Source organism: Tenrec ecaudatus, chromosome 5 (genome assembly GCF_050624435.1).
Source record: "Tenrec ecaudatus isolate mTenEca1 chromosome 5, mTenEca1.hap1, whole genome shotgun sequence".
NCBI classification, from domain to species: Eukaryota; Metazoa; Chordata; class Mammalia; order Afrosoricida; family Tenrecidae; genus Tenrec; species Tenrec ecaudatus.
In genome coordinates this window covers 148,108,350-148,252,528 of record NC_134534.1, presented here as the reverse complement: position 1 = coordinate 148,252,528, position 144,179 = coordinate 148,108,350, and the positions used below count along the sequence as shown (strand labels likewise).

General features: G+C 45.6%; 1 protein-coding gene and 1 pseudogene across 1 annotated transcript; both read left to right on the top strand.

Annotated features, from left to right (window-relative positions):
* The first annotated feature begins 42,185 nt into the window (after nucleotides 1-42,185).
* Nucleotides 42,186-43,393, top strand: LOC142448969 (G1/S-specific cyclin-E2 pseudogene; annotated as a pseudogene).
* A 10,961-nt stretch (nucleotides 43,394-54,354) lies between these two features.
* TAMM41 (TAM41 mitochondrial translocator assembly and maintenance homolog) lies at nucleotides 54,355-114,676 on the top strand. Its single transcript, XM_075550036.1, has 8 exons — nucleotides 54,355-54,725; nucleotides 58,203-58,385; nucleotides 60,916-61,008; nucleotides 76,269-76,419; nucleotides 92,534-92,679; nucleotides 101,022-101,187; nucleotides 102,528-102,590; nucleotides 114,546-114,676. Exons 1-8 carry the CDS (start codon nucleotides 54,591-54,593, stop codon nucleotides 114,617-114,619), a joined length of 1,011 nt encoding a protein of 336 aa, XP_075406151.1. The 5' UTR covers nucleotides 54,355-54,590; the 3' UTR covers nucleotides 114,620-114,676.
* The last annotated feature ends 29,503 nt before the right edge of the window (nucleotides 114,677-144,179 follow it).

The following is a 144,179-nucleotide window of genomic DNA, read 5'->3' as shown; positions in this document are numbered from 1 at the left end:
TGCCACCACCACCCCACCATTCACATTGGGTATGATTTTATTCAAGGTCTTTGATGCAGATACCTGATGCCATCAACACCTCATGATCACACAGGCTGGTGTGCTTCTTCCATGTGGGCTTTGTTGCTTCTGAGCTAGATGGCCACTTGTTTATCTTCAAGCCTTTAAGACCCCAGACACTATATCTTTATATAGTCTGACACCATCAACTTTCTTCACCACATTTGCTTATGCACTCGCTTTGTCTTTAAGCAATCGTGTCGGGTAGGTGAGCATCGCATAATGCCAGATTGTTAGAACAAAGTGTTCTTGTGTTGAGGGAGTACTTAAGTCAAGGCCCAATGTCCATCTGCAACCTTAATTCTTAATATATAGATATAGTTCTAGTATACATATGTACATGCCTCTAATTAGATTCGTTCCTCTATTTCCTTTTACTTTCCTCTTGTCCCACCATCATGTTCGGCTTTCATTCGGGTTTAGTAATTCCTCACAGCTAAATTGCCCTTGATTAAGCCTCACTAGGCATCCTATGCCCTTCTCTCCATTGATTTTAGTTCAGTTGTTGTTCCCTTGTCCCTGCGTTGGTTTTCTGCCCCCCGCCTTCCTTTCTCCCACCTACCCTTCTCCTGTATCCTCCAGAACCATTGGTACCATTCTTTTCAACTCTGAATTATTTATCCTGCTTATCCTATCTAGAAAGACATGCAAATACATTAATAAGTGCAAAAACCAGGCAAAGTCAAATAAAACAACAAAGGAAGTCAAACCAACAAGATAATAACAACCAAAAAACAAAATAAAACTAACAAAAAGAAAGCCACTGACAAAAATGGAAAAACCTATAAATAGTTCAAGGTCTGTTGGCCTTAGCGAGTGTTTTCCAGTTGAGTCTGATGGGGCGCCACACTCTGCCTCCAAAGTCTATTTTTGGTATTCCCCGGGGATTTCATCACTTTGCTCCCCTTGTTGCTGTGTTGTATGTCCTTAGTGTCTTGTCCCAGCGTGATGGGGTCAGATTGTTATTGCACATCTCTTGTGAAGCGTGAGGGTCAGGGTAAAACCAAATGGAGTGAGATTTTATTCTAGCCCATAGAGACAGAGGAGAGAGAGCATGAGACTACCATCAGATTTGTAAATCTCCTGGGGGGAGGTTTGCATCTTGCCCCACCCTCACTAGCTGTTACCTGAACAAGTCAAGTCTCAATAACTGGAACTAGATGATGTGTCTCTAAGTCTCTGAGGAAAGTAGCAGAAGTGAATCTTTTAGGTTTTGCAGACAAGGGAACTAAGGAAGAAAAGTGTTGGTGGTCAGACTTGGTTTAACAGCAGTGGGTTTGTTTGAGTTTGGGGATGGTGGGGGGAGGTCCTGATGGCATTATGAGTTAGGCATTGGGTTGCCAACTGCAAGAACGGTGGCGCAAACCTACCAGCTGTTCAGCAGGAGGAAGAAGAGGCTACCTGCTCTTATAAAGATTAATAGCCTCTATAAGTAGAAGTCAACTCAATTTCAGTGGGTTTAGTTATTGTGTTTGTTTTTCTGTATTTTGGAACACCATAATACCTGCCAGGGTGCTGGTCTCCCCTGGTTTTCAAACCTGCCATTCAATAAAACTCTTATTATTTATTATTATTATTATCATTATCTATAACAGAATGTAAGACTGGAGTTTTGCTATCAGCAAACACTACAAATAAAGGCATCCTCCTGCTGTACAATTAATTATTTAGTAAGAATTTTTCTAGCCATAATAATTGTAACTCTCACAAATGACTCTTTTCCTGGTAAGAGTGGGTAGAGGAAGACACTGGTAAAATTCCACTGGGAGTGACTCTCAGTAACTGTGAGGGTTTACTGCCATTCTGTTGGATAGAAAATGAACTATCTCAGAAGCAGGAGTGGGAATTTCACTACCAACAAGACAAAAGAAATGGATGTATCTTTTGGATCATGAGATCCCTGCACATTGAACCTCCTTAATCCAGGAGTCAGCTATGACACTAGAGAAGCAGGGGAGGAGTGACAGAGGATTGGGAGAAGCAAAACCAGGAGTCAGAGCATGAAATAGAGTGGTGGAAATGCCAAGCCACAGAGAAAACTGAGCTGGGTGCCTCCAGATTTGAGGCGGATTATAGAGCTAGGTGCCTCCAGTCACTTAATTGGGGGAGCTAGATTTGCTGACCGATGGGGCTAGAATTGAGGTGCTTTCAAGCTGAAGTTTATAGTGGAGTAGGCTGCCCTTTAGCACTTATTGGCAGCCCTAAAAGAGTTTCATAATATTGCCCAAGGTGAGCTGAGAAGACAAAGGCCAGAGAGATTCCTGCCTGGGGCAAGACTGAGAAGAGGCTGATCTATCCAAGTGAATATGCTGAGCAGTTTTAACCTGTTAGCATTCCTAGGAAAGATGAGGCTTTCTACTCCTGTAAAAAGTTACCATCTCAGAAACTCAAAAGAGGCAGGTCTACCCTGACCCGTAGAGTGGCTATGAGTCAGAATTGACTCAGTGGCAATTGGTTGATTTTTTAAAAAACTTTCCTAATAAACTCCATAATTGTGAATGTTATCTGAGTTCTGTGTGGTCATTGCAATAAATTATTGAACCCACCGTAGAAAGTGCCATGGGAGGGATTGCTGGTGGCAGAACTGGAAAGGAAAGTTGGAGGGCCTATCTGATTTCTTAAGAACTGGTCTTGGGTGATGCTAATGTGGAGTTTGATACTCCTCGCCCACCCATGTGAAATTAGAGGAGGTCAGACAATGCCATGCCTGCACCGTTCTTGTTTACTTGCTCCAGGGCCCCAGAAAGGTTGACTTACCAGGAACCCAATGCTTACGTCTTCAGTGCAGCAGGTCCAAGAATGGTCAAGAAAGACTGCTAAACTGCAGCCATCAATATTCACATTCTGCTTCATCGCACTTGCTCACCCAGAGTCAAGTCGGCTGTCCCCTAGCAATAAGGCAAAGCAGACCTTATTATCCAAGAATCCACAGTGGAAAGAAATGTCTTCCTTGCTGAGGTAGTTAGTTCACTGTGCCAACCTGGCGAATAAACACATGTGGGATTAATTGAAGGGCAGAGAGATAAATGGCTCAGCAAACCTTGCCTTTTTATCTCTTGCTCTTTGATCATCAGACCAGTGTGTGGCTGCCTTGCTTGTTCTTTGCCTCAATTTGCAAGCTACACTACCTATGGGACACCTAACCCATGGACTGTGTCGCTGTAATTTGAGGTTCCTTCAGGATTTGCTTCACCACACCATTGGAATTTACATCTCTTGAGCTGGGGACTGTCGGACCCTGTCATCTGGCTGACTGTGGTAGACCTGCCTTGCTGTTTGCTGCCTGTGCCCAGATAGCCTAAATTGCTTTACAGAGGACTACCTGGGGGCCCTCAAGACTTGAAGGACTGCCAGTGTCTCACAACGGGAGAGAGTTGCATTGAGCCATTTGTACTGCTTTATAATTTAATGAACTGTTTATTTCTTATGTTATATATCTATCTATCTGTATAAATATATATTAAATTATTAGCATTCTGATTTTGTTTCTCTAGTGAACCCTGTCTAACACACTTGTGGTCAAGTGACACGAATTGTTGAGTCCCTGGCACCCCAGTGGGAGCTGACTGGAAATATCACAAAGAGTCTAAGCCAGCAATTTGATCACTGAGTATGGAAAAAACAGTTCCTGTGGAAATAGCTTTTTAGCAATGTCTTTATGAACAGAGGTGGCCAATTAGCAAGGCAGTTGCCCAGGGATTAGCAATAATACTACATATTCCATCTGCTGAGAAAACACAGCATTGCTTCTAATAAATTACATGCCTCACATTTGTATAAGATATTTTGGTGTATAAAGCCCTTTCAAGTACGTTGCCCCTGTACATCAGTTCCTTAAAAATGCTCAGAAGTGTGGGCCCTGTGCAGAAGACTGGTTAAGCCCAATCCCACCACCAGCATCCTTCCTTAATTACCTCCACTAAAAAGTCCACAAAACTGGAGGATTCCCTTTTGCAGCTTCCCTTGGAGACCTGCGGGTGTATGCTCTAGTCCCAGCTATAGAGACTGAAATAAAATCCTGTTTTCCCAATACAAAGTACTGTTGACCCTTGTCATGGAGTGAATTATGTCTCCCCTCAGCCTTCCCGCCGCTCCCCTCCCCCCCCCAAAAAAAAGGTAGGGTTAGCTGGGTCATGATTCTCAGTGGGTTGGAATTGTGTAATGATACAATGTGGAGGTAAGGGCATCAAGGTGGGATGCAGTGTCTTTCCTCAGGTCACAGCCCCCATCTGACTAAGGGGATAACGGGAGTTTCCCTGAGGTGTGGTCTGCATCATCTTTTATCTTACAAGAGATGAAAGGAGAGAGAATTGGGTGGAGAGAAATCGACTACCACCAAGAGAGAAGGGCTTGGTGTGGAGTGCTTCCAACTCATGGCTGTAGAGCCAATGCTGACGCATAGCCACCCCCTGTGGGTTTCCCGAGGAGCTGATGATGGGTTTGAACTGCTGACCATACAGATCACAACCCAACCCATAACCACTACACCACCCGGGCTCCATTACCTTAGGTCGCTCTTTGAATCTTACAATTTCATTTGAACCTTACAATTCAAAGCAACTTGCACCATTCCTGATTTGAAGGAGTCAGAACAAGCTCCTCCTATTCCCTGCTCCTTCTGCTCTCAAGGAGTGAGCTCAGGCAGGAAGATGCATTGTCCTGGGACCCACAGAGCGGCATCTGGTCCCTGTGCTTCCTCCTGGCCTCTTCATCATCTATCATCAAGCTCAGGCATCTACTTCTAATACATGAGGGCTTGTCCTGACTGCTTTCCTGGAGGTCTGTGCTCTTCTGGTCTACTTTGCCTCAGTCCATTTATTCTCAATCCATTTGGTGCCCATCCCAAAGGTCTATGGGAAATGCTTAGGGGCTTTCCCGCATTTGATAGGACGCTCTCAGCCCCCTCTACTTCTCTTCTCCAAAGGGCAGCTATTTTACCCCTAAGGCGCCATACTTGATATGGAGAGACTTTAAGGAACTTTGTCTCTCGTGGATTCACCATGGGCAGAGAAGCTCAAGTCCTAGTGGTATAATGGATTATAAATTGGGCTGCTAACCTCAAGGTCAGCAGTTCAAAGCCACCAGCTTCACCACAGGAGAAAGATGAGGCTTTCTGCTCCTGTAAAGATTTAGAAGCTTGGAAACTCCAAAGGATACATGGAATAAACTCAATGGCAGTGAGTTTTGAAGGCCTTCCCAGTCTCAGGCATAGCCAGAGCTCTGATTCCTTCTCAGAGGCAACATATGTGCCGGCTCTACTCTTAGTCTCTCCAGGTATTCCAACACATTGTTTCTTTTAAGTTCTTATTTTGAACATGTTTTTTTATGCTAAGTTTTGACTGTATTCTGAACTCTTCCTGGTTTTCTTTTTTATATAAAAAGTTTGAGTTAGTTCAGGTTGACAAGAGAAGCATATGCAGAGACATGCATATGTGTATAAGAAAGAGTTTTATGTCAAAGAGCAATTGAACATTGAGAAAACATCTCATCCCGGTCCAGATCAAGTTCATAAGTCTGATATTAGCCCACATGTCTGATACTGGCCCATAAATTCCTCTTTAGACTCACACAGCACATGCAACGATGTCAAATGCAGAAAGATCACAGACCAGTGGGTAGAAAGTCTTGTGGATCCAGTGGTGGTGGAAGCAACCCAGCACTGGTGTGGGTCTCCACGTGGCATCTCCAGCTCCAGGACTTTGGCTTATCAGCTAACCTCCATGTGGCTTGTCAACAGGAGTGTCTCACAGAGAGAGTGTGTAACCTGCCTGCAGAGTGGAAGACTAGAGTTCCCAGAATCCTCAGGAGAAGGCCATGCCCACACCAAGGCCTCATTGGCTATGACCTGATTAACAGGCTTGACTCCACCCCTTCACTCAAGTTGACCGGAGATTATGTAGTTGCCAAAAAGTTTTTAAAAAATTAAAAACCCTCCAAATTCACTGCTATGGAGTAAATTCTAACTCAGAGACACCATATAGGGCAGGGAGAACTGCCCCTGTGAGTTTCTGAGACTATAACGATTTATGGGAGTAAAAAGTCTCACCTTACTCCCAATACAAAAAGTTAAACTGTTGCAAATCTGAAGATAAATATTGTATGTGGGCGGATAAAAAAAAGTTGCATTTCGGAATCAAAAATGGTTTGGCTCCCAAATTTGTGTACCTTTTACAGATTGATAAGCTATCTCATGTATAAGCTAGAATTTTTTTCCTTTTTCTAGGCTATTTACTGTCCCTCGAGGGCAGTGTCTATAAAAAGCCATCACAGCTGCCTGCAATGTGGGTGTAAATGCAAAGGGTGCAAGGGAACCTGTGTTAGGAGGAAATAGCCTCTTAATAATTCAAAACCCTTTCCTGCTGCATCAGCACTAGAAAAGAGCGGAAAAGATGTACACAGAGGTGGTATCAGTTATGATCTCTGGATGATGGGATCCTAGTCATGTAATACTTAGGGCAGAAATGCGAGAACCCAGCGACCAGTTCCTTAAAAGAATGAGGTTTATCCTCACCCCACAGACGTCTGGGTGGGCAGCTGCTGGCATCGGCTCAGCAGCTCTACGCTGTCAGGACCAGCATCTGTGCGGTTCTCTTGGCCTTTCACGTGTGGCCTCGAGATGCCTGCAACCCTAGGCATTCCACCTACATTCAAAGGAGAAGGGATGGCAGGGCCCCATCTGTCCATTTGACCAGGAATAGAAAAGCCTTATGCTTTTGTCTCATGCACCAGGAATGCCACCCCAGCTGCCAGGAAGGCTGGGAATAGCACAGTGCAGGTACTCGGGAGCATGGGAGACAGGGGCTGGAAATGGGCATTGGGTTATCCAGTCAGTGGTGCTCATCACAATGATGCCACTGATATTCTCTTCTTGTTGCTCTGTGTCTTCTAATGTACTACACTGAAAAGTTGTTGTTTGCCAGTTGCCATGGGGTTTATTCCAACTCATTGCAATAGCTTATGTCTCAGAGAAAAACTGCTCCAAACAGTTTTTAAGAAAGTGAACTTCAGAAGCAGCTTGCCTGGCCTATTTGGATGGATCTGAATGGCTGACCTTTCAGCTAGTAGCTGAAAAAAAAAAAAAAAGATGTGTATTACTCTTATAAGGCATGCTTTCTATCGCCACCACCACCTCCTCCAAATACAAAGTACAAAATACAATGTATTAGAAATCAAATATACCACCTCATTTGATCCTCTCAACTCCTGGTTCTATATCATCTTATTTGTGTTTAAGAGAAAAGGAAGTTCAGAAGGTGCAATGACTTTTCCACGGACACATAAAAAATGAGTGACCATACTGAACAAAGAATTCAGGTAACCAAACTCCAAACTCCTGATTTTTCTACATCAATTTGCTGTTAAATATCAGGAGACTTATGAGGGAGTAACTTCCCTCCCACCTTAAAAAAACAACAGGAAAAGCTCTTCAGGGAGAGCTTTCATAGTATGCATTTGTCCCACTAGGTGAGCATGGAGCAACTCACTCTGAGTTAGTGCACCCAGTGGTGTCACCTAGGAAGGTTCTCTCTGGTCACAGTGAATTTTTTCATAAAAGCAGTTTTGCTCCAACTTCATTTTTTGTAATGATTGATTTAAGAGAACAGTGTTCACCTGTGAAATTTTCTTTCCTGCTCGGGAAAGATGCCACAGAAACTGTTGTGATGTTGAACATAGTTTACAAGAATAGCGCTGTGGGGAAAACGCCAGTGTACAAGTGGTTTTCTCATTTCAAAAAAGGTGAAATGTTGATTGATGACAAATTCATTCTGGACGTCCTTCAACTTCCTGAATAGACAAAAATGTTGATAAAACTCATACATTTGTGCTTGAAGACTGACGATGGACCATTGAAGAGAAGGGGGAGTTATCTGAACTATCTTGGAGCTCGGGTCAGTGAATTTTAACAGAAGATTTGGGAATGAGAAGGGTCACCGTGAAATTTGTGCCTCAGGTTCTGACTGACCAGGAAAAAAGAACATGAGTGAAAACATGCTGTGCTTTGAAAGAACAGCTCCGAATCGACCCAGACTTTTCCCCAAGGTCATTACTGGTGATGAGACCTGGTGCTATTCTTACAACCCCCAAACCAAACATCAACCAAGCCAGTGGAAGATGTCATCATCACCTCACCCCCAAAAAAGCTTGTTAAAGTGAGATCAAATGTCAAGATGATGCTCACTTGTTTTTAAATGTGGGGGAGATAGTGCATTTGGAGATGGATGTTCCACCAGGTCAGACTGTAAATCAAGCTTTCTATTCACAGGTTCTGAAAAGATTTCATAACAGTATGCGACAAAAAAGGCCTGATTTGTGGCAGACAGGGTACTCGTTTTGCCATCATAACAATGCATATGCTCATGCAACCATCTCAGTGAGCTAGTTTTTGGGAAAAAAACAAACAAAACAAAACACAAAAAACAGCTTACCTCTCTTGCTCTTGTACCTTATTCACATATGCAATTTCTTTTTGTCTCCACAAATGAAGAAGGACATGAAAGGACAGCAATTTGACGATGTAGAAGAGGTGAAGGAAAAAAACGAGGGAGGTGCTGTCACCCACCCAAACAGATGAGTTTGAAAATGTTTCCAAGAATGAAATCTCAAATTTGACAAATGTATTATGTGTAACGGAGAGTACTTAGAAAGGTAATAAGGTTGTTTTCTTCAAAAAATTTAAATACATAGCTTTTGGGATGGATCTATTTTGGGGGGGGACCCCTTGGGTAAAGGAAAATTCACAGGAAGCGTCTTAGAGAGACTAGTCAAGGTTAATTAAGCACAAAAGCCCAAATTCCAACCTTTCAAACAGCGTTGTCAGGCTCCCCATTAAGCCTGTACTGATTGCCCATGCCTCACTACATCTCTCCCGCCTCCTCCTTCACTTCCCCTCCCTCTTCCATGTTCTCTGCCCGGCCTTTCTCTCTTCATATGTGCAGACAATTATCAGTCCATGAAAAGAGCTCCAGCTTTGTCTTTAGATAAACTCAGGTCTGTTTCTTGACACAACACCACCACACCACCATTGCCAACACCTCTATCACCACCACCACCTCCACTTACCTCCAACCTCCATCACCACCACCACCAACACCACTTACCTCCAACCTCCATCACCACTACCTCAATGATTTCGACCATCACCACTTTCATCATTATCTTACCAATTCCACCCTTCCACCTCTACCACCACCACCTCCTCTATCATCTCCATCGCTACCCCTTCAACCACCACTTTCACCTCCTCCACCTCTAATACCTCACCACCATCTCCACCTCCTCCACCACCTTCATCACTACCTCTACTTCCTCCATCACCACCATGCCTACCAGCACCATTACCAATATCACCTCTACCACCTCCACCATCAACTTCTACCACCACCTCCTTAACCACTACCTCCACCACTACCTTCTCCTCCACCGACTCTACCTCCACTGCCACCGCCACCACGAGGACCACCACCACCTCCACTATCAACCTGACCTCCACTTCCATCATCACAAGCCCCTGTACTTCCATAACCACCTTCACTACCACAACTACCTCTACGGTCCCTCCACTACCACTTACCTGTACTTTGAAGGTGCCTATGGTAACCTGAAGCAATTTAAGAAAGTCATTTTACCTCTGTCTCAGATTCTTCACCTGCTCAATTAATCACAATAATAATTAGTATTGTTATATTAGAATCTAAGCAACAAATGATATTGGCATTATTAGGAACTAAGACAAGTTCTATGACATTAGAGCAGGTCATCAATTTGCTGTCCATCAACAAAGCTATCATTCATACAGTGTCAACTTGGACATAAAGAAAATCTAGGAACATATTCTCAGAAGCCAACCCATTTCCTAAATAAAGAAATTTCTTAATAGCAAATAGTTTTGAATATGGATGATTGAACTCTGACACTTATTAGCTGTAACCTTGGTCACGTTGTATCCCAAATCTGCTGATTTGAAAAATGAGGATATTAGTAATGCTTACAAGGTAGTCATGAGGGTTCAATTAGTTAATATATGTGTAAAACATTTAAAACAGTGACTGATATACCTAATGTGTTACATAATTTTTATCGTTATAGTAGTTGGTACTGTATAGATATATGTGCTCAAGATTACAAAGCTGGTACCACATGTACTCATGTATAAGCCGAGTTTTTCAGCACATTTTTATGCAGTTTTGTGGTAAAATTAGGTGCCTCGACTGATATTCGGGTCAGCTTATACTAGAGGATATATGGTAATTTAAACTCAGGACTGTCTCTTCTGAATCAGCTGCATTCCTAACTACTAACCTGCCTTCATTCACCTAATCTAACTATCTCCATTGCTCCCCCTTCTCCCTCCATCCCAAACCTTACCTCATAATCCTAAGACACGGGTCTATGCCTTGTCTCCAAACCTGGGTCTGAGGCCTGACTATAGTATCAGCTGCATAGGAGATTCACATCTAGGGCCATCGACCTATTTTATGTCTCTCCTCTCTCTCTTCCAATAAAAGGGATGTAGACGTGCGTGTGTGGTAGCTTCATCCTCAAGCATACTTACTTTTGGCCTCAAAAGCTACCCCGTGGGGGAACCTGACTACCGCCCAGAAAGAAGGGTCAAGAGCAGAGTGCATCCTTTGGCCCAGAGTCCCTGAGCTGGGAACCTCCTAGACTCAGGGGGCTTTTGATGCCAAGACATGTACAAGGAACACCAGGCCCCCAGATGCTGAAAGAAGACAGAAAACTTGCTTCAGAGAAAGCGTCTCCTCCTAAGCTGGCCTCCTGAGCCTTTAGTGTCCCAAACTGAGAGAATAAAATTTTGTTTGTTTAAAACAAAAACCGTCATGGGGCCGATTGTAACCCTGCATTTCCAGTCATCGCCTCCACATTCCAAATAGTAGACAAGGGCGACATTAAATGAAGGGATTCAGCAGAGTCCAGGCCTGGAAGGAAGCTTCCCTGCAAACCTCGCTGGCGGCTCAAGTCACCAGCCATTCTGCAGTAGAAAGGGGAGGCTGCCTGCTCCTTTAGGACTCCCAGTCCCAGACACCCTCGACAAGTCACCGTGAATTGACATTGACTGTAGGATCTCTGTGAGTCACAGTTGACGCCATAGCAGTGGGTTTGGTGTGGGCACATTGGCAACCACGTGGGCAGGTCTTAATAGAGCTTCCAAACTAAGGCAGACTAGGAGAAAAGCCTGGTGATGTCCTTCTAAAGACCAGCCAATGAAAACCCCAGCCTCACAGCATAGTATTGTCCAATAGAGTGCTAGAAAACGAGTCTCGGATTTGAAAGACAATCGAGGCGCCCAATGGCTGAGACACTGGACTCCGGCATCCCTGAATCAAGAAGGCGGTGCGGGACTGGCCAGCGCTTCATTCTTGGTAGCGCAAACCGCTGTGAATCAGAGCCGATTCCACAGCAACTACAACAAATCTTCAGAGGAGATTGGGAAACAACGTGCTTCATGGGATCCCTTGATTCCCTCAGCTAAAACCAGAGTCCTGTGGTTACAGAAAAGCAGTAATGGCTGCTGGGCGGGCAGCAAGCGCTCTCTATTGCTCTCCCCTCGGAGGAAAAAGAGAGTGGATGGTGGGTAGGCAGCTCGCTGTCTCTGTTCCACCAGCCTGAGAACCAAGTTGGGTCCAACGATTACTCATGTACCAGTCTTACAGTATCTTATCATCTTTCAGGAAGGATAGATCAGGTTAGCTGCAGGCCTTTTATGCTGGATGAGTGTGTAAGCTTCAATCCAGAGCTAATTTACTTGGACAACAGAAAGAGTAAATATTGCCAAGAAGAGCACACGTGTTTTCATTACTCACCCTCAACCAGCACTCAGCCTCTTTTGTAAACATCTTTCTAGCAAATATTTGAATAATAGTTTATAGGCATGACAGATGATTAGCCTGCCTAAGAGAGACATCGCTTGTGTTCATCAATATCTACTTGTCTGTTTCTCTTCTGAGCTCCGAGACAAAGTACCTGCTCAGTCCTCTGGCAGCCAGACAGGGCCACGTGACTAGCAGGACATAAGTAGGGGCACATGTTTATTTCATATTTCATTCCAGGCCAGAGGATGTAGCGCTGAGGTTTTTCTCTCTGACCCTGCTGTGGCGGATGTGTTGGTCTGGTATGAAGGTGGTGGAGTTGCGAACACAGGGAACATCATTGCCCTGGGTGCTGGATGGAGTCTCAATGGACATTAAGAAGTCAGGAGATACACTTTTCATGGTAGTCAAAAAACAGAAAGAACTCAAATGGATAAATCCATGGATAGATGCATAAATGGAGTGTGGTATATCCAATCAGTGGAACAGCATTCATCCTGTCACAGACTGAGTTGGGTCCTCCTGAAATGTATATCATCTTGCTTGGGTCATGAGTCTCAGTAATTTGGTAGTTATGTAATAATATAATGTGGCAGCTATAAAGTGGTCCCCTATGGTGGGAATCTGCTGAAAAAACAATCAGTTGTAAAAGGATGAAAGAGGAGATGCAATATCCTGAATCACATCAGCCCTGACCCAAGGTGAGGGGAGTTTGCCTGGTTCGTGGCCCACGAGGGATAAAATGAGTGTGACGAGGGATAAAATGAGTGTGACGCAAGCAGAGAGAGAGAAGGGGGTGGGGTGGGGGTGCCTAGTACCACCAAGAAAGAAGTTCCATTGAGATTACAGGGTGAATTTGTTACTGCAACATAATCTGGTCTGTCCTAACGAAAACACTGCCCAAGGGGCCTGTCCATAGTTAGTTTACTTCAGCTAGAGTAGAGTATGAATAGGTGTTTGAATAGAGCTCTTCCTTCGGACCTGCAACTCTGAGCTGAGAACATCCTAGAATCAGGGAAAGAATGATGCCAAGATGCATGGAGGTCTCGAAGGAACCCTGGGGCCACAGATGGTGAAAGGAGACAGAGAGCGTCCTCCAGAGCCAACAGTGAGGGAGGGAGCCCATGAATAAAGACCCCTGCCCTCCTGAACTGTGACAGAATGCAGTTCTGTTTGTTGAGCCACCACCTTGTGTATCTCTACGATAGCAGCACCAGGTGACAAAGGCACAGCCAGTAAAGGGAAAGAAGTTCTCAGAGTTGCCGTGACGTGGACGAAGCTTGAACACAGTACACCAAGAGAGAGAACCACCCAACGCATAGCGACCCTTGATAGGGTCTCTGAGACTCTAAGTCTGCGAGCGGAGAACCTCATCTTTCTCACGCAGTGGGGTTGGTGAGTGTGTTAGTCTGGGTACATTAGAGAAACAAATCCACAGCAACTCATGTATAAGAGAGAGTTTTATATAAAGGTTAAGTGCTCATCAAGAAAGCATCTAAACCCAGAGGTGCCCAAGCCCACAAGTCCAACATCAACCCATTAACCCACATGCCCAACACCAATCCACAAAGTCCTCCTCCATCTCACAAAACAGACACAATGATGCCGACTATAGGAGGAAAGCCGAATCAATGAATGTGTAAGCATCTCAGTGCTGGCAGGGGTCTCTAGACAGTTGCTCCAGCACCCAGGGCTGCATCGGGGTAGATCCATGTGGCTTCTCCTTAGGGATGTCTTACAGGAAATGAGCCTTGCCAGCTGGAGCAGGGATCTGGCTAAGGCAGCTGCACCCTGGTCCAACCATCAAAAGGCAAGAGACCTGAGAACTAGAAAAGTGAGGCTCACCAAGCCATTTATCCCTCCGCCTTTCAATTAACCTCATGTGCTTATCAGCCAGGTTGGCACAAAAAACTTTAACTAACTCAGTGAGTTTGAACTGCCAACCTTGCAGTAAGCAGCCCAAGGCTTTATCCACCAGTGCCACCAAATGAAAGAAGCCAGACCCAGAAGGTCATATATTGTCTGCCTCCAATCAAAGAAATGTGTGCTGAGTCAGAAAGTAGATTAATATTTTCCAGGAGCTTGGAGGAGGGGAAGACAAAAGGTGACAACCAACAGGTTTCTTTTTGGAGGGAATTAATATTCAAATAGTAGATGGCAGTGCATATAAAACTCTGTGAATGTATTCAAAAATTAGACTGTACCGTTTAAATTAGGGAATGATATGGTATGTGAATTACATCTTAATATAGCTATGAAAAAGAAAATCTTTGTATGTTCAGCTAACAGGATTAATTTGATTCTGCAATAGAATCTGGCCTACCCTAATTAAAACACTGCCCAAGGTGCCTGTATGTCTCCACTCAGCTTTGACTATAATCCAGTGTGAACTGGTGCTGTGAGAACATAGAGCTGGGAACCCTCTGCCTAGGGAATAATGAGAAAACACACAGAAGAAGTGACAGCTGAACCCTGTATTAAATAAATGAGTGTAAGTGCCCTCTTTAAAATAGATAAAGTATCTAGGCATAGATTTAGATGTCAATGTCGAAGGGATGATACTGATTTGGATCTAGGTCTAGACCGAGTTATCGCGATCCTACAGGACAGGGTAGAACTGGCCCTATGAGTTCCCGAACTGCAACTCTTGGCAGGAGTAGAAAGTCTCGTCTTTCTCTGAGGAGTGGCTGGTGGCTTCCAGCAGGTGGCGCTGTGGTTAGCACCCCAATGGGCTACCCCCCACGCTATCTGAGCGTCTTGTGTCAGAATCTACTGGACAGCAGTGAGTCCAGAGTTCTTACAGACGATGAAGACCTTCCACTAGCCTTACTCCTTAGCGCCGCGGCCCATAGATGCCAGGGGCTGTCGGGATGGTCATACCAACTCTATGGCCAACAGGTGAACCACTGTCCAGTCCCCTGCTGTCCTCACGATCTTCCTTATGTCTGAGCCCACGGGTGCAGCTCTTGTGTCCCTTCATCTCATTGAGGGTCTTCCTCTTCCCCACAGACCCTCCAATTGACCAGGCCCTCCTGAAAACATGCCCCAAGTATGTGAGATGGAAATTTGATCAATCAAACGGGCAAGAGGATAAGTAGGTGCCTTGGGAGCATCGGGTGACATTTTGGGAACTGGAACTGGCTTGAATGTGAAGTTTCCTTTTTATGGGCAAGAAAAGCAGGAGCCAAGCTGCCATGACAGCCAGGACTTTGGAGGGAGCCAGGCTTGCACGCCCCACCTGTGTGACCTACAGCAAGTCACTTTCTGCTCTGAGACTCAGTTTGACTCTAGGGAAATAGGTAATATCTAATCCCCTTCAGTGCACGGGTAAGCAAAGCAGTTAGCCTTCTGTCACTCACTAGTAAATCCCCAACCTGTGATAAGACTAATGGAAACCGTAGCGTTCTTTTCGTAGTGAATCCTGAGCATAATCCTGGAGGTGCTCAGTCAGTCCTTTCAGCAGGCATTTCCAGAGACTCTGGTGACCAGCGAAGCTTGAGAATGCTGCTGGTTCTGTTCTGACCCCCACCTTCCTGATAAGGAGAGTGTCTGGGTGGGGCAAATGGCTAACTCCAGGCCTGGGGGTCTGAACCTGGCAGCTGAGAAGGAAGCGGGTGCCATCTGTGAGGGGGGTACCTGCTCCGCTTCCAGCTGTGGGCAGACAAGGGCAGGCCAGCGTGGGCGCATGGCTTCCTTTACTGGCACCCCTCCAAATGACAGTGAGCAGCTGCAGAGGCCTCGCGCACCTCACACCCACGCCTGCTGCCTTTTGAAGATGGAGACAAGCCAGGCTACCCCAGCGCCCAGAGGGGAGAAGCACATTTGGCCAGCCTTGAGAGACCCAGAGCAGCCCCTAACTCAATTTCTCAGCAATTATCCCAGCAAACTGTCTCGAAGGGCCAGAGGTCCAGGCCCTTATTAGCCAGGTCTCTAGACCACTGGAGACAAACCTTCCAACCACAAAATTCATTTGGACGATTCAGAGGAGGGGAGGCATGCCCCTAACAACGGGTTCTCATTTCAGAAGCACTGAGGGGCACTGCCTGCTCCTAATAAAAATGAAGGCTGGCATCTGTTGAGGGCCTGCCATGTGCAGAATCTTCCTCCCATTTCAGCACACACACACACACACACACACACACACACCCGTCACAACCCCAGGAGGTCCTCCTGCCCCACTTCATGTCAGTTGCCACCTGTCAGTCCCGACTCTTGGCGACCCTGTGTGTTACAGGGGACAACCGATCCAGGCAGCTTTCCTGACTCTCAGCCGAAGGAGTTCCTGAACAGCTCGCCTACTAACCAACAGGTTGGAGGTTCAGGCCAACCTAGATGGCCTTCATAGGACAATCCTGGCATCTGCTGCTGACAGGCCACAGCCTTGAAGACCCTCTGGAGCAGCTCTGCTCTGCACACAAGGGACTACCATGAGGTGGAATAGGCCAGTCGGCAGCTTCCAACAGTCTTAATGGAAGGAGACCGCCAAACCTATCTTCTTCCATGGCACTGCTGGGGATAGGGATGGTCAAGTGGCCCAGCCTTAGGTTACTAACAGCGGTTCTCAACCTGTGGGTCACGACCCCTTTGGGGGTCAAACCACCCTTTCAAATGGGTCACCTGGTTCATAACCATAGCAAAATTCCAGTGAAGTAGCAATGGAAATAATGTTATGTTTGGGGGCTCACCACCACATAAGGACCCGTATGAAAGGGCCAAGGCATGAGGCAGGTGGAGAGCCACTGGGTTCGTAGTAGAGTGCAAGCTGGCTTTGCCCCCCCAGGGACCTAGCCTTCCTTACTAGGTGAAGGATTGCCAGTTCAGGAAGGGAGGTCACTTGCCCAAGTTCACACAACTAGTAATGGCAGAGCTGGTGTTTGAACCCAACCCTAGCATCTAACCACTTTGTATTCTGCTTCTGTCTCCAAATAGCTGGATCTCATCCATCACTGCCTACTTTGGCCTTTAAAACAAAGAGAGAAATATCCTGGCTCCATCTAGGCATTGTAATAATTGTCCCCGCTGAGCTGGGAAGGAGCAAAGTCCACCTGTCTCTCTGTTACCCACATCCATCTCTGAGGGGTCGGCAGCCAGGAGAGAGACTGAAGAGGATGGCCGGCACCCCAAAGGGAGAGATGGGCGAGTCTGCTCAGCTTTCAAGGGTGAGGTTGGGCTGAGCCGCCTGGCTTTGGCTTTTCCAGCGGTGCTTTGTGCAGTTTGAATTTGCCTCTGGCTTCAAAGCCTTCATACAGAATAAGTACAGGTGTGGTCATTTAATTTCCTAACTTAAAAATATATATACATGGCCAGGTGACATTTTGAGCCAGCTGGCAGAGTTTTGTTCTAAAGAGCAGTTCTTATTTTTATCCCTCCCCTCAGGGCAGACCAGGGTCTGTGTCCTGCACCAAGGTGACTCCCCAGGTCCAGCATCTCTCTCTCTCTCTGCCTGCTGATCCTGGAAGCCTGAAAATCCTTTCATGGGAGGACAGATGATTTCAGTCCACAATTATAGATAAGATGTCAAGGGAAAGAGCCCTGGGAAAGACAAGGTAGGATTCAAACAATTGCCCTTCCAGATACTCTGCCAGCAAAGACCTGGAATCTTCAGGCACCCCCCCCACTATGCTGTCAGGGTGAGGGCGATGGGGAGCAAAACACTGGAGTCACTGAAAACACAGAACTATTGGAAACGTTGGAGTCTCCAATTATGGGCTTTTCACTCAGCTTGCTAACGAATTCATGAGCAAGGATTTTGAATTTCCTTTTTTTTTTAACTTGCCAGATAATGAGAAAACACTCTTTCTTCACAGTCACAGCTAACTAGTATGTGAGCCAGCAAATAACCAGGTGCACAGTAGATTTGCTCTTGTGTTAGCTCACCTCCAGCTTAGCTTCGAAACTGGTTAGCTATCAAGGTAGCTGCAAAGCATTTTGAAGACCATCTTAAGTTATCATTGGAAAAAAATAATTGTTTTTAACCATTTTATATACAAGATCCCCAAATCAAACTTCTTTTTGAGGCTTCTTCGGTCTTGCGCTTCCCTGGCTTTCCCACCAGTCTTAAATTGCAAATTGGTTTACAGAAGAGGGATTTTAAAAAGAGTTAACAGAAACCAAATAGATACATGTACAGTGGTCACTGCAGCATCCCTCTCACATTAGCCAAAAGATGGAGACAGCGGTGTGACCAGCCCCAGAGAATGGAGACACAGAATGTGTACACATAGGTTGTTGGGAGCCGATAGCCATTAAGACCCTGGCCTCAGACACGTAGCAGAAACTTGGCCGCTTTCTAACAGCAAGGCTTTGTTTCCTGCCCAACTTTGCCCCTACATTCCAAACTACGTGCTCAGTAGCATGAGCAGTTGCAATAACTGACCTTGTTGCCATTAGTCAAAGTACTGAGCACACCTTGAACTGCAGATATAACATATTAGGAACATAGTGATAAGTTCACCCGTACATCACCACGATGTCTTTCAGTACTGTTGCACACCCTTTGTACCTTATTGGGAACATGTGACTAATTGGTTGTTGTACAGTGTGTGGTTGTTAAACAATGTGCTTCATTAGAATATGTGCCTCCCACTTCCTTCTCTGTTGTGAATATATACCCAGAGTTTTGGCAAAATAAACGGGCTTGATCAGCACTTGTCTTGCCCCATGTCTCTCTTTCTTTTTCCCATCCAGGTTTGTTGCCCCTCCGGGTCACTGCGTGAGGGTCTCGCTGGACGAGACCCTAACAACAGGTGATGCAACAGTGCTTTGCCAGCTTGTGGTTGTGGTTGTTGTTGTTAAATGCCAGAGAGTCCGTTCTGACCCAGAGCAATTCTATGCTCAATAGAATGAAACACTGCCCAGGCCTTCACATTCCTCACGCTTGTTCTGATGCTTGAACCCATCGTTGTAGCCACTGCGTTTATCCTTCTGGCCCAGGGCCTTCCCTGCCACTTTGCCAAGCATGGTGTCCTTCTCCGGGAACTGGTCTCTCCTGATGACAAGTCCAAAGACTGTAAGACCAAGTCTCGCCATTCTTGCCTGGAAGGAGCACACTGGCCGCACTTCTTCCAAGACAGATTCGGCAGTCCATGGTCGTTTCAATGTGCCCCAGAACCGCAATTGAAGCACATCGATTCTTCTTTAGTCTTCCTTCTTCAATGTTCAACTTTCACATGCATTTGAGGCTACTGGGGGCGGAAACATGGCTTGGGTCAGGCATACCTTAGTCCTCAAAGTAACTTCCTTGCTTTTCAATACTCGATGAAGAGGTCTCGTACAGCAGATTTATTTAATGTGATATGTCTTTTGGTCTCTTGACTGCTGCTTCCATGAGCATTGATTATGGATCCAGGCATGACAAAATCCTTGACAACTCCAACCTGTTCTCTGTTTATCATGATGTTGTCTGTTGGTCCAGATGATTGATTGGATTTTGGTCTTCGTGGCATTGAATTATAATCCATACTGAAGGCTGAAATTCTTGATCTTCACCAGCAAGTGCTTCAAGTCTCCTCACTTCCAACAAGCAAGGTTACTCTGCCATAAGAGAAATGATATCCTGATCCATGCTATAGCATGAATGAACCTTTAAATTATGTTGTATAACCCCACTCATATGGACTATCTAGAATAGGCAAATGCTTAGAAATCATAGTTTGCCAGTGGTGACCAGAGGTGGGAGGAAAGGGGACATTGAGATTCTGTGAATGGTGATGGGGAAAATGTGGGAATTGATTGGGTGATAATTATACAACATGATGAATATAATTACTGTCTGAATTACACATGTGAAGAATGTTTAACTGGCAAATATATATGTATGAAAGAGATTTTTGAAAAATTCTATATCCTTATCATAATTGCAAAAATTTCCCCCAAAATTGCTAATATTCAGAAGGTAACCTATTTCCCAAACTGCTTTAAGGATTATACCTGCCTTAACTCATTTGTTCCTTTCAACAGTTCTAGAAAGTAGATATTATTCCATCCCCAATTAATATATGAAAAAACTGACACACAGGTTATGTAACTTATCCAAGAACAAAGATAAGATTTCAATCAAGCAGTCAAAATCCACATGCTTAAAAAAACTTAATTGTAAACAGTTTATAGAAGGATAACAAACATAAAGAAACATATACAAGTCACCAATATACAATTCAAAGAATTTTACAAAGTGAACACAATTAGGTACCCATAATGATATTCAAAACACAGACTATCAGAACCCCAGCTGTCATTTTACGCTCAATTCCAGTCCATACCCCACCCTATCTCCTACACTTCATACACTGACTCTTATTACCACAGAGCCCCTTGTCTGCTTTTGAACTTCATCTACATCTAACCACATGTAGCATGTACCCTTGTGTGTCTGACTTCTTCCCGTCCTCACAATGTTTGTGAAATTACTCCATTCGGTTACAAATAGCACTGGCCCGTTCATTCTCATCACTACATCGCATGAAAGTCCCATGATGTTTCCATGGTGTTTTTGATGAACATGTGTTTGGGTTGGTTCCAGTTATGTGTTTCTCTGAATATTCTTGTGCTGGTGTGTTGGAGAAGATCTCTGTACAGCTCTGTGGGGCATATACATGGTAGTGGACTTGCTGGGTCACATGATACATGCATGCTCACCTTTGGTAGACACTGCCAAACAGCTTTCCACCAGCAGTGCGTAAGCGTTCCATTTGCTTCCCTTCTTCACAAATCCTTGGCTGTGTGTTGTCTGTCATTTGTTTGCTGAGTGTGAATCATGCAAGGCGGTGTGTAATAAATAGATCCACACTGAGTATGTATGGCTTTAGTTTACACTCCTGAAGACCGATGAGGTCATGCACCTTCTCGTGTAGTAATTGCCATTTCAATGTTCTCTTTAAGAAAGAGAACTTACTCAAGACTTTTGCTCATTTCTCTCTCAAATTTTGTGTGCATATTTAAGAAATCCCTACTAATCAATACGAAAAAGACTCCTTCCCTTTTGATTTGTAGGAATTATTTAAATATTATTGATTCAAGTCCTCCGTGGTACCTGCGCATTACACTTGCTTTTTCCCACTTTATAGAGAGCCTTTTCATTCTCTTACTGGTGTTTTTAATGGACAAAAGTCTGTTTGTTTTACCAGCCCTATTGATAAATAATTCATGCACTGAACAACTCATCCATATAAAATGTGTGATTCAGTGTTTTTTAGGATATTCACAGTATAGTACAATCATCACCACAATCAATTTTAGAACCATTTCATGACCCCTAAAGAAGCCATGAACAGTTATTCCCCATGTTTCTCCAACCTCCCACCCCAACCCTAAGCAACCGCTAATCTACTGTCTTGGCAAGTTTTACTTTAAGGTAGTCCTATTGTATAACCTGTGTCTAAGACGTCTTTGTCTACACCAAGGCTGTGATCATGTGAGAACTACCACACTGTGCACAATTACTTGCTCTGAGGCCAGAATGTATGATGGAGTCAAGCTGGTTGCGTGAGGCCTAATTCTTTCCTTAGAGAGAGTTCTTTCCCAGGAGGCCATGTGCTCTTTTACTCTCAGTTGTCATGAGGTCAGTGCTGACCCCTGGTGAACCCTCATATGCTCCAGAGGGTTTTTAATGGCTAGTTCTTCAGAAATAGATAGCCAGGCCTTTCTTCCATGGAGCTTTAAACCCCCAGTCCTTCAATTAGCTGCTGAGCATGTTAATTATTTGTACCACTCAGATACATGTGTTCTGGCAAGCTGGGGTTCTGATCTGAATCTCTGCTCAGGCTCTACCTGGGACCTGAGCTACAAATGAAGCAAGTTAAAAGCCAGGAAACCATCTTGGCTTCCAAGCACCTTTGAATTTGGAAAGCGAGGTCATTTTGATTGTGTGTAGCTAACTGGTGAATCAAGAAATCAGGTCTAGATTCAGTCTTGGCACTAACTGACTAAGCAATACAAAGGCAGTTCGACCATTCTCACTAGGCCTCGGTTTTCCCATCAGAAGAAATAAAACAGTTGAGCCATATGGACTCTCGTGTTCAATCCGCCTCATCTCCTTTTAGGATCCACCTCATTAGAATGGTGAGACAGTTAAAGTTTATTGTGCCAGACTGGCCGATAAACACATGTGGGGTTAATTGAAGGGTGGAGGGATAAATGGTTTAGTGAGCCTTTCTTTTCTAGTTCTCGGGTCTCTTGCTTTCTGTTGGTTGGATCAGGGTGCAGCTGCCTTAGCCAGTTCCCTGCTTCAACTGTCAAGGCTCACTTCCTGCAAGACATCCCCGTGGAGAAGCCACATGGACCTACCCTGATGCAGCCCTGAGTGCTGGAGCAGTCATGTGGAGACCCCTGGCAGCGCTGAGATGCTTACACGCTCACTGATTCGGCTTTCCTCCTGCAGTCGGCATCATTGTGTGTATTTTGTGAGATGCAGGAGGACTTTGTGGATTGGTGTTGGACATATGGGTTAATGTTGGACTTATGGGCTTGGGCAGCACTAGGTTTGGATATTTTCTTGATGTGCACTTAGCCTTTAGATAAAACTCCCTCTTATACATGAGTTGCTGTGGATTTGTTTCTCTAATGTACCCAGACTAACACAAATGGGCTAAGGGAATACCCTACTGGGCCCTCGGTGTGTCCTCCAGTATTGGTCCTGCAGTATTTGTTGGCTTGGGCATCCCCAGGTGGTACAAATCAATACCGGACTTGGGCACCAAATGAGAGGCTGGAAGTTCCAGCCCATTAAGAGGAGCCTTAGGAAAAAAGGCCTTGTGATCTACCTCTGAAAACCCAGCCACTGGAAAACCCTGTGGAGCCCAGTTCTACTGTAACACACATGAGGTTACCATGAAGCAGCGTGTTCTGGTATTGTTGACTTAAATCTTGAGTACCCTGAGAGAAGGTTCTAATAATATCCCCATATTAAAGACAGGGAAACAATTCAGAAAAACCAGGCAACTACTCAAAGTGAAATAATCAGTATGCAGTAGAGCCAAGATCTAATCTGACCCCATCGCAGACTCAACCACAGTGACATGCAGTTTCCACCAACACCAGCCCAGAGGTCCTATAAGTGGGACACTGGAGTCTGACCTTCAAAGGAGACGCTCTCTCTTCTGGATGGAGGCAGAAGAGCTCTCAAGTGAGTGACAGGACGACCACCCAGCTGCTCCTTCCCTCTGTGGACTTCTGCATACATGGACACACTCTCCTGCTAAGTCCTCAACTTTTCTTCTGATTTTACAATTTCACTATAAAAAATTGACTGGCAATTGTCATTCCCCAGACTGCTTAGCTTGCTATGGAAACCAGATTGCCCGAATGCACAGCCAAGTTGAACAGGGGAAGTGGAAGTACTCTTCACTGTAAACACCCAGGCTAAGATCAAAGAAGCCCACAGTGCTCTCTGCCTCCGTCATTCACCCAACCATGTGCCCCGGGCCTGTCAGTGGAGGTCTGCCAATACACCCAAGACCGTGCCTTCTCGCCCCCGGGCTCCTCTTGTCCTGATGCTACCTTGGAATCCTCTGTGAGGACTTACAGTACTTGGGTTGAGCTGCCTTGTTTTCCCAAAAGAGACCAACATTAGGGAGGTGAAAAATTTTTTTTTAAAATGAGTGTCCCACTTATTGACCATTACCTGAGGCAAAAGCAGCCAGGTGCCCCCAATTCTAACCCTTCACCAGTCTCTGCTGTAGGCTCCTGAGGAAAATAGACTCGCCGCAATGCCTGTTCCTTATTACTTTGCTGTCACCTATTTGAATAGTGTGGTAGTTTACAGGGGAACAGAAAGGACTTTATTTGCCCTAAAGTCTTCCCTGGAACGTCTCAAGCTTTCTTTGCTGAAGGGTCTTCTTGTTGTTTTGTTTTCTTTTGTTGCTTTGTTTTTCTCTGTCTTCTTTTTGTGCATATTATTATCCCTGCAGGTCTGTCTAGATAAAATTGGCTGGATAAACAATCTGGAGGAGAAAACAACAGGACCAATGGTTTCAGGGGGACATGGAAGAGGGGGAGGTGGGGGGAAGGAAGTGGTATTAACATACTCAAGGACAAGGGAACAACAAGTGATCTAAAAGCAATGGTGAGGAGGGTATAAGAGACCTGGTAGGGATCGATCAAGGGCAATGTAACTGAGAGGAATTACTGAAACCCAAATGAAGGCTAAGCATGATAGTGGGAAAAGAGGAAAGTTAAAGGAAATAGAGGAAAGAACTAGGAGGCAAAAGGCATTTATAGAGGTCTAAATACAGGCATGTACATATGTAAATATATTTATATATGATGATGGGGAAATAGATCTATGTGCATATATTTACAGGTTTAGTATTAAGGTAGCAGATGGACATTGGGCCTCCACTCAAATACTCCCTCAATGCAAGCACACTTTGTTCTATTAAGCTGGCATTCCATGATGCTCACCTTCCTGACATGATCACTGAAGACAAAGTAGGTGAATAAGCAAATGTGGTGAGGAAAGCTGATGGTGCCTGCCTTTCAAAAGATATACTGTCTTGGTCTTAAAGTCTTGAAGGAAAACAGTCATCTAGCTCAGAAGCAACAAAGCCAACATGAAAGTAGCACAGAAGACTGTGTGATCATGAGGTGTCAGGTATCAGGCATCAAAGAACAAAAAATAATATCATTGTGAATGAAGGGAAGTGTGGGGTGAGGACCCAAAACCCATCTGTAGACAACTGGACATCCCCTTACAGAAGGGTCACAGGGAGGAGATGAGCCAGTCAGGGTGCAGTGTAGCAATGATGAAACATACAACTTTCCTCTAGTTCTTAAATGCTTCCTTCCCCTCACCCCTGCGCCCACTATCATGATCCCAATTCAACCTTACTATTCCGGCTAGACCAGAGGATGTACACTGGGACAGATAGGAACTGGAAACACAGGGAATCCAGGACTAGTAGTGAGAGTGGCGATACCAGAAGGGTGGAGGGAAGGGGTGGGGGGGTAGAAAGGGGGGAACTGATTACAAGGAACAACATATAACCTCCTCCCTGGGGGATGGACAACAGAAAAGTGGGTGAAGGGAGATGTTGGACAGTGGAAGACATGACAAAATAATAATGATTTATAAATTATCAAGGTTCATGAGGTGGGGGTGGCGAGGAAGGGGAAAAAATGAGGAGCTGATAGCAAGGGCTCAAGTAGAAAGCAAATATTTTAAGAATGCTGATGGCAACAAATGTACAGACTCAATGGATGTATGCATGGATTGTGATAAGAGTTGTATGAGCCCCCAATAAAGTGATTTATAAAAGAAAGATGTGAAAAATAAAAGCCATATATCTTATTCTTAGAACCACCAAATGTAAAGTTACTCTGTAAAATTTTATGAACACTGTATGTTTTTGCCAAAATTGAAAAACAAAATTTTTACATGAATAACAATGAATATGGGGGGAAAGAAATTGTCCTAAAATCGATTGTGGTAAAGACTGTATAATTCTGAAAATGGCTGAACTACAGAAGTGTAATCTATGCGGATGAAATGCCAATAAAACTGTTAACAAAATAAAATGTTCTAAAATTGATTGTGGTGATGATTGCATCAAACTAATATGATTGAAAATTTTTAAAAACTGTATGAACACTCTCAATTTCAGTTCTCTCCTTGCAGTAGACCAGTTTCAAACATTTACAGACCAGCACTGGTCCACGAACCACAGTCGAATGGTCCAGATAGCAACCGTGTGTCTGTGCACCACCCTGCTCATGCCCTCAATCACAGCAGACGGAGCGAATGCATCAGAACACACATCAGATCTTTGATGTGACCCCCACAAAGTGTCTGGAAATCTTCCGAAATCAGGTTGGACAGGCCAAACACAGCTATGTGGAGCATCAAAAGGTGCCCTCCCTGGTTGAGACCGTTCCTCACGTTCCCTACCTATCAAAACCCTAAGGCTCGGGGTGCTGCTGCCAGTCTCCAGGTGCTGCTTGCTTGGCCACCCAAATAAGGGATCCTTTCATTTGCAAAAAGAGAAAACATGAATACTTGCCACCCCTGGCTCCTTTTATCTAGTCTGCCCGACCTGGAGAGGTCTTGGGGCAGATTCACTGTGGAAGACAGAAAAACAATTCTGAAGGGTCAAAGAAAAAAACCAGCCAAGACAGATTTCTCCCAACCAGTTCTTAAAAAAAAAAAATCTCTTTACAGCCTCCTAACAGTATGGTCTAACCCTGTGCTTGCTTCTCACTAAAAATACCATCTGTGGAGCACCTGCAATGTACTAGGTCCCAAATGGTGGCTTGTGTTTGCTATCTGAATTCATCATAAAACGCTCCTATGAAATAGCCATCCACAGACGATGACATGGGCTGAGGGGATGTGACTGACTCTCAGGTTCACATAGCTGTGAGTGACACAGCTTGGGCTTAAACCAGAAATCTGTCCTATTCCAACCTTGTTGTTTTGTTTTGTTTATTCTTTCCCTTGCCTTCTTTTTCCTTCATGCTGAAGCCAGTGCTGGAGGCAGGGAAGGCAAGTTTGAGCTCCCCCTAGAGGTGGCCCTGTGCAGCCCACCCAAACCAATTAAAACCAGTTGTGGAGTCGGCTCCAAGGGTTTCAGATAGACCTGTGCTCCACAGGTTTTCAGGGCTGAGTCTTTGGAAGTAGATCCCCAGGCCTGTCGTTCAAGGTGCCTCTGAGCAGAATCGAACCTACAGCCCTTGAGTTAGCTGCTGAGTGCATTAACCCTTTGTACCACCCAAGAACACACACCAACCCAAACCCAAGCTCTGTGCCATGGAGTCAGTTCTGATTCACAGAGACCCTGTAGGACAGGGTAGAACTGCCCCTGTGAGTTTCCAAGACTCTAACTCTTTACGGGAGTAGCAAGCCCTGTCTTTCTCCCTCGGAGCAACTGGTAGTGTCAAACTGCTGACTTTGCTGTTAGCAGCACAACGCTTAACCACTCTGCCAACAGAGCTCCTCTAGGAGCAGACACACACACACACACACACACACACACACAAATAATAAAAGTAGCAATACTTAGGTAAAGTTGACCCATGCATTGCTCACTGAGTCCTGCCCTCTGCTCTGAGGAGGGGTGATTGCCTCCATTCTGCAGATGAATAAGCCAGGTCTCAGCTTAGAGAACTAAAGTCCCATCACTGCACCTCCACCACCACCACCCCCAAAAAATCCACTATCATCAAGTCAATTTCAACTTAGAGGGATGCTATATAGGATTTCCTGGAGAGAAAGATGAGGCTTTCCCAGAAAGAGAAGCCCATATAGGGGCAGTTCCCGTTTTTCTGTGGGGCCACGATGAGTCAAAATCGCCTCAGTAGCAGTGGATTATATAGGGTTTCCCAGATTGTAAATTATGATGGGAGCATACAACCTCATCATTCTCCCTCAGAGCAGCTGGCGGGTTTGAACAGCCAACTTTGAGATCAGCAGTCCAGTGCCTAAACCACAGTACCACCAGAGCTCCTTAAAGTCCCACCCCAAAACCGAAGACCCACTGTCATTGGGTCAACTCTAGCTCAGAGAGCCTCTGGAGAGTTTTCAAGGCTGTCACTCTACAGAAGCAGACACCAACACCCACCCACACCCACGCCCGCCGAACGGCTCCTGGGTTTGCCCAGGTAACCTTGCCACACTTTCCCAGTAGCACCACTGGGGGGGTCCTTCATGCCACCAAGAACCCACACTCACTGCCCTCGAGTCAGGGCCAACTCATAGTGACCTTCCAGGACAGGGTAGAACTGGCCCTGTGAGTTTCCAAGACTAGCTCTTTACAGGAGTAGAAAGTCCTGTCTCCCACAAAGTGGTTGTTGGTTTCTAACTTCTGACTTTGCAACGAGCAGCCCAACCTTGGCTGGCACCTGCCTCGGGCCCAGGGTTCCTCTTAGTTGCACAGTCTCCCACAAACAGAGCTACCAGGCAGGAGGGGCAGCATACCCCCTCCCTACTCCTAGACAGCTGAGGTTCAACTGGGACATTTACCTTTACTCATTTGCCATCAAGTCAATTCTGACTTATAGTAACCCCATAAGACAAGCGAGAATAGCTAGCCTCTGTGGGCTCTGAGACTATTTACAGGAGTCGAAAACATTCTCTTTCTCCCTCTGAGCACCTGATGGTTTCAAACTGCTGACCTGGGTGCTACAACAGACCACCACATAATGCACTGTGCCACCAGGGTGCCTTGTCATTGACCTGAAAAAATTATATATATATATATATATATATATATATATATTGCAATGTCCATTGCGCCAGTCCATGGCTGTGACTGCAATATTTCATTGGACACTATTAATTTATTTCTTTGAGTTCTGGAATCTTGACCTGTTAAGGTGGGAGGTTACAGTGTCCACTGCCCACCCCACCCCTCTAAAAAGCTAATGGAATGAGGTAATATTTTATCAAAAGCATTGGCTGGAGAATTCACCAATCTGGCCTCCTAAACAATGGTGGAAATAAATAAAACCAAGTGAGAATCATAACTTCTAGTGTTTGTTAAGTTCCATATGCCAGCACCATTATATATATATATATATCCCTAAAATCTCAACAACATTTCTTTGCATTGGTTTTGTGAGGGACAAATGTTTCATTCTCTGAAAAGGGATTTTATTTCTAACAAGATCCTAAAGTTATTTGGTATAGAGGCAGATGAATGAGGTGGGTGTTGACCTGAATCACGGCTATATTTGACCCACAATGAAATGATGAGCATGAAGTGATGAGATCAATTTCCTATGTGCCACAGAACCGAGCTCTTAAGACCGCATGAGGGTGGGCGGGAAGACGGGAACCTTGGCAGCCCTCCAAGAGAATGTTTGTAGTCAAGGTGACTTCTTTCCTTTAAGAAAAGGCAGCATTTGTTTGTTCGCTGGATTTCAAAGGCTATTTATCTTTACTGTGGAAAGGGGGAAATGAAACGATCAAAACAAAAGCATGAATTCTTTGTAATCTCCTGCTATTGCTTTTGCTGTTTTCAGCTTTGTTGCTACTAAGATCGTGTTGCAATGAATATTCTTGTTTCACATATATAAATCTCTAGAAGTAGAATTTCTGGGTCAAAGACTATGTATATTTTTAACACTTATCAAATTCATTGCCAAGTTGGTAAGTGAGAAATTGTACTTTAAAGTGCATGTTTTTATCATTAATAAGATGGAATATTTTCATGCATGTATTTGTCATCTGTATGTGTTCCTCTTTCCATTGGTTGTCTGTTTATCATGTTTGTTTATTTTCATATCGAAATATTTCTTTCTCTTTTTATTTGTAAGGATTCTTTCTATAGTACAGCAGTCAACCTTTGTATATCACACACTTGGCTTTGGCTAGTTTGTCATTGATTATTCTTTAATGATTTTCCTATTAAGGTTTAACTTTCATGGAGTGCAAAATATGAACAATTACGCTTTCCATTCTTATCTGCCTTTAAGCCTAATTAGTAGGGAAGTTGGAACCGTTAGGTACATCGCTAACACCAGTTAATCAAATGTTTGTCTCAGTTCTGTGTTAGAGCTTAAATTCTGAGTACTAAGTACGCAGAATCCTGCAGTTTAGAGTGGAAGGCTTGAGCCCGTTTTTGAGTCTCCACATACATTCAACCCCTTTGAATTCTTTCTGATCAGAGCCAGCATGGTGAACAGCCTTGCCTGGCAAAATGCATTAGACAGTGGAGTACTACCACTCTGCTAGACAGTCCCGGGAGGGGATGCCTAGCCCTTTGGGACTTGCCTGGGTGTGCCATTGATGGACTTTGAGACACTGGGGTCTGCATGAAAATGGATCATATCCTCACTGCCTTGGTTGCAGAATCCCAGAACCAACCCTCTAAGCTGTTTCTGTCTAGCATGGTTTATGTATTCCAATTATGGTTCCATTCTTGCTTCTGTAGCCCTGCTTCCAATTGTGATGTATTGATCTGCCACCAATTATGCTTGTATGACAGCTATCTTTGTCCTGTTTAGGACTCAATAAATGTGTCCCTATCAATTATAATTTAATTTAGGTTTCTTTCATTCTCAACAAGAATACATAGTATCTAGTGTAAACTTATATGCATAAAAAAGCTTAAAGAAGCATGTTTATATATACTAAGACATCTTGAATACAATAATATAGTAATAATAATAGTAATGTTTACATGCTTTTTTCAAAACAGCACTCATTTGTTATAACGAGCCCTTGCAAGGCCCTTGAAGTTTTAATATCATGGGCTTTACAAGGGTTGGTTCCTAACTGCAGGCTGATGGAGGCCCATCCCCTGAGGCCTGCCTGTATAAATGGTTTCCTGGATGGCATCTGTGCTTGCATGTACAGCCTTAGCAGGTGTTATGGACTGACTATGTCCCCAGAAACTACAGGATGTAAATCCTAACCTCTATGCCTGTGGTTATAATCCCATTTGGAAAGAGGTTGCATTTGTATGTTAATGAGGAAGGATTCATGTAGGATGTGCCCAGGATCAGTCTCTTTTGAGATATAAAAGAGATTAAATAAGCCACTGAGTGGAGACAGGGGAAATACAGATGCCAAGCCTCATGAATATCACCCAGGAGCAAAAGCTCAAAAGATACAAGGGCCTTCCTGCAGAGCTGACAGGAACAGAAAGTCTTCCTCCTCTGCCAGTCTCCTGAATTCAGTCTTCTAGCTTTCTACGCCATAAGAAAATAGATTTCTAAAGTAATCCATTGGTGACATTTCTGCTATAGCACCACTAGATAACTAAGACGGCAATTCATTCTGATGTGGAAAAGCTCCCTAGAATGACAGCTTTTCAGAGAGCAAGAGGGGGTTGGATGTCCAAACATAAACACTGGTATATTGTTTTAAACATCTTTGTGTTTTAAGGTCGCCCTTTTTATTTATTCATTCTTTTTTTCTTCAACCAACATCTGTTGCTGCATCTATTTGCCAGGCTCGATGCCAATACTTAGAAGTGGAGGCATGAATATTTTAAGAGTTTATACATGAACATAACCCTGCTCCACTTTGTCCAAGGTCAAACTTGGCATTCTCTTCTCCTGGTTCTTAACCTCAGTCTGTCCCTTACCTTGGTGCTTCCCGGAATTCTATTGGAGGCCTTCTTTCCCTTTCACTCCTCCCAAGATTCCTAAATGATCACTCCCAGTGACTGTTGGTGTCTTAGGACCCCCGCTTCACTCTCCTGAGCATCAAATCCATGGATACTACCTTCACCTTCACCTATAGGTCCCATGGGCGCCTCAACTCAATATAACCCAAATGGAGCTCAGCATCTTACCCCTAAACCTCACCTCCCTTGCTCAGTTCAGTAACAAACCCCTTCCAAAGGTCAAGCTAACAGGTCAAGCTAGCATCTAATCAATCATCAGTCCTGGAAATTCTGCCTCATCTTGCTTTGATCCACAATCAATGCTCATAGAAGCTGTAGTCAAGAGATCAAGTCTCATGCTGCATTGGGTAAAATCTGCTGCCTAAGAGCTTTTGAGCAGTGTCGAAGAGCACCTATGTCAATTTGAAGATTAAGATGTGCCTAACCCAAGCTATGGTATTTTCAAGTGCTTCCTATGCATGTGAGAGTTGAACATTAAATAAGGAAACCCAAAGAAGAATCAATGACTTTGAATTATGGTGCTGGCAAAGTACTGGCAAGACTGTCAGAAGAACAAACAAATCTGTCTTGGAAGGAGCACAGCTGTAATACTGCTTAGAAGCAAGGATGTCAAGGCTTTGTCTCATGTGACTTGAACATGTTATCAGTAGACATCAGTTCGTTGTAAAGTGGAAGATCATCTAAAAACAGGAAGACTTTGGACAAGATGGATGGACACAGTAGCTTCAACAATGAGCTCAAACTTGACATCAATTGTGAATATGCTGCAGGACCAGGCAGTGTGATGTGTGGTTGTACATACTGTCACTATGCATCAGAACTGAGTCAATCACACACACACACATACACTCAACTCTATCTCCTTCTTTCCAAACATACGACCACAGTCTTACACTGGGCCATGCTCACCTTGTCCTGAACTATAGCATCAGCTTCTTACTTAATCTCCATATTTCCCCTCTAGTTCCCTGCAGCCAGAACGGTCTTTCTAAAGAGCAACTCTGATATGCCATAACCTTGCTTAAGTTCCTTTAACTGGTTCTCATTGTTCACTCTTATACAATATATGCTCAGAAAATATTTATTGGATAGATGGATGAAAATATTTGACTGGATGGATGGATGAATGGATGGATGGAGCAAAGGATGGGAGCAGAGCATTCTTTTTATTCTCCATGTCTGCTGGCCAGTGGGAATCTACATTTTTCTTTATCCCATCATCCTCCATCTACTTGCTTCTACCAGTTTACCACCTCATCTGTCTTCTAAGCAAGGGCCTTGTCCCAGGAGTGGGTTGGGGGTCCATTTTTACACTGCTCAAAATCAGAACGAATTTTGCTCTTGCTGCCCCAATTCTTGAGAGCCTCCTGAAAGTTTAATTAGGACTGAACAGTCACCTAGAGTCATGTGGGGTTTGCCTCTGACATCATTTGAAGGCATGTAGACCCTCGGCTGTATTTCCCAGGCCATAAGATATTTGGAGGGAAAACAGCCCAACTCTATTTCCTTCCTTTCTCCCCACTCCTTTTATCTATTCTTTAAGAAAAATGATGGCCTTTGGAAAATGTCAGAAAACTTTTTCCCACATTCCAAGAAAAAAATACATAGTTTTTGACCATTACACCATAGCCCTCTGCCTAGGAAACAGCTGAAGATGTACCATGCCAACATACTAAGTGAAAGACAATAGACTCAAGGGAGCACACTGAATTATTCCGTGTATGTGATTTTCTTGCTGAGGAAAAACCATTGGAACAACAACAAACAACAGATGTTAATTGTCAAGAACCACGAAGCGGGGGGTTTAGTGAAGGATGTGATGAGACAGTTGTTTGTCCTGATGATTGTGGTAGTTTCTGTACATTTGTTAAAACTTGCTCAACTATACACCTATAAAGGATGAAATTATGTAAATTATGCTTTAATATACAAAAGAAAATAGTTGGCCTATGAAGTAATAAGTAGCATTGTAACTATAAAGAAGGCAAACCAGGTGCTGCTGAAAGTATTTTTGACTCATGGCAACCTCATGTCAAAAAAAAGAAAGAAAAAAAATCTCTAAACCAACTCCATTGTCATTGAGTTGATTCCAACTGATTGCGACCATGCAGGACAGAGTAAACTTGCCCTGTGGGGTTTTCTACAGCTGTAATCTTTATGGAAGCTATCACATTTTTCTCCCTCAGAGTAGCTGCTGAGTTCGAACTGGTAACCTTACAGATGAGAAACAGAAAACCAAACTCATGGCCATTGAGTCAATGCTGGCTCACAGCAACCCCTGTGGGTTCCCAAGACTGTAACTGTTTACAGGAGTAGAAAGTCCTGTCAAGCTACCAAGAACACAGATCACAGCCAGCATTTAACCAGCACACTGCCAGGGCTCCTGCAAAAGGTCAAACACTCAACCACCTGAGCGCCCTGGCTCCTCCACCCCAGGTGTGGTGGGTGGCAAATTCAATTCTGTTCGCTTCTCTTTACTTTCTGTCTCTTGAAATCCACTGAGAACGTGATCATTCCCCTTTAGCGCCTTTCTTCTTTCAAATGATGACACACTTGGGCTTGCCCTTCTTTGCCACTTCCCAGCAGATGAATCCTGGACAAATGGCTCAACCTCGCTGAGGCTTAGCTTCCGGTGTCCTTACCTGTGTACTGAGCATCATGTTCTTTACCAAGGACTGGTCCCATGTCCAAAGTATGTGAGTCAAAGTCTCTCCAGCCTTGCTTCTAAGGAGTGTTCTAGCTGTACTTCTTCCAAGACAGACATGTTTGTTCTCTGGAAGTCTACGGCACTTTCAATATTCTTCACCCAACACCATAATTCATATGTTTCCATTCTTCTCCAATCTTTCTGATTCACCATCCAACTTTTACATACATATCAGGCAATGGAAAATACCATGGCTGGGGGGCAGATGCACCTTAGTCCTCAAGGTAATATCTTTGCTCCTTAGCACTTTAAAGATGTCTTCTGTAGAGAGGTGCCCAAATGCGAGGCATCTTTTGGTTCCAGCAAAGTCTCCCTTTTTCCCTGCTGCACAGCTCTCTCTGAGCAACTGTTCACTCTGCAGGGCTCCTCCAAGCCCCCTGAAGACAAGCTCCTCTCGGGCCCTGGGCCCTCTGCCCTTCTTGGGAAGTGTTATAAAGTTTTTCGCTCTACCAGTAAGTGCCTGGAGGTACCTCACTCTGCCAGAAACCTCTTGCCCAATCATTTCATGGCGGTCATAAAACCACGAATGGGTAAAAGAGGTCATATTCACTGAACCTTAATTATGTATAATGCACCCCCCAAAGGAAACAACTCAAATGTCCATAACGGTATGAATGAATGAACAAACAAAATGTGGATATCCACACAAGAGAAATTATTGGTTAACTAAAAGAAATGAAGTCCATATAAATCTCAAATACATTATCACAAGTGAAAAGAAATCAGACATGCTCACATATTGTGGTTTATTTTTATGAAATGTTCAAAATACTCAACTTAATAGACAGAAAGTAGATGATTGCTTGCCTAAAACTGGGGAGGAGGGCCTAAGGCAAAACAGTTTGTAGATCTTTGGGGAATGAAGAAACGATTTTCAAGTGGATTACAGTGATGACTGCAGAACTTCATGAATTCATGAAAAACAATTAACTTGTACTCTGTAACTAGGTGAATGGTATGGGATGATCGGTGGATTATACATACCTCTGTTTTATAAAAGTGTTTTCAAAAACAACATAGGGCTCTTGCTCTAAGAAACCCCATTTCTTCTACTCCTGGTATTTCCTTCAGAGTCAATGACTCAGTGAGTGCCCCCCTTACAAGGCCATTGTGAGAATTAAATCGTTGCTGTTGTTGTTGTTGTTGGGCGTCATAGTCAGGTGACTCATCATGACCCTGTGTACAACAGAATGAAACACTGCCCGCTCCTCAGCCATTCTCACAAACATAGCCAGACGTGAGTTTATGGTTGCAGCCCTTGTATTAATCAGTCGTGCTATGAGTCTTCTTTTTCGCTGTCCCTCTACCTGACCAAGCATAATGTCCTTTTCCAGAGACCGATCTCCTCATAACCAACCCATTCTTGGTTCTAAGGAATATTCTATAGTTATACTTCTTCCAGGACAGATTTGCTTGTTCTTCCGGCAGTCCATGGTCACTTCAACATGTTTCACCGACACCATAATACATCGACAATCCTCCAGTCTCTCTTTTATTTATTGTCCACCTTTCCTGTGCAAAAAGGAGATTGACGATACCATGGCTTCCATCAAGTGCACATTAGACCTCAAGGTTACATCTTCAACAATTTAAAACGGTCTGTTACAGCACATCGGTCCGATGCCAAATGTTGTTTGATTTCTTGACCACTGTTTCCAGGAGTACGGACTGTGGATCCAATGAAAATGAAAGCCTTGTCAACTTCCATCTTTTCTTCACTGATCATGATGTTGCTTTTGGTCCGGTTGTGAGGGTCTTTGTTTTATGTTGAGAGGTAGTCCAGAATGAAGGACATTCTTTGATCTTCATGAGTAAGTGCTTTGAGTCCTCTTCTCTTTCAGCACGCCAAGGTGGTATCACCTGCCCAGTGCTGGTTGCTAATGCTTCTTCTTTCAATCCTGATGCCTTCTTCCTGGACAACTTGCTAAGCACACGGATTGAATAAGTATAGTGAAAGGGGACAATCCCGATGCACAGCTTTCCTGATTTTAAGACACATGGTGTCCCCTTATTCTGTTCAAACCACTGCCTCTGGGTTTATGTAAAGGTCCCACATGCACAGAATTTAGTGTTCTGGAATTCCTATTCTTCATAAAATTATCCATAATTGGTTGTGACCCACATAGTTGAATGTCTTTGCATAGTCAATAAGACACAAGTAAACATCTTACGGATATATTTTGCTTTCAGCCAAGTTCGATGTGATATCAGCAATGATATTCTTTGTTCCAAGTTCTTTTCTGAAACTAACTTCAACTTCTTGTTGTTCTGCTACAACTGGTTTTAAATTATCTCCAGCAAATATTCCACTTGTGGGAGGTATTAATGATACTTTTTTGAAATGTTTGCATTCTATTGTTTGGGGTCTTTTTGGAATAAGCATGAATATGAATTCCTCCAGTCGGTTGACCAGGTAGCTGTCTTCTACATTTTTGGCATAGCTAGGTATCTCCAGTGCTGCATCAGGTGTTTGAAACATCTTAATTCATATTCCATTAACTCCTGGACCCTTGTTTGACTCTAATACCATCAATGCAGCTTGAACTTCTTGCTTCCTTACGATTGATCTTGATCACGTGCAACCTTTGGAAATTTCTGATTGTTGACCAAGTCTCTCAGGTACAATGGCTGTGTATTCTTCCCTTTTGACTCATTTTAAATTTGTCCTAGTTTTGATTAATTTCTGCTTTCTTTTGAATTGAGATTTTCTATGGTTTGTTTGTTGTGTTTTTTGTTGTTTTAAATGCTTTTCTTTCCATGAAATCTGGGATAGGTGAATCTATAGAGATAGTAACTGGGTTAGTAGTTTCTTAGGGTTATGACATAAGAGGTTGGGAGGAAAAAGGGAGCTAATAATAATGAGATCAAACCAACATCAGTGACCGACGGGTTGTAAATCATATCATCATAATCGAAGGAAGCAATAGTAACAGAGCCGACATTGTGAGAATCTGGTTTGCAGAAGGTTATGGATGACAGTAGGAGCCCAAGATACATTTGTAGGATCCACAGAGGAAATAAGCCTCCGGTGATTTCGATCCATAAGAGGGATGAGAGGAACGTGGTTACCAGATAGAGAGCACTGGAGAGATGGCTATAGAAGGTCAAAATGATAAACCTGACTCGAGCAGTTAAAACCTTGTCAGTTGATCCCCCTCTGATGCATGTTAGGTCTGATCTGGCTTTTAAGATTTTCTGTTATTTGTTTGTTCATATTGGGATTTACCTTAAATGTGTTGTGTCATTTTGGGGGGTCACCCTCTTAAATTTTTTTATGTTTTCTCTGTTTTTTCAGAATATGAAATCCAAGTTTGATAAACCTCTTAGGGACAGCAAGTAGAATAAGCATTTCTGGAGGGGACAGGGGTGGGGGCTGGTGGGTAAAAGGAAGCTGGTGTCAAAGAGTTCAAGAAGGGAAAGAATGTTTTGAGACTGATGGTTGTTTTAAAATCTTTTGAAAGAAGGAGAAAGGCCAACTGTGTTCCTCCCTTCTAGTTTTCTAACTCCAGGTATTTTCACATTTCATTTTAATATTTTGTCTTTTCAAGTTGCCCTTTGAAATCTTCCCTTGGGTCTTTTGCTTCCTGATTTCTTCTGTTCGGTTTAGTGACTCTACATTCAAAAGCAAATTTAAGCATCCATTTTGGCTTTTATTTACCCTTTTCCCCCCTATCCTTTTAATGACCTGCTTTCTGCATGTGTGGTATTCCTGATGTCATCCTACAACCCATCTGCTCTTAGGTCATTAGAGTTTAATGCAGCTAATCTATTCTTGAGATGCTCTATAAATTCAGGTAGGATATTTGGGGCATATTTTGAGTTGTATTCAACTTTCATGGATTTGTTCTGATTTTCTTTAGCTTGAACTTGCATCTGCACAATCGTGTTCCACAGTCAGCCATTAGCCTTTCTCCATCTCCGTTCTCCACAGATGCCGCTGATTTGATTGCCCTGTATTCCATCCGATGAGGTCCATGTGGATTGTTGCCATCTGTGTTGGTGAACAAATATATCTACTGTGTGTGCAATAAAGAAGTCTTTGACCTTCACGGTTCTATCCGTCAATGTCCAGTTTATTTCTATCATCAAGGCCATATCATTTCAACTACTCATCCTTGTTATCTGTTTCTAACTCTAGCATCCCAATCACAGTAATTACCAATGCATCTTGATTGCATGTTTGATCAATTTCAAACTATAGGAGTTGGTCGAGGAAAACCCTCCTCAAGGTCAACAAACAGACCTGGAACTATTTATAGGCTTTGCTTTTTTGGTCATTGGTTATTTTTGTTGCTGTTTTATTTAGTTTCATTGCTTAGTTTTGCTCGGTCTTGTTTTTGTGCTTATTATTGTCTCTGCATGTCTATCTAGATAATAGGGGGGATAAACAATCCTGAGGAGAAAACAATAGGACAATGGTTCCAGGAGGACATGGGAGAGGGGGAGGCAGGGAAATGGAAGGGAGGGTGTCAACCAGCCCAGGGACAAAGGAACAACAAGTGATCCAAAAATTGATGGCAAGAAGGGTGTAGGATGCCTGGTGGGGCTTGATCAAGGGTAATGTAACCAAGAGGAATTACTGAAATCTGAATGGAGGCCAAACATGAGAGTGGGGCTAGAGGAAAGCAAAAGGAAATAGAGGAAAGAACTAGGAGGCAAAGGACGTTTATAAAGGTCTAAATACCATCATGTACATATGTAAATATATTTATATATAATGATAGCAGAATAGATCTATGTACATATATTTATTGTTAAGTACTTAGTACTTAATACTAAAGTAGCAGATGGACATTGGTTCTCTTTCAAGTACTCTCTCAACACAAAAGCACTTTGTTCTAATAACCTGGCATTCTGTGATGCTCACCTTCCTGACATGATTGCTGAAGACAAAATGCATGCAAAAGCAAATGTGATGAAGGAAGCTATGGTGCCTGGCTATCAAAAGATATAGCGTCTGCAGTCTTAAAGGCTTGAAGATAAACAAGTGGCCATCTAGCAACAAAGTCCACATAGTAGAAGCACTCCAGCCTGTGTGATCATGAGGTATTGATGGGATCAGGCATCGGGCATCAAAGACCCAGAACAAAATATCATATCAATGTGAATGAGGGGGAGTGCAGAATGGAGACCAAAAGCCCATTGTAGACAATTGGATATCCCCTAACAGAAGGGACACACAGAAGAGACGAGCCAGTCAGGGTGCAGCATAGCACCAACAAAGCATACAACTTTCCCCTAGTTATTTAATGCTTCCTCCCCTCACTATCATGACCCCAATTCTACCCTGCAAATCTGGCTAGACCAGAGTATGTACACTGGTACAGATAAGTGCTCACAACACAGGGGATCCATGACAGATAAAAATCTCAGGACCAATAATGAGAGTAGTGATACCAGAAGGGGAAGGGAAGAAAGGGGGAGCTGATCACAATGATCTACATATAACCCCCTTCCAGGGGGATAGAGAACAGAAAAGTGGGTGAAGGGAGACATCGGGCAGTGGAAGACATGAAATAATAATTTATAAATTATCAAGCGTTCATGAGGAAGGGTAAAAATGAAGAGCTGATACCAAGGGCTCAAGTAGAAAGAAAATGTTTTGAAAATGATGATGGCAACATATGTACAGATGTGCTTGACACAATGGATGGATGTATTAATTGGGATAAGAGCTGTACGAGCCCCAAATAAATGATATAAATAAATAAGAAGTTGATCAAAACTTTCATTTTCTACATCACTGGCTCTAATGGTTGGAGTGTAAATTTGAGTAGTAGTTATATTAACTGGTCTTTCTTGTAGGTCTATAAATATTATCCTATCACTGATAGCATTGTATTTCAGGATAGATCTTGAAATGTTCTTTTTGACAATCCATCTATCACCATTCCTCTTAAATGTGTCCTTCCTAGCATAATACTAGATCATGTGATTGTCCAATCAAAATGCTCAGTACCAGTTCCTTTCAGCTCATTAATGTCTAAGATATTAATCTTCATATACTCCATTTCATTTTCAGTAACTTCCAATTTCCCCAGAATCAAATCTTGAACATTCGACGGTCTGATCATTAGTGGATGTTTGTAGCTGTTTCTTCCCATTTGGGGTCATGATCTATGAGCAAATGAAGATCCCAAAAGTTTGATTCTCCCCATGCCACCAAAGTTGATTCTATTTTGAGATGGGAGACTCTTCCTGGGTCCTATTTTTAATGTCTTCCGACCCCAGGGGTTCATCCCCCAACACAATATCAATGTTCTGTTGCTATGCATAAATTTTTCACTGGATAATTATTTCAGAAATTGTACCCCAATTTCTTCTTCCTAGCCAGCCTCCACAACCCAGCCACCCCCAAGCATTAGTGTGGAAGCTCCATTAAAATCTACCCACCATGTATAACCCTGCTGGTATTTGAAATATGAATGGTAAAGTTTCCTATATCACAGAACCACATAAACCATCACAGTACCGAAAACCCTGATGGATGAATGGTGGAGAATCAAAAGAGATAATACACATTATAAATTGTGAAATACTCACCATCTGTGAAGGGCAAGTTGTTAGATGTACCTGAACAGATAAGTCTCAGCCCTACCTGGGGTTGTTGACTACTGCATTACACTGGGTTGACGAGAGAAACAAATTCAGAGACACTCATCTATGTAGAAGAAAAAGTTTTATATCAAAGAACAATTGTATATTGAGAAAACACCCCAGCCCAGTCCAGATCAAGTCCAAAGTCTGATATCAAGGCATATGTACAATAGTAGTCCATAAATTCCTCTTCAGACTCACACAGCGCATGCAATGATGCTGAATGCAGGAAGATCACAGGCGGACGGCGGGTAAAGTCTGTGGATCCAGTGCCAGTGGAAGCATCGCAGTACTGGCATGGGTCTCCATGGGTCTCCTCAACAGGAAGGGGAAACAGAGAAGAGTGAAAGAGGGGAACTTCCCAGAATTCTCATGAGAAGGCCACGCCCACAAGGAGGCATCATCAGACTGTGACCTGATTGACAGGCTCCACCCCTAGGCCTCTTTATCAAGTTGACATGAAATTATGTAACGACCACAACTATGTTTATTTTTTTACTGGAATGGTTTTATCTCTCTTCCCTCTCATTCCCACTTCTTAATCTACTCCAAACCCAGCTCCTCCGTGGGCCTTCATTGGCATCCATTCTAAGCAATCCTGCTAAAGTTCTGGTCAAGTAGAGGTGCTAAAAACAACTGGTACTTGTTGTGGGGGTGCAGTCAATCACAGTCTTGATGCCTCCTTGTGGGCGTGGCCTTCTTATAAGAGAAACACTGGGGACCATTCCCCTCTCTCCTGTCCTTTTGCCTTCCTGCTTGCTGGACTCTGTGCCTGACTCCAGGAAGGTAGCACGTAAGCCACCCAACCCTGGGAACTGCCGGCACCTGCCTTGCTTCCACTGACTTGGATCCACAGGACTCTGCCCCCACCTGCCTGTGCTCTTCCTGCATCCCTTTCTGTGCCATCCGCCTGCGGCTCCGTGCATCTGAAGGGGGCTTGGAATAACATCAGACCCATGGACTTGAGTTGGACTGGCTGGGATGCCTTCTTGACATAAGATTACTGCTTGGTATAAAATGCTTTCTTTCTTATACATATGTGAATGTCACTAGTTTTGTTTCTCTAGACAACCCAGCTTATATCATGAGTCTTGGTTTCCTGTTCTGCATGAGAAAGATAACTAACACTAAAAATGTGTCTCTCTCCATCTTCATTTTTTACGGGACTTCAAAGGCCCAACAATCTTAAAATAGGGACTAGGAATTCCCATCCATAACAAGGATATTTCATCTGATCCAGGTCACCTAAGTAAAAAAAAAAAAGTTGAGATTATGAAATGGTTCTGCCAGCATTCGCACCCTCTTCAACCAATAAAATAAGTGGGCAGAAGAATGTCAGCAGTTTCTTTGGAAACAAGGGTTGGGGAACCATGGCCTTCTGTCTGAAACCTGCTTGTTATATTTGTGAACTTATGCTCACAAATAATTGTGCAATATTGAGGGGGGTTTTAAATGTTAGAAACATGCCGTTTTCTTAGATTTCCAGAATACATATTTATTATGCTAACCCTTGATTTGCCTCATTTAACCAATATTGTTCCCAAAGCAACTAAAATAGTTAAGAATTATCAAGATGTGGGGGTTCATTCAAGATGTTGGACTAAGCAAATGCACTAACCCTGATCCTCGACAACAAAGACCAAGAAACAAAAAGAAGATACAGATGACAATCCTGGAACCCCAGTGTGTTCGTCTGGGTACATTAGAGAAACAAATCCACAGAAACCTATATGTATAAGAGAGAGTTTTATATAAAGGGTAAGTGCACATCAAGAAAACATCCCAACCCAGTGCTGCCCAAGCTCACTAGTCCAACATTAACCCACATGTCCAACACCAATCTACAAAGTCCTCCTCAACCTCACAAAACACACGCAATGGGAGCCGAGCAGTAGCGGGACTGGCGGGGTTTCAAACACCTGAAAGAAGAAGATGTCCAGATGCAGTAGCCATTTACAAGCTAAGCAGCAGCCCCAACCCAGCCAGCCAGATTCCCCTGATGAAGCCCAGGTAGTTCAGGCCAAGAAGAGGAAAACCACCCAGGATGTCAAAAAAAGAAGAGGTCACCAGGAAACAGCAGTATGAGATCAGGAACTGTTGGCCACCTGTATTAGCTGGGGGGATTAGTCCTTGCATTATCATTGAAACACCCCACAAAGAAATAGGAACAAGTGACTTTTCCAGATTTACAAATTACAGATTTAAAAATCTTTTTATAAATCCTTCACCCTTGCCTGATTTAAGCTGGGGATGTTCAAATGAAGTTTGGCAAAATATGTTGAAAAAAGAGCAGATACGTTCATGACAAGCATTTTGACGTTCTGCATTCTGACTTGGAGCCACAGATGAGGTCAATACTTCTAGATTGGCTTTTAGAGGTATGTGAAGTATACACACTTCATAGGGAAACATTTTATCTTGCACAAGACTTTTTTGATAGATTTATGTTGACACAAAAGGATGTCAATAAAAACATGCTTCAACTCATTGGAATCACCTCTGTATTCATTGCTTCCAAACTTGAGGAAATCTATGCTCCTAGGCTCCACGGGTTTGCGTATGTCACTGATGGTGCATGCAATGAAGAGGATATCTTAAGGATGGAACTCTTTATATTAAAGGCTTTAAAATGGGAACTTTGTCCAGTCACAATCATCTCCTGGCTGAACCTCTTTCTCCAAGTTGATGCTCTTAAAGATGCTCCTAAAGTTCTTCTACCTCAAGCTTCTCAGGAAAGGTTCATCCAAACAGCTCAGCTTTTAGATCTGTGTATTCTAGCTGTGGATTCACTGGAGTTCCGGTACAGAACACTGGCTGCTGCTGCCCTGTGCCATTTTACTTCCCATGAAGTGGTAGAGAAAGCTTCAGGTTTGGAATAGGACGTTATTTCTGAATGTGTAGATTGGACGGTACCTTTTGTCAATGTAATAAAGGACAACCGTCCAGTGAAGGAGAAGGCTTTTAAGAAGATTCCCATGGAAGATAGGCACGACATTCAGACACGTTCAAATTATCTGGTTATGCTGGATGAAGTAAATGACATAAACACCTTCAGAAAAGGGGGACAGTTGTCACCCGTGTGCAATGGAGGCATAATGACACCACCAAAGAGCACTGAAAACCCACCAGGAAAACACTAGACGTGAAAATCAGCAGACGTGTTGGAATTGACCAGTCAATTTAACACCAAAACATGCTGTGATTATCCTCAGCACTCACTTAAAATGGGCACTAAGGGAGAAATGTATTGTCTGTCAGCCATTAAACAGCAAAACTTGTTTACAAAGATGATTTCATTCCCAAGGACTAGACAGAAGCTAGCTGCAATTTGTACCATGGCAACATTTTTTCAGTCCAGTGTTACTATGTGTTACTTTGACACACTAGTAACTTTTTATTGGACTTTTGAACTGAAGGGGGACCTTAAAAGGTATACTAAGTGACACAGTACTTTGAATCTGTTAGCCTCAATATTCATCCATTCTGATTCTTAAAAAGAAAACTTGTTTACAAAGTTTGGGTTGTAATAAGGTAACTCATTTAGGTAACTCATTTATCTACAGTTGCCATATAGCAAGCTGTTAAAAACTTGAATTTTTATAAATGGTAAAACTAAGCTGTTTTATAACTTGCCATAATGTATTTAACAGTAAGAAGGACTTAGATGAACAGATGTTTAAATTGTGCTCTAAACTGTAGGATTACCAAAGAAATTATACCAAGATAAGCACAATGGTTCCTATTTGGGGTTTGGTTTGGCCAGGTAAGTTGCTTTGTAATTATTTTTCAATACCACAACTTAGGTAAAAAACATACCTTTTAAAACTATTTATATTAAAAAGTCACTTTATTACTCTGTCCCTAGGAGTTTCTTGAGTGTGACTTTGCTTTTATTTATCTTCCCCAAATTGGTAAGGCCTTTGTGGAAATCTACATTATAAGGGGTCAGAGTGATTAGTTTAACATTTGACCTAAGCTCCTTTCTTAAGGCAGTAGAGCATTCATGTGTGCTGACTCCTAGAGAAATCTATTTATTACCAAGAAACAAACCTTGACACGCTTATGTGTGTATGTAGCCACCTCTACGTAAATCAATTAGGTTTATTAATTTCAGCCTCAAAAATGGAATTAGAAAAGAATTTTACTAGATAACTAGTTTTCTGTTACCAGGTGTGAATCTTTTCTTATGGAGAAATTATAAATTTAAGCTATTGTTATGGTATGAAGTCTGTATATAGATTCTGGGGGTTTTGTTTATGTTAACTAATATTTCAGTATTTTGTCTTAAAAGAAACCACCACTACATGTACATATGTATTAATAAACGTAATCTTTTAATACTGTTTATTTTTAGGCCATTGTTTAAAAAATAAAATCTTAACTGCTTAAAATTTAAAAAAACACGCAATGATGCCAACTGCAGGAGGAAAGCAGTGAGTGTGTAGGCATCTCAGCACTGGCAGGGGTCTCCACACGGCTGCTCCAGCACCCAGGGCTGCATCAAGGTAGGTCCTTGTGGCTTCTCCTCAGGCATGTCTTGCAGGAAGTGAGCTTTGCCAGCTAAAGCAGGGAACTGGCTAAGGCAGCTGCACCCTGGTCCGACCATCACAAAGCAAGAGACCCGAGAACTAGAAAGGTGAGACTCACTGAGCCACTTATCCCTCTGCCCTTCAATTAACCTCACATGTGTTTATCAGCCAGCTTGGCACAATCAACTACCTACCTCACCAGGCTTCAAAGGAAAGAACAAAGTAGACCAAGCCCCAATTAGAGGAAGAGACTGAATGAAAGCAGCGAACAAGAGGGTGTGTAGAATTGCCAACTGGCAGCCCAGTACACCCATTTTGAATTATTGCAAGCACCATGCTGATCTCTGGGAATCAGATAACCAGCTCAGCCAGCCGAGGATGACCAGCACCCATGTAAGAGATCAGCAACTAGCGATCTGTTCTTCCCCTCTATCCCACACAGCTGGTAGTGACCAGACGTGTGGTCCTGCCCTACCACCACCCACCTGACAGCTCATCAAGCCTCCCCCCAACTACTAGTGTGCTGTGCTGCTTTATTTTCCCTTACTTCTTATCTCTTCCCCTTTTCCTTTATTTTCCTTCCTTGTTGCCCCTCTTTTCATCTGATCCTGAGCAGCAGGTTCCCTGAACCCAGCGCTCCACAAATGGCATTCCATGTTCGGAAGAGCAAGGCTGAGCTTGCTCTAGTGCTGGCGCTCGCTCGCTCGCTCATTCCTCTCCCTCTTCTTTCTTCTCTTTTTCTTATTTCTTTCTTTCTTCATACTCCCTCCTGACTGCTCCTATGAATTTTTTTTTGGTGGTTGACTTTTTAATTATCTTTTTATTATGATTTGGGTGAAAGTTGACACAGAAAATTGGCTTGCCATCCAGTAGCTCATAAACATTTTAATCTGTGATGTTGATGGCAATCCACACAATATAATAGCACTTTTCGCACTTCCTCCCGGTGTTTTGGCTTCCATTTGCCCTCTTTTCTATCCCACCCTGCCTTCGGAGCTTTATTCCTGGGAAAATTGTGCCCTTTGATCTCAGATGCTTAGTTGGTCTAGCTCAGTGGTTCTCAACCTTCCTAATGCCGTGACCCTTTAATACAGTTCATGTTGTGGTGACCCCCCCAACCATAAAATTATTTTGTTGCTATTTCATAACTGTAATTTTGCTACTGTTATGAATTGGGCAACCCCTGTAAAAAGGTCATTCGACCCCCAAAGGGATCATGACCCACAGGTTAAGAACCATTGTTCTAATGTTACTGCCCACCTTAAAGGCTTCTTACTAAACTTAAACTTGAGCCGAAAGTGGCTTAAAGAAAGATGCAAATCCAAGCAATGATGAGATATCCTCTCACCCCAGAATTCATAACCAAGTACACAGAAACAGAAAACAATGCATACTGGAGAGAGTGTATGTGGAGAGACTGGAACTCTCGGATCCTGCTTGTAAGACTGCACAATGGTGCAACCACTGTGGAAAAGAGTTTGACTCTGAAAGGGATCGCACTAGGAGGTGCTGGATCATGTGACACAACATGTGGACCACACACTCAAAATATTAGAAAGAGAGCAGACCCCCTGATCTGAAAGAAATTGGTGAGACCCTGAGATTATAGCCCTTAGTCCCCTCGCACCCCGGGAACTGAATTCACCTCCATGCTTCAACTTTTAGCCTCACAGACAGGCCTTTAAGGCGAACAGTAACACCCTGGAGGTCCTCCCTCCTTAGGATGACCAACTGTCCCAGGTCAAAGGGCAGCCTCTGCCCAGGGATCGAGCTCAGAAGGTAGGAAGGGCTAGCAAAGAAGGACGAGTGGCGACAGCTAACACAGGGAGGGAGTAGGAAGACCACTGTTACAGTGGGATCACAATGTCATGAAACTGCACGTAAGTGAATTGAACAGAGAACCAATTTGCACCTTATTGTGGATGCAATTCATGTCACCCAACTACACAGTTTAAAGTGGTGAAAGGGCAGATTTTCTGTTATGTATATTTTACCATAATAAAAAAATCATAACACAATTGACTTCGATTTGAAGGCACTCTGGAATTCCAAGAACCCCTCCCCACCCCCGCATCTCAATAGCTTAAACTATAAAAACTACTGGATAATATTAAATCTGCTCAACTCTCAGCTCTGAACTTCAGGACCCTGTGGACGCCAAGTATCATTAAAAAGATCCTCTAGTGCTTTCAATATTTCCTAATAAACATATTTATTTATCTTCCAAAGCCCTGTACAGAGTAATTTAAAAAAAAAATAATCAAGCTTCTCTCCTGTCGACTGGAATTATAGGGCTTTAGGGTGAACTTGTAGGTTATTACTGATAATTTTCATAGGGGAGGGAGGGGAGGAGCCAAGTGTGGCAGCCCAGATCAGGGTTAGATTATGTAACACTCGCTGCTGGCACAGGAGAGGGGTCAGCCATTATTAGACTCACTGGAGAAGTACTTTCCAGCCAGCAAAGGGCACAGCCCTTTCAGGGTGGCCACACCAGCAGCCGCTGGGAAAGGAGGAGGGGACATATGTACCTGTGCCCGGCAAACACCTCATCACCACTGAAGTAGTGTTGAAGGTTCCAGGCAGCTGGGATCTGACTTGGCAGCTGGATGGGGATGGGTGGGACGTGGCATTCACCACATGTCACATGGCCAGAGATCACCTGTGTTAGTGGCTCTCAAACGTCACTGTGCAGCAGAATCACTGGGAAGCTTGCTGAAGTACAGACAGCTGGGCCTCAACCCCAGAAAGTGTTTCTACAGTTAGGACAGGGAATTCACCTGGCATTATGATAAGTCCTAAACCGGAATCCCTGGGTGCTAGCAAAGGTTTATTAAACTCTGCTGCTAACACAAAGGTTAAAGATTCAAGTCCACTCAGAAGAAATGGCTGGTGATCTAATTAAAAAATCGAAACAGCCGTCGTTGAAAGCCCCGTGGCGTACAGTTAGTTCTATTCAGATACACAGAGAATTACCAGGGATTAGAATTGGCAGCAACGGGTCTCCAGGCCCCACTCAATGCTGACGCTGTGGGTTTGAAGGCGACACTTGGAAAACCACTCCCTCTGCCTTTTTGACTGTCAGGAGAGACCAGTCCTGGGACAGGACATCGTGCTTGGTGACATGGAGGGGCTCAAACATAAAGAACAATTGTAAGGATGACACGGGACTGGGCACTGTTTCTTCCTATTGTATGTTGGGTCACTATGAGTCCGACCGGACTTGATGGGACCGAGCAGCTACTCAGGATGGAAACCAGGCAGTCTCGATGCAGGGTCCACCCTCTTGACTACTTACTACAGCACCTTGTCTCTCAGATGAGCTGCCTGCTCTGTTCTTTGAAAATTCCCCTTCAGTCATTGATTTCTATCGCACTGCAAGATTTTGTGATTTTCCAGATTTCTCCTTGGGAAACACAAAGTGTCCTTTCAGAGCAAGTTTCAAGAGCCAGGGTGAGGACAGTGTTTTCTTCCTAGAACACTTTCACCGCTAACTCCTCGCTTATGACCTACTGGTCATTTTGAAAGATCTAACCCCAAAGTCACTTCTAAGAAGCTTTCCCAGAAGAGCAAATAACCCTTGCTGTGTGTTACTACAGTTGTGGCACAGACCACACTGGATTATAATTACTATGTATATATGTATATTAGATGGTTCTCAAATACAGAAAACGTTGTTTCAAGTATTGTACTATGCCAGGCATGGAGGGATAGAAAACAAAACTGATAGAGACATAGATCCTGACCTCAGAGACTCCAAGTTTCCTGTAATTGTCTTTAGTGAACCCATTCTCGCTCTTCAAGGACCCTTTGTATTAAATGTGCGGTTTTCCGGAGTTCCTTTGGAAAATTCAGAGTAGAGCACTACAAACAGAGGGTTCTGTGGGCACAGAGGGTGGAACCGATACTCTAATGGGAAGGAAGTGATGTTTAAGCTGGGTATAAAGGAATCCCTTAGGGGAAACTCACTACTTGTGTTATTTTTCCGGTACAGAGGGAAGAGAGTTTAACTTGGAATCTGTCTTAGCAGAAACTGCCATTAGCTCTGTGACTTCAGGCAAATCACTTTATTTTCCTAAGTTTCAGTTTATCTAAACCAAACCAAAACAAACCATTGCCTTTGACTCAATTCTGACTCCTTGGGACCCTATAGCGCAGAGTGGCACTACCATGGAGGGTTTGTAAGCGAGTGTATCTTTATAGAAGCAGACTCCCACATCTTCTATGGACAGGTTGATGGATTTGAATTACTGACGTTGCTGTGGTCAGGCCCATGCTTAACCTCCTGAACCACGGGGAATGCTGTCTGGAAAAGTACTTTACATGAAACGCCGAATGCCATAAAGATGTTGGGCACAATTGTGGTTCCTGATTATTCTTCTTTTTATTAAGTTTTATTGCCATAGTTCAATCAAGAAGGGTTGCACAATCATCACCGCGATCCACTTTAGAACGTTTTCTTCGTCCTTGGCCTCATTGTTATTTGTGTATGTGATCCCTTTTGCACGTTGCCTGTCACAAGATTCAGTGAGGTGGAAACTGTCTTCTGAGAGCTTCCTCTATGGAGGCTGCTGTGGTGTGCACTCTGCAGATGTTCATTCCCTTTACCGTCACAACTCGATGAGGTCCGGCAGGTAGCCCTGCTTTGTGGCTCTTTGTTGCTGTCCCATGAGCGCTTACTCGTGGCCGCTTCATGTGCAGCAGAACCAAACGTTGCTCAGCCCTGCACCTTCTCCATGACCATGGCTACCTTTCATCCCGTTGTTCCCGCCACAGTCTCAATCTGCTTTACAAATGAGGAAAGGAAGGCATGGAAAGGTTAAGTTGTTTTGCCCAAGGTCACCTAGATTTAAGCTCAGGCCGTACTTCAGAGCCTCTGATCAGACTGGAGCGGTACCAAGATGCTGTCAGATGTGAGACGGTCTTGGGGGACGCGCTGCGATGAGACCCAGAGCAAGACCCTCCTTTCCTTTGTGAACAGCTGATTCGAGCATGTAAGAAACTCAGAACCCGGATTTGTTGTTGTTGTTTTTAAAACACTATTCTGCCTTTTCAACACTGCTTAGTAGAAAGTTATAGACACATTTCAAGGCTTTTTGAAAATGAAATGGTTGAACCTGTTTGGCAGGGTCATTATTAAGGAACACAAAGCCAACTGGTCTTAAATTTAATTTTTTTTTAAATGAGGCCCAGTCTTCACTCAAATCAACTGGCATTTGTCTATATTTTTCAATTCCTCGTTAACTTTTTTATTTCATTAGAATGAAATTTCCGAGAGAACCCTAAAGCGATTATAGAGAACACTGGGGCTTTTTAATAGCTTCTAACATCGCAAGCCACGGTAATTTAAATGGGAGAGGATGAACTGCTAGGGGCGGGAGATTTCTGCTGAAGAATACAAATGCGTTTGTTCTCTGCTACACTGCTTCTGCTGCTCTCCGAGGAAAGGCAAAAAGAGCACGCAGGAACGAGATAGAATGTTCCAGCTGGTAGTTTTGCATTATCAGGAGGGAATGTGTTTGGAAAAACGAAAATTGCTGATAATTAGGTGTGAAAGCCTGTGAGAGAGAAGAAAATGGAGAAAGGTTGCAGAATGATTATTTATGTTAAGAGCTGAGCACAGCTGGTGGTAGTAAGAATTGGTACACTCTTTTGCAAGGGAGTTTAGCAATGTGCTAGCACTAGGACACAGCAATTCCATGGCTAGGGATCTATCTTAGGACCATATTTGCACATGTACAGAAAGGTGTTATGTAAGCATTGCTTGCAGACATGGAAAACGAAAAAATACCCATCTATATCCATCAATATGAAAATGCATAGACAAATTATAAAATATCCACGTTTTAAAATAGTTCCTGGCACAGCTGGTTACGCACGAGACAGCTAAGGGAAAGGGCAGAATTTGAACCCACCACGGGAGAAAGATGAGACCTTTCTGCTCCCACAGCGATTTGTAGGCTCTTGTGTGATCACGAGGTGTTGAAGGGATCAAGCATCAGGCATCAAAAACCAAAAAATCATATCATTGTAAATGAAGGGGAGTGCAGAGTGGGGACCCAAAATTCATCTGTCGGCAACTGGACATCCTCTTACAGAAGGGTCACGGGGAGGAGATGAGCCAGTCAGGGTGCAGTGTAGCAACAATGAAACATACAACTTTCCTCTAATTCTTTAATGCTACCTACCCCCCACTATCATGATTCCCAACGCTACCTTACAAATCCAGCTAGGCCAGAGGAGGTACACTGGTACAGATAAGAACTGGAAACACAGGGAATCCAGGACAGATGAACCCCTCCGGACCAGTGGTGAGAATGGCGATACCAGGAGGGTAGAGGGAAGGTGGGGTGGAAAGAGGGAACTGGTCACAGTGATCTACATATAACCCCCTCCCTGGGGGATGGACAACAGAAAAGTGTGTAAAGACATTGGGCAGTGTTAGACATGGAAAATAATAATAATTTATAAATTATCAAGGGTTCCTGAGGGAGGGAGGGGGAAATGAGGAGCTGATGCCAAGGGCTCGAGTAGAAAGCAAATGTTTTGAGAATGATGAGAACAACAAATGTGTAAGTGTGCTTGACACATAATGGGTGGACATATGGATTGTGATAAGAGCTGTACAAGCCCCCAATAAAATGATTTTAAATAAATAAACAGATTTGCAGGCTCAGAAACCCTAAGGAACACTTCTATTCTGCCCTGCAGGGTTGCTGTGAGTTGGAAATGACTTGATAGCAGTGGGTTGTTGTTCTTTTTAATAAACGGAATGAATTAGATGCATATATTCTGACATGCCACTGGTGTGTTAAGTGGAAGGGTAAAGAAAACTGCAACATTGAATCTCCCATGAGATTCCATGTAAAGATGTTTTTAATGTTAAGATAGTCATAGGCAAAGATCTGGAGGCACAGGTCCCAAAGATGACCAGCGGCTATCTCTTGGGGATGGTACTCATTGTTGTCATGTTGAAAATGTTAGGCTTGCATCTTTAAAATGTTAGGTTTAAAATAGATTTGCTTTGCAAACAGAAAACAACCAACAAAGATACTTATTTCCCTAAAAGGAAAAAGGAAAACCAACCAACCAACAGAAGCCCCACCCCACTGGTGGACTGACTCGCTGTCTTTGGGTGGAAGCCTCTGTATCATCCCCCAGTGAATGTAAGTCAGTTGAGACAAAGCTGACACTGTCAGAATGAGCCGAGGTGAGTATTCACAGATAGGGTGACTGAGAAACATGCATTTCCTTACGTCCTATATTTATAGGTTTAGTATTATGGTGGTGGAAGGACATTGGGGCTCTACTCAAGTACTTCTCAATGCAAGAATACTTTCTTTTTCTATTAAATTGGCATTTTATGATGCTCACCCTCCTGACACCACTGAAGACAAAATGGGTGAATAAGCAAATGTGGTGAAGAAAGCTGATGGTGCCCAGCTATCAAAAGATGTAGTATCTGGGGTCTTAAAGGCTTGAAGATAAACAAGTGGCCATCTAGCTCAGAAGCAACAAAGCCCACATGGAAGAACACACCAGCCTGTGTGATCACGTGGTTCAGAAGGGATCAGTATCAGGCATCAAAGAACAAAAAATCATATCATTGGGTGCACACCTCCATGATACGATCACTGAGGACAAATGGGTGCATAAGCAAATGTGGCGAAGAAAGCAGATGGTGCCCAGCCATCAAAAGGTATAGCGTCTGAGGTCTTAAATACTTGAAGGTAAACAAGCGGCCATCTAGTTCAGAAGCAACAAAGCCCACATGGGAGAAGCACACCAGCCTGTGTGATCACAAGGTGTTGAAGGGATCAGGTATAAGGCATCAGCAGAACAAAAAAATCTTACCATAGTGAATGAAGGGGGCAGTGCAGAGTGGAAACCCAAAGCCCATTTGTCAGCCACTGGACATCCCCTTGCTGAGGGGTCTAGGGGAGGAGACGAGTCAGTCAGGGTGTGATGTAGCACTGATGAAGAATTCAGCTTTCCTCTAGTTCCTAAATGCTTCCTCCTCCCTGCCCCGCCCCCCACTATCATGATCCGAATTCTACCTTGCAAGTCTGGATAGAGCAGAGGATGTACACAGGTGCAGATAAGAGCTGGAGGCACAGGGAATCCAGAGCAATGATACCTTCAGGACCAGGGGTGTGAATGGCGATACTGGTAGGGTAGAGGGAGAGTGGGTTGGAAAGAGGGAACTGATTACAAGGATTTACATGTGACCTCCTCCCTGGGGGATGGACAACAGAAAAGGGGGTGAAGGGAGATGTTGGGCAGTGCAAGATATGACAAAATAATAATTTATAAATTATCAAGGGCTCATGAGTGAAGGGGGAGTGGGGAGGGAGGTGAAAAAAAGAGGACCTGATGTAAAGGGCTTAAGTAGAGAGCCAATGCTTTGAAAATGATGAGGGCAATGAATGTACAGATGTGCTTTACACAATTGATAAGAGTTGTATGAGGCCCTAATAAAACATTTTAAAAAAAGAATCAGTCCTTTCGAGTGTGATAATCCTAGCTCTTATTAGTCTTGGACTTCCTGAGTGCTGTAAGCTAGTAATACACTCAACTGCTAACCAAAAGGTTGGAGGTTTAAGCCTCCCCGATGTGCCCAGAAGCCAGTTCTGATGATCTACTTCCTAAAAGTCAGCCACTGAAAACCCTATGGCGCCCAGTTCTATCTGACTCAGATAGGGTCACTGGGAGTCCAAAATCACTCAACAGCAAGTGGTTTTAGTGGGGTTTTTTGTTTCCCCCCAAGCCGTGCACATCAGGGAAGAAGGAAAGAGTAGCAGAAAATGATCTGTCCTAGAAACCAACTGACATTGTGAATAATGTGTGCTCTAGATTAAATGTCTCCCATTTCCTCCAAAAGCTGCATTTTCAAGCGCCCTTTTGTGAGACCCAAGACCCAAAGGGAAGGAGTGCAGGCTGTCCTCTTATTTACAGAGCATCATCTGATTTGAAAGGGACTTTAATTAGAAGAAAACATGTCCAAATCTTAAGTTGTTATCTCCAGATGGTGAAATTGGACCTGATTTGAATTCTCTTTCATTTGTGTTTTTCTATACCTCAAATGTCTTCTGCAACATTGGCACTAAATGGTTTCACAACATGTGAGTGTACTGGAGGCCGCTAACGTGAACACTTTGACATGGTTGGCGTTATGTTACATTATTTAATACACGCATATGGCTTTATGTTACATTATTTAATACACGCATATGGCTTTGTAAGACCTTCCTAAAACGTGCTTCGAGGAAAAGAACAAATCACAATGAAAACCTGTTTTGAGGTGGTTGACCCTCGCTCGCCCGTTTGCCCAAGTTGCAGGACTGGGCCCTCTCTCTTAAAGAGTTCACCGTCTCGGAAACTCACAGAGGCAGTTCTACTCTGTCCCATGGGGTCGCTGTGAGTCAGAATCCATGGCGATGAGTTCCGTTTGGGGTTTGCAGCATCCCAAGCGGCCAGCATGCCGTGCGCTCCTCCCGCCACCAGGGGCCACTGTGACACGCGCACGCCCGCACGCCGCCGGCGAGCGCCGTCTCTTTGAAGCGTGCGTTCCCGAGGAAGGAGTCACGGGAAGGTGCTGGGTCGGCCCGGCCGCGGGCCCGAGAGCCTGCAAGTTTTGTTGGTTTTCCCCAGCCTTGCGTCTCCCACGCGCGTGCCACGACTTCTCCTCCTCCCCTCGCCCGTACCTTCCCTTCCGGGCTGGCTCACGACTTCCAGTTCCCCACCTGCAGCCCCGGCCTCCGTTTGCCCAGTCCCCGCCCCGCCGAGGGCGCCGGGTCCGAACCTCGGCCCCATGGTGCTGCGGCCGGTGCAGAGTTCGGGGGTGGTCATCCGCCAGATCCTGTCTCACTTCCCCGAGGAGCTGAGCCTGGCCTTTGCCTATGGCTCCGCGATCTACCGCCAGGCGGGCCCCAGTGCCAACGAGAAGGTGAGGCCGGACCCTGACCCCGCTGCCTCGGCCTCCTGTCACGGGTCCGCGTGGCCTTCGCGCCAGCTCTGCGCGCCCCACGGCCAACACGGACCAGACCGTGCAAAAAGGGACGAGGACGAGTGTATCGGCGGCGTGAGCAGGGTTCTGGAGGGCAAGTAAGGGTACATACACTTCGGTTCTAGAGCAAGAGGTGTCACTCAAGCGCCCTGCCCGTTGAATGGACTTCGAGTCCTGGTGACCTGTAGGTCAGAGTCGAGCTGCCCCTTTGGGGTCTCTCAGCCTTTCCGTCTTGGTGGGAGCAGACAGCTGCATCTTTCTCCCGCAGAGCGACCGGGGTGGGTCGCAGCCTCAGCTTGCATTTAGGCGGCAGCAAAAGCAAGATGGAAGGAAGAAATGGAAGGAGTAATTTGCTCGTTTCCATTCGCGTGCCGCTCAATCGTGGTTGAACTGCGCCAGAGACCCTGGCTTATTGGCCGGGGGCTTCAGGAATTTTCAAAACTTTCGAGGTGATTTTAATGCGCGGCCAAATTTGAAAGCCACTTTGTAGCTGTTATGAGAAAATGCTGGAACGCAGGAAGCTAACAGGTTGCAGGGCTTGGCGCAGGTACACGGAAGGTAAATTGACAGCACGAGGTAGCGATTTATCCCAAACCAAGCCCACTGAGGTAGAGCCTATGATCAACTTCGAGCTGCCGTATAGAACCGTGGGCCGGTGTGTAGGGTGTTCAGGGCTGTGAATCTTTTTTTAAAAATACTTTTATTAGGAGCTCTTATATCTTATCACAATCCATACATTCATCCAGTGTGTCGAGCACCTTTGCACATATGCCGCCATCATTTTCTTTCTTTTTTTAAACATTTTATTAGGAACTCATACAACTCTTATCACAATCCATACATACATCAATTGTATAAAACACATCTGTACATTCTTTGCCCTCATCAGTTTCAAAGCATTTGCTTTCCACTTTGCATCAAGTCCTCTTTTTTCCCCTCCCTCCCCGCTCACCCCTCCCTCATGAGCCCTTGATAATTTATAAATTATTATTTTGTCATATCTTTCCCTGTCCGGCATCTCCCTTCACCCCCTTTTCTGTTGTCCTACCCCCAGGAGGAGGTCACATGTAGATCCTTGTAATCGGTTCCCTGGGGCTGTGAATCTTTATGGAAGCCGACTGTCATGTCATTCTCTTCCCTGTGATTCATGGGGTTTGAATGAAGGACGGTTCAGTTAGTGGCCAAGTGTTTTAACCACTGCACCACCAGCGCTCTTGTGGAGTAGGTACAGAATTGTTCATCATTAAGAGTCCACTGAGGGCCAACACGACGACTAAGTATGAAGACATGCGTTTTTGCAAAATTCAGCATGCAGATTGTAAAAGGTCCTGCAGATTTGAAATCTTTAGCTGGCCTCCCTTCCTATGAGTGTTCACCTGCTCCTTTCCTAGTGAAGCGAACTATGCTGTTTCTTGCACTTCCTGTTTCCCACCAATGCTCGTTCATATTTTTTTCATTAAATTGGCAATAATACATGAGAAATATGTTGAATGTACTACTTATTGGTGTAAAACATTAACATAATAGAATGCATGTATATTTATTCGTGAACCACCTCCAAAATCATCCTAAGTATCACCAGACGTCTGTGGATTACATGGTGGGACACACAACAGGCTGTAGCCTCCTGGTTCTTTCTAGATCCACCTCTTCAGTTTCCATGAACCACTCCGAAAAACATTCCAAACCTTTCTCTCACCTTCATCCCAAATTCAAGTTAGCACATCTTGGAAGCACCTCACTTAAATCTCAAGACGGGCCCTTCTCCCAGTCCCTCAATTAGTATCCCCTTACTCAGCAATAGCCCCTTGTCTGGTTCCCCTGCCATTGATCTCTCCTTCCTCCATTCAGGTCTTCTACAGGAACACTCTTCACCTGGAAAACAGCCTCCCTCCGCCCTTTCCACTCCCTGCCTGTATTCCACACCATAGCAAGTGAAGCACAGCGCCCTGAACTTGTCTGGGGGTGTTCTGATATCCACTGGAGCAGTTCCCCTACCTGGACTCCCCACCCCTCCCTTTGGTTCCCCCAGCACATCCACTGAATACTAGGTAGTCATCCGTTTCTTGTGTATTCTTCCAAACTCGGGTTTAGAATGTCTAGAAAAACTATGATCCTGACCAGCCCCTTTCTGAGTGATGATAGATTACATCTTACATTCTCTCGTAAGATAACTTGCAGTTGAGTTGTGCCTCCCCCTACTCCCACCCCAATAGTCAGCTTTGTACCTCTAGCCCAGCACATCTCAGAGGGGCTGCCTCATGGTAAAGGAACTCTAGTGGGTTACACGTTGGACTTCTAACGACAGGGTGCACAGTTCAAACCTGCTCCTTGGGAGAAAAGATTTTCTGCGCCTGGAATGATTTGCAGCCTCAGAAATCCACAGGGGCATATCTACTCTGCCCTGTAAGGTCCGTATGAGTCAGAATCAGTACTATGGCAGTAAGGTTGAGCAAATCGTAGGTGTTCAATGAGTGGTTAGTGAATTGGTATGAGTTAAAATAAGTCGTTTCCCTTCATAGGGTTTTCTGTGGTGTTACTTGTGTCTGGGAGGAACGTGGAGAACATTTAACTGAAAGACTAGCATGGCAGCTGTGCACACAGAATTTGGAACATGAGAGGGCTTAAGATTTTGTGGAAAAATGAGATGAAAAGATTTTGCATTTTTTGCATGAACTCTTTTCAAGCCCTTCATACTACTTGGATTGCCTAATCACAGCTATGTGACCTTGGGCAAAGAGCTCGTTCTTTATGTTGGTTTTTGTCCTTCTAAAATGGGCGTCATAATAGTGCCTGTTTGAGAGTGTGTGTGTGTGTGTGTGTGTGTGTGTGTGTGTGTGTGTGTGTGTGTGTAAGCATGGCAGAATGCTCCTTAGAGGCAGCAATGACAAGACTTTGTCTTACATACTTGGGACATTTTCTCAGGAGAGACCAGTCCCTGGAGAAGAACATCATTCATGTTTGATAAAGTGGAGGGGTGGTGAGGAAGGGCACGATGAAATGGATTGGCACAGTGGCTGCATCAATTGGCTCAAACATAAGAACAATTGTGAGGATGGCACAGGGCCATGCAGTGTTTTGTTCAGTTGTGCATAGCGTGGCTATGGGTCGAAGCCAACTCTGTGGCACCTAACAACACCTGCAGATACACACACACATCATTTGTAATACATGCGTGTTTATTACAAAGAATGCCTGATACAGCAAAGTACATGCTAAATGACGTATACTGTTATTGTTTATAGGGTGGAAACAGCGCAGTTTGTTTCCAAAGACTTGCTAAAGCCTCAGGAGAATTCCAAGTCTGACTGTCAGGTTGTGGTGCAGACCTGGCTCGGTCAGATGGAGGGTTCCCCTCGATCTCCGTGTCTCTCTAGGACTCGATACTGAGCCCGTTTTCCCCTCTTCACCACACAGAACCCCATGCTGGACCTCGTGTTCACAGTGGATGACCCTCTGAGATGGCATTCCAGGAATCTGGAGAAAAACTGGAGCCACTATTCTTTCCTAAAAGTTTTGGGGCCCAGGATGATCACCACCGTTCAGAATAACTATGGCGCTGGAGTGTACTACAATCCGTTGATAAAGTGTGACGGCAGGGTAAGTAACTGTGCACCTTTGTTGACCCGGCTAGGGCTCTGTAGGGGCCCTTTTGTTACTAGTGTCCTAGCTAAATATGCACAAGAGGATTTAAGAAGGTTGGAGACATTCCATTACCTTTTTATTCCAATTTTCCACACATTTTTGGAAAGCTCCATGTATGTTCTTGCCTGCAGGGAACATCCAAAGTCCTGCTGGATGTCTGAGCCCAGGCACAGAGCCGTAACCTCCCTTGCCTGTGGCTGCATTTTGAAAAGATTTTTTCCTTTGGCCAAGTGGTTGTCAAATTTTCGTGCGCATCGCAGGCACCTGGAGTGCGTGTTTGAAGCTCAGATGGCCAGGCCGTGTCTGCAGGCCTGGAGAGGGCAAGAGAGGCTGCTCTGGGATCACCCTTTGAGCATTCCCTGGTTGGCCAGCGGACAGGCTCAGCAGGCTTGTTGAGGGTCACGATGAAGATTCAGCATAGCCATAAGGAGGAGCAGACCCTCCCAGGAAGAAGTTAAGCAATGAGGTGGTCAGCGGACTGCGGTGCCAAATGCTAGGGCTGCTTGGTGTTCACTGGTGGGTGGCATATAGCAGTGGGGACATTGGAGAACTGGGAGGATACGCAGATCCCAGCAGGCACGAGCTCTGGCAGCAGGACCACTGCCAACTGCTCTTAGATGGAGGGCCCCAGCCTTCTGAGGGCTGCCTGCTTAAGCAGATGCCTGCTAGAGGTGGACTTGGCTAGGGATGGCATACGAGTTTCACCTGCTGTGCTATGCTAACTCTCTTGATGGCTGGGAGCATGTGTGCACATCACCTAGGGGTCTTCTTAAAGTGCACGTTCTGACTCAGTCTGGGATGATACCTGAGAATCTGCACTTGTTACACACCCGCAGGTGGTGAGGCTACTGGTTGAAGGGCCACACTTTGAAGGTCAGGAAGTTCAAGTACTGTCTTGAGGATGTTGAAGGCATCGATGAGCTTAGCAGTTTGCTACTGTAATGAATCAGGTGACCCCACATGTTGAGAACCGCTGCCGAAAGGAAATCCCCTTTCAACTGACTGACTGCATTGTGGGAGAAGTTGACATTAAGTGTCATTGGGTTACGTTATGGAACAGCACCTAGACAAGGCTTTGGCCAAGCCACGGGAGATCATAATTTAGCCAAGTTGGCACATAAAATTAACCATCACGCCCCCTGACTTACAGGCCACTGATGTCTCCATAGCCTCCCAGGCGTTACGTGGCTACGGCGAGAGGGGGTGTGAAGTACTAGAGTGGAATGAAGAAGGTAGCTTTTCTACCCAGCCTGCCAGATGCTCTGTAGTCAAAGCACGTAGGTTTGTTCTTTCTCCATAATTAATATTATGCTGAGCTATCGCTAATTAGTAGTTTTCAAACAGTATGGCAAGCTCCAGTGACCCAATGTTTGGACATAATTATATACCAGTGGGGCTGTACTTTTTAATTGAAATCTTCAGCTGCTTTTTAGCGTTTATATCCCGAGGAGGGGATTGGATGTTGGAGCACAGCATTGTGGGTCTGAAGACATGTCCTGGTGCAAATGGGATTCTGCGACCTGAAATAATTCCATCCAGTGTTTGTCAGTGGACTGCTGAGATGAGTTGGACTATGATTCAATGTGTTTAGCATTGATAAGGAGGTTTTCTTTGGGGATGTTACTTTCTAATTATAAACGTGTTTGAAGTACTCGTTGGGGAAAGAGTGTAAAGGCTGTCAGCGAAAACTTTTCATTCGTGAGCGTTTCTCGTGCTTGTTGGTAAAACGAGCATTGGAGGCACGGACTGAACTGCTGAGACCTAAGCTTGACTCTGCTGGTGACCTTGTCACCTTGAGCCTGTCATTTGTTGTCCCTGGTCCGTGAGGTTCTTATTTGTCAAGTGAAGAGACTGAACTCCATCATTGCTCCTCAGTCTGTCTGTAGTGGGGGCCTGCTTTTGTTATTGTTGTTTTCATCCCAGTTCGTCTCGGTTTAGTCCTGGCCAACGAAGCTACACTAGAATAAACCTGAGTTTAGGATAGTTGTGGGTGTAGTGGAACGATAACCAGAATGGGAACAATTGTGGGTTGATGCCGTGCTGGAAACGTTTAGAAAACAAGGGCTGGGTGCCTGGTGTGGAGCAGTTCAGTGTCTTGCTCAGCAGAGTGGGAATCAGCAGTGCCCAACTCAGAGTTGTGGCCAACTGCGCCCCTGGGAGCGGACGGTGCTCTCTACAGTGCTCCAGTCTCCCACTCGCTGCACCTCTCTGAGTCTCCTACCCCAAGGTCCCACCTGTCTTTCTTCCTCTTTGACAGAATGTTTGTCCAGTACACACACATTTTACAAACAGGGGCTCAGCTTTTTCTGCATAAACCAGGACTGGACCAGTTTAAAGCCTGTTTTCTGTAAGGTATATGTTTTAAGTAGCTTGGCAATCAAGGTACCACTCTGATTAGAAATTTGATTTGTTTTCTTAATGTTTTATAAAAAGCCTAAGTGACAACATCATATTTTGCTCTTTTTCTCTCCGGATTCTTTTCTAGCTTATCAAATACGGGGTTATTAGCACTAACGTTCTGATTGAAGATCTCCTCACCTGGAATAACTTATATATTGCTGGACGACTCCAAAAGCCTGTAAGTATTTCGAGGGCTGCCACCTTAGGGTTGCTTCTGCCCCCTGCGGGATCTGTAGGTACCCCAGACAGCTCAGCAGCCGACTGCTGATGGAAAGATTGGCCGTTAGAATCCATCTGGAGGCAGCCCCAGAGAACACACAAACAACACAGTAGCTGTCGAGGCCCTCCCACTCATGACAACCCCTCCCGTTCTAGACTAGACCTGTGCTCCATCTGTTCCAATGGCAGGGACCTTTAGGCAATAGATCCCCCAAGCTGTTCTCCTAAGGGTTGAAAAGTCACCCCCAAAAGCAAAGAAAGGGCACCGCCATTGAAATTCCTGTGGAGTGCAGGTCTGCTTGAAGTCTCCACGAATCAGAATCAGCTCAGCCACCGCTGCTGTATAGTCCTGAGGGGGAGAGGGGCTAAGCCCTGACTGTTAACCAGAGGTTGATGGTTTGTGCCCAGCGGGATGTCAAAAGAAAGGCCCAGTGACCTACACCTAGGAAATCCTCCATTGAAAACGCTATGGAATCAGCCAGGCCCGGCTAAGAGGGCAGTATAAACTCAAAAGGCAGGCGTGGGCAGAAGTGAAGGACAAACGGAGATGGGGAACCCAGGGCGGAAGCAGGAGCTCTGCTGTTATATTGAGGGAATCGCAATTTCTGGTACGAAACGGAATGTGTATAAATGGTTGAATGGAAACCCGATTTGCTCTGGGAACTTTCTTCCAAACCCCATTGTAAGCGAATAAAGAAAACCCGGGGAAGCACGGTTCGACTCTGACCCACGTGGGTCACTCTGAGTCAGTCACACAGCGGCAACGGCTTTGAGGTTTGTTTGCCTCCCAGCTGGGCCTCGCCTGGACCACTCACTGGTGGAAGATAAAAGCCACACGTGTAGATTTTTATGTCCAAACAAAACCCACTGCCGCCGACCCGATTCCAACTTTGTAGGACAAAGTGGAACTGCCCCATGGGTTTCCCAAGCTTGTGATATTTATAGAAGCAACTTCCTCATCTGTCTCCTGTTAGATCCCTTTACTCCCTGTAAAATTCAATGTCAGGCAACCCCCAGATGTTACCTCCATTCCTTGCCTATTTGCATGGGTCTTGCTCAGATTCCGTTCACTGGGGCTGCAGGAGGATGGGTGGCAAAGGGTCAGCGGAGCCTCTGCCACACAGCACAGAGGCTTTCTCTTCCGGGGGGACAGGCCGTGAGGACACCGCCAGCATGTAGTAAGCCGTCCGTAACTACCTGTTGAATGAATGAATGAGCCAGGCAGCCATTCCAGGAGGGCCTGGTGTTCTGACCCCTTTTATTAAATGGTCACCCTCGAGTCAGTGCTGGCATCAGTCATACTCCCCCTGTTTGGGTCTCTGCTGGGGGAGGCTGGCCCCTGGCTCTCACAGAAACATAAAACGGGAAGAGTGGAAAGGGACTCACACTTTTAGCAACTGTTTGCAAATATTACTTGTTTCCTCCTTGGTGCAAACATGTTGCCTGTTTTCTGAGAAGGAGTCTTTTCATCCTCTGTTTAAGAACAATGAAAATAGTCGCAGTCACAACAAAGTTCTCCTTGTGGTACCAGAGGGTGTCGGGCCCCCAGCACAATGTGTGTGTTGCCCCCAAGGCTCTCCCACAGTGGCTGTGCTGCTCCTTCTCTTATGGCCAGACATGGCCACCAAAATAGATACAATTTTAGCATACTTCATTTATGACATGAAGATCTCTTTTATTGCTGTACATGGGCTGTTGAAATTCTTTCGGCTTAGACTTAGACTTACAATTTAAAATAGCTAGAAACATGGCTCTGCGTGGTGGTTACACAATGTGTGTATATTTTTCAAATGATCAAGCTACCCAACACTCTGATTGGGACCACAGAAGGTTGTGCATGGAATGAGAGAAACATGCAGACCAAAATTCTACATTATTACAAGCCCGCAAGGCTGTGGCCTTTAGACAACCTTCAAACGTGCATCAGAACCCCCTCCCAGGGATCACCTGGCAGCACCCAACAGACAAGCGTATAACAGTCCCCCTGGGCAGGGCGGACTCCTCAGACTGGTCGACACCAAGGTGACGGGTGAAGCTCAGGAGGCAGGAGAGGGTAGGAAAGAAGAAAGGAGGAGGATGGAAACCCGGCGAGGGAGTGGGAAGGAAGAACCCTGCGCAGTGAGGGAATGGCCGTGACTGTTAGGAAACAAGTGTGCATAAACTGTCACATGGAAGACAAATCTCTGTAAACACACAACTCTGAAGAAAACCAATTAATTTTTTAAATTTATTTTTAAAAGTGATCGAATTCTGCCCTTAAACATATGCATTTTTGCTTGACACTTTGGAGGAATGTATGGATTGTTATAAGAGCTGTAAGATCTCCCAATAAAATGATTTATTAAAAATGACAAATTTTTATTACATTTATTTATGTACTGATTATCGAGACTAGAAATAGGAAATTGATTTGTCTATGAAATTACTTCCATAGACCTATTATTGCTCTGGACATGTAAGGAAAGTTTTTACTGGAAAAACAGCATCTAATAAAATGTATCTACACATGGCCTCCTCTGTGGGGGTGGACAACAGAAAGATAGGTGAGGGGAGACGTCGACGGTGCAAGATAGGGCAAAATAATAATTTACAAGTTATCAAGGGTTCATGAGGGAGTGGGAGTGGGTGGGAGGGAGGGGAAAATGAGGAATTGATGCCAGGGGCTTACATGGAAAGCGAATGTATAACAATCCTTGTATCAAGTACATTTGTACATATGTTGCCATTATCCTTTTGAAAACATTTTATTTCTAATAGAGCCCTTGATATCAGCTTCTCTTGCTTTTTCTCCCTCACACCCTCGTGAACCCCTGATAAGTTGTAATTTATTATTATTTTCATATCTTACACCATCCACTGTCTCCCTTTACCTACATTTCTGTTGTTTATCTCCCTTGGGGTGGGGGACAGTACATCGATCATTGGGATAGGTTCCCCCTTTCTCTCCCGATCTTCCCTCTATCCTCATGATATAGCTACTCCCATTACTGTTCCCGAGGAGGTTATCTGTCCTGGTGTGTCGAGAGCTCTTAACTATACCATTGTACATGCTCTGGTCTAGTCAGATTTGTAAGATAGAACTGGGGTCAACAACTATACCAGTGTACATGCTCTGGTTTAGCTAGAGTTGTAAGATAGAACTGGGGTCAGCAAAGCCCACATGGAAGAAGCACACCAGCTTGTGTGATCACAAGGTGTCAGTAGATCAGATATTAGGCATCAGAAGACCCAAAACAAACAATCATATTGATGTAAACAAGGGAGGCCAGAGTCGGGACCCAAAGCCCATCAGTAGCAATTGGACATACTCACGGAAGGGTCACAAAGAAGGAATGAGTCAGGATACAGTGTAATCACTGACAAAACACAACATTCCTCCAGTACTTTAATGCTTCCTCCCACCCCACTATCATGACCCCAGTTCTACCTAACAAATCCAGAATTTTTTTAATACTCATTTTTTAACTATATAGTTTTTTAGGAAAAGTAATGAACATGGTTTGGAACTCTTGGATCATAACCTGTACCCGCCACTTATTAGCTGTCTATTTGAATTTGAGTGGCTCGTTTTATCTCCCTGGACCTCAGTTAATTTACCTGTAGGATGGGGCTAGCACCACTTGCCCAACCTGCTTCATGAAGGTATTGCACGTTGAAAGCAGAGGGATAGTGCTGGCCAGAGCACGGTGTTTCAGAATCAGACAGACCCAGGTGCGAATTCCTACTCTGACATTCTGGCTGTGTGACCCCGCACCCCTAACTTCATCTCTTAGTGCCTCAGTAGACCCTCATCTGCGGAGTGAGATCGACACAGACCCCTAACGTACCTGCCACTTAATGACACAGTAAATCATCTATCCCTTCTCTCTTTCTCAGTTATTTGAACATCAAATGAGATACTAAGTGTGGTAATTTTGTATGCTCTGTACTCTGCTTTATGTTTGGAATATTTAAAACTAAAGGGAAACAAATAGACTTTGAAGAGTGAAATCCTGTGAAATCTGAGAAGCTAAGCCCTGAAAATGACTTCAGAGTTTATCTAAATATACATACAGATGTCTTTATAAAGTAAAAATGGCAAGGCAAGTAGTAGCAGCTAAGGTTATGCCATGCAAAACTGCATTTCTTTCCATTTAACTTGGAGTTTTCCTAGAAATAAAATGTTATTGATACCAATGATTCTCCCCAAGTCCTACTTGTCTTATAGCAAGAAAATTAAGCTATCTTGGGAACCATTTGGAAGTCTTGAACATGCCCAAAATAGAATAGTAAATGGTGTATGACATCCATTCTTGCCCGTTATTTCCCTCTCTTAGAAGTCACTGTTAATCAGCTTCTGGATACTCTCAGGAGTAACCATGTTGGAAACAAACAATTTTTTACCCCTAGGTGGCAGCAGATATTGCTCAAATTTGATAAAGGACCAAACCAGATGAAAGAAGAAGGTGGTAGCATTTGGACAAGAAAAATGTGTGAATTCTTAAGAAAGAATTAGAGTGTAAATCTTTTTGTGCTCTAAAAGAAAGAATTAGGTTAAATTTTATGGTCTGGAGCTCCAAAGAAGGAACCCTGATGGTGTAGTGGGTTAAGAGTTGGGTTGCTAACTGCAAGGTCAGTAGTTCAACTCCACCAGCCTCTCTGATGGAGAAAGATGAGACTTTCTGCTTCTGGAAAGATTTAAAACCTCTTTGACCCCCATCATTTGCATCAATATATTTGTTTGTTTGGGGTCTTATAGTACCTGATCCTGTTGACACCTCATGATCGCACAGACTGGTGTGTTTCTTCCTTGTGGGTTTATTGCTTCTCTGATAGATGTCTGTTTGTTTAACTTCAAGCCTTTAAGACCCAGACACTATATCCTTTTTTTTAATGATTAATTGGGGGCTCATACGACTCTTATCACAATCCATACATACATCAATTGTGTAATGCACATTTGCACATTCATTGCCCTCATCATTCTCGAAACATTTGCTCTCCACTTAAGCCCCTGGCATCAGCTCCTCATTTTCCCCCCTCCTTCCCCACTCCCCCCTCGCTCATGAACCCTTGATAATTTATAAATTATTATTTTGTCATATGTTACACTGTCTGATGTCTCCCTTCACCCACTTTTCTGTTGTCCATCCCCCAGGGAGGAGGTTATATGTAGATCACTGTAATCAGTTCCCCCTTTCTACCCACCTCCTCCTGACCCTCCTAATATCGCCACTCTCACCACTGGTCCTGAAGGGATCATCCGTCCTGGATTCCCTGTGTTTCCAGTTCCTACCAGTATACATCCTCTGGTCTAGCCATATTTGTAAGGTAGAAGGTGGGACCAAGATAGTGAGGGGAGAGGAAGCATTTAGGACCTAGATGAAAGTTGTATGCTTCATCGTTGCTCCACTGCACCCTGACTGACTCGTCTCCTCCCCATGACCCTTCTGTAAGGGGATGTCCAGTTGCCTACAGATGGGCTTTGGGTCTCCACACTCCCCCTCATTCACAATGATATGATTTTTTTTTGTTCTTTGATGCCTGTTAACTGATCCCTTCAATACCTCATGATCACACAGACTGGTTTGCTTCTTCCATGTGGACTTTGTTGCTTCTGAACAAGATGGTCGCATGTTTAACTTCAAGTCTTTAAGACCCTACACGCTATATCTTCTGATAGCTGGGCTCCATCAACTTTCTTCACCATATTTGCTTGTGCACCCGCTTTATCTTCAGCGACTGTGTCGAGAAGGTGAGCATCATAGAATACCAGTTTAATAGAACAAAGTATTCTTGCATTGAGGAAGTACTTGAGTTGAGGCCCAATGTCCATCTGCTATCTTAATACTAAGTGTGTAAATATATGCACATAGATCTATTTCCCCATCATATATAAATATATTTACATATGTACATGCCTTTATTTAGACCTCTATAAATGACCTTTGCCTCCTACCTCTTTCCTCTATTTCTTTTTACTTTCCTCTTGTCCCACTACCATGCTCAGCCTGCATTTGGGTTCAGTAATTTGGTTACATTACCCTTGATCAAGCCCTACCAGGCCTCCTACATCCTCTTCACCACCGAGTTGGATCACTTGTTAACTTGTCCCTGGGTTTGTTAAAACTACTTCCTTTCCCCCTACCTCCCCCTCTCCCATGTCCCCCAGAACTGTCTGTCCCGTTGTTTTCTCCTCCAGATTGTTCATCCAGCCTATCTTATTTAGACAGACCTGTGGAGATAATCATATGCACAAAAACAAGACAGAGCAAAACCAAGCAACAACGACAACAAAAAGCCAGTGACCCAAAAAAAACCCCAAAACCTGACACAACAACAACAACAAAGAAAAGCTTGTAGTCAGTTGAAGGACTGTTTGTTGGCCTTTAGGAATGTTTTCAGTCTAGTCTGATGGGGTGCCTAGCCCTGGCTCCAAAGTCTTATTTTTGGTATTCCCTGAGGACTTTCATTGCTCTGTTCCCCATGTTGTCCTGTTGCAGGCCCTTAGACATTATATCTTTTAATAGTCAGGCACCCTCAGCCTTCTTCACCACATTTGCTTATGTACCATTTTGACTTCAGCAGTCGTGAAAGGTGGGCATCACAGAATGCCTGGTTATTAGAACAAAGTGTCCTTGCTTTGAGGGAGTACTTGAATAGAGACCCAATGTCCATCTGCTACCTTAATACTTAATATTTGAATATATGTACATAGACCTTTATCCCTATTTATATATTTACATATGTGCATGCCTATATTTGTACCTCTATAAATGTCTTTTGCCCCCTAGTTCTTTCCTCTATTTCTTTTTGCTTTCCTTCTGTCTTACTATCTTGTTCACCCTTCATCCAGTTCTCAGTACTTTCTCTCAGCTACATTGTGCTTGATCAAACCCCATCAGGCATTCTCTGCCCTCCTTGCCATCGATTTTAGGTCTCTTACTGTTCCCTTGTCCCTGGGTTTGTTGGCTCCCAGCTCCCGTTCTCCCGCCTCCTCCTCTCCCATGTCCCCCTGGGACCATTATTTTCTCCTCAGGATTGGTTACCCTACCCATCTTATAAGGATAGACATGAGTGGGGGAAGCTTATAAATAGTTCCAGGTCTGCTGACCTGATTGTTTTCCGATCAGATCTGGTGAAGTCCATTTTCAGGATTCCGCGGGGACGTCATTGCTTTGCTCCCCTTGCTGCCCTGTTGCATACCCTCCCTTTGTGTTTCACTCTGGTGTGTGTGTGGAGAAGGGCGGTGGGTGGGGGGAGTGTCAAGACCGGGCACAATACCCACTCTGTGTCTCCAGTGCTGCCCCTGTTAGCACTGTGGGTCAGTGAGGGGGCGTCGTGTCTCGTGATGGGGCCAGCCCCATGGTCTTCTCTGTGCGTTGGCTGCTCCGAGCAGGAAAGTCATCCTGGGGCCTTGGTGGGCCAGGATAATTTAAGAGTTTTCAGGGAATATCAAGGTAATACCTTGCTTTAAAAGGTAGACATTTTCTGAGGGAAAAATAGAACGTAGATTAACTTCCTATCGTGCTTTTTTCTTTTTTTTCTTCATGCTTTTCTATAGACTTCACTTATAATTAGAAGATTATTCTATTTTTATTTCTTTTTTTTCTTCTATTTTTATTTCAAGTCCAGCCTTAAATTTCTTGGTCATTTTTTCCCCAGTAAAGAACTATGAGATTAAAATCCTATATCTAATAGGACCTTGCAGCCAATCTTTTTTAAGTCAAAAGAACTCAAGGTGAAGAGGCAGTGGCCTGGCGGCAGTGCGGCAAGCTCTACAACCAGCTGGCCCGGGCAGAGCCTGGCGGGGGGGGCGGAAATATTTACTTAATTTTAAGTTTGAAGTTTTAGACTTGATATTATGTTGAGGTTTTTGGTGCAAAGATAATTTTTCTTTGAACTATTAAAACATTTCACATATTTCACATTGACATGTGATAATATTTTTGCTACTTTGGTAACGGGGTTTTCATTAAATTTAGCTAATGTGTTCGTTGATTATTTTTTTCCTATTATTGTAGCTTTTATCTTTTAATAGCAACTCTACTCCGATATAATTGACGTATCATACAATCCACTGCCATATATTCTAAGTTGTACAGTCATCCCACATTTTAGCCTTGGTTTAATTGTTGTCCCTGGAAAAATCCCAGTGATCTGAAAGACTGAACTGGGAGTTAGAAAACCTGGCTACTGCCTTGGCTTTGCCCAGCTGTCAGCAAATCTTTGGGCCTCTAGCCTTTGAAATGCAAAGATTGAGCCATTCATTTACTTATTCAAAAGATAGCTAGGTTTCCTCTCCATGTGTGCCAAAGGAACTTAGGGGAAGAAAAAACTAGTGAACAAGACACCACATTGCTTGTCCCCCAAGAGCCTGCAGTCCGAGTAGATGATGAACAAGGCATCGCCCAGCGCTCGTGTTTCCTGCTGCCCCTTCCCCTCCTGCGTGACATTGGGAAGAGTCACCCCTTCCAGTCACCTGCACAGAAAAGAGCTCCAGGGGAGGCAGCATTTGGTTAGTGACTGAGTATTTGAACACTAGGTAGGGCTGTGTTCTTTGGGGCTTCAACTTCTCCCTTTGCCATTTAAGTCCTTGCTTCAGGTGGCTGTGTTATAGAGACCGCGTTTGACTCTCCTTTTTTTCACGGTTAAAAAGTACTCACAAATCTCCCCAGACGGACTTTTGAAAGCCTCTCCAAACGTTGCCCCTTCCTCTCTCCAGTGCACTTGCTCGGGCAGTAGTGCCAATGTTATCCATGCAGTTCAGGTCGGGGCATTCCCAGCAAGATACAAACAGCTATTCACAAATCTGAGGACTGTCTTGTTTTCCCAGGCCTCTCTGGCAGCATCCCAAGAGTTCATTGGCTTTACACTCGGAGCAACAATAAGCAGTGGTGCAGAGACAAGTTCCTAGTTCACCTTACAGTGAAGAACCCAATCAGCACCATAGCAGAGCCTTCTGAATTCACAGTTTCCCTTGGAGTAAGGATCGTTTATGTTTTCCCTTTTAACCTTAAAGATCAGCAAACAGACTGCTTCCTTACAGCCTACGCAGAACGACTTTTTGGAGAGCAAGTGTTTCGTTGAATAGGAAACTGTTCCCATATTCTTTGCTTTGCATCATTGCTTTGTTCATCCCTCAAAATAGCTTCTAATTCACTGAGCTTCCGAGGAAGCCCCTCTAAAAAGAGAGGGAGAAGGTCCTTGCGGGGAGGAGCAAGCATGGACATTGGGAAGGAGGCACCCTAGGGTTGTGGACAAATGCTGAAAAAAGTCAAGGGGCTGAGGGCCAGGTTGGATGTGTCACCACTTCTTTTTACTGTGTTTGTTTTGTTTTTCAAACACTTTATTTTATTTATTTATTTTAAAATCATTTTACTGGGGGTTCGTACAATGCTTATCACATACATACATCAAGCACATTTGTTGCCATCATCATTCTCAAAGTATCATCTTTCCACTTGATCCCCTGGCATCAGCTCATTTTTTCCCCTCCCTCCCCATTCCCTGCTCCCTCATGAACTCTTGAAATTTATAAGTCATTATTATTTTGTCATATCTTACACTGTCCGATGTCTCCCTTCTCCCACTTTTCTATTGTCTGACTTCCAGAGAAGAGGTTATATGTAGGTCCTTGTAATCAGTTCCCCGTTTTTACCCCACCTTCGCTCTACCCTCCCAGTATCTCCACTCTCACCACTGGTCCTGAGGAGTTCATCTGTCCTGGATTCCCTTTGTTTCCAGTTCCCTTCTGTACCAGTGTGAATCCTCCAGTCTAGCTGAATGTGTAAAGTAGAATTGGGATCATGATAGTTGGGGGGGAGGAAGCATTTATGAACTAGAGGAAAGTTGTATGTTTCATCCTTGCTACATTGCACCCTGACCAGCTCGTCTCCTCCCCGTGATCCTTCTATAAGTGGATATCCAGTTGCCCACAAATGGCCTTTGGGTGCCCACTCCACCCTCCCCCTCATTAACAATGATGTGATTTTTGTTCCTTGGTGCTTAATACCTGATCCCTTTGACACCTCATGATCACATAGACTGGTGTGCTTCTTCCATGTGGGCATTGTTGCTTCTGAGCTAGATGGCCGCTTGTTTACCTTCAAGCCTTTAAGACCCCAGACACTAGATCTTTTGATAGCCCGGCACCATCAGCTTTCTTCGCCACACTTGCTTATGCACCCATTTGTCCTCAGCGATCATATCAGGAAGGCGAGTAAACAGTGATATGATTTTTCCTTCTTTGGTGCCTGAAACCTGATCCCTTCAACACTTTGTGATCACACAGACTGGTGTGCTTCTGTATGGGCATGGTTGCGATTGTATCAGGAAGGTGAGCATCATGGAATGCCAGTTTAATAAAACAAAGTATTCTTGCACTGAGGGAGTACTTGAGTGGAGGCCCAATGTCCATCTGCTACCTTAATACTAAACCTATAAATATATGCACATAGATCTATTTCCTCATCATCATAAATATATTTACATATATACATGCCTGTATTTAGACCTGTATAAATGACCTTTGCCTCCTACCTCTTTCCTCTATTTCCTTTTACTTTCCTCTTGTCCCACTATCGTGCTCAGCCCTCATTTGGGTTTCAGCATTTCCTCTCGGTTACATTACCCTTGCTCAAGCCCTACCAGGCCTCCTACAACCTCCTCACCACCGATCTTGGACCACTTGTTGTTCCCTTGTCCCTGAGTTTGTTGACACCACTTCCTCCCCCCCCCCCTCATTCCCTCTCTCCCCAGTTAATCTGGAAGTTTGTTTATCCAGGTATGCTCTCTCTTGATTTGCTCTGTTTTGGGGGATTCAGACCACGCTGCTTCCCTACCATGTGACCCCACCATGTGACCCTCTATTGCAGTCTGCTCCAGTAAGGGGACAGTGTGACACATGCTATTGTCATTTGCCCAGTCCCCTCTGTGTCCCGTTAGCTCCCAGCAGGGACGTCATCCTCTGAGCCTGGAGTGCCAGCGTGGGGCCAAGTCTGACTCTCCTTCTCTTCCTCCAGGCCTGACTCCATGTGGGGGTGGCATGCTGGCCCCTCTCCCCAACTTGCTCTCTGCCAAACCTACTTCCAGGGAGGGGGTCAGATTGGCTCTGGTTGGGACCAGCCCTGTAGCTCTCTCTTTTCATGCATCCTCCCATGTGACCACGCTGTCATCATGGTTTGGTGCTTCATGGTAGGGTATGCATGCCCCTTCCAGATTCTGTGGAGACAAGACCAGTATTCTCCCCCTGGGTGAATTAGTGCCCTGCTCCCTCCATTATCATTTCACTTTTAACCCCCCCCCCTTTTTTCTCTCCCCTCCCTCCTTTACCCATTACTGTGTTGGACCCACATGTACCTCCTTGGGTTTGGTCCAACCTCCTCCCACTTCCCTGTATCTCAACCCAAATGTTGTGATATAGGTGGCTTCTCTTCTATACTTACCGTGCTGATTACACTCACTTCAGGGGACTCATGTTGTACTTCTCCTTTTGTGACTGACTGACTTCGTTTAGCATAATTTCCTCCAACTCTTCCCATGAGAAGACATGCTTCATGTGCTCATCAGGGCTTGTTAGTGATACGTAGTCCCCCATGGTGTGTATGTGCCACGGTTTACTGGTCCACTCATCTATCAATGGAACTTTAGATTGTTTCCAACTCTTTGTGACTGTGAATTGCGCTGCAATGAACATTGGTGTGCATACAACTGGTCGTGGTTTATTTCTTACCTCTTCTGGGTATACACCCAATAGAGGGATAGCTGGGTCATAAGGTAACTCAATTTCCATCTTCTTTAAGTATCACCAGACCGCTTTCTGTAGCAGCTGTATATATCTACAGGACCACCAACAATGTAGGAGAGTTCCTGTCTCGCCACATTCCCTCCAGCATTTGTTGCCCTCTGATTTTCTGATTTGTGCTATCCTCAGAGGTGTTAAGTGGTATCTCATGGTTGTTCTTATTTGCATTTCTCTGATGGCTAATGAGCCGGAGCATTTTCTCATGTTTATTGGCCATAGGGGTCTCTTCCTGAGTGAAACTTCTTTTCAGTTCTTTATCCCACTTCTTCAAAGGGTTAACTGTTTTCCTCTTTTTGCAGGTAAGGAGAATATTGTAGACTTTCATAACCAGCCCTTTGTCTGTTGTGTCATTGCTAAAAATCCTCTCCCAGTCTGTGGTTGCCTTGTTACCCTCTTGGTAAAGTCTTTTGATGCACACGGGTGTTTTATCCTTAGTAAATCCCATTTGTCAATTTCAGATTCCCCTTCCTGTGGACCCTGCCCTATTGCAGTTAGCCTTTGTATTCCCTGGGCCAAAAGTTTTACGTGTGTCCTAATTCCTTCACTAATGGTCCTGCTGGTTTGGGGTTTTACTTCTAGGTCCATGACCCACCTTGAGTTTGTTCTTGTGCATGGGGTGGGGTAGACACCCTGTTTCATTTTTCTACTTGTGGATTTCCATTGTTTCCAGCACCACTTGTTAAACAGGGGTGTCACTACTTCTTTAGGAAAATATTGTAACTCCTCTGGCCTCAGAGAACTAGACCATGTACATTTATACACCTATAATTCGATAGGGAATAAAACGCTAGGTAAAGTTATTCAATGAATAAATGTAGGCATTATGTAGAATCTTAAATTTTGTTTCAAGCAAAATAGAACCGAGATTCCCTAACTGAATTTTTGAGCGTAGCTGAGAGTGTTTCGCGCTGGCTGTGTCAAGCGTAGGGCGCTGGCCGGGATTTGTGGCACCGGCTCATTATGCAGCTTGGGCAAGCCCTGTGCTTGGGCTGCTGCTTGGTTTTACTCTGCAGTTGATGGCAGCAACATTAAACTCGGGAAAGTGCCGAAAGGCTTAATTAAGGACTATTACCTGGTAATTACAAGGGAGGAGGTGGTGCTATCGGATCAAGCGGCTTACCTAACATATTGGGAGTTTGGCCATCCCAAGAAAACTCCCTTAGGAAGAGAAGAGGGGTGGGGCCTGTGAGGTGGTGAACAAGGCAGAACTTAGGCTTTTAAGTCTGCTTCTTAAAGTAGTTGTGTGTTCTAAATCACAGGTGCTCCTTGCTTTGTTGTACTTGGAAGATCCCGCTGTATCTTACAAATGGAGGTCCGTGGCAGCCCGGCTCAGTCAAGTCTGTGGGCTTCGTTTTTGTCAACAGCATGTGCGCACTTTGATTTGGGTCTTGTTTTGCTAATTCTCCCAATATCTCAAACATTTTTATAATGTTATTACTCACTTTTTAGACTACAGAATTCGTGTAAACACAACGTTGACATGCACCGAGAAGCCAAGCAATTCTTGTGACCCGCTTTCTTGTGGTGTCGCCTTTAGAGCCAGTGGTCTGGAGCCAAAGCCCCAATACAGGGGGCTTCAAAAGGTCCATGGAAAATTGAACTAAAAGATAAGAGGGCATTTTTCCACATACTTTTTAAAGCCCCCATCTCCAAGGTATGTCAGTACTACTTGTTACAACTAATAAGGAAAGAGAGAAAATAAATTATTTTACCTTAGGATAGGTATCTTTCTCCTCTTTATTGTAAAGTGTTGGGTTTTTTTACAGTGTATTTATGTGCCATCTGAATATTGTCAGTAGTCATCTATAATTGACAATTGTAAGGCAGCTGAAACCTTGAGACCACAGTTGGAGGAAACTAGGTGGCAGCCCACATACTTTGGAGGTGGTGGATTTCCAGGATGTGAGTCCTTACTAAGGACTTCAGACCCGTCCCTGGCTTGGCGGAATAGTCAGACAACATGGTGTTTTAAAAAGATGGTGGCAGGCATGTGAATTTGTACAACCACCCTAAAGGGCGAGAGGCACATGTAAGTCTAACAAATCCACCCATCTCCAGTCAGTCGATTCTGACTTGTGGAGACCCTGTGTAGAATCTGAGGCTGTACTTCTGTCCAGAAGCAGACAGCCTCATCTTTCCCATGCAGAGTGGTTGGTGGGTGTGAACTGCCAACTTTGTGGGCAGCAGTCCAACGTGTTCCTAGTATCACCATCCTGGGAAGCTTGAACAGTTCATGGCGAAATTCCATGATTCCATGTCATTCCACTTTTCCTGAATATTTTCAGGAACCTCGAACCTTAGAGCACCGATTCTCCACCTGGAACTTGTTAGAAATGTACAGCAGGTATTCTAGCAGGTCCTGTGAGAGACTCTTGAGCACCCTCAGTTGTGAGAACCACTGGCCCAGAGAAGTGCTTGTGTTGTGCACTCAGAAACAGACCCTCTCAGGAGTTACACGCAATCTCTCATTTAATCTCCCCAGCCACATAGGAGCTTGGTTCTGTCAATCACCCCAATGTACTGATAAGGGATGAGATCCATCAACACAGCTAGTGAGAAGCAGTGCCCGGTCTTGGGCGTATTCTCTTACACGTTTAAAACACAGAAGCTCTGTACAAATTGGAGCTCCATATTTTAATGGATTGGGAGAATTTTCAGGCAGCAACTTCTGTGTTTTTAAGAAAAAAGCCTTCTTCCAGAGCAACTGTAGACTCGGTAACCTGCGAAAGAGAAGGAAAACGAATGCGGAGCAGTTCCTGATGAAGCAAGGCATTCAGTCCCATTCCATCTTTCCGACCACTTCAGTGAGGATCTGTTACCTTCAGTGTAGGAATGAGGACTTAAGAGAGGTGACTTGCCCACACTCACACAGCTCGTAAGTGCCTGCCTTTGTGCCCAGACCTAGCTTCCAAACCCCATGTTCTTTCTACGGCACCAACTTTTATTTTTTAACCCCAGTCAAATCCAAAATCAGTTTATCTAGAAATCATGAACTAGATCATAAACCACCCAAGTTACATATAGGCAAGAGTGGAGACAAGTCCTAAATAAAGACATAAAGTGCCTTTGTCTGCCCCAGAAAATGGAGTAAAAAATACGGGGTGAGGGGGTTGTATAAGATTTTTTTTAATTTCCAAAGAGCATCAACTCACCATGTACTGATTTCTTTCTCAAAGCCTGTGATGGGTTTCCGTGTTTGAAGAGCCACATTTGGCCGGTTTTCATTGGCATAGCGATCTCTTTCCGTGTTGTGACTTCTCTGACTTTGGCACACAACAGACAGACTGCGTGATTGCTTCTTAGAAACTGAACTGCTTTTCATCAACTGGCCTGATGGTCCAGGGCTTCAGTACTCAGCCTTTGGGAGCGCCCCAGCGTCTGTGTAAGCCCACAGCTCGAGCAGTGCTTCACTCTGGCATCTTGCTCTTTTTCAGGTGAAAATTGTCACGCTGAGTGAGAACACCACCCTCAAGGCGGCCCTCGATAAAAACCTGAAGAGCGCCGTGAACGCTGCGTTCCTCATGCTCCCCGAAAGCTTTTCAGAAGAAGAGCTCTTCTTGGAGATTGCTGGGCTCTCCTACTCCGGTGAGTGTAGCCTCTGCCCACTTCCTGCAAGGAGGTTGGTGGTCCGAAGGCTCGGCAAACCTCCTGCTCCTAACTTTCTCCCCGCCCGCGATTCCGGGACGTGCTGCCTCAGCCCTTGAGTCTTCATCCACATCTCCGACATTGCTCAGGGTTCATTTTATGGTTGCTCTTGTTAACTTGTATTCCGAAGATAATTCGAACTTAAGGAAAAATTACAAGAATAGTACAGAAAACTCTTCTATACCCTATTCTCGGATTCACCAATGTTTGTAGCAAATCACCTCATTGTTTTACCACGTTCTCTACCAGTGGTTTTCAGATTGCAGCATGAATCAGCCGCCACGGGAGAACTCTGACTGGTGCGCAGGTCTGGAGTGGCTCCCAGAGAGTACTGATGTCCGAGACCCTGTAGGTGGAATCTGCAGGTGGAAATGGTGCCATTGGGTGCAGTCAAGTTGATTTCTGACTCAGATGCCTAAGTACTGAGGGGGGTGGGTTGGTGAACTCTCTTCACGAGTAGATTCCCCATATCATACCCTCTTTAGGCCATAATACTGAAGGGCATTTTTCGTAAGAACAAGAACCTTCTCTTACTTGGCTACAGTTGAATTATCAAATGCTAGAAATTTGACACTTATGGAATTCCTTTTATCCGATTAGCATTCCATATCCCACGTTGTCGGTTCTCCCAGTGATGTCCTGCGTAGCATATTTCCCCTCAAGTTGAAGGTCATATGTTGAATTTGTTGTCTCTTGTACCTTTTAACCGGGAGCTGTTCTTCAGCCTCGCTTTGTGTCACATACACATGGGAAGTTTACGACCAGTAATGTCGTTTGCTTAGAAGCAGTGTCTTCCCTTTACCAGCACCCTATTGGGAGCTAGATGAAGACCAGACAGATAGTCTGCTTCAGGTAGAACTTGCCCTCCTCAGTTTAGCATCCATTGAAGATTCTTGCTCAAACCAGCGTTACTGTGATAGTTACAATGTGCTGGTTTCCAACCTCACTTTTCCCACCGCACTAAGGAAAAGCTTTTTCTTCCCCATTCATTTGTTTGTCTAGATCGGGTAGGGAGCCTTTTCTTCTGCCAAGGACCACTTGGATATTTAAAGCATGATCTGCAGGCTGTATAAAATTAGCCTGCCATAGGTGGTCAGACATTTCACCAACTCGCCCAGCATGCGGTGGCTGCAACTGCTCCTCCTTGGTGAGGCGGCAGAGGCAGCTGGTGTGCATGCTCCCCAGGTCCGGCACGGCCAGTGGGCTCGACACCCCAGCTCTGCCTACCTGACCGGCTTCCTTTCCTTTTTGCCTTAGCCGCTGGGTGCCTCAGCTGTCAGGGACTCCTGAGGGCAGAGCCCAGTCCTTCCTTCACCCCCTGCTGCACCCAGAGGTGCGCAGTTAATGTAGCAGGATTCCATGTAAAATTCCATTGACAAAAAATAGCATCTGGGTAAAATATGGTTTGAAAATGACTGTCTTAAACAAGGACCTTCTTTCCCAGCGTCTGTAAGAATGAGTCAGAGAACATTGCAATAGTAGTTCCCTCGTGTTGCGTGCCAGTACGGGTCATGTCTGTGCACATTTCATGCTAAAGGAGGCCTTGTAGGCCACGCTCTGTAGTCTTCCCCCCTGCAGTGCTGCTACAGCTGCTGTTGCCCAACACTGGGGAGAAAGAAACGTGAAGTAACTCGGGTCTATGGTTGCTTCCGCTCTTATCTAGCAGCTGGTAGATTTGAACCACTGCTGACCTGTTAGTTAGCGGCTAAGCACTTAAGCCCTGTAACAGCAGGGCCCCTTAGAGACATAGTGTGTTAGGCTGGATTCTCTAGAGAAGCAAAACCTGTGGGGGTGATGGGTGAGGGTGGGGGTGGTGTGTGTGTATAAAGAGATTTATACCAAGACAGGATTCCCACAGTTGTACAAGTGGGTAAATCCAGGCCAGTTCAAGTCCATGGGTCAAATGATAAGCTAGACGTTTCTCCTGGCTCATGAACCAGAAAGCAGGAAGGCCACAGGCTGGTAGATGAAAATTAAATGAATCCAAGGCCCTCAGTTGGCTCTGATAGCTCCTAAGAGTGATAGGCGATGTGGCAGGAAGTTGACAAACCAGATGCAGGGTTCAGAACCAGCAGAGGAGTGTGCTTAAAAAGGAATCGGCCACACCCCCAAGGACTCTTTCTTCCAGTTGCATCAATGTTGTGACTTAAGCAAAGGGGCTGTACTCCACCACAGCTGCTGGCTGCTCAGAGTTGATTATATTATGTCAGATGCTGTCATGAAGTTGGTCACATTGTGTTAGATCACATTATGGTGGATTACTGCCAAACTGCTAGAACCCAGACCCAGCCAAGTTAATCAGAGCATATCCAGGATGGATGGGTAGATGGATGAATGGATCCTATGTTTTAATCATCACAGAATAGCTCTCTATTTATTGCATGGAGTCACTTTATGTGGTAGGTAGGAGGCATATATTCGTGACTATGATGTGAGGGACACTCTTCTAGAGTCTACATTCTTGCAGGTAGATTCAGACATAAAGACAAGATGTGACAGGGTAATGTCAGGTCGTGGTAAGTGCTATGGAGAAAGGAAACCGTGTCAGAATCCGAGGCTGTGTAGATGTGGACAGTGGGAGTAGGGCTGACTTTGTCACCGGTAGTCAGGCAGGAAGGGCCCTCTGAGAAGATGACGTTGGAAGTAAAATCTGAAGAGTCATAAGGCGCCAGCCGTGGGCGCCTAAGAGAAGCACCAGCAGAGACACTGAGCTTCTTCCTAAGAGCTCAGTCGCAAACACTGGTCTGTGTGGCTAGTTTCCTCAGCTTCCAGTCTGCCCATTCCTTGGCTAGTCTCCTCCCACTTCCTCACCATTGTATTACTCATTGCTTAACTGAGGTGTGAATCTGAGAATTTGGCCAGGCATCCTACATCACTCCCTGTAATGAGACTGTCTTCTCTTTGCTGTAAATATCAGGACACAAAACCTGGCAAACCCTCCCCAGTGGGCATTGATTCCAGCTCACGATTCCCCAGCTCATGAGGGAGACACTTTCCAGAAGATCGATAAGTCACTTGTTTACAGCTGGCAGCATTTTCCCATCGAGACATCCTTATGTGCGATGCTTGCTCCTCAGCCAGGCCACCAGGAAATGGTTACCTAGCCCATTACACGATGGTGAGTGATGTGTAGTGGGTTACATGTTAGGTTGTGAACCACAAGGTTAGCAGTTCGACATCACTAGCCACTCTTTGAGAGAAAGATGAGGCTTTCTACTCCTGTGAACAGTTAACGGTCTCAGAAACTCACAGGGGCAGTAGCTACACTGCACTGTAGGGTCACTGCGAGTCGGAGTCAACTAAGTAGCAGTGAGTTTTTGCTTTTCAGAGTGGGGTACCATAAGTAGAGGAGGATTTTTATTGAATTTTTAAAATTAATTATTCCTATTCATTCTTTTTTTCCAATCATTTTATTAGGGGCTCATGCAACTCTTATTACAATCCATACATACATCAATTGTGTAATGCACATCTGTACACTCATTGCCCTCATCATTCTTGAAACATTTGCTCTCTACTTAAGCCCTTGGCATCAGGTCCTCATTTTTTCCCTTCCCTCCCCGCTCCCCCCTCCCTCATGAACCCTTGATAATTTATAAATTATTATTTTGCCATATCTTGCCCTGTCCAACATCTCCCTTAACCCACTTTTCTGTTGTCCATTCCCCGGGGAGAAGGTCACATGTAGATCCTTGTAATCAGTTTCCTCTTTCCAACCCATTCTCCCTCTACCCTCCCAGTATCGCCACTCACACCGCTGGTCCTGAAGGGATCATCCACCCTGGATTCCCTGTGTCTCCAGTTCCTATCTGTACCAGTGTCCATCCTCTGGTCTAGCCAGACTTGCAAGGTAGAATTCGGATCATGATTGTGGGGGGTCGGAGGGGGGGAAGCATTTAGGAACTAGAGGAAAGTTGTATTTTTCATCGGTGCTACATTGCACCCTGACGGACTCATCTCCTCCCCTAGACCCCTCAGCAAGGGGATGTCCAGTGGCCAACAAATGGGCTTTGGGTCTACACTCTGCACTTCCCCCTTCATTCACTATGGTAAGACTTTTTTGTTCTGATGATGCCTTATACCTGATCCCTTTGACGCCTCATGATCACACAGGCTGGCGTGCTTCTTCCATGTGGGCTTTGTTGCTTCTGAGCTAGATGGCCACTTGTTTACCTTCAAGCTTTTAAGACCCCAGATGATATACCTTTTGATAGCTGGGCACCATCAGCTTTCTTCACCACATTTGCTTATGTACCCATTTGTCCTCAGTGATTGTATCATGGAGGCATGTACCCAATGATATTATTTTTTGTTCTTTGATGTCTGATAACTGATCCCTTCGGCACCTCGTGATCACACAGGCTGGCGTGCTTCTTCCATGTGGACTTTGTTGCTTCTGAGTTAGATGGCCACTTGTTCACCTTCAAGCTTTTAAGACCCCAGATGCTATATCTTTTGATAACCGGGCACCATCAGCTTTCTTCACCACATTTGCTTCTTCACTCGCTTTGTCTTCAGTGGTTGTTTAGGGAAGGTGAGCATCATAGAATGCCAATTTAATAGAAGAAGAAAGTATTCTAGCATTGAGGGAGTACTTGAGTGGAGGCCCAATGTCCTTCTGCCACCTTAATACTAAACCTGTAAATATAGGCTCATAGATCTATTTCCCCATCCTCATATATAAATATATTTGCATATGTACATGTCTTTGTCTAGACCTCTATAAATGTCCTTTGCCTCCCAGCTCTTTCCTCTATTTCCCTTGACTTTCCTGTTGTCCCACTATCATGCTCCGTCCCCACCTGGGTTTCAGCAATACCTCTTCGTTACATTTCCCTTGATCATGCCCTACCAGGCCTCCCACACTCACCTCACCACCAATTTGGATCACTTGTTGTTCCCTTGTCCCTGGGTTTGTTAACACCACTTCCTTTCCCCCCACTTCCCCCTATCCCATGTCCCCCCAGAACTGTCGATCCCGTTGTTTTCTCCTCCAGATTGTTCATCTAGCCTATCTTATTTAGACAGACCTGCAGAGATAATAACATGCACAAAAACAAGACAGAGCAAGACCAAGCAACAATATACAACAAAACAACAACAACAAACCACTGACAAAGATCAAAACAAAACACAACAAGCTTGTAGTTAGTTCAAGGATCACTTATTGGCCTTTAGGAGTGTTTTCCAGTCCAGTCTGTTGGGGCACCACGCCCTGGCCCAAAGTCCACTTTCAGCATTCCCTGGGAACCTTGCCGCTCCATTCCCTTGCTGTTCCGCTGCACTCCCCCTGTGCTTTGCCTCGGTGTGGTGGGATCAGGTCGGGCGCAATCCCACACTGTCTCCGGTGCTGTCCCCTGCAGGGCATGGGTCAGTGAGGATCATCATGTCTCATAGTGCGGCTAGCCTTGTGGTGTGGATTGACTGCTCTAATTGAGGTCACCGTCCTCAAGGCTTGGTGGGGCGGCATGTGCTCCACTCTCTCCTACCCCCCCTTCATCTGCTCCCGTGTGCTCCGATCAGATATGTCCCTCTCCTGGAGCTGCAGATTAATTGCTGTCCTTTGAAATAAATTCTTCTGGGGGTAGGGGCAGGCGTACACTTAGTATTTGGTACTGGGGCCAGCCCCCCAGACCTCTCCACTGGTTCCCTACTCCACACCGGAATGGTGCATTCACACCTTGAGGCACTAGGTTGAAGTCTGGTTCCTCTTTCCCTGTGGTGGTAGAGACAGTACCCTCCCATTGGGTGGGTTACAGAAGGATTTTGATCCATGCAGGTAGGTGCCTCTCCTCGATATGAGACCTGCCCCAGGCAGTGGTGTTTACAGGTTATATTTATCCTTGGCACCTCCTTCCTCAGCTCTGTCCTGCCTTTGCTAGTCTTCAGAGAACCTGGCAAACTTAAAAAACTCCAGTGCTTTTCCTGTAGCACACCACCCCTCTAAAAAACAACAAACCCACTGCCCTCAGCCACGTCTGGCTCATAACCGCCCATTGCGTGTTTCCAAGGTGGTAAATCTTTACAGAAGCAGGAAGCTTCATCTTTGAACCACCAACCTTGTCTTAGCAGCCTAGTGCCAAGAGCCTCCAGCTCCTGAATATTCCCAGCTTCAGAGTACCTACCCATAGCATGTTCTGCTGATGAACTGACATTTATTTTCCACCTGTTTCCACTTGGGAGACAACATGCTCCCTATCCTGAGAAGCATTTCTCCCTAAAGCACACACCAGAGAAACCAGTGTGTCCCACATCGGTGAGCAAGCTCCTGCCGGTAATGACTTGCAGAGGCAAGATCTGTATTGGCAGTGGGAATAACTTCTCACTCGGATGTGGCCTTCACAGACCCGTTGTCCCTGGGGCCAGTGTTTATGGCTTCTTTATTGTGAATGATGGGTAAGAAAAGAGTCGGAGGGTGAGAACCTGCCACACTGGGGAAGAGAAAGCTCCCTCCTCCTTAGCTTATAGTCAGTATTTCAGGAAAAGGAAAACCGAGTTAACTTAAAAGAGTCACCTTGAACTTTGTTATGCAAGCACAAACTATTAAAATGCCTACTTTTAGGTAATGATCCCGGTATAACATTAAGTGAATCAGAATCCCATGCGCTATGAAGAACTGAGGATCCAGTTTTTGCTCTCAGGAACTTTTTTCATGTTAATAAATACACACAATCATAGTGAGTCGGTAGTAGAGTTAATAAATCCACCATGGGAAAAGGACAAGGCGTTTGAAAGAACCTGGATTGTTCAGGGAAGAATGAGTAGCTGAGGGCAACGCGTCTAGGGTCGTGGCAGGGAAGCCAGCACATTACGGTGCGCCAGTAGACCTGGTGTGGTAACTTCTGTGTTCTCTGGTGTTGATGTTGCACCCTTGCCCCATGTTGCAGATGAGAAAACGGAGGCCCAGACGTGTTCTCATGTGTGTCGCTCATCTGCGCAGTGGCGCGGCTGGAACGTGAGCCCGTGCTCTCACGCATTCACCTCTACTTGTGGAGAAGAGCTGTCCCCAGGGCCAGCTTAGTTAGGGCAGGACAACCAGGAGCCAAAGAGTGTTTAAGTTATTGCAAGAGTTACTGTTGTGGAGAGATACATTTTCCCAGCACTGTGTCGGAGGGAGGGAAGAGGCTGCATTCATTTTGGCAAATAGTTGCTGCAGTCTCCTTTGTGGGCACTCAGATGAAGGAACTAACTATGCAGGCCTGGTCCCTGCCCTGTGGGGCTTTCATTCCGCCGAGAAGCAGTAGACTCATGAAGGTAGGGCAGGAAGATGAACGTAGCTTTCTTGAGGGTGACCCGAGAGGCTTCCTAGTGTGTGACTTTGGGGCAGAGCCCCACCTGGTGAGAAGGACTCGCAAAGGAGTTGGAGAAAGCAGTCCCGGCAGGATTGCTGAGGAGTCAGGCTGTTGCCACCGTGGTTTCTTCAGCTTCCCAGAATGCTGCCCCAGCACAGACAAATGCGATTGGACAGACAGACAGGTGAATCTGTGTGGAAGATAATGATAACCTGGCAGGAGGATACTTAGCATGAAAAAGTCCTCAATTAAACCCTTAATGAGTTTAATTGCTCGAGATTCCCTTCCAATCATTGACAGTGTTCATGCACCCTATTTTGTGGCTCGACACCCCACGTCCCCCATCATCGCATATCACTTTATGGAGCATAAAGTGGCAGCGTAGTGAAGTGTTTCAAAGTCGTGTCTCTGCAGTCAGGCAACCTGGATTCAAATCCTAGCTGTACCTCCTGGTCTGGTTTTGGGAAATTTCCTCATTTCGTGGTGATTCAATTTCTTCACCTCTAAAGTGAGCTTTTATACAGATTGCATTAGCTCAAATATATAAAGTCCTCAGTAAAGTACTTAGCACGATAAATGTTAGCCGTTATTATTTTAGAGACATGTTGGCTGTGTCATCTAGCCACTTGATATCATCGCCTGCAACGCTGTGCCCGGTTGATAGATGGAGCATGATTGCTGGTTTATTTATTGCTGCTATTATGTATTATTTCCTGGGATCAGGGCACCATTATTTGCTCATTCGGTGATTGATGTACACTTAGGTTAGCTAGATTCATCCCTTTTATTAATGTGAATCACTTTTTATTGACACTAACTTCCTTGACTGTGTTCTATGAAGCGGAGTTATGTTATCAGGCATAAGAATGAGAAAACAAATACTGCATCTCAACATTAGAATCACTAGAACAGGTGGGTTGAAACGGACTCCCCAGTACCTTGGCCCTTTTAGGCTCTTGAGGAATGAAGAGCACCTTCCAGAGGAAGGATCGTCTTCTTTCAATGGCGTGTTACAGGAACACAGACTTAGCTGCTTCTAGGGAGAAGACAAAAGCAGCGGGAGAGTTGAACAATCCTTGGGGAGGGGTGGGATTAGAAACGGGTGCTTTCTCTCTCAAGTGTGAGTAACCTCCCATTTCCGAGTCCCAGTTAAATACATTTTCTCTGGAGAGAACACTAATAAGATCTACTCCATCAGTTTCCCATCTGAAACCTAACCTTGGATGGTTTGCAAATGGGGGGTAAGTATTTCAGGTATGTAGAAGCATGAGGCTCTGCTGGAATCTGAGCTGAAACTCCTTGTACTCACAGTCCTTGCTAATTCTGAGAATGCCACACTCCTGAAGGGATGATTGATGTTATCATTCACAGTCCGTAACAGCGCTTACTCTGCACGAGGTGCTGCCCTAAGTGTTTTAAATGTGCAAGGAGACTTTTCTTTCTGTTTTTCCAGAAACTTTCTTCAGCCGTGGTATAAAGTAATTTAATCCTTGAAATTTGAACTGGTTACTCTTATTGCTCCCATTTTACATTTGAGGATACTAAAGAACAGAGAAGTTAAGCAACTTGCCTTGGGTCATAGCTTGTAAGTTCTCAGCTAGGACTTGAGCCCCTGCTCTCAGCCCTCACTGTTTTATGAACGATCCAAGGTGGTGGCTGTCATCCAGTTCCTACCTGGAACGCTCTTCTCTCGGGGCTGCAGGGCTTAGTCTGGCCCTTCTCTGCCTCTGTTCTGGCTCATCAGTGTTCTCCCTACTCTCTTGTCACGTTTCACTTTCTCCACTGCTCTTTCCACCAGCTGACACACTGCACACTCCATTTGCCTATTGGTCGTTCATCCTGAGTATTTGTTGTACCCCAGGAAGGGGCATCACAGAGATGTTTGTCTTGTCCTGTTCACTCTATCCCCAGTACTTCCAACGGTACTTGACACACGCTAAGTTCTCAATAAGTGCAAGTACCGGGGCCTACACGAGCCAATGTCACAGTGAACCGGCTTCCTCCCTACCTGTCCCACCCGTGCCCGTCCATTCAGTGTTCTCCAAAAAGGAGCAGTTCACATTTGTATCCTGAGTCCTTCAGCCACTTGTCTCCGTCACGTTCCCCACACTTGATCTAGTGCAGCGTGGCATCTCCTCAGCAGCCATTGTTGTTGGCCGTGTAGGTTTTCCTGAGACTTTGAGGACTGGTGGACACAGTGGGGCATTAGGCTGCCTCATAGGAATATTATCTTTGGTCTCTTAAACTGTCGTTTTGTTCACATTCAATTGATGAAGTTAGACCCTTTAACTCACACCAGATACAAAATTAACTCAGCATTTTAGATCGTAGATCTAAATAGAAGCACTCATGATGCTGCTCTTAGTTATTAGGAAAATGCCTATCAGAACCACAGAGACATACCCACTTGCATGGCTCTAAGAAGAGAGACAGATAACAAATGTTGGTGAAAAAGTGGAGAAATTGGAACTGTCATGTATAAAACATGGGGACGGAAAGTGATACCGCCACTTTGGAGGGCAGGCTCAGTGCCTCAGACAGACATCTGAAACACAGAATTAGCAACTCTGCTAGTGGGTGTACCCAGGAAAGATGAAGACATATGTCCACCCCCAAAATAACTATGAATGTTCATAATATTATTCATAGTAGTTGAAAAGTGCTAACAACCCAAATGCCCATCAAGTGCTGGATGAATATATGACGTTGGCATGGAATATTTATTGGGCCATCAAAAGCAATGATGTCCATGCTACAACATGGACAGACCGTGAAAACATGATTCCAGGCTCACAAAAGACCACATATTGGATGGTTCCATTAGTATGAAATGCCAAAATAGACAAATCTGTAGACCGAAGGTTAATTACTGTTTGCCTGGATTGAAGAGAGGAAGATAGGGCGTGGCTACTAGTGGGCATGGGTATTCATTTGGGGGCACCAAAAATGTTCTAGAATTAGTTTGAGGTGATAGTTGCACAACCCTGTAAATGTAGTTTGAAAAACATTGAATTGTGCGATAAAAATCAAATGAACCGTCAGGTGTGTTCAGTATAGCTCAATAAAACTGCTAAAAAAGTCATTTTACCATAGCAGCAGCCTCCTGTTTGGACTGCTGTTCATTAAACACTGCCACCAGTAAGTGCTTTTCTTCTGGAACTTATATTAGAATTAATCTGTCGTCCAAGGAAGCAACAAGTGATCTAAAATCGATGGTGAGGAGGGTGCAGGATGCCTGGTAGGGCTTGATCAAGGGCAGTGTGACCAAGAGGAATTACTGAAACCCAAATGAGAGCCAAACAGGATAGTGGGACAAGAGGAAAGTCAAAGGAAATAGAGGAAAGGACTAGGAGGCAAATGGCATTTGTAGAGGTCTAACTACAGGCATGTCCATATGTACATATATATAAGGATAGGGAAATAGACCTATGTACATAGATTTATATGTTAAGTATTAAGCTAACAGACAGACATTGGGCCTTGGTTCAAGTACTCCCTCAACACGAGAACACTTTGTTCTAATAACCTGGCATTCCATGATGCTCACCTTCCCAACATGACCGCTGAAAATAAAATGGGTGCATTAGCAAATGTGGTGGAGAAAGCTGATGGTGCCCCACTATCAAAAGATGCAGCGTCTGGGGTCTCAGAGGCTTGAAGATAAACAGGTAGCCTCACCTGCCACAAAGCCTCTGATTGGTCTCCTTCCGTCACCACTGTGGTATAGGGCAGTCCTCTGGCGTGGGCAGCCAAGAGTCAAAACCATCAGGACAGGCATAAAACCGAAGTCAGCTGTCGTATTTCCCCAAATCCTGTGTTTTATTACAAACATCTCTCCAGAGATACGAAAAATTGATTTTTATGATCAGATGACTGGTTCATGCTTTGTCCAAGCTTTATTCGTTTTGTTCTGGAGACGCTGGTAATGAGCCCGTTTGCTTGCCGCTCCCTACGGCTGCACTGCTTCAGCTGCACAACAGTCCGATTCGCAGACAGGTGTGGGTGTGCCTTCCCTGCGCAGGACGTGGAGTGGGCTTCAGAGATGAGCCAGACCCAGACCTCATTCTCAGAGAGGCCAGGTCCTTGACCACCGCAGTCGCTTCTTGGGGGCAGGGTTTGGGCTACTTACTTTTTCCATTTGGCTGAAATACCAGCCCTCCTCTCCGAAGTTACTGGTTAAAATTGATGAGTGTGTTCTTTGTGGCACCTAGGGAAGGCGTGGACTAGCACAGCTGTTCAGAACCCATCAGTCATCCACACACACCTCTGACTGTCAGGGTTTGGTGATATTTCACCCCTAGGGCAGTTTGCAGAGAGGCTTCAGAGATTAAGATCCTCAATCTGTAGGCCGCAGACCACGCCTGAGAGTTCGCACAGTGGAAAGCTAGCCAAGTGCTCCCATGTGCTCCCCCGTATTAAATGCTGGACGTAACGCCCCAGCATGACAGAAATGGAGAGCAGTTACCACATAGAGTCAAACTGCGATTGTTGGCGGTCACGTTCATTCTGACTCACGGCAACCCTGCAGGACAAAGTAGAACTGTCCCCAGAGGGGTTTCTAGGCTGGAATCTTTATGGGCATCAACTGCCAGGTCTTCTCCCACGGAGCGGCTGGTGGGTTTGAAATGCTGACCTTTTGGTTCACAGCCCACCCTGTGACCATGGCACGACCAGGGCCCTCTAGAGAACACTAGCTACTGTAAGTGTCTCTGGCTTGATCCAGGGAGACAGTTGAATGATGAGCAAATTAAGCTTGCCCCTCAACCTCCTCATCTGTGAAATCATTGGTCTTAGAAGAAGTTGACCCCAATGCTCCATAGAAGCGAGGATGGTGCTTGGACACAGCACCAGGGAAGGGCAGCTCCCACAAGGGACATTGTATTTGATGAAATAAAAGGTCAGTAAAAACAAGGGAAGTTCTCAGTGAGATAGACTGATGGAGTGGCTACAAGAATGGACTCCAAGGTTCTAAAAATCCTGAAGATTATTCAGGACTGGGCTGCATTTCAATCTGTTATACATGGGATCTCCATGAGGCAGACCCAACAAACAGCACCTACTAAGAGGGCTTTGCTAGAATTAAATGAGATTGCAAATTTGGTGTATCGAAAGGAGCCCATAGTAGGTGTGCATTTTACTAGAAGAGGGAAAACCAAACCATTTTTATGTAGTTTCTTTGTCATTGTTTTCTAGTGTATTTTTGTGAGAGTTATTCTCTTGTGCCCTGGCTTCTTTCGGGGTGTTATTGTATGATCAGGCCCCGCCTTGCCTGTGCTGGGTGACAGTGAGTCGCAGTGGTTGGCACTGCTGCGTGCCAGGGGCCCGGGCTCCTGCACTCGGGCAGCCATCCCACCGGTGCTGGACCGCTGAGTCACTTGCAGTGATGAGTAGTACATTCCCTCCCCCCAAACCAGCCAGTCTGTGTGTTACCAAGGCAGTTCTTTCTCCCGGCGGCCTCACTTATCCTGAAGAAGAGCTGTTTCCCTGCGATTTCTTGGCTGTAATATTTATGGAAGTAGATTTCCAGATCTTTCTTCGGTGGTGGTGCTACTGGATAAAATCAAACCATTAGGTTCGTAACCCAGCACAAGCCATTGACCACCCGGGAACCTGCGGCAGTCCCTTACTTGTACAGGCTGCTTCATCTGTGCCTCCATTGTCTAGTGTGCTAAATGGAAATAAATGTCTGTCTGGGAGAAAGGGGCGCTGTGTGGCTCAGGGAAGCAATGTAGGCAGGCACTTGGGGCAGGGCTTGGCACTTGTGAGCGCTCCTTTTAAGTAAGCATAACTTTTTAAGCCCTGTTTTGGCTTCTCTTCAAACTTGATGCAAGCTGGGGTTCCGTGACGGCTTTTAGAGGTTTCCGGCATCACCGACTGTGTGAAGGGCCGATTTCCCTGCTCTCTCACTAGCACACACAAGTTCCTCCATATTTAACAGCTTGGCATGACCTGACTCGCTTTTGCTCACTCCCCTTAACATTCAGACCTCATCTGCCCAAAGCTGCGATTCCTGGAGGCTATGTATGAATCCATTTTTCTTTAGCCCGAGGTCCCTAAATGGTGTCCCACCAGATTGAAATGTAAGCTGGTTCTTTGAAATTCAAAAGCCCTGTGTATTTTCTTCCTACTGCTACTGCAGCAGACTGTCCATTTCTTCACCCCCCCTCCCCCCCCCCTGTAAAGCAAGCCAATACTTAGCTGTAGGAAAATCTCTTTCCCATGAAACCTCCCTCCTCCATAGAAAAAAAATGGTCAGGGTGACGATGTGGTCTGGTTTTCCCAGTTTGTACTTGTTACCCTGGTGTCGTTAGTCACAGTGCCGTTCACACTCAAAAGTGGCCAAGTTTGTGATGGAAATACCACATTGGTTAAGGATGGAGCCACACAGGGTAGAGCTGTCAATAAGTTGTATACCTGCAAACAGCTGGATGATAGCTATGTGTACAACAAGGGAGTAGCAGCTGAGGCTGTTTATGTACAACCAAGTACCTCAAGGGATTTGTTGTGGGGGCTTTGGGGATTTTTATTGTTTATTGTTTTGGGGTGGTGGTGGTTTAGGATCATGATTTTATGAGGCATTTCAGTTATATTATATTTAGTGTTTCGGTTCTACCTCCGAATTCTTTAAAAGCTTACAAGTAGCCTCCAAAGTCGCTAGTCACGTGTCGCAACAAAGGAGAGAGAGCCAGGGGGGGAGAGCGATGGAATGGGTAGCTAATGACCCCCATGAACAACAGCCTCCTTTGTCAGGAGACCAGAATTGAATGGTGCCCAGCCACTACCTCTGAGCATTTTCATCAAAAACTCTGGGCAAGAATCCTGATCAAAAGGGGGGAAATGCAGAACAGAATTTCAAAAACTCGTTGACTCTCAAACTTTTCTGGAGCCACAAGCCTGGAAGATCCCCTGAAACTATTGCCCCAAGATAGCCATTAAACCTTAAACCAGAAAGAATGCCCTTTGAAAGCTTCTTAAACCCAAACAAAGGTATACCTTAACTAATGAAAGATATCTATCTACCTTGAGCCTATGCTCTTGTAAGAACTCTCTGTCGGAATCAAAAGGAGCTCTGATGGCTTCCAAAAGCTTAGGTTGGCTAAGCTGAAAGTTAGGGGTCCAAACTCACCAGCTGCTCCTAAGGGGAAAGACAAGAGGAAAGGGTCCACTCTCAGGGACCCTGCAGCACAGGTGGGCATCTTCCACTTGTAAAAGTCACTCTTTGTTCAGGAACCCTCAGGCTACTGTGAGTTGGATGACTTGATAGGGCAGTGGGTTGGGTTGGGTTTTTATGTGGGATCAGAGTGACAGCAGCACACCCATGGGACATTTAGATAGGAACCTAAGAGGACAGTGAGTGTATGTTAACGAGTGAGGAGCAACTCTGAAAAGAGGGTGAGATGTTTGCTCAACTGGAGGAATGCAGCCCATGCCACTGAGGTGCGCATGTAGAAATGTTGGTTTGGTGTCTTGTCTTGCTATGTGTATTCTCAGCAGTGAGAGAGAGAGAGAGAGAGAGAGAGAGAGAGAGAGAGAGAGAGAGAGAGAGAGAGAGAGAGAGAGAGAGAGTGTGTGTGTGTGTGTGTGTGTGTTTTAAGTGATCTAGTTTGAATGATAAATTATCTTGTCATCTAGTCACAGGGAGGATCCCTGGTGGCGTAGTGGTTATGCATTGGGCTGCTAACCACAAAGTCAGTAGTTTGAAACCACCAGCCACGCCGAGGAAGAAAGACAGGGCTTTCTACTCCCGTTAGAGTTACGGTCTCGGAAGCCCACAGGAGCAATTTTACCCTCTCACCTTCAGGGTCACAGTGAGTCACTCGACGTGGTGGCAGGGAGTTTGAGTCCTATGGGCTCCCTTACAAGCTACTGCCTCACTACGTGCTCCGTCACAACTGGCCTGAGCAGCCATATCTTGGTTTCCATCCATATTCCAGCAAATGTTTCCACCATTTTACTTTCATCAAGCCTAACTGCGGAGTTCTCCAGACGGTGCAGCCACTGTTGAGTCGGCATTGACTCAGTAGGCAGTCACTCATGTTTACCCATTGATCACTCTCTTCTCCCAGAATAGCTTGCTGGTACCAGTCTGTCAGTGGCCTTCTCTCGTGTTTTCAAAGTTGCTCTTTGTCTTTCAAGTAAATAAGTGACTATGGTAGATTATAAAGTGATACATAGATATATTTTGCACATCACCGCATGTGCAGCATTCTTCATTTCTCAACACTTGCGATTTTTAAAGTAATATCTTTCAAACTTCATCTTTGAAAGTAAACCTCTTTTTTGTTAGGACTGTCGACACTCACTGCTTTTGCCATTATCCAACAGAAAAGTTAATCCTGTTCATAAAGACACCACCCCCCCCAAGCCCCCTGCAAGCAGCTCAGAGCTGCGTGGACAGTAGTAGGGACTAGCGTCCGTGAATGACTCCTGCCCCACGGTTGGTTGCACACAGAGTTTTGTTCATCAAATGAAAGCTGATCAATATGGAAGCTTCTGTGTTGGACCAAGAAACACCAGCCAGCAACAAGCCCTGGCTTCTGGGTGATGATAACCTTTTGTAGCTAAGTAACTATTTTAACTTCAGCTGTGTGGCATCTACAAACCCACCCTTTCCCCCAAACAAGTCCCTTCCCTCCTGGGATAATGTGCACAGGGCTTTGAGGAAAAAGAAATGTTTGGGAAAGGACCCTGCTGGCCGACTGGTGTAGAGTCTGCACGTGGATTCTCACGGGAAGATGTGTTTTTCTGTTTGTTTTAACTAGGCGACTTTCGGATGGTGGTTGGCGAGGATAAGACAAAAGTGTTGAATATTGTGAAGCCCAACATAGTTCACTTTCGTTGGCTGTATGGCAGCATACTGCAGGAGAACCCCCAAGTGGTGTATAAAATGCATCACGGCAGACTAGAGGTAAACTACGTGGATACTAACGTGCACTCTTCCCAAAGCGGGATCTCCTTTCAGGGGAAAAGAGAAGGGCAAGGCAGGGCGGATAGCGTGGTAACGTTTATAAGAAGGTAAGTCAGAAAATAGTGTCGCGAGGATTCCAGTTCGCGTGCACACACACGATGTGTTCTAAACTAAACATGTTTAAACATGTCTCTGCCATCAGTTGAAGGCTAGACACGTTCTCTCAGTAATCTACTTGTCTTGGTCTCATTAGTGGGACTTCAGAACAGAAGGTCGATGCAGACAGTGGCTGCTGAGGGGACCTGATGGACCAGTGTGGTTCAAGGGAGAGGTCGGCTCAGATTATGGCAGCGGTTTGGGGGATTCTTCAGGAGTAACCTTCATAGATTTTTCTCAGAGAACACAGGGCAAGCGTGGGGCTTGTAATGAAATAGTTTCAAGAAAACTACATAAGTGAAAGAAAGACCAGTAATTTATTTCTGTCACAATACATCTGCTCATTCTTCAAAGCTAGTCAAGGGCTGCACTACCCTGTTTCCCCCAAAATAAGACAGTGTCTTATATTAATTTTTGTTCCCAAAGATGCACTAGGTCTTATTTTCAGGGGATGTCTTATTTTTCCATGAAGAAAAATACGGTACACATTTATTGTGTATCTCGCACTTCCTGTCTGCTCCGGCTGCGCTGAGGCCAACAGTGAGCTGTGCAGCAGCGCCCACCACTATGGTCCAGAGTCCAGAGTTACGGTAGCTTTGGGGGCCTTATTTTCGGGGAGGTCTTATTTGGGGGGATGCCTTCTATTTCAGCGAGAGGGAAAACTGTAAGTAGGTCTTACTTTCGGGGGAACAGGGTACTTACCCAATCCACCCTACAGCCCTGGGCTTGCCCCTCCAGTTCTTTTTGTTCCCAACACAGAAGGAACCATGATTTGAGTCCCTCGGGGATGCACCTGCTGTGTGTGTGAATTGTTCATTGAAGAGCCTCAAATTCTTTGGGGAAAGGTTAGAGAGAGGGAACCCTGCCTTCAGAAGTGAGTACACCTCCGGGAAGGCTGTGTTGAGACACAGTAGCTTCACATTATGATATTTTTGTTTAATAAAGGTTTCTGTGGTTCTGTAATGATACTTTTTGACTTATCCTTGTCTGTACAAAAAGGGAGGGTTGTATGTATGCCCCTCTATAACATGCTAAATGGCAGTACAAGAAGCTAACTCTGCCTTTGAGGAAGGGAACTGGAGGGGGCCCATCAAAAATGGGTGAAACAGACCCTCAGATGATCTTCTTTCCAGCGTGGGCTGTTTTCTTGGGAGAGCCCACGTGCCAGCATCTATCTCTATGTCAGTATTTCTCCAGACAGACAACTCCTCCAGGCTAGAGGGCAGGAAGAAAGAGCAGGCCTCGCTGCCAACTCCCGAGAAGCTGAGTAAGAGCAAAGGCTGGGAAATTCATTGAACCAGGAAAAACAGTGTACCCACATACCTCACCCGAGCTTATAGAAACCTACTTGGTTTCTAATCCGTTTCTTTTCCCGGCAAAACTCACAAAAACAAGATTAATGAACTGAACCTTGATCCCCAGCCTTGCAGCTGCTCTTGAGGCTGTAGCTGGGACCCATCACCTCCCTCCTTTACCACCCATTCTAGATTCCCCTCACCTTAGCCAGCACTTCTGCTGGTCTAGGTGAGGTGGCCTGAGCCTCATCTCTAAGGCATCTCAGATCCTGGTCACCATGCTCATGTGATGCTGTGGCTACTGCCCTAGCCTCTTCCCCTGCAGAATGGGGTGAGGGTGTACTGCTAAGAAAGGTGTGCAGCAGTGCTACATCCCTATGAGCAGGGTCAGTCACTCGCCAGTAGGTTGACTCCTTTCCATGTCTGATGGTCTCTGGCATGGGATTCTAAAGTGACTGAATGGCAGGCATCGCTTAAACCCTAAGGAAATGCCTACTCTGTCCCCTGGTGAAAACATTCCTTCTCTGGAAACTAGAACCTAAAGTTGCAGGCATGGGAAATATTCCAAGTGAGTCCTGGAAGTGCTAATGAGTAAGGGTGCTTTCCCTCCTACCCCTTGGTTCTTAAACCCAAAGGTATTCTCCCCTTTGGGAACACAGTGCCATAGAATGTCAGTAACGTAGGCCAGAGCCCCTCTCCTTGAGGGTGATAGCCCGTCTTCACACAGCATCTTCTCCAAGCAGGGCCCTCAGCTGTTCGTACAAGGCTCTGTCGCAGAAGTTCTCAACAACAACCGTGTTGGCACTTGAGACCAGATCCCCCTTTGCTGTGGGAGGGCTGGCTTCTGCATATGTACTACCCCCCACCCATTAGATGGCCAGTAGCAATCTCCCCACTCAACTTCTAACAACCTAGAATGTCTCCAGGCATTACCAAATGGCCCACGGGGGGCAAAAATTGTCCCTTTTGAGAACCACTGCTCTACAGGCCAGCAGTTTGGAACAGTGGTGCCATGGTCCCGTGACTCTTGATACACCTCTCTGCTCTGAAGTGGGCCCCATATATGATGTGTGCAACGCACAGGTCAGTGAGCCAGCCCTTCTCTAAGCCCTTGTACAGTGGTGCTGGCTAAGAAAGGCAAACCCTACTCAATACGGATCACTTCCAAATTACTGTAACAAGGACACAATTCAATCCCAACAACCTCCAGGCCAGGCACAAAGGATCCTCTTTGTAACCATCAGCATGAACTGGCTGCCAGGGCAGCAGTATGGAGATTGTGGGGTCTAGACTTCCTGATTATGCAGCCCCTGTATGCCCTCTGGTCTTGCCCATGTCCAATCCTGGTGTGCCTCTTCTATCAAACAGTGAATTGCTATCCAGCCTCTGATAGAGCCCAGTGCATGATGGGAGTTATACTGCATGGCCATTTGTGGTCCCATTAGCATCTCTCCCTCCACCAGGGCCCAACACTCACTCGGCAGACGATTTTCACAGCACTGCACGTCATGGCCTTGCTCCAGAACCCACCCTAAGTTCCACCAGGACTGCTTCCGCCTCTGCATATCCCTCTAGTCCCCTGGACTCTGCAAGATCCAGTAGTCCACGCGCAAGGCTGCTTACACAGTGCTGACTCTGTTGCAGTGCTTCCCTGCTCTGTGACGTGCCTCTTGCAAAACCGAAATCCTTCTGTACGCTTGGTACATGAGTGTGAGCATTACTGCTCGTGGTAGAAAATGCTGCCTTCTGAGGTAAGGAGAACAGTCAGGCTTTCTGCATCTTTTTCACTGGTGAGAGCTGTGAGACACAGTCACTTTACCCTGGCTTTGGAAGGCTGTCCCAGCAGGTTCCAGGCTACTCAGCCCCTAGAAACATCACTGACGTGGGAAAACTTCATAGAATTCATCTCCTACCTTCCAAGAGTCCATGTGTCTTTCCAAGGCCTCCATTTTACTTGGCCTTGTTGTCCACCAGGTGACAGGAACAATGTGCTTGATACAGTGGACCAATGTGATACTATACAGAATGCCCAACTAGTCCAATTTCTCTCGAAGCCAGGGTTAGCATAACCCTGTGGTAAGATCGTAAGAGAGACTGTTACTTGCCCCCCCCATGAACGTGAACCCCTCTTCCTTCTTACTAGGAATAGAAAGGGTGCATTCGCCTGGTCTGAGGCTCCATCATACATTCGCTCTAACACATTCACCACATCTGGCACAAGAGATGCAGTTGGGGCTACCGCTCCACCCTAATCTTCCAGGACTCATTTGGCTTTTCTAAGGGCCAGGCTGGTAAGTTTACTGGAAATATGAAACCATCTCCCCTACAGTCTCTAGGTCTCTGGTCACACTCATCTCCGCCTTTCCTCCTAGACTCGAATGCTCTTTTCTTTACTCTTGGCCCGAGAGCCAGAGTGGCACCGTCAGAGGTTTCCCACACTGACAGGTTCGTAATCCCATTTTAGTGTTGGCTTTTTAGGACCTCTCCCTGCTAGTAAGTCTGTGCTGGCCCATAGAAACCCCTGTGGGTTTGCGAGACCATAACTGTTTACAGAAGTAGAAAGCCCAATCTGCCTCCCGAGGAGCTGTTGGTGGTATTGAACTGCCAACCATACAGATCACAGCCCATTGGGTAGCCATTACACCAGTTGGCACTAGATCTGGCTAGACAGATTTAAAACAAAGGCTTCATCTGACCCTGTGATGGCACTCTGGAGCCAGAAGGCACCAACTAGGTTGCCCCCTACTTCGGACAAAGAGGCCAATCTCTTATGTTCCCCAGTTCCCAGTCGACAGTTCTCAAAGGGACGTGGTCAACTTCCCCAGCAGCCCGTGAAATGTGTGTCTTGGTCTTAAAGGCAGGATCTGGGTGGTGTACCTAAGCATCCATTATCATGACCATGTTTGCATTTTTTATCAGCTTTATGAACTATGAATCACTTACCTTAAAATTTACTGTTTTGAAGTTACAATTCAGTGGATTTTAGCATATTCACAAAGTTGAACAAATATCACAACATAATTTAAGAACATTTCCTAAAAGAAGATGTGTGCCCATTGCTAGTCCTTCCCCATCTCTTTCTTCCCTCAAGCCCTTGGCAACCACTAGCCTGTTTCTCTCTCTCTCTCTCTCTCTCTCTCTCTCTCTGGATGTGTCTATTCTGGACAGTTCATATAAAAGGAACTATATAATATGTAACCTTTCCATAAATGTTTTAAAATGTAACTTGATTCTCATGGTTTAACTTGGTGGTGTCATCTTCATGCTTGAATGAGCATTAGAAAATAAGAATTTAGTATTAAATTTGAGCACGTCACCAAATATTTTGTCTTCAGGCACATACTTTGAAGTTAAAATTTCAGAACATTCTTTTATTTAAAAGAAAACAGTAGCAGATACTATTTAATAATTGCTCGTGTTAGTCAAGGCCTCTGAGCATCTAAAATTCCTAGGAAGAACTCTGGTGGCTTAGTGGGTTGCTCATTGAGCTGTCGACCACAAGATCTGTGGTTTGAATCTAATCTTACTCTAAGGGAGAAAGATGAGACTGTCCACCCCTATAAAGATTTAAAATCTTGGAAACCCCAAAGACTAGTTCTATTCTCTCCTGTAGGGTCGCTATGAGTTAAGAGTCAACTTGATGGCAGTGACTTTGGTTTTTGTTTGAAAATTGCTAGAAGCTTTATCAGTACAGCAGGACTGAAATATGAGCTTCTTTTTGGCTAATCTCAATTCAAAAAACAAACTCAAATATGCTTGATACAGTTGATGGATGCATTGTTATAAGAGCCCCCAATAAAACGATCTTTTAATTATAAAGAAACACAGTGCTATCAAAACGATTCCAACTCCTAACAAGCCTGCAGGACAAGAGTAGAACCAGTAGAGCCAGGGCTCCCAAGGCTGTGCGTTTGACAGCATCGGACACTCTAGACTGGCGGAGTCCACATTCCAGCCTTCTGCTTACTAGACTTCATAACTGTGCCACCAGGTCTCCTGGCAAATCTTAATAGATGGTCCCAGAACATGAGTTCATAAATGTCATCTCTAAGATACGTTACAGAAGAACCTATAATTATTTGTATCAATTATTGCAAGGGGAAGCCAGCCCCTAGCACATCATCACGGGTCCAGTAGGCGCAATTGTACAGCGATAATAAGTAAAGATTATAGTAAAGTCATAGCATGAGAGACAGAAGAGAGATTGAAGCAATGGAGCCAGACACATTTCGTGGTAGCATGCTCAACTCCTGGACGGCCATGATCTTACCAGCCAGGTCTGCGCACAGCATGGGCCGAGGCGAGGTGGGGCAGGGACCCGGCAGGATGCTCTAGGACCCCGTTTATTGCTAACCAAGAGTTTTATCTACTTAGGGGGTCATGATTACAGGTAACCACGCATCACAGGAAGGGGCAGTACACTAGGCTTAAGTGTGGCAGGAAGGGGATGAGCTAGGGGTGTACACATGATAGGAAGGGGAGGAACTAGAGGTATACATGTGACAGGAAGGGCGGCTCCTAGATTCATGATGGCGGCCTAACCTTGGTCACCCTTGGGTGGGCTTGACCTCTCTGGGGTCACCTATAAGGAAACTGTCGGCTACTATCCTTATCAGAAGGGAGTGCATCCTACTTGTTGTGGGGTAAACAGTGGTGACTGCTTGCACTAGGTGACTGATAACCCTTAAGGAGAATGACCCCTGATCTACTCCTGATGACCTCCACGTGTATGTCATTCGCAAGCAGCTAAATTTGGCATAAATTTGGGGGAGACAACTTGGGAGAAATCCTTCTGTTTCCCACAGATTATATAGTCAGAGGATGGAGCTTCTGGGTATAGAACCATCCACACGACAGGCATTAAACACCCTGGTAGGGAACAGCCCTCTAACCTCAGAATCACTAAATAAATTATTCCTTTTCTTTTTAAACAGTTTTGTTGGCACATAATTCAAATATCAAACAATTCAATAGTTCAATCATATTAAAGTGACGTGCAGTCATTGCTGCAATCAGTTTTAGAGCATTTCTTCTTTCTTGTGTTGTTATTATCTCATTTCTCCCAACCTCCCCTGCCACCCCCGCGCCCCCAGGAAACAATCTAGTGACTGTCTCTATAGATTTACCTATCTTAGATTTCATATACAGAAAAACATACAAAACAACCAACAACCCAGTAAATCGGGGAAAAACAAAACTAGGATTTAAAATGGGTCCAAAAGGAGATCAAATGATGAGGTGTTAAATTTTAACGGAGCGTCTTTGGCGGTAGCCTGCTTCCCAGTGCGCTCGGCATGGTAGTGAGGCTGCTCACACCCAGACCTGTGGCCACGGGCCACCCACGGGAGGCATGATCCTCATATAGTTCACCCTCACTCTGTTACACTGAAGCAGCTTTTAAATGGGTTAGAAGGGCGAGCAAATGACAAGATACTATTTACTAATTACTCTTTACTAATATTTCAACCTGACCCTACCTGCCAGAACTGACTTTTATTGCTCTGTCAGATAACAAAGTTATTCACACCCCTCGACTGTGGTCAGAGGGCATTCACCTGAGGTTTCATCCATGTGTGGACCCTGCAAATGGATTTTGGGCTTCCACTGCTGTCCATAACCTTCTGAGTACCAGGTGTTCACAATATAAGGTTTAATACCACACTCCCGCTTTGGAATTTAGATCATATTATTTAAAATCCTTGGATCACACAGGCTAGTGTACTTCTTCCATGTGCTCAGTTGGTGCCTCGAATTCCTGTTCTTTACAGAGATTTTTATAGACAAAACTAGAAATGTGGATGTTAGTATTAATAAAATAAAATAATAAAATATTAATTAAAAACTGATAGAATAAGTGAATTCTAATTATTAAGAAAGTTACTCATCTTTGGAAAATCTGAACTGAAAATATAAAGATGTTCATTTGTTTATTTCTTTTCTTGCTATTCTCTTAGTTGAAATGAAAGCTTAAACATTTGTTAAGAAAATATAAGGAAACATCTTACTTTGGAAAATCACTCAATGTTGAGGGCAGCTGGTTTACAACTGATTCCCAGTTCAGCATTCAGTCAATATGTGCAGAATTTTTTTCTGTGTAGAAATGTAATTCCATGTAATAAAATTAGACACTAGCGTCTGCTCTGCAGATAATTTTTTATTCAAATATTTCCAAGTTTACTTGGATATTTTTATAATTGTTTCATTTCTGAACTTATCTTTTACCTTGCTATTTTTGAATACTTTGAGAACAGAAACCACTGGTGCAGCTCACTCCTCTTTAATAAACAATGGCAGCTTCGTTTTATCAATTCAGTTGTTCATTCTTGTATTCTACTAGACCCGCCTATGGCCCAGCGACTAAAAAATGAGTACGGTTAAGACTTTGGCATCAGTTTATTCTTACTGCAGTTTATGACACACAGCGTGGTATTTTAAAGACCCGAGGGCAGGAGACACAAAGTCAAATGCCACTCTCGCACTGCTAATGGTCCTGGGCAGCTTATGGTTTTCCATCAAAGTGGGAGGGATCATGTGAGCCATGAGGCCTTGGTGCACGTTAGCTGCAGCCCCGCTGGATGTAAGACAAAATGGAGATGTTAAATGTCAGAAGTTCAACCTTGAAAGAGGCTTTTCTTTTCTTTGGGTAGAAAGTGGATATTATAGAGAGAGAATGGTCTTTTTGAAAGGATTGAAAACCCAATCCCTTATCCTGAAGCACTGTTTCGAAAGGAGAGCGGAAGAAAGCACCTCCTTACCCGGCCGCACAGTACAAGGTTGGGGGGTGGGGGAGGCTCTGTGGTGTTGATGTGATTTTCAAGAGAAGCCATTGTGTCTTGAAGTATTTATGAAATTCGGTGCACGCAGACATGATCTTTTTTTCTCCCCCTCCAGCTCGATAAAAGCCCAGAAGGACAGTTTGCTCAGCTAATGGCACTACCCAAAACCTTACAGCAACAAATAAACCACATTATGGACCCTCCTGGGAGAAACAGAGATGTAGAAGAAACCTTATTCAAACTCGCCAATGATCCCGACTGTTCCGAGGTGGTGCGACTCGGTATGTGTGTGCATATGCGGCCCGGCAATGGCAGACCTTGGCATGGAGACCGCCTTATGCTTCCTGGCCTCGTGGAAGGCACCTGCAATCTGGGGTTGTCCCATGTCACTTGTTTGAAGGAAGAAGGGAGAGAGAGTTCTGTCCTTTGGGTCCTAAGAGCATAAGCCAAAAACAAGGTTACTTAAAAGACATGCCTCTGCTTGCCCTGGCAGTCTAAGAGGGAAGGAGACGTTCAATATGTGTATAGCGTGGAGAACCCCGCTTTCGGCTGGTGCCTGCTAGCAGTTCCAGGCCCGCACCCTTTTCCCCAGGGCCTCCCTCATGTTTATTTTTTTAAGTTGGATTCATCTCGGCAGAGGCCTGCTCCCCCAGGACCTGTTAGGAATGATTTATGAGTTCAGTCAGTGAAGAGGTCACTTTGAAGAGGGACCTGAGGCCCTCCCTCAGAGCCACATTCTTCCGCTTTCCTCCAGTAAACACTCACTGAGCTCTTCTGGGCCACAAGGGCCGCAGTGACCCTGAGGAAACCACAGCTGGACATTAGCTGCCATAGGCAGGCATCCCCTCTCTGTCTCAGAAACTAGCTCCAGATTTTCAAAGCAAGTATTTAGGTAGCCATATACCTATTCTGAAGACAAGCATATGTGACATACGTTGTCGGTTGGAGTTGAAACGTGCTCCTGTTGGCAGTGTGATGTCTGCCTCCTACATGCCGCTCCTCATCGAGAAGGAGTCCTGTGGGTGGGTCTGTTCTAAGAAGGAAAGTTGCTCTGAGACAGAAACATGGTTTTCTGGGTGTGTAGGGTGTGTGTGTGTGTGTGTGTGTGTGTGTGTGTGTGTGTGTGTGTGTGTGTGTGTGTGTGTACCACCACCACCACCACCCCCGTGCCCACCCCAGTTACACCATAGGGTCCCAAACTTTTTTGACCTACTGCCCCTTTTCAAAAATAACAAAGTTATACAGTGCCCCTCTGGCAATAAAGAACTTTTGTACTGTGGCCCATAATCCAGGATAAAGTGTAGGTCCCTGCAGCTCCATGACACCCCCACCCCACCCCTGACCACAAGACACTTCCACGATGCAGTATTACCCCTTTGGTTGAGAACCAGCAGTCTTAAAGGCACTATGGGGCGATCTTTCCCTCACCTCTGGGTTCCAGGGGAGGGTGTCTAATATGGTCCCTTGGCCAGGGCTGTGCATCTCCAGTCTCCTGACTCAGTCCTGGTATCCTTATCACTGTCACTGACACCAGGTAGACAAGCTTGTCAGCTTTCCTGGGTTGAACACTGAGCATGACTAATGTCTGGTTCTGCGTGACCTTGTTGTTTTCTGCTCACAGGCCTTTCAGCAATCGTGAGAGCCTCCAGTGTGAAACAAAGCACCAAGGGCATTTTTACAGCTGGTAAGAACTTGAGAGAGCCCCTGCCTAATATGCCTGCTGGGTCCAAGGCCTGCAACATACCTGGTTAAGACCAATCATAGCCCAGTCGGTATCTTTCCCCACCTTCTTGCCCGGACTCACCAGGGAAGCACTGGTCATTTGGTGAGAGTAGCAAAGGCTGTGTGGCTAGAAAAGCCATATTAAATAATCCACTGCAGTGCCTCTTCATTACATTCCTCCAAGCTGGGATGAATAGCAGACTTGTTTAGGCCTTTTCCACGTTAGAAAATCAATAGATGTTGCTGTTGGTACCCCCCGCCTCCCCTCTGGGTCGGCATTCCCTCCCCTTGCAACCTATAGTATTGAATTTAGAACCTTTGTATCAACTCTGTCAGTGTCCATCTGCTATGTTCGCCCCTTTTCTTACTAACCTACAAATCTGTCCTGTTAGGGTAAGTTCTTTCCCAGCTGTCTCTTCCCATTCTTCTGTGAATTACCCTTATATTTCTTGCATCTGCAAAAAAAATCTCTGCTTACCCACTGCCTAACACTTTGAGTTGATACTTGTGCTGGGTATAGACAAGAAATCACTTTCCTAGAGGATTCCCTTCCAAGTCCAGAACCTTTCTGATTCTTCATCCCTGTGTATGGTCTCACTTTCAGGTCCTCTGTCTTTCCCCCGGGGTCCCGAAGTTTCTCGTGGCATGCTTTGTAGAGAGTCTATTTGCATCTAGTACACTGCATTTCCAATGCCCTTTCAGCTTTGAAACTCATATTTCTCAATTCTGAGAAATTGTCTTACATGACTTCTGTGATATCCTCTCTTCTATTTCTGTTCTTTTCTGGAATTTGGTTTATTTCGACATTCTTAGAATGGTCCTTTGGTTTTGGTCTGCTTTCTGGGAAATTTCCTCAGCTTAATGTACAACCCTTATATTGAGTATGTCATTTCTGCTGTTACGCTTGCTCCCTTTCTCTCTGTTTTCAAAAGGTTCTCTTTTTTTTAAGCAAAATTTCATATTATCCTATTCTTATTATTCCTATATAGATGATAGTTTTCAGACATATCTCTTCATGATGTCTGTTCCCTCAACTTTTTTTCAGAAGAAGGGGGCTTTGCTTATTTCTGGTGATTGGTGGTTAGTTTTCTTTGGTTTGGTTTCTTTAGCACATTACCACTGTCCTCAAATGTTCTTGGCATCTAGTATTACAGGGACCCTCTATTTACCATCTCTGGAGGAGGGGTTGGGAGGGGTGGTAACCTCTTATTACACAGACCTCCAGCTCAGCCTTTCTTTCTGCCGTCACCTCCTCTTTCAAAAACTGCCAGGTCACACAACCTTTGGGGATCATTACTGACTGGGTAAATCAGGCTACTTCTTGGTTTACTTATCTTCTGGCTTAGCATTTGGTGTTCCTGAGTGTCCTGATAAGGAGCCTTGGCTGCAAAGAGGTTAAGTACTCAGTTGATAACCAGCAGGTTGACAGTTCCAAGCCCACTAGCCACTCTGAAGGACTGTGCCCGTAAAGGTTTGCAGCCTTGGCAACCGTCTAAGCCAGTTCTGGTCCGTCCTGTAGGCCCATGAGACAGAATCAGCACACAGCAGTGGGTTTGGTTTAGGGGCACCAAGTCTATCTCACACATCTATTTAGTATCCAGCTTCCAGAATTTGAATGCTGGTTTATGTCCTTGTTGGCTGATAGCTTTTAAAAATCCTTTTGCTGTCATTTTGTCAAGTTAGGGGACTTAGTAAAATACACTGTACGCATTCAATCTGTCATCTTTGAATAGTTACTGATCCTGTTTGTCTTCTTTTTTTTTTTTTTAGGACATGCATTTCTAAGCCATGTTCTGTTTTATTTACATGGATGGCTGTTTTAAAATGCTCATTATGGTTCTGTCTTATTTTTTACCTTTGATCTTAGCCAAAAGGCTGAGAAACATTTCTGCTGTCTGTTTCACTGATTTTGATTTTCTGTGCCCTCTGAGCTAAGTGATTTGAGAAGCACAAGGTCTTCAGAAGAAAAGAAAGATGCTTTCAAACTTAAATGGGTAGCATCTTCTATAAACCACAAGGCTGTTGGGTATAAGTGTTTGAACAAATCTTTCTACCTACAGGCATCTCTTTAACAACAAAGCTTAGGCTAAGCCAGTCCTCTTTCTGATCCTTTAGTTCTAAGAAGTATCTTTCGATATTTGTCAAATAACTTTTAAAGTTCTCTAGATTATAATTGAATTTTGATTTTTCTTTGGGAATTTACAAAGAGAAAAAAAAACAACAGATTAGGTTTAATCTGTGTGTGTGTGTGTGTGTGTGTGTGTGTGTGTGTGAGAGAGAGAGAGAGAGATTTCTCCCCTTTACAGACCGTTTGAGTACAACAGTTCTCAGCTTGTGGGTTGCGACTCCTTTGGGGTCAAACGACCCTTTCACAGGGGTCGCCCAATTCATAACAGTAGCAAAATGACAGTGATGAAGTAGCAATGAAAATAATGTTGTGATTGGGGGGTCACCACCACATGAGGAAGTGTGTGAAAGGGCCATGGCATGAGGAAGGTTGAGAACCACTGGTCTTAGTGCATACCCTGGTTTGTAGGTGTGTAGTTTTTTCTACATACCTCTACTCTGTGCCAGGCCTGTAATCTATGGCGGGCCTTTCAACCGTCAATGTTCAGAATGTTTCCAAGCCTCAGTGGCATTTATTTGTTTACGTCTACCCTTTGATCCTATGATTTCACTACTAGTAACTCAAGTATTCCAAATATAGAAAATTGTCATTTCACTTCCGTGTCACTCATGACACCATCAGTGATTTATGTATAAAGGACATTCTTCACCCCGGCATCACTCATGGTAGAGAAAGGCTGGTCCAGACCCCTGTATAGTAGGAGTTTGGCTAAATTAAGACAATGTTTTTGTTTGAAGCTGTGTTTTGACAGAAACTTTAAATGCAATTTAAGTCAGACCTGAAGTATTTTTGGTAAAAATGGCAAAATTATCCATTTCCCCCAGAATGCATCTTCTTTGGGAAATCTTGACCTAGGTATCTTCCCTTTCTGTTTCAGGGTAGCTCATCAGGGCACATGTGGCAAAGGGGGGGATCTAGTACCAGCCCTGACCCTGCCACTCACCAGCCATCCTTGGGCAAGTGACTTACCCTTTCTTAATCCTCATCTTTAAAATTGGATCAATAGTAGTCTCTGTTTCATGTGGTTAGTGCCAGATATGAAATAATTCACATTTATAAATCACGTGGTACAAGGTAACAGGCCAACAAATAGCAGGATTCCCTTCCCTCAGGGCCAAACACATGATAGCAGGTGGGGAGACCAGAGGAAATGTCCTGACCTCTCCTCAGCTGACCCTGTCACTACCTTGAACCCCACATTGACACTGTTGACCTCCCTCCCTACCTTGAACCCCACATTGACACTGTTGACCTCCCTCCCTTCCTCTCCACAGGTGGGCACGTTTCTGACCAGTTCATATTGTCATACTATTACTAGCTATTCATAAATAGCATGGCATAAAAGATTTGTGTGTGCATACACATGAGCACATTTACAAAGAACTGATGTACACTCTGTTCAGTGTAGACCGAGCCCATTGATCTTAACTGCTGTGTAGTGTTCTGTCATGCCGATATTCCACAGTGGAGTCATCTGTGACTCCAGGGGTAAAGAGCTGCCTATCCTGACTTGTCAGACTGCACATAGCAGTGCTGCCGTGCACACACATGCTTCTGCGTGCCTCCTGGCGCCTTGCTGGACAGGACCCACACTTAGAAGCAAAAAGCAGCTTGATTGGGTATTCGAGCTCCACTGACATTGTATTTGTCGCCATCCTTCCAGCCCTTGGACTCCTCAAATAACTGGCGTCTTTAGTTCTGTCTCTCTGTTTGACATCTATGGAGCGTCTCCCATGTGTTAGCCACTCACGCTGCAGCCGTGCCGGGATCAATGGCACAGAAGTAGCCCAACAAGAGGCCTTTTGGCCCGACCCTGGTCCTTTGGTTTCCGGATGCCAGGAGGGAGCAGAGGTGGGGTCACACTTCTCTCCGTCCCACAGCTCAGCTGTGTGGAGACCTACTCATCTGGACATCTTGGTCCCAAGGACAGAGCTGTCCTCCTCAGTCTTTGCAAAGATGCAGTCAGTGTCCAGGAGCACACGGGCCCCGAGCTCTTCCACCAGAGCTTCCCTGCCACCGAGAGCTCTGCGTTGCCCATGAGTATGTCTGCTTAGTCTGTGCTCTTCCTGGCTGGGCCTGTAAGAGGGAGAAGTGGCGCTGTGGTGGGTGGTTCCGGCTGTGAGTCTGTTTTGCGTGGTTGCAGCTCCCTTACCATCGCCTTTATGGGGGAGACGCTGCCCTGTGCTTGTTTTACGTCCTGCCTTCCTGTGCTAGAAGGAGTTGTTCGCACCTCACATGTTGGTAGATTGTGTAGCTGTGGTCACCATGTGTTGGAGCCCTGGTGGTGTAGTGGGATCCTGGTGAGCTGCTAGCTGCAAGGGCAGCGGCGAGCCCATCAGCCTCTGTCTGCTCCCGCACAGCATCTCATCCTCGGAACCCAGAGGGGCAGTTGTACTCTGATCTAGATGAGTCCCAATAGACTTGGTGTCACTGTATTTCATTTATGAAGGATGATGTTACTGCTTTTTAAAAGGTTTTTAGAGATCTATTCTAAAATATCTGTGGATGAAATGAGATGATGTCTGGGATTTATGTCAAAATAAGACATGGGGGGTGGGGGAATGAGGGAAGGGTACCCCCAAAAAAACAAACTCACAGCCATCCAGTCAATTCCTACTCCCAGCCACCCTGCAGGACAGAGTAGACTGCCATTGTGGGTTTCCAACACTGTGACTTTTACCGAAGCAGAAAGCCTTGCCTTTTACCTTGTGGCTAGCAGCCCAACACGTAACCACTGGGGCCTCCAGTGATGAGTACACTATGCCATTGTGCCTATTATCTTGTAAGTTTGAAATGTTCTCCAATAAACCCCCCCCACCCCAGTCATCTCGAGGCACTGAAAAGATCTTTAGTCCTGAATTGTGTCTTCACACATTCTTCGCACTTGCCAATAGAGGGCAGTGGGAACACCTCTCAGCACTGCAGTCCCCCACCGCACACCTTTCCCTTCTAAAGATGCCACCTCAGGTGAGGAGCATCCAGAGCCATTGAGGAGACCACCAAATGGGAAAGTAATGAACTCTTCCGATCCCTGGGGCGAGCTTGCCTCGGAAGCGGGAAGAAACACACTGCCGGCGCTCTGGTGTTTGGAAGAGGACGGTGTGAAGTCCAAGGGTGTGTGAGACCCCATACTGGACTCTCCATTTCTGCTGTGACTTGTGGCAGTCACCCCGTTCACCTGAGCTTTCACTTCACAGTGATAACTATGCCTGCCTCACCAGGTAGCCTAATAGTGTGAAAGCGTCTAACGACACCATGCCTGACCTTCCCTCTGTCGAAATCATTGCCTAACAGTTAACTCACTTTTTCTAGCCTCTTTCAAACATGCCTCTGCACCGTGCTATGCAAATATATAACCGTCATGTTCAAATGCTAGCTAGTTCTCCAGCTGGAGGAAACAGGCAAGGACAAGCTCTGCTTCCCCTCCTCCCAGCCCCTCGGGCCCACAGAGCCACCCTGCCACCCTCTGTTCTTCCACGTCCCCCAGGAAGTGGGCGCTGTCTTTCCGCCTTGGGTGGACTTCTCTCTGATGGCTCATCTGCAGGTGAGAAAAGCCCCAGGTCTTCAGCTGGGTAGCTGGTGTCACTCCTGGTTGTGGAAAGAAATGGTAGTCTGCTCGGTGCTGGGAACACCTTTAGCACTCAAAGACAGCTACCTCCAGGGAAACAGCCAACCAAAGGAGCCAGAAGACGGAGGTTTGAAGTTCCGGTTATTCACCTCTTGCAGTAGGGTAATTAACCACTGTGCTGCAAAACCCTCTCCTTCAGCTCACCACTGCCAAGCCCATTCCAACTCAAGGCGCCCCAGTAAGGCCGTGGGACTGCTCCTGGGGGGGGGGGAGGGACTCTACAACTGGAGGAGAAAGTCTCTCGCTCCTGCAAAGCGACAGGTGGTTTTGAACTGCTGACCTTGCGGTTAGCAGCCCAAGTGTGACCCCACCATGCCCTCGGGGCTTTTGGAGCCATTGACATTGAGCTCAGAAGGCGTGTTATAAACCTGGGTGGGTCTAACTCTAGTCGTAGAAAATATGGGGGCCAGACATCAAAATCCAGCCTGAGGATTGTGTAACATGACAGCATGTTTGCATGTGGTCTGACACTTGACATTTCCTGGCCCAGCACACATAGCCATGTTCACAGGTGAGTGCAGAAATGCTTCTGAAGCCTACCACTACTTTCTCTTTCCTTTAGTTCAGGAGGTGATATCTATAAAATAGCGCTGACTTCTCATAAACACCGGGCTGTTAATAGAATAGCAGCGCTTTCCTCAGGACTGGCAAGTGAGCAGAGCTGAGAGCAAACATTCACCACCGGCTCCCCGGGTATCCCTCCAGACATGCAGCAGACTCCTAGTCCGAGCTGTGTGCATCTGTGCTTCTAACCTGATTGGGGGACAATGGAAAGGTTTGGGTTCCGCAGTGGGAACAGGTAGATGGGAATGTGTGTGATTAAGTGAGCACAAACACGGTAATGGGGTGTATTTTGAAGGCAGAGGGAAGCACAGAAAGAACCTAGAAGATCAATAAGGTGAGAGAAAGGCGGTGGAGCTATTATTGCTGGGGAGCTGGCTGAGTACCTATTTTCATGCAAATCACTCACCTTGGCTCCCCCAGAGGTATTTCTGGAGTACACTATACTTCTTGTCTCTATGTTGATGTAAAAAACAGCATAGGTTCCTTACAAAAAATACCTTGGGGGAAGGCACCGATGGGAAAACATCAGATAGGCATTTTTGTGTAAAAGTAGTGCTGATGTGGGTGCAGCCAAATTAGGGCAGGTGAGCCTAGGTCCCAGGGACGCGCAGAAGAAATGCAAGCTCTCTTTGACTGGGGAATGACTGTTCTTGCTGATTGTGCTGGGGAGTAGTCAGAGCTAACTGGATTTCCAGCAGGGGAACCGTGGATGGTGGTCCGCTCCTTGAGGAGAGGGAAGGTGAATTTAATTTTGAAATCTTACCATATATTTCCTTACCTGACTTTCTGGTCAATCAGAATTCACCTATTTCCTTCACCAACTTCAAAAGATTCAATTTCACTAAAGCAAGACAGGCCTAGTCTTGTTCCTAAAAAGATCTGGCTTGCCAGACTACCAGGCCTTTCCAGAAATGCAGCCAAATGGATCTTTCTTTATCCTCTGTTCTGAGCTCTTGGAACTCCAACTCTTCTGTGTTCTGGTACCTTGGTATTTAAATAGGAATGCCCGATAATCATGTAGGTTTTTCTGGAGATGTGCCTATGTTTCTGACTTGCTGGAGATGAATTGGAAGAATTATCTTTTCTCCCAAATATCTGAACTAGAGAATGATGGGAAGGTAGAGACCGAGCCTCACGTTTGAGAATTTTTGACCTCAACATTGTGAGCTCCACAGTTGGTCAGATAAAGGAAGCTGGAAATGGACAGTCAACAGAAGAAATGCTTCAGAAGCCGTTTCTGAGTGTGCACGAGGTAATCCTGACTTCAGATACAAACCAGGATTCCTAATGAGTAAGACACTTTAGCTAAGGAAGATGAAAGAAGAATCGATGCATTTGAATCCCGATGCTGGCGAAGAGTGTTGAAGAGCCCCGTGTCCTCCGGAGACCAACCAGACCTGTCTTGGCAGAAGTACAGCCAGAGTGCTCCTTAGAGGCAGAGGGCCAGACTCCGCCTCACGTACTTTGGACTAGTCCCTGGATAGGGACATCATGCCTGCTCAAGTAGTGAGGCAGTGAAGGAGGAGGAGAAGGAGGAGGAGACCTTCGACAAGGTGGATTGACCCCGTGCCTTCATGGATGGCGAGGATGGCACAGGACCGGGCAGTGTTTCCTTCTATTGCACATGGGGTGCCGTGCGTCGGAACCCACTCAACAGCACCTCACAGTAGCAGTCTTAGAGCAATAAGCTTCTCTCAAGGTCAAAGGCCATGATAGTAAGACACAGAGTTACATCCCCCTCTTAGCAACCATCTTCCCTTCAAGGCACGTTCTAAATGGGTTCTAATTTGAGCGGAATTTCCAAATCTCTGTCCTTTTCTCTAGAAAGGAACAGAAAGCAAGAGGAAGCTTGATGCAAGCCAGGAGGAATTCTGTGGACTGTGAGCTCTGTGGGCAGGGACCACTCTGGAACTGTTGTTCATGTTGCTGTCCCAGGCAACAGTTCAATGTTATTGGTGTTCAGGAAATACTTGTTCATCGTGCGACTGCGTAAATGAAAGCTTAAATCCTCCGGACTCACTCACTGCATGCTGACTCATAGTGACCCTATAGGACAGGCTAGAACTGCCCTGTGGGCTTCCAAAGCTGTAACTCTATGGGAGTAGTAACCTCATCTTTCTCCCTGACTCATCTGGAAGCAAGAAGGCTTTCCATTGAAACAGGTCGTCTTAGATAAAGATTTTCTTTGACGTATCATGTTCCACAGGCAGCCCCCGTGTTGGGAAGGAGCTCTGTCCCAACGGTGCCTTTGGGTATTGTAGGTCCGTTGAAACAGGTACATGGGCTCTTCCTTGGCCTTACATTAGTGCCTTACACATACACACACACAGACTTGAAGTCTATTCTGTAATTTAAAAGCTACACAGGCATCAAGTAAAGGAGATTGTGCTGAAGAATTTGTTTCAAGTAGGGATTGGTTCAATCTCTTCAACATGAGGGCAACTGTAGATAACATTAAAGTGGAAATATGGAAGGTGGATTTTCATAACCTGCGGACTGCGTGGATACAGACTCACAGAGTTGATGTCTTCTCACCACATCACCCAGAAGCCCCCTCTGACTGTGGTCTTCGCCTGACAGGCCCACAGCACTCAGTGGGCCCACCCTGTTGTTGATAGATACTTGGGGTGTTTCCTACTTGGGAACCCTGCAGATCTGCTGCAGTGAGTGTTTTTGTGTGGGTCTCGAAGGATCCATGCACACGTTTTCTGTTGGTAAAGAGGTGGCGTGTCACTGAGTTGTGAAGTATGGTCAGCTGCAGTAGCTAGCACTGAAACGAGTTGTCAAACTGTAGTCAGTCTCCCCTGGCAGAATCCCCTGGCCTGTGCTGGGCCTGTCCACCTCTGCCACCTGGCCATCACATCACCTCGACCTCGGGTAACCCCTCTGGGTCACAGTAGAACTGTGCTCAGTAGTGTTTCCAGTGGCTGGTGTTTCAGAAGCAACGGCCATGCTTCCAAGATGCCTCTGGGTAGACTAGAACCTGCAGCTTTTTGGGTACCAGCCGTGCGTGTTAACCATTTGGACCGCCCAGGGACTGAGTCCCTCTGGCTAACTTTGATACTATGTGTCACATACCAGTTCTACACCTCTTCTTGTTCTATCAAATCACCTGTTTTTGTGTTGGGGAAGGCGGGAGATATGCACAAGCATGTCAGCTCAGCAGTTTCCACTCGTGTAATTCCGAGACTTGAGGACATTCTTCCAGTTACACGGCCCTCTCTCTGTCCTTTTCCAACTTAGCCCACCACTAGTAACATAAGCCCGTTATCCACTTGTGCGCCCCCTTCCTCCCACCATCTGTCTGCTTTTCTCTTATTAAACTCTTTGGGGGGGCCTCATACTAGGCCTTTATTGGATGTATGGCTTGGAAAATTCAGCTCCCCCTCTGGGAGTTGTTTTTTCACTCTCTTAAGGGTAAAAAGTTCTTAATTTAGGACACACTTTTGGTGTCCTTTAAAGAAACGGTTCCCACACCAACTTATTGGAGATGCCCTGCTCTGGTGGCGTAAGTGCTCCGTGCTTGTTGAAGTTGCCATTTTAAGGCAGAAGGCTCCTTCATTATGATCCTGTCAGATTTGCCACCTGAAAGGACCTGTAAGGACCCTGTGAGAATCTGCCTGATGGACACTCTACATCAGCTTGTCCTCCAATTCCAGGGGTGCAGACTGTGGGCCCTGGTTCTCACTGCCGTCCAGTCTGGGCCGTTCGTAGCAACCCTCTAGACCGGGGTGGAACTGCCCCGGTGGGTTTCTGCAGCTGTAACTCCTGTCAAGAGGGGAAGGCCCATCCCTAATCCAGTTCAACCTGGTCACTTTGCAGATGAGGACACTGAGACCCAGAAGGGGGTGCAGACTTTACGTGACCAGCTGGCCAAGAGTTAGGTGTCTGGTCTCCTGTTCCAGGGCTCTCCATGACGTGCTTCCTGGCGACGATCCATGGGAGAGGCTGTTTGTAGTCAAGACAGGTCATGTAGTCTATATGAAATGCCCATAAATAGGCAAATCCAGAGAGACAGACACAGCAGCTCGTGGTTGCCAGGGGCTTGAGGGAAGGGAGAGGTAGAGAGGAACTGGGTACAAGGTTTCTTCGGCGGGGGAGGGCGGTGGCGAGGGTAGGAGATGTTCTAAAATTACATTATGATATTTGTACAACTTTGTGAATATATTAAAACCCACTAGCAGCAAAGGCTAGCTGCGTGGTGATGCTCGTGTGCTTGTACGTAGTTATCTAAAGTGCTGCTCCCGGGAGGTGTCTTCCTCCAGCTCTGACTCAGTGCCCCGGGGCTGCTGGGTTGAACGCCCCCGGGTACAACTGCCTGGGTGCTCTCTGGTGTCTTGGCTGGTTCCGGCTGGAATTTTGAAAAGCACCTTACGTAATAACTTTCCAGTTGCAATGCTCCAACAGGGCAGCTCCCGGGAGACTGCACAGCGGGAGGCAAGGCAGGGAGCTCCTCGAGGGGTGCCACCCAGGCGGTGTCTGAGCCAGGAGCCAGGTGGATTGCAACCTGGCCACAGGGTCTAGAAGCGTCCGTTAATGCTTCTCCTGGTGCCCTGTGTCCGTCTGCTGCTGCTGCCTCTCCACAGGGTCTCCGTGGACTCGGCCGCTTACTAGGCATTCCCCCGACATCACTCACCCGCCAGTGCAAGGAGTCCCTAGCACAAATCCTCCGACCTTGTCTGAAGGCCGGGGAGGGGGGTGCAGTTTAGACTGCTCGTGTCTCACGATGGAGAACCACCACACCCGCAAACCACCGTCTAAGTGATCTCATTGTCAACACAAAGGGAGCCTGGTCCGTGAGGCCAGCTGTGGATATGACTCTTCTAGATGTGACCAGTAACGTGCCATCCATTTTGCCCCATTTTCCTTCTCTCCCGTCAGCCCCAGAGCAGACCTCTTCTGTGTGCTCCTGTGGTGGGGAGGTCCTGAAGGCACCTCTGCTCAGTCATGTCAGGGGCATGTACTCGTCCTGTACTGGGTGGCAGGCTACAGGGTAGAATAGGACAGAGGCCCTGTCCCCAAGGGGCTCACAGTCTAGGCAGCGGGACAGCAGGGTGAACTGGCAGACAGTGTCTGTGTGGAAAGTGCTATGATCAAGGTAAACCCAGGTGCCCCGGAGGAGCAGCATCGAAATTAGCCTGGAAGTCAAGAAAGTACTTCCGGGAGAAGGGACTTGGAAGGGTTTGGTGTCTCCCTGATGGAAAGTGGAGGGCGGAGCAACCTCGGTGGGCAGACAGCTGCGGTGCAGAAGTGCTGGACTGAGCGCGAGAAGGCAGGTACAGAAAGGGCACTCGGGCCCTTAGCTTGGTCCTGCTTTTCTTCTCTCCCTTCAAACCCAAGCGCCCCCAATATGTTCATAGCTCATTTACTCATCCCAGTCGCCCCAGTACTTTTGACATCCATGCCGCACGTTCAGTAGGTGCCTAAATGAGACTCATCCCTCCACATCGACCCCCAGAGCCCATGGGTAAACCTGAGGCCTTGAGCCCTGAGTGTCATCACCGCTGCCCCCCACCCGAAAGGTCAGAGCGAGTGGAATGGCGGTGTATGCACACAGCAAGCCTCCGTCGTCTGACCCCTTGTCTGCTCTCTCTCAGGCATGAAGAAGTCGGTGGTCTACAGCTCACTGAAACTATACAAAATGTGGAGAGGATGGCTGAGGAAAAGCTAATGCTGCTCTTATGTATGTTATATAGAGGTGAATAAAGTGGCGCTTTTTGACAGAACAGTGTTTGTTGCGTGATGGTGGAGGAGGAGGAGACAAGGCTGTGGCTAGGGCCTCTGGGAGAATGGTATGCAGTTTGCCAAGGTGGGGACCAGGAGGAGGAATGGGGTTCTCTGTGTTTGGGATCCGTGACCCAGGGGATGGGATGGTGGGCAGGCAAGTGGCTACACAAGCTTGGAATGTGGGACAGCAGCCACGGGCTCTGGTTCTAATGCACCAGGAGAAAGACTGCAGTGCCCCAGGAAGTCCTCAGAGTGGACAGAAGAGAGCCGAGGCGTATTACTCAGCCGGGAAGAGTGGTGACGTCTGAATGCAGCCCCCTCGAGGAAGTGCCTCAGTCAGCTACAGAAGGACCAGTGCTGTCTGATCTCACGTACCTGAAACTGGCAAACAAGCCAATGTTGATCAGCAACTTCTGATACTCTGGGTGAGTGGCACCCAGGATGAATGTCATCAGTGTCATCAATTATATGTACAAAATTGTTGAATTGGCAAGTATTTTGCACACATGACGTGTGTGTATGTGCCCACAATCATCTGGAAAACCTTTTCTCCCTCAAGAAGACAGCCAAGGACAGAGTGCCGAGGAGCACAGTATAGAGCAGTGGTTCTCAACCTGTGGGTCACGACCCCTTTGGGAGTCGAACAACCCTTTCACAGGGGTCGCCTGATTCATAACAGTAGCAAAATCGCAGTTATGAAGTAGCAGCGAAAATAATGTTGTGGTTGGGGGGTCACCACAACATGAGGAACTTATGAGAAAGGGTCGCGGCATGAAGAAGGTTGAGAGCCACTGGTATAGAGGGAGTGGGCACTGGTACAGAGGGAGTGGGCACATGAAGAAGGTTGAGAGCCACTGGTACAGAGGGAGTGGGTGCAGCTGGAGCGTGCTAGAACATTAAAAACTCTGATAAATCAGTAATAAAAAGACAATCTGAAAAAGTAAACCTAAAACAGTCTGATTTTAATATGGGCAAAGAATCTGAACAGACATTTCCCAAAAGGAGATATACCAATGGCCGACGAGTGTGCTGGAAGGGAGGTGGCTTGTCTTTCTGGATGCTCTTCGCAGGCGGGTTCTCCTTGGGCTTCTGTCACCATGCTGGGGGATATCTTTATGGCTGTCCATGCAGAGGCGAAGGAGCCAGCCAGTCTCCAAGTCCGGGTTTACATTACCTACCTGGCCCTGTCCACTTCGGCATTGTCTACCTCTGCACCTTGGCCACGTTCAGATTTTTCACATTGAAAAACGGAATGAAGCCAAATGAGTAGGGTTCTTGGTTAACCTAAGTCTTAAGTCAAAGACACTGATTATACTTAACTATAAAGTTCGTTGACATTGTCATTTAAATGCTTGGACCTGGTTTGATCTCTCTCATAGAAGATTGTACCTTTTTCTTTAATTTGTACATTCTGTACCCATCCCCCACCTATTGCCCTGGTTAGGTTCCAAAGACCAGGCTACGGTGGAAAAATTGACATGAAGCAAAAAGGATGACCTCCTGAGACTGCAAACCGGAAGGTGACCGCATCATGACATAGCTGCCACATCGCATTACCACCTCACTACATAATTGCCAAACACATCATTGTGTCACTGCCAAACCACGGAGGATGATGGTCCTGCTAAGTTGACACATAAACAACCATTACGGTCAGTGTTACTCTGACCTCATACCTGGTATTTGTTACTGCCAGACATAGGTACTTTTATTTAAGGCGCACACACATGCAAAACAAAGCATGAGTTTTTTCTATTAAAAGTTGTTTTCCATTAAAACTTTTCAACTGCCTAACTCGTGTAAATATAAAATGTGTGTGTGTGTGAAACAGGTAGTTTCGGCATGTGAACCTTACACTATGTGATGACGCAGTCAACACTCTTCTCAGTGAAAGCAACCCACGCGACCGTCTCCAAATCACATCTCCACCTGCTAGTAACTTGTCTAAAGAAAATGTATGAAAAGTTAATAAATAACAAGTAAAATAAAATTCAAAAAGAAAAGACAGGAAGGTGGGTGAGGGGAGACTCCGGGCAGTATAAGATAAAATGGTAATTTATAAACTATTAAGGGTTCATTGGGGAGGAGGGAGCAGGGAGGGAGGGGGAGGGGGGGAAGGAAAATGAGCTGATTCCAGGAACCCAAGTGGAAGGCGAAATTTGAGAATAACGAGGGCAACGAATGTATAAGGGTGCTTTACTCAATTGATGTATGTATGGATTGTGATAAGAGTTGTATGAGCCCCAATAAAATGATTTATTTTTAAAATGTATGCCTGGGTTTGATCAAGGACAATGTAACCAAGGGGAAATACTGAGAGTCAATTGAGGTCGAACATGACAATGGGACAGGAGGAGAGTAAAAAGAAATGAGAGGAAAGAACTAGGAGGCAGAAAACATTTACAGAAGTATAAATAATAGGCATGCATATGTGTAAATACATTAATATATAACAATAGGATATAAGTCTATGTACATATATTTAAATGTTAAGGATTAAGGTAGCAGACGGGCATTGGGTCTCGTCTCAAGTCCTCCCTCGATGCAAGAACACGTTCTAGTAACTGGTGTGGTAGTTACATAATTGGTTGTCAATTTGAGATTAAGAGTGAAAGGGTGGCCCTCCAGGCCTTGAGGACGATGTTTCTGCTCAGAGCAGCCAGTCCACAGAGTGGACCACATGGCCAGTCCCACTATGAGACACGACGTCCCTCACTGACCCATAGTCCTACAGCGGACAACACTGGAGACACAGAGTGGGAATTGCACCTGATCTGATCCTGCCACACCTGCAAAACACTAAGGGGGTACAACAGAACAGCAAGGAAATGGAGCGGCGAGGTCCCCAGGGAATGCTGAAGGTAGACTTTGGGGCCAGGGCAGGGTGCCCCAACAGACTGGACTGGAAAACACTCCTAAAGGCCAACAGTCCTGGAGCTAACTACAAGCTTTTCTTTCTTGTGTTTTGTTTTTTGTCATTGGTTTGTTGTATATTGTTGCTTGGGTTTGCTCTGTCTTGTTTTTGTGCATGTTATTATCTCTGCAGGTCTGTCTAAATAAGATAGCTGGGTGAACAATCTGGAGGAGAAAACAACGGGATCGACAGTTCCGGGGGGACATTGGAGAGGAGGAGGTTGGGGGAAAGGTAGTGATGTTAACAAACCTAGGGACAAGGGAACAACAAGTGATCCAAATTGGTGGTGAGGAGGGTGTAGGAGGCCTGTTAGGGTGTGATCAAGGGTAATGTAACCTAGAGGAATTACTGAAACCCAAATGAAGACTGAGCATGATAGTGGGACAAGAGGAAATAGAGGAAAGAACTAGGAGACAAAGGTCATTTATAGAGGTCTAAATAAAGTCATGTACATATGTAAATATATATGAGGATGGGGAAATAGATCTATGTGCATATATTTATAGGTTTAGTATTAAGGTAGCAGAAGGACATTGGGCCTCCACTCAAGTACTCCCTCAATGCAAGAATACTTCTATTAAATTGGCATTCTATGATGCTTGCTTTCCCTAAACAACCGCTGAAGACGAAGTGGGTGAATAAGTAAATGTGGTGAAGAAAGCTGATGGTGCCTGGCAATCAAAAGATATAACATCTGGGGTCTTAAAGGCTTAAAGGTAGACAAGTGGTCATCCACTGGAGATCCCCTTGCAGAGGCGTCTAGGAGAGGAGATGAGTCAGTCAGGGTGCGATGTAGCACCGATGAAAAATACAGCTTTCCTCTAGTTCCTAAATACTCCCCCCGCCCCACTATCATGATCCGAATTCTACCTTGCAAGTCTGGCTAGACCAGAGGATGTACACTGGTACAGATAGGAACTGGAAACTCAGGGACTCCAGGGTGGATGTTCCCTGCAGGACCAGTGGTGTGAGTGGCGATAGGGGGAGGGGGCGGGCAGGAGGGGGTGTGGTTGGGAGGTTGGAAAGGGGGAACCGATTACAAGGATCTATATATAACTTCCTCCCTGAGGGATGGACAACAGAAATGTGGGTGAAGGGAGACATCGGACAGTGTAAGATATTACAAAATAACAATCGATAAATTATCAAGGCTTCATGAGGGAGCGGTGAGCAGGAAGCGAGGGGAATAAATGAGGAGCTGATGCCAGGGGCTTAGGTGGAGAGCAAATGTTTTGAGAATGATGGGGGCAATGAATGTACAAATGTGCTTTACACAATTGATGTATATATAGATTGTGATAAGAGTTGTATGAGCCCCTAATAAAATGATTTTTAAGTACAACTGAGCAAGTAATAGTACATTAGCATTAACAAGTCATATCACAATATTGTCTGGAATTTCATATTAAATGATTGATTACATAATCTAGAAAAAAGGTGAAAGGGTGGGGTTCAGCCTGTCAATCAGGTCACAGCTTGATGACCTCATTGGGAGGCACTACAGCTCCCTGGAGGTGGGACACACAGTCTCTGCTTAGTATTCCTGATAACAAAGCACAGGGAGCAATGCTAGAGCCTTGGAGCTGGAGGAGCTACATGGAGACCCGCGCCAATGCTGAGATGCGTATGCATTCGGTGTCATTGCATATGTTTTGTGAGTCTGCAGAAGACTTTATAGATTGGTATTGGGCCTATGGGCTAATATCAGACTTATGAACTTCATCTGGACTGGGCTGGGATGATTTCTTAATATACAATTGCTCTTTGATATAAACTTCTCTCTTACATGTATGAGTGCCCTGGATTTGTTTCTCTAGTCAACCTGAACTAACACAACTGTCATTCTGTGATGCCCACCTTCCCGACACGATTGCTAAAGTCAAAATGGGTGCATAAGCAAATGTGGTGAAGAAAGCTGATGGCGCCCGGCTATTAAAAGATATATTGTCTAGTCTTAAAGGCTTGAAGTTAAACAAATGGCCATGTAGCAGGGAAGCAACAAGTCCCCATGGAAGAAAGCACACCAGCCTGTGTGATCATGAAGTATTGACAGGATCAGGTACCAGACATTAGAAGACCCAAAAGAAGCAATTATATCTATGCAAATAATGGAGGTAGGAGAGGAGACTCAAAGCCCATCTGTAGATAATTGGACATATCCTCACAGTAAGATCACAAAGAATGAACAAGCAGCCAGGGTGCAGCACAGCACCGACAGAACACACAACATTCCTCTAGTTCTTTAATGCTTCCTCCCTCCAACTCTCATGACCCCAGTTCTACCTTACAAATCTGGCTAGATCAGAGCATGTACACTGATAGAGGTACACACGGAATCCAGGACAGATAAACCCCTCAGGAACAGCAATGGGAGTAGTAATACCATGAGGGTAGGGGAAAGGTAAAGGGAGAAGGGAGAGAAACAGGGAACCAACTATAATGATTGATGTATAATCCCTCCTCCCCAGGGGGAGGAACAACAGTAATGTGGGCAAAGGGAGATAGCAGGCAGTGTAAGATATGAAAATTAAAATAATTTATAATTTATCAGGGGGTCCATGAGGTTGGGAGGGTGGGGAAGGGACAAAAGAGGGGATGATACCAATGATGGCCGCCTAGGTACAAATGTGCTTGATCCAATGGATGTATGAATTGTTATAAGAGTTGTAAGATCTCCAATAAAATTATTTATTAAAAATTAAAAACTAGAAAATGCATGCCTCTTTGTATATTTATTGTTGTGTGATTGTGAGCTCAGAAAGTCCTAACAAACAATGTGTTGCTAGGAACTAGTCAGACCCAATTCAAATCTCAACCCCGCGGTCCACCTTCTCGGAGTGCGGGGACTCCGCTCATTTGCTTTCTCTCCTCTATTAACGGGACGGTAACGCCTCCCTCATAAGCATCGGCATAAGGGTCAAATGAAATGACTTGGATTTTGTCAAGTCAACTGCAACTCCTGGTGGTCCCTGGTGAGTCGGAGCAGAACTGTGCTCCCTAGCTTTTTCTGGGTTCCACAGCTTTACCTCCACAGTGGCTGCTCTTTCAGAAATAGACCGCCAGGTTTTTCTTCTGAGACACATCTCGGTACCCTCAGCGCTCCAACCTTTCAACTAGCAGCCAAGTACACTATTTGCATCAGCCAAGGACTCCATCAATCATAAAACTTACGTGCTTTGTCCTTCCCGATGAATCAATCCCAGGGTAAAAAAGATAACATTAGTGGGACACCTGGCCCTTCACCTCTTTTCCTTTTAACATTTTTCTTATAATAACCCTGGAGGGTTAACATTCTCATTGTGAAGTCCCCTCTTCTCCCTGCACCTTTCACATACAGGCTGAAGTTTCCATTATGCCAATTGCCATGTGGCCTGGGGACAGCATTCATTTTAGTACCCACTGTCTGATCTGTAAAATTATAGTAGTGTCAATCAGGATGTCAACTGGTAGCACCTCAAGTTCTTTTTGAAGACACCCCTGGCTTTTCGGAGCTAGATTTGGTTTTTTGTTCGTTTGTTTTCAGTTTCCATCGAGTCAACCCGTGGTGTGGGTGAGCAGTGTTCTCCATCAGGTTTTCCATGCCTGAGCCTTCAGAAGCACATTGCCAGACTTTTCTTCTAAGTTGCCTCTGGGTGGACTTGAACGTCCAGCCCTTCAGTTGGGAGCTGAGCCAAACCAGAAATAAAAACCTGACTCACTGCCACTGAATGGAGGTTGACTCATGGCAACCCTATAGGACAGGAGGAGTAAGCCCCCTCTGCCTCCCGGGAGTGGCTGATGGTTTCAAACGGCTGACCTTGCACTTAGAGCCAACGAGTAGTAACCAGAGCTCCTCCTCGGGCGCTGAACAGCTACAAATAAAAAGTGAAAGCTCACATCGTTACCATTAAAAGTAAATAGCACAGCACCCACAGATACACCTAGCTCACGGTAGGAGTTCAATAAAGATGTGTTCCATCTGAATCTGAAGGAAATTACTTCATCCTCACATTGGCTTGGCTGTGTTTCAAAACTTCTCAGCACACCCCTCTCATAAACGGTGTGATGGTTTTGACATGACTGCAGAGGGAAGGGAAGGCTCTGGCTCATGGTTTGCGCCTCAGAGGGAGAGAGCTGGAGTCCAGGACTTAGCCGATCGCAAGCTCCACCCCTGGGCCAGTACTTGTGGTGGTTTTAGGCAAAGGACTCACTCTGCTGCCTATGGCATAACCCATCTTGGTCTCGCCAGCCACGTGGTCAATAACCACTTGGGAATTCAATGTCTGCTTCTCTTGCAGGGTAGACAGACAGACTGCCTGTGATAGCTTGATTTGGTGGAGAACTTTCTGGGAGCACACAAAAGGAAAGACACACTTTCTGATTCCCAGGGATGAGAAGAAAACCTCCAGACTCCGGGCTTCCCAGGTGGGGAGAGTACTTTCCCTTGCTGTGGGTTTTGTCCAGGAAGTGTTCCCGTGTGTGCATTAGGCATTCGGAGTGGGAGAGCAAGGGTGCCCAAACCGGTTTAGGTGGCAGAGCACCTGGAAGCAGTGGCGTTCTTTGCAGAAGCCCATGCAACACAAATGTTTCTGCTCCTCTTTGTGCCAACCTCATTCCCCTCAGAAGACGCCACGGATAGCACTAGCATGCAGGCTGGCTTGGAAATGGTCTGGTCAATTGAATGTGCACACTGCTACAAGAGAAGATGGCCATGGGCATGCTGGCTCTGGAGAAAACAAGCCGTTGAGCTCAGGATCCTGGGCCAAGTGTTTGCATGACTCTGCACTAACCAAGAGGTTTGGGTGTTCTGCTCGCACTTGGTAGTAGCTGTATTGGACAGGGTTCTCTAGAGAGACAAACCAGATTGCTAGTAATTACATATAAATATATTTATAAAGATAGATATATAATACAAGAAATGAACCGTTGAATTATATACAGATAGATAATGCATGAAATTAACAGTTAAATTATAAAGCAGTGAGACACTAGCAGTCGTTTAAGGCTTGAGAGCTGCCAGTTGCCAGTCCCCTTCTGTAGAGAGAGCCGGGCTATATATATCCAGGCAGCAAACAGCAAGGCAGGTCCCCAACTGTCATCAACTGTCAGTCCCCAGCTCCAGAGATGAACATTCCAATTGTGTGGGCTTAAAGGGACCTCAACTTACAGCGACACAGTCCACAGGCTAGGCATCCCACAGGTAGTGTACCCCTTTAAATTGTGGCACAGAACAAGCAAGGCGAGGCTCACCAGGCCATTTATCCCTCTGCCCTTCAGTTAATCCTACTTGTGTTTATTGGCCAGGCTGGCACAGTAAACTATCGCAGTAGTCATCAAAGAAAAAGAAAGGGAGAAAAAGTTCAAGGTGAGGATTTGTTATTAACTTTTAGAAGATCAAAGGGAAAAAGTTGTTTGGGGTTTTGGGGGTCACAAAGTCATGGGTTTGAATCTTGGTAAAGCACCTCGCTTGAGTCTTTGTAAAGCCCCCAACACAGAATTTCTTTTTAAAATTTTCTTACTTTTCTTTTAAAATTTATTTTTACTTTGCTTTACTTATGTTTTAACTTTAATATATCCTTTTATTTGGTGCTTTTACAGCTCTTATAACAATCAATACAACACTTGTATCAAGCACATTTGTACAAAAGTTGCAATCATCATTTTCAAAACATTTTCTGAGTCCTTAGTATCAACCCCTCTTTTGTCCCTCCCGTCACCCCCCTCCCACTTTCATAGATCCCTGATAAATTATAAGTTATTATTTTCAAATCGTACACTGCCCGCTATCTCCCTTTACCCACATTACTGCTGTTTGTCCCCCTGGGGATGGAGAGGGAGTTATAGGTTGATCATTGTAGTAGGTTCCTATTTCTCCCCCTTCTCCCCACACTTTCCCCCTACCCACATGGTAGCGCTACTCCCATTGATGTTGCTGAGGGTGTTATCCATCCTGGATTCCATGTATCAAGAGTTCTTATCTGTACCAGTGTACATGCTCCGATCTTGCCGGATTTGTAAAGTAGAAATAGGGTCATGACAGTGGGAGAAGGAAATATTAAAGAACTAGAAGAAAGTTGTGTGTTCTCTTGGTGCTATGCTGCACCATGGCTGTCTCGATCTTGCCTTGTGGCCCTTCTGTGAGGGAATGTCCAATTGTCTACAGTTGGGCTTTGGGTCTCCACTTCTACCCCCATCATTTGCATTGCTTTGTTTGTTTGGGGTCCTCTGATGCTTGATACTTTGTCCTGTGGAAACTTCTTCCATGTGGGCTTTGTTGCTTCTCTGCTAGATGGCGGCTTGTTTAATTTCAAGCCTTTAAGACCCCAGATGCTGTATCTTTTAATAGCTGGGTACCACCAGCTTTCTTCACCACATTTGCTTATGTACCCATTTTGACTTCAGTGATCGTGTCAGGAAAGTGGGCATCACAGAATGCCAGATTATTAGAACAAAGTGTTCTTGCATTGAGGGAGTACTTGAATAGAGACTCAATACCCATCTGCTACCTTAACTTATCATTTAAATATATATACATAGACCTACATCCTTCTCATTATATATTAATATATTTACATATGTGCATGCCTATATTTATACCTCTATCAATGTCCTTTGCCCCTAGTTCGTTCCTCATTTCTTTTTACTTTCCTCCTGTCCCACTATCACATTCGCCCTTCATTCAACTCTCAGTACTTACTCTCAACTATATTTCACATGATCAAACCCTCAGGCATCCTACACTCTCCTCGCCATCGATTTTAGATCTCTTATGGTTCCCTTATTCCCTGGATTTTGTTGTCGCCCCCCTGCCTTTCTCCCCCCTCCTCCTCTCTCATGTCCCCCCATAGCCATCTGCCTGTTGGTCCATTGGGAACCAGCGGCAGTGGAACCAACTTGGGCGACCGACCCAGTGTGTGTCAGAAAACAACTGTGCTCCGCAGGCTTTATGTGGTAGCATTTCAGAAACAGAGCGCCAGGTCTTCCTTCCCGGGCGCCTCCCTGTGTGGCCTCAAAACCACCCACCCTTCAGTTAACCAGGAGTCGATCACCCACACCCTGGGACTCCTCATTATAGCAGGAGCTTAAGAAGTCAATGGGTGTTTTTCAGTTGAGGAGGCTGCAAAAAGTTCATGGGCAATGACATGAAAAGATAACGGAATTCTTCCGCGAAGCTTTGGGAGGCCCCTGAATACACAGCACACCCGCGTGCAGCTCACACGCGTCGATATGTCATTAGGGATAGAGTGCGCTGGAAAAGACCTCAGCGACTGAAACTGGTTTTCATTTCAGCCTTTGAGAGGAGCCACGGGTCCTACAGCGAGCTCTCCGCGGGGCAGGCTGGGTCTGCGCCGCCAGGCTGCTCTTCCGCACGCCCGGGGCGGCCCAGAACGCCCTCTCCCTCGCCCTCGCCCTCCTCCCGGCAGGCTGGCCGGGGAGGCGGTGCCCGCGCTGCTCCGTGGCCGACCAGGAGGAGAGAAGGCCGCGCTGACTCAGCAGGTGAGCCGCTCCCCGTCCCGTGTCACTTTCCCGGTTCACATCACAAACCCGCCCGGGCTTCTGTGTCCGGGGACTCTGCTCCGCCCGCTGGCTGCGAGAGCCCGCGGAGCAACCCGGCGCCGGCCGGGCTGCGGGAGGAGCGGCCCGAGTGCAGGGAGCGCGGGCAGACGAGTCCGCACCTGCCCGCTGGGCGCCGCCGTCCCCGGCACCCCGGGGCCCAGACGCTGGGGCAAGCTGGGAGAGGTGGCCCCGCGTCGCCTCACTCTTTATTTGCATATCCTTTATTATTCACTACGCGGCCCCGCCCCGCGTTTGGAAAGCTGTTGACGGTCACCTGTACTGCCCGCTGGTGTGCGGCTCAGCGTCGGGCCGGCCAATCACGCGCCGACGCTGCCTATGATGTCACCTGCAGCCAATCGGCGGTCCCGAATAGCATGAGCTCACCTGCGTTACTGCCTCGAGCTGACTCTTGCCAAAAGGCAAGAAACTTGAGAGATTTAGTCAGCAGGCAGCACCTTTTTGAATTTCGATGGTTTTTTGAAAGGCTGCAAATACTAACATGAACTTTATCACTCCCTGGGGAAATCCCAGTGGAGGAGCAGTGATTGAATTTCAGCTCTTTGGCCCAGGGGCTCAAGGGGGCTGCACTTGGGTCAGAGAGGGTGTTGTCCGCCCCCCCACCCCCCAGCCCCCGCCACAGGACCTCCCGACCGCAGACCTCGCGACTGACCCCAGGCAGGTGTTTCTCATGGCCCTGTTGGCGCAGCCGTTAAGTTCTTGGAGGAATAGCTGCTAATCAAAAGGCTTTGGGCCAGTTCCAACCTACTCCAAAGGCTAAGAAGGATAGAGGCTTAGTGATCTGCGCCCATGAAAGATTAAAAAACAAACAAAACAGTAAACCTCACTGGCATGGGGTTGATACCGACTCATGGCAACCTATAGGACAGGTGAGTTTCTGAGACTAACTCGGATGGAATGGAAAGCCTTGTCTTTCATCCAAGGAAAGACTGGTCTTCGAACTGCTAACTTTATGATTAGCAGCCCAACATGTAACAAATGCGCCTCCAGGGCACCTTCCATGGAAGAAGACAGCCTCGAAAACCCTCTGGGACGATTCTACTCTGTCTTGTGAGGTCTTTATGAGTGGAAAATCCACTGATCGCATACATTCAGAAACCTCCTCTCCATCTCCATCTGCACCAACTCCCTGCTCCTGGCTCTAGTCCAGGAGCACCTCTGGGTTTCAAATTCTCCTTTACTTAAGTTCACCTATGTCTGGGCCAAATGACGCTTTCCCCAAACTTTCCACCTTGTTATCTAGGCCTCTCTTTGAGCTATGAATTCCCAGGCGAGTTTCTGACTGGCATAAGCTCTTTGTCTCCCCTGCTGTCCACAAAGGAGGGCGGTCAGAGACCAGTGATGGGCTTTGGTGGAGCCAGGGGAAGCTGCCTGCCCCGGTGAGAAATGGCACTGGAAGGCAGAGCGAGGATTTCCAACATGTAGCAGAGTAGACACTCCATTGTGTGTTCAGCACGAGCTTTGTTGAGGACCTGTTGTGTCGATGCTAACTCAGTGATCCCCTGTGGGTTTCTGACATGGTACCTGTTTATGGGAACAGAAAGCCTAGTCTGTTTCCTGTGGAGCTGCTGATGGTTTTGAACTGCCCACCCAACGGGTGACCACTACCCAACAACAGTAGGGGTGAGACATTGCAGCGGAGACCTTATGCCCCATGAAGCTGAACTTGTGTTCTACATGGAGGCTTTGCATTAAAAGGTTTGATGACTTTTAGTTTTGTCCATCGACCTAACGGCCCCTGGAAGGATCGTCTTAAACCTCAGGTTCAATCACAGCACTCTTGGTTTTCGATGGGAGCTCCTTAGAATCATGTTCTACTCCCTGATTCACACTTCCTTTCTGTCTCCCTGCCTGCCTCTGGGCGTCGTTTCTCCTAACACAGCGGTCTTCTAAATATTCTCCAAGCCCTGCCACCTTCTCTCCTATCGCCAAGCCTCCGTCCAGGCTGTGCCTATGCCTAGGAGGGCCTGCTTCTGTCTCTGTCCGTCAAATCCCTAAACAATCTTTAAGGCCCAATTTAAATGGTCCTTCTCCTAGGCCTCCGTCTTGGTGTGCAGCAGAATCCTCTGCTTCCTCCTCTGTGCCCCTCTAGCTCTGGACAGATGGTGGTCATTGTGTCAGCCAGGTTAGGTAACACTTCTGTTTGTTTCCTCCACTGCTGAGCGAGCTAGGGAACTTATCTAATTGCCTGAGCACCATCCCTGCCAGGAAAGTAGCCATCTGGACAATAAGTTCAAAACAGGCTTTATAGGAATGCCAAGAGCCTTGTCCATGCCTCCCACATTGATCCACTATCTGGCTTTTTTTTTTCCCCTCTCTCTCTCGGAACCTTCTGGGCCTGGCTTGCCACACATAGAAAACATCTGAATGAATGAGTGCGAGTAGATAAATACATGTATGTTTTTCTTGGGTTCTCACCTTAAAAAAATGCAGCGAGCACATTACCTCCATGGCTTAACTTTCAAGCACATTAGGAACATTTCAATGTTTTCTACCCCCATCCAAAAAAGATTCACAAACACGCACATGAGAAGACAGTCACATTGTTAGCCCCAAACTCACTGCGATCGAGAAAATTTTGACTCATCATTTCTGAGGCTGCAAGTCTTTCTGAGAGCAGATAGCCTCATCTTTCTCACTCAAAGCAGCTGGTAGATTTGAACTTCTGGCTTTGTGGTTAGCAGCTCAACCCTTACCTGACAGTGCCACCATGAGCCAAACCAAAGCAGACTCAACCCAGGAAGTCCATTTCAACTCATAGTGACCCTAGAGAGTACAGTAGAATGGCCCTGTGAGTTTCCAAAACTGTTAAGTCTTTACAGGCACAGAAAGACTCGTAGTCTCCCATGAAGCAGCCGGTGGGTTGGAACTACCGACCTCGCAATTAGAGCCTAATGTGGCTGTGTTCATTAGCCCTAGGGAAATGCAAATCAAAGCCACAATGAGAAGCCACTTCATATGCAACGAAAACAAACTAAACTCACTGCCATCCAGTCAATGCTGACGCCCAGTGACCACCCCTGTGGCATAACAACTGCACCACCTACCCAGTGATGTGTGAATCACGTGAGGTTCCGAAAGCTCATGACGTATGGAATTTAAGATAACAGAATGTCTCCATGAACACTCTGAAACCCCCTCTGCTGTGTCTCAGCAAGGTGTGCTCTGTTCTGTTGTTGTTTTAATCTTCCACCTCAAGTACAATGTAAGATTTCTGGGTGGAGTCCATGAGTGCCAATATCCTGGTTGTGAAATGTGCCACGATTGCAAGATGCTGCCGCTGAGGGACTAGGTAAAGGGTATGTAGATGACCTGTATATGAATCTACAATTATCCCAAAATAAAAAGAATAGTTTTAAAGAAAATGCTCTCTATACAGGAAGTACGAGACAAGGAATTAATAAGTTTTAAAGATAAAAAGAAAGAAAGTGTTCTACCCTTCTTATTCCTCTTCTCCAAAATAAACACTTCAAAGGTACTGTGTGTTTATGTTCTTTAAACGGGGCTGCTATCTGATGACACCTGTTGCTGACCGACAGGCTTTGTTCTTAGATCCTTGGGATTTGTAAGAGCTGACTAAAGTTTTGAGGCACCGAAAATAGTTATTAGCTCTAAAATGTAAAAGGAACCCCCCCAAAACCATCAACAACTGTTTAGATGTCTGCCAAATATGACCTAATACCCAAGAGTGAAATGCGACTCAACTCCTATATCCGTGTGCGTGTGTGTGTGCGTGTGCGTGTGCTGTCAGTAGTGAGTTCAATGTGCAATACCTGTGCATTAAATGATATAAGGATTCAGAACCAGAGATGGCCTAGTTTTCCATCTTATCTTTACATCGTGGTTCTGTGACTTTGGACAAGTTTCTTAACTTTCTGAGTCTCCATTTCTTTCTACGGGAAAGAAAATTTGTGATGTGGACTCCAGAGAGTTGTGGCAATGAGTCAATGAGCTAATTGAAGTCAAAGGCTCAATTTAGTGCCCGTTACATAGTAAGTGCTCAATAAGGAGTGGTGCTCAATAATGGTGGTTATTTTGATGGCTGGGAGCCCTGGTGACACAGCAGTTAAGCACTCAGCTGCTAACCAAAAGGTTGGTGGTTCAAACCCACCAGCCGCTCCCCTGAAGACATACGTAGCAGTCAGCTTTCCTAAAGATTACACCTTGGGACCCCTATGGGCCAATTCTACTCTGTCTTCTAGGGTCACTATGAGTCAGAATTGACTTGATAGCAAAGGGTTTAATGCATGACGATAATACCAAGATGGTGCTTTATGCCTGGGGTATGTATTTTAAGTATCTAGTAATAGAAGCAAGCATGAAGAGATTTCATCTCCCATGTTTTGGACACGTTGTCAGAGAGACCAGTCCCTGGAGAAGAACATCATCTTGGTAAAGCAGAAAGTCACCGTCATCTAGTCGATGACTCCTCATAGCAACCCTGGAGGACAGGACAGAGCTGCCCCGGGCGTTTCCAAGTTGGTAACTCTTCACAGGAGGAGAAAGCCTCCTTTTCTCCCAAGGAATGACTTGTGGTTTAGAGCTGCTAGCCTTGCGGGTGGCGGCCCACTACAAAACCACTACCCTACCAGGGCTCGGGTAAAGTAGAGGGGTGGCGAAAAGGAGGAAGGCCTGCGACAAGAGGGACTGACACAGTGACTGCACGGATGGACTCAAGCATGAGAACAATGGTAGGGGGACCCGGGGCCAGGCCGGGTTTCGTCTCGTACATAAGCTTGCGACCAGTAGGAACTGACTCGACGACACCTGACAACAACAACAGTGAAAGTGGGGAAGCCGACCGTGCGAGTCCTCAGGTTCACTTGGCAATGGGCTTCTACCCCTGCTCCTCGCTTGTAAACGATCTCCTTCTCTGGCATTGCCATTTAAGATGATGGGGAACCTGTGGTCCAACGATTCTGCACAGGGACAGTGTACGTCTGGAAGCAAGCAACAGCCAGGCGTGCGGGAAGAGCTGGGCCAGGCGCCTCCGCAGTTACGTGGTGATGTGATTTGTAATGATGTTACTTTACCATCCTCCATTTTTTTATTTCACATGTTCAGCCTCTATTTTTCCATAATACTGATTTTCATGAGACGACCCAGTCCTTGGAACCTAACTGTGTCTCTGAGGGAGGAGAGAGTGCAGTCAATCAGAACCAGAACAATGGAAGGCTTCGCTTGCCCGTTCTGCTGCTTTGTCGGAAGAGTGCCAGGAGGATGAGCTGAAGGAGTGGTCACACGAGACTCCGGCTGCAGAAACCGGGCGGAGAACCCACAGGAGGGCCCGGGCCAGCTAAGGTTTGCATCCTGCGGTCGGTCGCGGGTGGTTGACTGAGTCACAAAGCATTCCATACAAACCGTGACCATCTTTCCTGCTGCGTCTCAACACTCTTCATTCATCTGTGTGATTGGTGGCGGTTTACACATGGAAAGGCTTGTATGCATACACTGGAATCACATGTGGTACAGGTTTACCCAGTCATCTTTGTTCAAAAGAGTAAGAGGATGGGGCATTGGGACGTTGCCGTAGAGCCTCGTCTCTGCAGTTGTGAGAACTGCTTGCAGGGGCTGAGCAAATCCGTGTGGGTGCCTGACAGCGAGCTGAGCCTCAGGAGGCACGCCAGCCCTGTCCTGGGGGCACTCACAGCCCGGGGTCTATAAAGTGGGGGGCACCAGGGAGACCTCTAATGAACAAACATCAGTGACTGCCAGGGTTTTATCTTATTAGTCAATGATAATAAGATCAACGAAAGTGAGCGTGAGGATCATCTTTATGTTTCTGCACTTGAGAATTGGTGTTTCAGAAAAATGACAGTGCTGGCCTGCTCGGGAAAATGGAGATTAGAAATGAAAAGATCTGGGATCTGGGTCAGGCTCTCCCACTGATTCGCTGTGTGGCTTTACCCAGGTCAGGTAACCTCTCAGCACCTCAGTCTCCACCTCTGTAAGGGAAAAGAGAGAGTACCCACCTCTTTAGGTTGAAAGGTGATGTCACAAACGGAGATAAGAGGTAATCAAATGAAGTAGCATAATCACTTCTTGAATGTGCTTAAATGTAAGGTGGTATTATGGGAAGTTGAGGAGAATGTTCCCGCTGCATGCTGCTCACAGATAGCCCAGGAGCGTACAGGAATTGTGCGTTTTCTGGAGGTATTTGTTGGTCACATAGCAGTCTCCCGAAATTAAAGAGTAGGAAGTTAGAAAGTCCAGAACATTAGAAGGAGAGTCTTGCATGAACCCGTCAAATTTAGCAATTCTTCTTTTTGTTTTACATTTTAATTTAATGTTTTTAACATTTTATTAGAGGCTCATACAACTCTTATCACAATCCATACATATACATGCATCAATTATATAAAGCACATTTGCCCTAATCATTTTCAAAGCATTTGCTCTCCACTTAAGCACTTTGCATCAAGTCCTCTTTTTTCCCGTCCCTCCCCGTCCCTCCTCCCTCATGAGCCCTTGATAGTTTATAAATTATTATTTTGTCATATCTTGCCCTATCCGGCATCTCCCTTCACCCCATTTTCTGTTGTCTGTCCCCCAGGGAGGAGGTCACATGTAGATCCTTGTAATCAGTTCTCCCTTTCCAAAACACTCTCCCTCTACTCTCCCAGTATCGCCCCTCACACCCTGGATTCCCTGTGTCTCCAGCTCCTATCTGCACCAGTGTACATCCTCTGCTCTATCCAGACTTGCAAGGTAGGATTCGTATCATGGTGGTGGAGGCGGGGGGTGGGGGGAGGAGGAAGCATTTAGGAACTGGAGGAAAGCTCTATTCTTCATCCGTGCTACGTCGCGCCCTGACTGACTCATCTCCTCCTCTAGCTCCCTCAGCAAGGGGATCTCCATTGGCCGACAAATGGGCTTTGGGTCTACACTCTGCATTTCCCCCTTCATTCACTATGGTAAGATTTTTTTGTTCTGCTGATGCCTTATACCTGATCCCTTCGACACCTTGTGATCACACAGGCTGGTGTGCTTCTTCCATGTGGGCTTTGTTGCTTCTGAGCTAGATGGCCGCTTGTTCACCTTCAAGCCTTTAAGACCCCAGACACTATCTCTTTCGATAGCTGGGCACCATCAACTTTCTTCGCCACATTTGCTTATGCACCCATTTGTCCTCAGTGATCGTATCATGGAGGTGCGCACCCAATGATATGATTTTTTGTTCTCTGATGCCTGATAACTGATCCTTTCGGAACCACGTGATCACACAGGCTGGTGTGCTTCTTCCATATGGACTTTGTTGCTTCTGAGCTATTAGCAATTCTTCTTATGTTGTGTCTGTACTTCCTTACAGAGGAGAACTTTGTCTCTGTACCACAGGGCGGGCGAGTACTCACAGTGGATGGTGCCTGCTGGAGGCGCTATGTAAGGAAGAGTCAGGCACACGTAGGTCCAAGGGCTGAAGGGTTCTCTTAGCGTTGCTCATATTTGCCAGGAGCCCAGAAAGAAAAATAGAATGAACAGATCAGGTGTTCACTAACCTAACTTAACTTCTCCTAACGAGATTAAAGACTATGTTAGCTTGAAGGAAGTTTTTTTTAATAGGGGATTATGATCCATCTAAAAGACTATCAGGTTCAGTGACTCAGTAAGCATCGACTGAGTTTGACCTTTTGCAGGGCTCTGGGGATGGGGAGATGAATGGGGGAAGGTGTGGTGGTAATAATCTCTTTTAGTAGGATTAATACCAGACTAGTCTCAAGACACTGGGGTTGGTGCTGCCAGCTCTTCCACGGTGCTAGTCAGCTCCTTCCCCCCATCACCACCCCTCTCCGCCTTGAGCATATTCCCTCACATTTCTGGGTTCTGCACATCGCTGCAGGATCCCACAGAAACTCAAGAAAGTTTGAGGACATGTCTCATATGGGTGGCTGCTGTTCAGTCTGAAACTTGAAGGTCAAGGGGTAAGCCTGGTCGATGCTGGGTCCAGAGGATGTGCTCCACTCCTGGCTCTCGCTGATCATGAGATCCCACCTCCTGCTTTTCAGAGGGCTTATTGTACACACAGCAGGATGGCACTGCAGGGAATCCTGCTCACAACCACGCACAGGTGAATCCTGTCAGTCAGTATCTTCCCCCACCTTCTTACATTGGGTGAGAGATACATAGATTATCAGTAGTACTATCAAACTAACAGGTAAACCTTCACCTTTTAATGATATCCAAATGTAATAAGCTCTTCTCCACCCCTGGACTTTATCTTATTTATGCACACATGCCCTCTGGCAGGATGGTTCCAGTAGGCACTGGCTCCAATTCATCAGTCAGGCGTCTCCCCAGGCCACCCCAGAAGCAGCTTTCTCCTCTCAGCTGTGTAGCATATCATCCCTTAGGGCCATGACAAGTAAGTCAACAAGATAACCATTATACAAAGAGTGTGGCCCGATTCACATCCCCACTAAGGTCAGGTCTCAATCCCAACCTGTTCCTGTTCATGCAGACAGTGCCCTCCAAAATGAGACCCTAGCCATAGGCATCTACAGCCCAGCCTTATATCATGCAAGGGATTATGGCTGGAAGGGCCATATTAATTGGGGTGAATAGTTTCAGATCCTGGCTTAGCCATTTACCCCAGGGCTTGGAGCAAGTGGTGAAATCAGACATGTGTACAGTTATATGAACAGTTGGGGACTGTGGGAAGCTTCAGGCCAAGATGGTGTCAGGAGGTCATACTTGGAAGATTTTCCCTAATCTAAAGCTGTGCAATAACTTGCCCACTGCCGTCAGGTGAGTTTCTATTCACAGAAGTTCTGTACAGACTTTCTGAGGCTCAGTCTTTACAGGAGCACATCGCCTCACCTTGGAGCTGGCTACAAGGTCGGGATTCAACCAATGACCTTGCAGTTGGCATCCACCCAACGTCTAGTCCACAGCACCACCAAACAAACCAAAACCAAACTCACTGTCATCGAATCAATTCTCACTCATCACGACCCCAAATAGCAGGGCAGATCTGCCCTGGTCGGTTTCAGAGACTCCCACTCTTTGTAAGAGTAGAAAGCCTCAGCTCTGCTGCGGAGTGGCTGGTGGTCTCAAACTGCTGATCTCGAGGTTCACAGTTCAACAAGTAACCATGATGCCACCAGATCTCCTGACAGCATCTGTGAAATAGTGAAGTATAAAGGGAAAGACGAAGCCTAGCCACACTAAAGAATATAATCATTATCTCGGTGGAGCAAAAAATGAAATCAAAACATGAATGAGAAGTGGAGCTGCAGGGCTGTAGTGGCGAGACCAGCAGGGATGATGGGGACTCTGGCTTTTGGATAGACCAGGAATGGAAAGCCTACCAAATGGCCTGCACCGTCAGACATGGGCCCACGGCTTCAAATGAGGGCCTGGGGAGGAGAGAGGGTCCCCTGTAGTCTCATGTGGGTGCACATCCATGCACACATCTGTGAAAGGAAGCCAAGGACTGTTCAAGCATCCGTTAGGGACCCATGCTTTATAAAGGTTGTGACTGAGCCAGCTTCCCAGCAACTCTTCACGCCTGGGGCTGCATTTCCTGCTGTGTGGCTGGAGAGTCTGTATTAACCGAGCATCCCAGTCTGCAATGTAAGATTTCACTCTGGACTTCGGGGCTGAGTGCAGGAGAAAGACGAGGCTTTCTACTCCCGTAAAGGTTCACAGCCTTGGAAACCCTCAGGGGCAGTTCCACCCTGTCCTCTATGGTGTAGGAATTGAGACCCGATGGCAGTGAGGTTTGTTTTTAGTTAAGAGCAGACGCAGCTACCAGACCTGTGTGGCCAAGAGTGGAAGTGCACCCTCTGATGAACCAGCCTACCCAAGTCCCCAAGCCTATAAGTCAAATCAATGCTAAGACACAAAATCAACAATCGAGAGATGAATTCAATGTTGCTGAGTTGTATGTGTGTGTGGGGGGGGGGTCACGTTGAAATGGCCAATGGTTTGCTTTTTATATTCAAGGGCAAATAAGAAGATACTGGTTCTAGTTCATACACGCGTTTATTGCAAACAAAACTTAAACTTGTCTCCTTGTTCAGTGCAGACAAGTTCTCTCAGTGATATGTACACGAATCTTACTTTCTCATTCGGTACCTTCAAAAAGAAGGTCCGATTAAAATAGGGACTGCCAAGCAGATCTCCAGGGCCAGCGTCATTCAAGGCAGCAAAACAGTGTAAAAAGTTATGGTAACTGTTTTTGAGGTTCCAACACAGTAATCCCAATAGATTTTCTCAAAGGTCACAGGATCGTCATGAGGGCTTGCTATGAAGAAGTTTTAAGAAATTGAAAACTGAATTGGTGAGGGAAAAAACCCCAGGAATAATGTTGCACCAAGGAATTGGTTTTCCAGCACAACAATGCACCTGCTCATTCTGAGAGGGGTGCAAGGGCTGCCCTTACCCCATTCGCCCCCTACAGCCCTGGTCTGGCCCCTTCAGACTTCTTTTTAATCCCCAAACTCAAGGAAAGATAGAAAGGAACGCTGAGTTCCTCCAGCCCTGGGAGAGAAAATAGGCAAATACTTGCGTTATTACAGGAAGAGGACGAGCTTTGTTTGTGGTGTGACTAATAGGTTTCCTGAATCTGAAGAACTTCCTCAGAGGGAACGGACGTGTTCTGGAAAAAGTCATCTTTGTGTAGGTATTCTGCTTGGGGTGTTTTTTAATTGAGGTAAATGTGAGTGACAAAATTTGCCTTTTTAACCATACCACCCAATAGCATTAACGATAGTCAAACATTGTACCACCATCGCCACTGTTGGGGCCACATTCCCAAATCCCTCACCTCACCCCACGGAGAACGTCTGTGTCTGTTAAACAGTCGCTCCCGGTTTTCCCTGCTCCGATCTCTACTAGCCACACATCTACTTTCTCTCTGTGTGCATTTCCTTGTTCTACAATATTTCTTCTAAGAGTGCGCTTGGGATGTTTGTCCTTTTGTGTCTGGCTTATTTCACTTACAAAGGTCTGTGTGTGGCGCAAACGGTTTCTTAAACCAAAGGGTTGGCAGTTCAAACCCACCCAGCAGGGCTGCAGATCCCTCAGCACTCCTCCAAGACTCCTTTCGCTCTCACCACCACTGTGCCTTTTGCCCCCATCTCCTGCCCCACGTGGATGCACTTTGAAAAACTCACTGACAGTCTTGTTACTCTCCAGCTTTAAATCCATCTTTCCCGTTGCCCTTAGGGAAGCCAGAACAAAGAGCCCTGCGATTCTCAACATCTTGACTTGGCCCACAGAGTTCCGCCTCACCTTCATTTACCTAATTCCTACTCAAACTCTCCTCTGCTTACGTGTCAGCTACACAGGGAAGTAGCGTCTGACCTGGGTGGGGCCCGTGTTCTAAGTCCTGATGGCTCTTTCTGTTGTGGCGTGAGCTGTCATCACGTTAGCTGTCATGCATAGGGACCCACATACAATAGATTAAAACAATGCTGCGTCCTGATCCAGCCCCATTGCTGGTTATCGATGGGACCACTCTGACCCTTGGAGTTTTCATGAGCTGGTCTTCAGAAGTTGATGATCAGGATTTCCTAGGTTGTCTTAGTCTGGGGAGCCAGGAATCGAACCCCAGTCTTTGACAGGGACCACGTGAATTGTACCACTAAACTACCCCAGCCCTCTGACTCTCTCTACATCTCCTTTATAACCTTTACCTTTCATTGTTTGGTAAACGTCCTCCTCACTAGACTTAGTTTCTCAGCCCCTGGGATGCGGGGGGTGGGGGTGGGGTGTGTGTGTGTTTGTGTGTGTGTGTGTGTGTGTGTGTGGTGTGTGTATGCGGGTGCATGTGTGTGTGTGTGTGTGTGGTGTGTGTATGCGGGTGCATGTGTGTGTGGCTGTTAAGTGTGTGTGTGTGTGTGTGTATGCGGGTGCATGTGTGTGTGGCTGTTAAGTGTGTGTGTGTGTGTGTGTATGCGGGTGCATGTGTGTGTGGCTGTTAAGTGCCCTCAAGTGGGTTCTGATGTAGCAGGACCCTGTGTGCAGTGGTACGAAATGCAGCCCAGTTCTTTGTTATCCCCATAATCCTTGTCAAGCTAAAAGCTCCTTGTTGGCAGCCGCCGCCTCAATACGTCTCCTTATGGCCTTCCTCTCTTTCACTGACTCTTTACTTGACCAAGCATGATGCTTTCCCCACCAGGGACTCATCTCTCCAGATAACACAGCGAGAGTAGGTCAGATCAAGTCTTGCCATCCTTGCTTCTAAGGAGCATTCTGGTTATCCTTCTTCTAAGACTGACTTTCTCGTTTCTGGTGGTCCGTGGTCCTTCCCGCATTCTCTGCCAACACCATCATTCAGATGCAGCGGTTCTGCTGCAGTCTTCCTTATTCATTAGCCAACTCTGACATGCATGCGAGCCCATTGAAAATGTAAGGTCTCTCTCTCCGGCAGCCTAAATTCCAACCCCAGTCCTTGGCTCCGCGCGAGAAAGATTTCATGCCGAAGCCGGGCTCGTGATCCAAGTGAATTAAATGAGAGTTAAAAGAAGCTTCAGGTTTTACGCGGCACCTACAGGATTCCTTTGACCATGTGGCCTGGCAGAGACTGCCCCACGTCACGCAAGGATCTCTCTCCTCCCACGAAGAGGACCAGACCACCAAGCCCCTCTCCCTTCCGGTCCCTGCCTTTTCAGGGGTTCCCGGGGGAGGCGTGGTGAATGACCCCAAGTCGATCCCATTGGCTGAATTGCAATCACCTGGCCCAAGTGGGCTGCTCCAGGTGTAACGCCCATCGAGCCCACCGGTAGGAAAATCCAGCTTTCCTATGCTGGCTCTCCTGGGCATGCGTAAATGGACTTCCCAATTCCCTAGGCTAAGCTGCCTAACAAAAACACCACGGCTTAGCTCAGGCACGCCTAAGTCTACAAAGCCGCAGTCTTGCTCGTCAGCACTCTGCAGAGACCGTGTGCAGCAGATTTGCTTCATGCCAGTCTGCCATTTGACCCCTCGACTACAGCTTCCATGAGCACAGCATGTGGAGCGAAGCACAATTAAATCCTCACAGCATCAAGCGTTTCTGCCTTGATCATGATGTCACCTCCTGTTCCACCGGTGAGGATTCTGGTCTTTGCCTTGAGTTGTAATTCACGTTGAACGCTGCAGTCTTTGATCGTCATCAGCAAGTGTTTGAAGCTCTCCTCCCGCTCAGCAAGCAAGGTTGTATCCTCTGCATGGGAAAGCGTGTTCATAAGCCTTCCTCCCACACGGGTGCTATGTGCTTCTTCAAATAGTCCTGCTTCTCTGACGATGTGTTCAGTATACATATTGAATAAGCGAAGTGAAAGGATGCAATCTTGACACACTTTTCCTGAATGTAAGCCAGGCAATGTCCCTTGGTTCTGCTTGTACAATGGCGTCTGGATGGATGTGCCGGTTTTGTGTGAGCATGATGAAGTCTTCTGCGATTCCCAGAAGTGCTCTGGATAACCTTTTCAAGGCTGTCCCTGGTTTGTTATGATCCACACCATTAGGTGCCTTTGCATAGTCTATAAAACACAAGTAAATTTTCTTTCTGGTATTTTCTGCCTTCATCCAAGACCCATCTGACACCAACAATGACATCCCTTGTGAGAAGTCTTCTAAATCCAGCTTGAATTTATGACAGCTCTCTGTAATGCACTGCTGAAACTGTCTCTGAAGGAGCTACAAAATTGTACTTGTGTGTGATATTAATTCTATTGTTTCATAATTTTTGCGTTCTGCCCAAATATTTTTTTAAATTATTTTATCGTGGGCTCATACAACTCTTTTTTTAAAAAAATCATTTAAAAAAAATCGTACAACTCTTATCACAATCCATACGTCCATACATTGTGTCAAGCACATTTGTACATTTGTTGCCATCATCATTCTCAAAACATTTTCTTTCTACTTGAGTCCTTTGTATCAGCTCCTCATTTTCCCCTCTCTCCCTCCCGAACCCTTGATAATTTATAAATTACTATTATTTTATCATGCCTCACACTGATGTCTCCCTTCACCCATTTTCCTGTTATACATCCCACAGGGAAGGGTTATATGTAGATCCTTGTGATCAATTCCCCCTTTCTCCCTCACCTTCTCCTTCCCCTTCTGGTATCATTACTCTCGTTATTGACCTGAGGTGTTTATCTCTCCTGGATTCCCTGTGTTTCCATCTCTTTTCTGTACTGGTGTACATCCTCTGGTCTAGTTGTACATTGGACAGATAAGATATGTGGCACAAGACCTCTTGAAAGGATTGAAAAGCAAGTTTGTCACTTTGAAGACTAAAGTGTGCCTCACCCAAGACCTGTATTCCTGTGCAAGTTGGAAAGTCAGAGAACTGATGCATTTGAATTAGGATGCTGGCAAAGAATATTGAAAGTCCTGTGAACTGCCAGAAAAATAACTCTGTCTTGGACGAAGTTCCCTTCGAATGCTTCTTAGTGGTAAGGATGGCAAGAATTTGTCTCATGTACCGTGGGCATGTTGTCTAGAGACCAGTCCTTGGAAAAGGAGTCCGTGCTCATGAAAACCACACAGTCAGCAAAGGATGTGGATTGATGCAGTGGTTCCAATAACTGGCTCAACCATAAAACGATACCATAGTGAATGAGGCTGGGGGGAGTGCAGAGTGGAGACCCAAAGCCCATTTGTCAGCCACTGGAGATCCCCTGGCAGAGGGGTCTCGGGGAGGAGACGAGTCAGTCAAGGTACGATGTAGCACTGATGAAAAATACAACTTTCCTCTAGTTCCTAAATGCTTCCTCTCCCCCTCCTCCCTCACTAGCATGATCCGAATTCTACCTTGCAAGTCTGGCTAGACCAGAGGATGTACACTGGTACAGATAGGAACTGGAAACACAGGGAATCCAGGGAGGATGATCCCTTCGGGACCAGTGGTGTGAGTGGCGATACCGGGAGGGTAGAGGGAGAGTGGATTGGAAAGAGGAAACCGATTACAGTGTTTACATGCGACCTCCTCCCTGGGGGACGGACAACAGAAAAGTGGGTGAAAGGAGACATCAGACAGGGCAAGATATGGCAAAATAATAATTGTTAAATTATCAAGGGCTCATGAGGGAGGGGGCAAATGGGAGGGAGGGGAAAAATTAGGACCTGATGCCAGGGGCTTAAGTGGAGAGCAAATGTTTTGAGAATGAGGGCAATGAATGTACAAATGTGCTTTACACAATTGATATATGTATGCATTGTGATAAGAGTTGTATGAACCCCTAATAAAATGATCAAAAACAATAAAGAACTAAAGTTATGTGTTTCATCAGTGCTATACTGCACTCTGATTGGCTCGTCTCCTCCCCATGACCCTTCTGTAAGGGGATGTCCAGTTGCCTACAGATGGGCTTTGGGTACCTGCTCCGCACTCACCCTCCTTCACAATGATATGATTTTTTGTTCTTTGATGCCTGATACCTGATCCTATCGATACCTTGTTATCACACAGACTGGTGTGCTTCTTTCATGTGGGCTTTGCCGCTTCTCAGCTAGATGGTCGCTTGTTTATCCTCAAGCTTTTAAGACCCCAAAATGCTATATCTTTGACAGTAAGGCACCATCATCTTTCTTTACCACATTTGCTTATGTACATGCTTTGTCTTCAGTGATTGTGTCAGGAAGGTGAGCATCATGGAATGCCAGGTTAATAGAACAAAGTGTTCTTGCATTGAGTGGAGGCTCAATGTCCATCTGCAACCTAATACTAAACCTATAAATATATGCACATAGATCTATTTCCCCATCCTCATATATAAATATATTTACATATGTACATGCCTGTATTTAGACCTCTATAAATGCCTGTTGCCTCCGAGTTCTTTCCTCTAGTTCCTTTTACTTTCCCCTTGTCTCTTTATTATGTTCAGCCTTCATTTGAGTTTCAGAAATTCCTCTAGGTTACATTGCCCTTAATCAAGCCCTACCAGGCTTCCTACACCCTCTTCGCCATCGATTTTGGATCACTTGTTATTCCCTTGTCCCTGGATTTGTTACCAACCACTTCCTTTCCCTAGCCTCTCCCCAACCTTCGGTCCCATGTTTTCTCCTCCAGATTGTTTATCCCACCTCTCTTATCTAGACAGACTTGCAGAGATAATAATATGCACAAAAACAAGACAGAAAAAGACAAAGCAACAAAATAAAACAAAACAACAACAAAAAAGAAAAGCCTGTAAATAATTCAGGGTCTGTCTATTGACCTCTAGGAGCATTTTCTGGTTGAGTCTAATGGAGTGCCACACCCTGGTCCCAAAGTTTATTTTTGCTATTCCCTGGGGACTTCATTGCTCTGTCCCCTTGCTGTTAAGTCGCACGCCCTGAGTGTTTCGCCTCAGTGTGGTGGGGTCAGATTGGGTGCAATTCCCGCACTTGGGCACAAATCTTTAGAATGGGCACAAATATTGATCTCTTCCAGTCAATTGGCCAGGTAGCTCTGTCTTCCAAATGTCTTGGCTTAGACAAGTAATTGCCTCCAGTGCCTCATCAGCTTGCCGAAGCATCTCACTGGTATTCTGTCAATTCCTGGAGCCTTGCTTTTTACTAATGCCTTCCATGTAGCTTGGACTTCTTCCTTCAATACTATTGGCTATCGATCAGATGCGACCACTGGAAATGGTTGAGTGTCACCAGTTCTTTTTGGAATGGTAACTTCCTTCCATCTTCTTTTGATGCTTCCGGCCTCATGCAGCAGTTTGCCATAGAATCCTTATCTTCTGAAACTCAAGATCTGATTTTTTTTCCCCTTCAGTTCTTTCCTCTTGTGATATGCTGGGCGCGTTCTTCCTAACTAGTTGAGGAATGCCAGGTCTCTGTGCCTTTCGTTAGAATACTTTCCTTTGTGCTCTGCACTTTTCCACTCAGATCTTGTACTTCATTGTTTCTTCTTAGGTAGTTAATATTGTATGAAGGGTCCCCCAAAAGTCTGTGGGAAAATCCCATCCTCTTTTCATTCCATTTTCCATGGACTTTCTGAAGCCTCCTTGTATGCCAACAACAACAAGTGTACCACTTTGGCCAGGTGTTCAATTCGTATCAATGTTATTCACCAACTTTCCTGAGCACCTCTTCAGTGTCGAGCCTTGCGGTTCCTCCATGGACAGCTGGTAGCTACATGAATGATTTCTGCCATGTGTGAGCGGCGACACACCCATGAGTGAGTGGGCAGGACACAGAATCACTTCTAAATCACAGAGCCAGAGCAAAGATTGAACAGCTCTGATTTACGGCTGAGTGACTTAGAGATGAGGAGATGCTAGTGGCCTGGAGCATAACTTAAAAAGCATTGTCATCTTACTGTCTGGAACCAACCGCTCCTGGAGCCCCCGTGGGACTCGATTCCCATGCGGGGTGTAAACAAGGTGACATCATGGTGGCACACTCCCGAGGGATCCTGTATGTTGTCAGCTCGGCATTGCTGATTGGACGAGGCTGTCCTCGGTCCCTGGGGCTCTGCTACTCATCTTGTAAGGCTTCTGATTTGTAAGGCTCTCCGGGGAGGATGACAAACTTCAGCCTCCCTGTTTCTTTGCCCTCCTCCTGCCCCTCTGGTCGAGGCTGACCCTCAGAGGTGACCGCCTCCCTGGCGCATGCAGCCCTGCTGGACAGTGGCCTGGCTCATGGTTGACGCTCAACAGTTATCCTCATTTGAATGCCAACCTAACAGTTTTAGCTTACTACAGCAATACAGTGCAAAAACCATCCCCCTGTTTCTCTCTTCGGAGCCTTTGATCTTAAGCTCATTGAAGAAAGACGATAGAATGAAGGCAGTGGTGTTGGATGACCGTGCACACACACCGGACAAACACGCCTCCTTTTATTGTGCTTCACTTTATTACTCTTTGCAGATATTGTGCTCTGTGTTGTGTTTGTTTACAAATTAAAGGTTTGTGGAAAATGAAACCCCGCATTGCACAAGCCCATCAGCACCCTTCTCCCAACAGCACGTGCTTGCTTCTTACCCGTGTCACATTTTGGTCAATCTCACAATATTTCAGATTTTTTTTCATAATGCTATTCAGCACTTTATTCATTATAGCTTAATGTAACTGTACCTTTTATAGGCACTGGGAAACTAAAAGCAATCGTGTTCCTTGCTTTATGGCAATAGTCGATGTACTATAGGGGTCTGGAATCGAACCTGCAATACCTTCAAGGTCTGCTTGTGCAGGTACCCAGTCTTAGTCTGGTGCTACTGTCACACATATACCAGGAGTGGGTGGCTTTAAGGAACAGAACATTATTTTCTCACAGTTCTGGAGAAAATCCCAACCTGGTTTTGGCTGTGGCCATTCCCTTCTTGTAAGAAGTCCCAAGTGTTGTTCCTTATTTGTGTGGCTGGGGACTGTTCTCACCTGGTGTCCGTGCTGTGCAAACTGATAGGCAGGAAGCTTAGGGCAGACCCATAAATCACAAATAAAGGGGGTCCTTTCAAAAGGAAATCAGACACATAGTCCAAAGACTCTCTTGATTACTGGCTGTGTGACTCTAGACAAGTTCTTTAACTTCTTGGATCCTCCATGTGCTCCTATGTAGAATGAAGCCCAGAGGCACTGAGGCAATGCAGACTCATAGCTACGCCGTGGGACAGCGTAGAGCCACCCCACAGAGTTTCCAAGGCAATACATTTTCACAAAAGCAGACTGCCACATCTTTGTTCCAGTGAGTGGCTGGTGGGTTCAAGCCACTGACCCCCTAGTTAGCAGCTGAGTGCTTAACAACTGCACAGCCAAGGCCCCTTCCTATAGGGAAGAGTGGTGAAACTAGCGAGCTCTCAGACTCATTGTAAACATTCATTGAGAGACTATCTAGAAGGCACCTGGTGAGCGCTGGGCACATGGTGGACACCAGGAAACGAAAGCCCCCGCCTATTACTTTGCACAGAAAAGCACACCTCGCCCAATACATAATAAATGAGATGGTGTTCAAGTGAGCCAGCAAAGATGCAGCAAGAAAGAGGAGGAGAAACAGTGCCATCAGATACCGTGGCTAGTAGCCGATGACCAGGAGCTGCGGAAGAACCCTCGAACTGAGAAAGACTATTTAAGGAGGCCCACATCATGATACTTCCAATCACCCACTA

What these genes read in the sequence shown, in the direction of transcription:
- TAMM41 (XM_075550036.1), top strand. Translation starts at nt 54,591, where the DNA reads ATGGTGCTGCGGCCGGTGCAGAGTTCGGGGGTGGTCATCCGCCAGATC. An exon ending in GCCCCAGTGCCAACGAGAAG is followed by an intron (nt 54,726 to 58,202) that starts GTGAGGCCGGAC and finishes TTCACCACACAG; the next exon opens with AACCCCATGCTGGACCTCGT. An exon ending in CTGGACGACTCCAAAAGCCT is followed by an intron (nt 61,009 to 76,268) that starts GTAAGTATTTCG and finishes GCTCTTTTTCAG; the next exon opens with GTGAAAATTGTCACGCTGAG.